Here is a 144179-nt window from a genome sequence, read left to right on the forward strand (position 1 = left end):
GGAGCACAGGTCTATGCCAACCCCCAAGGGATCGATCGTCATGTGTTGAGATGGGCTTGGGGGCTGTTGGTGACTGGGGCTGCAAGCTTGGAAACCCAATGAATGAATGAATGAATGAATGGAAAGCAGTTGTTGAAGCCGCTCTGATTTACGGTGACTCCACCTGTATTATAGTAGAACTTTCTGGACTGAAACCGTTGATCCCACTTGACAGAGGAGAAGACAGAGGCTCAGAGAAGTGAAGGGACTTCCCTGGCGCTGTGGTACAGGCGCTGGTATTAGAACCCATTTGTCTGACTTATTTACTCCCCAGAGACCTGCCTCTGCTGTGTGGAGATCCTGGTGAACACTGAGGAATTGAGTTCATGCCTCAGGACGTCAAGCCCCCGTGATCAGAAAAGTGAGCCTTCTGATTGTCCAGCAGGTCTCAGTATCAGCCATATACATGCCCTTTAACCTTCCCAGACTCGTGGCTGCCAAGTCACCTCCGACTCACAGTGATCCTGCAGGAGACCGAACCGCCTGGTGGGGTTCCCAAGGCTGTCCATCGTTACAGAAGCCAACTGGCATGTCTTTGTCCCACGGAGCACCTGGCTGGTGCAAAATACCTCCCTTTCTGTTAGCAGCTGAGTGCTTTACGCACCGCACCACCACGGGTCTGACCCGCCCCTTGGTACATGATACATCCGAATAGTTCTGTCTGTCTTCCTTTCGATACTCCTCAGGACAGTCCCTCCAGGGGCAGCATCACCAGCACTGACATCAGGTCGTCATCTACATTCTCATTTTAGAATGTGGAAAGGAAGACGCCGGGCAGTGCAGCCACTTGCCATGGTCACATGGCTGGCAGGTGGCACCAGCAGGCATCCACGGGGCCAGATGGCAGGGACCCTCTGCTCCGTATTATCCATTGCTGGGTACCCTGTGTGCTCACAGACCTTATTAGATAGATCGAGATGGCTGGCTGCGGGAGAAGTGTCTTCGCGCTGGGCAGAGCCAAGGGCTGAGGCTCCCGGCTGAGTGCTCCCTTGGGCTGTGCCAGAGCAGTGTGGTGGAAAGGGAAGGGGCCATGGTTGCCCCATGGTTCCACCGCATTGCAGCCTCAGGATGCTGAGGGCACAAGGTGAATCCTGAGCAATGGGCGGCTCTGCCCAAACCCATCAAGCCCTGGTAGTCTAGGCTCTCCAGAAGGCGGTGAGCTGGGGAGGGCAGGACAGTGATTTCGGCTGGCATCCCACTCAGAAAGGCCCACAGGCTGGTGTGGCAATACACAGACCCTCGATTTTCTTTTCAGCGACACCCAGTCCATGACGGGAGGCCTGGTGGACAAATGTTCAGACATCTGTCCCATGTCGTTGGCTCACAAAATATACTAAAGCTGTCTCTTTTGGGGATTGGGTGGGCAAATGAGAATCAGGGAGCGTGGAAGAGAGGGGAGAAGGATTACAGATATTCCTCTATGTACATGGGGCCCTGGCCTCCACAAGTCTGAATCCAGGTGGTCCCAGGCTGGCTTTTCGCCTGGCACAGGCAGCCACACGTGGCTCTTTTGGTGAGTACGCTGTGTCTCTGAAGCATTGCAGGAAAACACTCCGAGGATATTATTCAGATAGTGGTGATGTCATTTGTTTGTAAAGCTGTATTTATGGCTCTCGGATACTTTTTAATTGGCTGTGAAGAAAAAGGTCGGCTGTTCCTTCTCAAAAGTTTGCCGGCCCCTGCCCGAGAGGAAGCTCCTGCCTCCCCTCCTCCAGCTTCTGGTGGATCCTGGCCGTCCTTAGCTTTCCTGGTCTTGAAGGTGCCTCCTCCATCGTCTGCCTCTGTCACCGCACAGCCGCCTTCCCTCTGAGCATCTCTCTGGGTCCCTTCTTCTTTTTAAAATAAGGCCTCACTCACACTGATGGGGACCCACCCTCCTTCCGGGTGACTGGTAGCATCTTCACAGTCACCGCTTGTGGCGAGTAGGACTTCAGTGTATCTTAACTGGGGGAACAGTTCCCACCACAACACGGGGTGGTCACAGAGGCCTCGGGAGACTCGGGAGGTCGGTATAGAAACAGCAGCTCGGTGTGTCACACCAGCTTTCACACCATTTGAGTCTGCTCACTGACACCGCGGCCATCTCTCCTGAGAGGCTCCATGTCTATGGGTGGGCTTCACGGAGCTGTGCAGGAGGCGTGAAGGGCAGAGGGCCCAGCCTGGGAGACGCATCCTGGGGTGGGGCTGGAGGAGTCACGGGCTCTTGGAGAAACTGGCCTTGGAGCTGGGCCTGGAGGGGCAGCTGTCTCTAGCTGAGCAGCATCCTGGAGAGCGAGGACCAGCTAGCGCATGGCCTTCTCTGTAAGCAAGGGGCAGAGCCTCTTCCCCGGACTGTCCGGCAGGACGGACGCCATGTGAGCTCCTGGCATGTCTTTCCTGGACACGCTGGCCGAACAACTGGAGGAAGCTGCCCTCACGCTGCTCGTCTGCTCGGCTCAACCCCAGGCTGCAGGCAGGGGCCATGGGTGAGCAGACATTGCGTGGACTCCGAGGAGGAGCAGGGTCTCCATGGAACTCTCGCCATCCATTGGTCAGAACACATTAACAGAGCCATGCTTCCTTTTCTGGAAAATGGAAAGACCACCCGATGGGTCTGCTATTGATCAAGCTATCCTTCCCCCACCTCCACAATACACTCTGATCCCATCGGCGAGCCATGTGGAAGAAGCAATAAATCCTCAATGATTTTCCCCCAGCAACACACACGCTACTTTTGTTAAAAAAAACACCAAATCACTTGTGCCTGAACAACGGAGAGGTGGGGTGAAGAGACGTTTGGTTTCCATGGCAACATCAATGCTGTTTCCCATAGATCAGACTCGGCTTGGCATGGCAGAACCAAGCCTGGGTTCATCTTACTCTTTTTGTGGGGGCAGAAACAGTCTGTTTCCGGGAGCAGGGGCAAAGACCCAGAGCTCAATCAGCTCCAAATGTCCTCACAGATGGTGGCCATGTCTCTCTGGACCTGTCTGTCTCTCTCCTCTCTGTGTCACTTGGCTCTCCATCTGTCTGGGCTTTTCTGTTTCAGTTTCTTTCCAAAGAAGCAGTGTCCGGGCGCTGTGAAATGACCTGGTGGCATTTATATTTTTCAGTTTAAGTGGCGGGAGTCCCTGGGGGTGCACATAGTTTGAACTCAGCCAGTGGTGCCAGGGCAGGCCTGTGCTCTTCCATAAAGAGGACAGCCAATAAAACCAGGGAGATCACAGTGCGACCCCGTCCCGGGCTTCTCTGTGAGGCAGCTCTGCCTCCATGCAGTGGGCATTGTCTTTCTGGCTTGGTGAATGTTGGGCCTGGGTCTGGGCCAGGTGTGGGCATGGGCATAGAGCAAAAGTGAGAGACAGTGTCTGGGGGTGGGGCAGAGATCAGGGAGCCTCAGACTCTCTTCTTTCCTTGCTCAACTCGATTCCCCTCTCTAAATGTCAACTTCCTTATCTTAAACATGGGGATCACCATGGTAGCTACCCGTCATGGTGGTGGGTAATGAATGATGTGAGGACGGTGCAGGACTGAGATGGGTTTCGTCCTGTTGTGCATAGGGTCACTCCGAGTTGGAACCAACTCAATGTCACCTGACAGTGACAAAGACAAGAGAAACCCCAGCTGATGTAATCATCCTCCATGCTGCAATCTGATGTGATCAATCAGCTGTAAGGGGATTAGGGTAGGATGCAGCTCCCTGCCTGGGTGTGCCTGTTCCACCTTTTATCTTACAAGGGAGAAGCAAGCAGAGAGGGGGGATCTGAGGATCACCTAGAGCGAGCTGAGAGTGGAACTGGGGTCCCTGGTGAGAACCTTCTAGGCCCAGGGGAAGGTTGGCGCCAAACTATATGGGAATCTCCAAGAAAGACAAGGTCCAAAGATGTTGAAAGAAAACACGATGCTTTCTTCAGAGCCCATAGCAGATCCTATCATGGAAGCGATTGCATGATATCGGATCTTGTCACGGGGAAGGACTGTATCATAACCGCTAACTACAGAGAATTATGGCCCAGCCAAGTTGACACACAACTTTAAGCATCACAGTCAGTAAGTTTTATGGTTCCTCAGTGCCAGTCAGTCTGTTGTCTACCTGTGGTTAGAGTCAAGGCTAAGAGTTTGGGGAGGTCTTCCACAGAGGTGATGGGCCTGTCTCAGAGACTTATGCCAGGAAGCACAAGAGTACGTGGTGTTGACCTGTTTCATTACTGGTGGTGAGGTGTCTGTGAGGTTTCTTCATTGCAATGTTACTGTTTTTCTTCTTGTAATTAGAAGTTTCAGGGAAGGCTCTTTGAACATCCTCTTTCTCCCTAAATTCTCATACGCTGCCTTCATCGTTTGTCATGAGGTTCTGTCTGCAATATTTACCATGGTTGCGGCTATCGTCCTTGTTCTCAGGTGCAGTTGAGTTGGTTCTGATGCTTGCAACTCTACACACAAGAGAAGGAAACGTTGTCTGGTTCTGTGTCCTCCTCACAATCACCTCTCTCTGTGAGCCCATGGTTGCAGCCACAAGGTCAACCCATCTTGTTGGCTGTCTTTCTCTTCATAGCTGATCCAACCATGGCGTTACTACTATGGAATTCTTATCACAGGAGCCCTACGTGGTGAAAATGGCTTCCTCCCTTAATGCTAACCAAACGGTTGGGGGTTCGAGCCCACTCCTGGAGATCTACTTCTAGAAAATCAGTCAACAAAAACCCCATGGAGTATAGTTCTACTCTGACATAAACAGGCTCACCGAGAATGGAGCTGTCCAGCAAACAACCGACAATTTGGTCTCTAAGAGTAACATTTGACTTTCCACAATGTTCACTCACTGGCCTTCTTCTAAGGAAAGGTTTTCTCTTCTTCTCATTTATTTACTCAATCATTTATTTCGGTATAGACTCGTAGATATTTATTTTACTCATTGGTATTAATGAAATGCTATACTATTTTGCTGCTCCCCATCTTTTGTCTGTGGTCATTTGGAGCGCTTTCAGTTGCTGGATTGGGCACACCCCCTCCTTGCCTTTTAGCGCTTTTTGCTTTTCCACCGTCAGCTTGCACCTTCCTCTCCCAGCCCTGGAACCAACCAGTTCTTCAGGAAGCCCAGGTCATCTCAGTGGAGAATGGTGCAACTCAGGCCTGATTTTTTTTTGCTACTGAAGTCTTAAGACTTTTAGGTCTCGTCAGGGGACAGCCCCAGGAAATTGTAGATGTACGCCAGCCCATGCGTCCATCCATCCATGGCCATCAGGTTGATGCCAGCCCATGGTGATGCTCTAGGACAGAGTAGGAGTGCCCCACACATTTGCTGAGGCTCTAGGTCTTTACGAAGCAGACTGCCTCATCCTTCCTTGACAGGGCAGCTGCTGGGTTCGAAGCTCTGACATTTTAGTTAGTAGCCGCATACTTAACCCAGCCCCCTGGGTTTTTTATGTGCGCTCATATATCTATATGTACATCTATATCTATGGTCTTTTGAAATCAAAAAAGCCTTTTCTTCTTATTTTTTTCTTGTTTACAATCAAGAAGGCTTTTGTTTCTTCAAAAGACATGTTTAAGAAATGAAAGGAGAAGGTACTTTGGGAGAGGAGACATTTTCATTACACAAGCAATATTGATAAATTAGATCCAGGTTTTATAAAGAATTTCTCTGGGTCAGAAAAAGTTGGACAACCCTGTATAATTTATTTATGTTTAATAACTAAAACACTGTGACGTAGGTGGGGTTTTGACATTTTGCTGGAGTCGCTGGTACCCCGGGAGCCCTGGTGATGCAGTGGGTGCTGCAGTGGGCCCCAAATCTGCCAGCTGCAAGGTCAGCGGCTCAAAATCACCAGCCGCTTCCAGGAAGAAGGTAGGGGTTGTCCGCTCTCACAAAAACATTCAGACACCTCGTTTATGGCTCTTCACAGTCCCATAGGGTCACCTAGTAAGAATCAACGTAATGGTGAAGGATTGGAGGCCAAGCAAATGACTTTTCCTTAACTTCCTTTTGCCAAAATTCCTACCAGTTCTTTAAGGACCCAAATGCTTTTTCCTTTCTGCTCCCAGCTTCTCTCTAGGATTGTCCTAAAATCAAATTTTCAAGAAGTTTGAGAGAATCAAAAGCGCAAATTTCTGTTCACAGACAAGAATCTTTTAAAACATAATGCATCCCTGAAAAACAACGTTGAAACCATGAAACACCTGATGACGTGGAGGTTCCTGACAGACAATATGCCGAGTGAAGTGAGTCAGGCACAAGAAGACAAAAATCGTATGAGTCCCCCACAGGCAGGATGACCATCCAGATGCAGGCCAGCTTCTGCTCCCAGGTCATGTAATCATCTTACGTCGGTCGCTCAAGCAGCAAGGTTGAGTGTCCACGAGCTGTTCCACATGCCTTTCTGTATTCATCTTAAAACCGCTTTGACAGAGGGGGGCCTCACCTCATTGGGGGGTTCGTTTTTCCAGATGCAGGGAGATGGGGAAGACCATTCAGTTGCTCCCATGCAGAATCGTGCAGCGTCACCCCAGATCAACAGAGATTCATCACAGAATGAAGTGAACCTTTGTGGAAATTCAAGTCAAGATTGGAGAGGTGGGCGTGTATGTCTCAGAGAAGGCAGTTCTGTTGGCAGGAAAAAGGGGAAGCGCAACCTCCATCGGGACAAAACACTTAGCAATACTTCTATAGAACCCAAAGGGAGAGGTACTTTGTCCCAGGTGCTACGTTCCTAATTGGACACCTCTGACTCAGTTTCTCTCCAGCCTTGTTGACCTAGGCTGTGTAGTATAGTCTACTGGGACTTTAGACTCTGTCCCTTCGGGGTGCATGCGTTCTTCATAGGCCACACTAGAAGGACTCAATTTGGAAACCCCACTAAGTAAACTGGGCATTACCGCAAACTTGCCTGTCGCAGGCTTATGGATCTGACACACTCCCTTGGATTTACGGCTGGAACACCCTAGTGTGAACAGAAACAGGTGACTGCTCTCCTGAGGGTGCAGAGCTGATGCTCACTGGACTCTTGATCAGATCTCTTGCCTTGAGGGTGCCCAAGGAATGGGGCCTCTGGACTACCATGCACTTATTATTTTCATTTGCTCCTTGCTTTATTGTGGCATATATTAATCTTATAGGCACGGTTCTGCCTCTGTCAATGAATATTATTGAATATTTTGCCCGATTGACCGCCTCCATTGTTTGTGTAACTAGTGCCTAGTCACATAAGAAGCTAGTTTGTACAAGTCAACAATTCATGCACTGTGGTTTGTAGGTAGCCCATACCCATGTATTTCCTTTTCTCAAGGATATTTAAAATTTTATACCATTGGCTAAACTAATACTTGATAATGTTTGCTATCAAACAATGATAATGATATCTCTAAAGTGAAACAGAGGCATATATATGCCATAGATATATGAATGGATTTGAGGCTTGCCCTTTATTCTGGCTCCAGTTTAAAAACAATTATTTCTTATGATTTGGCCCTGCTCAATGCTCACCCTCCTGGAGGGATCACTCATGAAGTTAGGGGTGCTATAACACAGTGTGATGAAGAAACCAAATGCTTCCTGGCTATCAGAAAGAACAGCATCAAGGGTCTTAAAGGCTTGTCTTCAAACAAGCAGCCATCTAAGTGGGGCATCCACTAAGTGCACATGGAAGAAAGAAGCACTCCAGCCTGTGCGATCTCAGGTTTGTAAGTAATAAGATCCAAATCTGAAGGATGGAATAGTATCAGAGCTTAAATTGAGAACACCCAGTTTGCAGGAGGCTGTGGACGACCCATTTGCAGGGTCCCCACGTGGATCAAGGCTCCAGTGAATTCCTTTTGAGCAGAGTTGAGGGATGTGGAGAGCCTGGTCATCAGACAGAGAGCATTGTAAAGTTGGCTATGGCAGATGTAGTTAGGTTAAAATACAATATCTTATCATTTGATCTCTCTTTTAACTCGTTTTAAAGTTGTTTCAGTTTTTAATATTTTCTAGTTTCTTTTGTTCCCCAATCATTTTATTGGGGGTTCATACAACTCTTATCACAATCCACGCATACTTATCAATTGTGTAAAGCACATTTGTACATTCATTGCCCTGATCACTCATCATTTTCAAAACATTTGCTCTTCACTTAAGCCCCTGGCATCAGCTCCTATTTTCCCCCTTCCTCCTCACTCCCCACTCCCTCATAAACCCTAGATAATTTATAAATTATTATTTTGCCATATCTTGCAATGTCTGATGTCTCCCTTCACCCACTTTTCTGTTGCCCATCCCCCAGGGAGGAGATTATATGTAGATCCTTGTAATCAGTTCCCCCTTTCCATCCCAACCTCCCAGTATCGCCACTTGCACCACTGGTCCTGAAGGGATCATCCACCCTGGATTCCCTGCGTTTCCATTTACTATCTGTACCAGTGTACATCCTCTGGTCTAGCCAGATTTGTGAGGTAGAATTGGGTTCATGATAGGGGTGGAGAGGAAGCATTTAGGAACTAGAGGAAAGTTGTATGCTTCATAGTTGCTATACTGCACCCTGACTGGCTCATCTCCTACCTGCCACCCTTCCGTAAGGGGATGTCCAATTGCCTACAGATGGGCTTTAGGTCTCCACTCTGCACTCCCCCTCATTCATAATGATACAATTTTTTTATTCTGATGATGCCTGATACCTCATCCCTTTGACACCTCATGATCACACAGGCTGGTGTGCTTCTTCCATGTGGGCTTTGTTGCTTCTGGTGTTACCTTCAGCAATCTTATCAGGGAGGTGAGCACACTATGATTTTTTGGTCTTTGATGCCTGATAACTGATCCTTTCTGGACCTTGTTATCAGGCAGGCTGTTGTGCTTCCTCCATGTGGGCTTTGTTGCTTCTGAGCTGGATGGCAGCTTGTTCACCTTCAAGCCTTTATGACCCCAGACGCTATATCTTTTGATAGCTGGGCACCAACAGCTTTCTTCACCACATTTGCTCATGCACCCACTTTGTCTTCAGCGATTGTGTCCAGAATGGAATGCCAGTTTAATAGAACAAAATATTCTTGCATTGAGGGAGTACTTGAGTAGAGGCCCAATGTCCACCTGCTACCTTAATACTAAACCTATACATATATACACATAGATCTATTTCCACATCTCATATATAAATATATTTACATATGTACATGCCTGTATTTATATCTCTATAAATGCCCTTTACCTCCCAGCTCTTTCCTCTATTTCCTTTTACTTTCCTCTTGTCCCACTATCATGTTCAGCCTTCATTAGGGTTTCAGTAATTCCTCTTGGTTACATTAACCTTGGTCACACCCTATCAGACCTCCTAAAACCTCCTCACCACCGATTTGGATCACCTGTTGTTCCCTGGGTTTGTTAACACCACTACCTTTTCACCTCCAATCCTCTCTCCCATGCCCCCCACCCCAGTATCTGTCCTGTTGTTTTCTCCTCCAGATTGTCCATCCAGCCTATTTTATTTAGACAGACCTGCGGAGATAATAACATGCACAAAAACAAGACAGAGAAAAATCAAGCAACAAAATAAAAAAAAACAACAACAAGCCATTGACAAAAAACAAAACAAAAATGCACAACAACTAGAAAGAAAAGCTTGTAGTTAGTTCAAGGACTAAATTTTTATCATTGCTGTTGGGTTTTTTGATGTAATTGTTTGCTTCCTATTAGTATTTGATATGGTTTTTTGAGTATGAAATCCCGGATAGGTAGAGCTATAGACAGTAACTGGATGGGTAATTTCCTAGGGGCCTGGCAGAGGAGGATGGGGAAATGGGGAGCCAATGACAATGGGTATGAGAAGAACATGTTCTGAAAATGATCGTGGTGATGATTGCAGAGCTCCTCTTAATATGACTGAACAATTAAATTGTACGATGTGTAAGGTAATGCCAGTGAAATTATTTTTTTAAAAAGGAAATTGAACTGGAATGGAATGAATGAGAATTATAATATGTTGTGGAAAAATATAACTGTTATCATGAACAATCTGTGTAGAAGTTGTTAAATAGGTACCTAACTTTCTTACCTTAAACACAATAAAATATCCTTAAGGAAAAAAATGGAGGGGGGATAATATACTGGAACATCAAAACACTTTATTTTGAATCATTTTATTGGGGCTCTTACAGCTCTTATAACAATCATATTTCAATTGTATCAAGCATATTTGTACATATGTTGCCATAATAATTTTCTAAATATTTACTTTCTATTTGAGCCCTTGGTATCAGCTCCTCTTCTTGCTGTCCCTCCCCACCCCTATAACCCCTTGATAAATTATAAATTATTATTGTTTTCATATCTTACACCTACCCTCCTGGTATCACTGCTCCCATTTCTGATTCTGAGGGTTTTATCTGCCCTGGATTCTGTGTATCATGAGCGCTTATCTGTACCAGTGTACATGTTCTGATCTAGCCATAACTGAAAGGCAGGACTGGGCTCATGATAGTGGGGGGTGAGGAAGCCTCAGAGAACCAGAGGACTATTGTTTGTTTCATCAGTGCTATATACTTCACCCTGGTTGACTCACCCATTCCTGGAGACCCTGCTGTGAGGAGATGTCCTATTGCCTACAGATGGGTTTTATGTCTCTGCTCCGACCCCCCTCATTCTCAGCAATGTTTGTTTTTTTGGGGGGGAGCGGTGTCTTCTGGTACCTGTGACCTGATCCAGTCGATCCTCATGATCTCACAGGCTGATGTGTTTCCTCCATACAGGCTTGTTGCCTCTCTGCTAGATGGCTGCTTGTTGAACTTCCCCAAGCACTTTAAAGGGACATTGCACACGGAGAAGGTGAGAGGAAGAGAGGGGAAGTGAAATGCACTAGTGAAATGTTGGGTAGGAAGAATTACCTTGATGGTGAAATCCATTCTCCATCTGGCACCGCGTCTTGTAGGATTGATGGTACTGTTGCTTAGGACTTGCCAGGAGGGCCCACCTCAGGGTCTCCAGTTTCCTCCTCCCTCACGAGAGCTCACTCCTTTGTACCCTGCATCCCGGTTCTCTCACTTCGAAGTACATTCCTGTTCATACTTCAGGACTCGGTACAGACGTCACTTTCTCTGTAAAGTCCTCCCAGACTGGGCAGGGTCCTGCGCTGTGGTCCTGCTGACCTTGGGTCTCCCCCTGCCACAGAACTACCACAGCTGCACTGGTCACGAGAATGCTGGTCTGTGGACTACAGGCTGGATGGCGGCATGAAAGAAAATACCTCGATGCCACTCACTCCTTGTTTACTGCCGGTCCAGATCATGTTTCTGAGATTCGTACCTTCACACACCTCATCCACCTAATCACCTTTATTTGAATATTCTTAAAGATGCCTGTAAACCAACACATGCCCACAATCTTCAGCCTATCCCCCAATGTCTTCACATACCACCCAGCTGCTTAAACTGGAAATGTGGCTCTCTCTTTAAATGCCTCCCCGCCCCCTTTATATCAAAGCTGAAACACACAGCCCACTGCCACTGAGCCACTCCAACTCACAGCCACCCTATATGGGGCTCTGAGGTTCTTCTTTCAGACACATTTAATTAGCTGCTAAATGCAGACCGAGCCATTATCCACAAGAGGAAATTGAGTCTGTGCCTGCACAGGCCAGGACCTGGCTTCAGGTTCTCCTTATTGCTCCCTCAGACACCCTCCTGGAAACTCTCCTCCCCCTCCTCCCCTCCCCTCCACAGACAGACAGACCCTCTCAATGGCTCCCCGGGGGTTCAGGGCAGCCTGCCCATGGGAGACCCTGGGTGGTGCAAGCAGTCAGGGCACCAGGCTTCTCGTGGAAAGGCTGGAGGTGGTGAGTCCATCCACAGATGCCTCCGAAGAAAGACCTGGCACTCTACCTCTGAAACATCAGGCATGGGACACCCTATGCGCAGAGTTCTCCTCTGACACACTCTGAGTTGGAGGCAAATTGGTTACAACTGCCCCCCCACTCCCACCCCTTCTTATCCTGCCACTGAGGGTCCCTTGCAGAGTCTGAAGCCTGCTCCTTCATCTCCTTTCCTCTGTCATTGACCACCCTTCTCTCACCTCTCACACTTCCATCACTGCTACCGCCTTCCATCTTCTCAACCCTTCGAACTGGGTGCTCGGCTTGCTGCTCATTGCCTGCGAAGGGGACATGGCAGAGAGGGATGCGGACAACACCTTTCTGGCTTGCCCGCATTGCTTTCTAAATGGGCGCCACAGTGGGGCAAACAATGAATGAATGCAGAAGAGACCCGGAGCAAGGAAGCTCTGTCCCGTTCCAGAAGACGATGCCCCGGCCTGGAGGCAAGGGGCGGGGAGCAGAGGTGCCCCTCTAGAGGCATCTCAGCCTCGGAGACAGGGGCTTCAGGTGTCTCCAGGAGTACGCACACCCTCTGCGATGATGCCAAGGGTCCTGAGAGCAGAAGTGAGCACGCGGCATGAAAGGGCCACAGAGACAGCACACTGTGTCTGCTTGCTGCTGCCAGTTCTGGAACCAGAGTTGATTTATTTGCCTTTGAGGGAAAACCCAGGTCTTCATTCCTAGTCTCTCCCAGTCTGGAAGCTCATCATAGCAATACGCAAGCCTCCACGGACAGATAGATGAGTTGTGGCCTCACTTGTGGTGCATTGGCCAGGGATCAAACCTGGGTCTCCTGCATGGACGAGCGGGACTGCTGCACATTCACTAGACTATGTTGTTGTCGTTAGGTGTCATCGAGTCATGTCCGACTCACAGTCACTCTTGTAGAACAGAAGGAAACACTGACCAGTCCTGGGACATCCCCACAATCGTTTTTTTTTTGTGTGGTAGTCTGGGTATTTTAGAGAAACAAATTCACAGAAACCCATATGTGTAAGAGAAATTTTATATAAAGGGTAAGTGCACATCAGGAAAAAATCCCAACCCAGTGCTGCCTAAGCCCACAAGTCCAACATTAACCCATATGTCCAACACCAATCCACAAAGTCCTCCTCGATCTCACAAAACAGATGCAATGATGCCGACTGCAGGAGGAAAGCCGAGTCAGTGAATTCGTAAGCATCTCAGCGCTGGCAGGGGTCTCCACATGGCTGCTCCAGCACCTAAGGCTGCATCACGGTAGGTCCATGTGGCTTTTCCTCAGGGATGTCTTGCAGGAAGTGAGTCTTTCCAGCTGAAACAGGGAACTGGCTAAGGCAGCTGCACCCTGGTCCGACCATCAGAAAGCAAGAGACCTGAGAACTTGAAAAGTGAGGCTCACCGAGCCATTTATCTCTCCACCCTTCAATGAACCCCACATGTGTTTATTGGCCAGGTTGGCACAATAAGCTTGAACTATATCAAGCTTGAGCCCATTGTTGCAGCCACTGTGTCAATCTAACCCCTCGAGGGCTGTTCCCTTTTCATTACCAATAATGATGTCTTTCTCCAGTGACTGATCTTTCCTGACAACATGTCCTAAGTGCATGAGGCTACGTCTCACCATCCTTGCCTCTCAGGAGCATTCTGGCCGTGCCTCTATCCAGACAGGTTTGTCTGTTCTTTTGGCAGTTCTCCAGTGCTTTCAATGTTCCTCACCAGCGCCATAATGCAAATGCATCCATTCTTCCCCTGCCTTCCTTAGTCTGTGTCCTACGTTCACATGCATATGAGTTGATTGAAAACACCATGGTCAGGCACACCTAAGTCCTCAAAGTAACTAGAATACGTAGGTACTATTATGATTAGTTCACTTTATAGATGAAGACCCAGAGGCTCTGAAGTTTAAGTGACGGAGATTGGAGCCCGTTCTGTAGCTCCAGCCTCTGACGGTGCTCCTTTGGTCTTTGTGTCGGGGCAGCCTGTGTCCACTCAGGCATCTTCCTGCCATCTGGCTTGTAAGCTCCCAGCCTCCAGCTCCTGCAGGTGACAGCATTGCCCCTCCTCAGGCCGTCTCCACTGTGCTGGCTTCTCCCCTGCAGCTTTAAACAAACACATTTGATTAGGAGGATGTGCCTCTCACTGTGGATAATTTATTCCCTTCTATGCAAATTGTCCAACTAATTAAGAAAGAAAACACAAGGAAATCAGACCAGCAGCTCTTGAAGGAGAAAGGAAGTTGATACCATCAGCAGATTGGCAGCATCTGGGAGTCCTGGGCTAGCACCGTCCACACCTGGGCTGGCTGTGGACCTTGGGGCCGCATAGCCCCTCCTGGACCCTCCTTTGTGGAGGAGAGCATGCGAGTCTTTCCTTCCCGGGGAAGCTTCCAGACCATTGAGCCAGCACTGGAGCTGCTCTGGGTGTCGGGGCAGGAGGTCTCAACGTTAAATTGCAGAGACACAAGCAAGCGGTCCCTGCGTTGCCACGAGCACTCCCTTGCACGTGCTGCATGGCCAGAAACCCTCATCACGAACCCACCTTTAAAGTCAGATCAGAAGGACATTAAGGCGGTGTGCTTTCTCTAAACCCCACATAACAAATGTTCACTGAGTCATTGTTACAATGAAGCAATACACACCAGAGAGACTCTTCTTGATTTTGGGTTCTCAGCCCCTCCAGGGTGATGGGGCCCTGCTAGGACATGGGAAGCCAAGCCTGAGGCGACTCAAATGCAGGTACAGCACTTCAAGCTAGTGAGATCCATGCCAGACACCTGTAGCTCCCAAGTAATGTCTCAGCCATCAGTCATCCCAGAAGTGCCCTCCTGGGGAGCAGCTCTCTGCTGACCATGGGAGGACCCAGCCTCAGTGATTGGAGGCTCTGGAGAAGAGTCAGGCTCCCAAGCCAAGGCAAAAACCAGACCAGCTGCTGTGGAGTCAGTTATTGCCCATGGCCCCATATGTGTGTTAGGGTAAAACTGTGCTCCATTGGATTCTCATGGCAGGGTCTTTTGGAAGTAGTTTGCTATGTTGTCATTCAAGGGACTTCTAGGTGGATTCGAACCCCCAGTCTTGTGGTTAACAGCTTAGTGCTTAACTGTTGGCAGTACCCACGGAGGATGAGGCAGGACACGGAGCCACTCACAGGTGGGGAAGGGCCAGGTGAAGGGAATGCCCATGGCTCTGCTTCCAGAGGGTTCCCAGTGCACAGCAATCATTGGGCTGACGGTCAGTGGGTCCCCACCCTACTGCTGAGCAGAGCTGGGGCCCCTAAGCCAGATCACAGGAGTACCTCCATGAGGATGACGTGGGTGACACTGGACTGACTCCATGTAAGGGCCAGAGACACACACCTGGGAGCTGTAGTGGTGAGCAAGTTCAAATCCCAGCCACTCAACCTCTCAGACCCTCCATTTCTTCATGTATAAAATGAAATAATAATAATAGTTTGGCAGATGGAGGACTGAATAAGCAATTATAACATCTGTGGTACATTGGTGAGATCTACAAGAGATGTGTAGAAGCCAGAGGAGACACAAACCGTGTCTGAGAATAGCAACCTAACCCAAGCAGACAGCCAGCGAAAGAAGAAGAGAAACTTCGTTAGGATGCAGAATGGGCTGGAAGACATCCCTGCTCCCCCACAGATCTGCTATGAGCTACCAAATCCCTCTTTGTAATCCTGAAAGTTAGATCAAATAGCAGCAGCAATTGGGTTTGAGATCAGCAGAGGTAGCTGGCTGTTTAATTGCATTTGGAAAGAAAGCAGAGCAAAATCTTTTACCAACTTGAGAAGTGCTTTTAATGAGTAGTTCTTGGGCTCCTCTGGCGGCCACACAGATAAATCCTGGTAGTCCCTGTGGGTGGGCCCATGCAGAGCCTGGCCTCTCCGCCACATTGCCTGAGTCAGGGATGGGAGGCAGCAGGTGGGGGTGCCTCCTCCATCCAGGTGAGGCTGGGAGGGAAGGAGATTTAGATTCAGATTTGTGGGAAAGCAAAGAGCCTTTTTTGTAGCTTGGATTTTGACCTGCTGCACCTTCCTGCGGCTCTGAGGAAAAAGTCCCTTTCTACAGAGCTCTGGGATTAAGCTGAGTGCATCCTCAAACTGTAAAGCACTGATTCCACTTTCTCCCTGCACTGCCTGTCTCCACCCCCCCTTCCCTAACCCTCTGAGCGCTGACCTTGGGTAAATGCTGCCCTTTTCATCTTAGTTGGTTGCTTGGTCTGAGAAGTTGGAATCCCTTAGGGATGTTGTTCCCTTATAGACCTGGCTCTTGTTTGACTGACATTTGAGCCATGAAGGTGAGTTCATTTACAGACCAGAAGACAATATATATATATATATATATATATATCCAACAACAAATTCACCATCTTCAGGCCAATTCTGGCTCACGGTGACCCAAAGTAGAACGACCCCTGTGGATTTCCGGGACTGTAAATCATTATGGGAGTAGAAAGCTTCATCTTTCTTCCAGAGAGGAGCTGGTGGTTGATAAAGGCTGACATTCTGGTTAGCAGCCCAATGAGTACCCCATTATGTCACCTGGCCCTGAGAGAGAGAGAGAGAGAGAGAGAGAGAGAGAGAGAGAGAGAGAGAATAGATGATAGCTAACTGCCAGCTAATTTGAAAGAATATCGTATCATTCCATTTCTCTCGGTTATGCCTACCTTTCATCGAGACCCACCGGGCAGTTTTATTGCAGCTTGGTGAATTCTTTGCAAATGCATTTACCTTCCCCAATGCACAGGAATCACTTTGCTATTGGTTTTTGCATGCTAGCCAATGAGACGGGGAGAATGCAATCCACCAGCTTTGCTCCCCTGGAGAACATTGCCTTTGTTTGGAAGAATTGTGCTCAGAAGCCAGTGTGGAGGAGGGCTGCTGTCCCCACTCTGGGGCCTGCAAACATTTTTATTCCAACTCCCCTCAAGGCAATGGCAATAGCATTGAAATAAAACTATGTTGAGATGTTCTGAAGATTGTAACAGCCTATAAATTCTGTTAAATCATAACCATTTTCGTGTATGCTTTTAATATGTTTTCTTAAAACCTCACATTTAATTTTGGAAAACGCTTGCTCTGAAGTCTCACTAGCAAAGCCATGTACTGAACCCAGGATCCAAATCAAGCTGTTGGAAGACGTTTGCCTTGATTACTTAGTTCAAATAAGCATGGTCTTGAGACAACCAAAAATCCATGGTCACCAAGTTGATTCTGACTCATAGTGACACTGTATAGGGTTTCTGAGACAGTGAATTTTTATAGGACATCAAACTTCATCTTGGGGTGCTGCATGGTTTGAACTGCTGATGTTATGGTCGGTAACCCAATGTGTAACCCTCTATGCCAACACGGCTCTTCAATTATAGAAGATGATACATAGTTGGATTGTATGTATTCAATTCAACTTTGACACATAGTGACCCTAAAGAAAAGAGGCCATCATCATTTTTTTTAAAACAAGCTGGAGGAGAAAACAACAAGACGACAGCTCCAGGGGGACACGGGAGGCGGGGAGGCAGAGGAAAGGAAGTGGGTGCTAACAAACCCAGGGACAAGGGAACAAGTGACTAAGAATCAATGGCGTGGAGGGTGTAGGACATCTACTAGGGCTTGATCAAGGGCACTGTAACTGAGAGGAATTACTGAAACCCAAATGAAAGCTGAGCATGATAGTGGGACAAGAGGAAAGTAAAAGGAAATAGAAGAAAGAACTAGGTGACAAAAGGTATTTATAGAAGTCTAAATATATGCATGTACATATGTAAATATATTTATTATAATAATAGGGAAATAGATCTATATACATATATTTATATGTTAAGTATTAAGGTAGCAGATGTACATTGGGCCTCTACTCAAGTCCTCCCTCAACACAAGAACACTTTGTTCTAATAATCCAGCATTCTGAGATGCTCACCTTCCTGCCATGATCACTGAAGACAAATGGGTGCATAAGCAAATGTGATGAAGAGAGTTGATGGTGCCCAGCTATCAAAAGATATAGCATCTGGAATCTTAAAGTCTTAAAGATAAACAAGCAGCCATCTAGCAGAGAAGCAACAAAGCCCACAGGGTAGAAGCACATCAGCCTGTGTGATAATGAGGTGTCTATGGGATCAAGTATCAGGCATCAAAAACTCAGAACAAAATATCATGTCAATGTGAATGTGCGTGGGGAGGGGTGGGGGTGAAGTGGGGAGTGGAGGCCCAAAGTCAATTTGTAGATAATTGGACATCCCCTTACAGAAGGTCACGGGGAGAAGACAGGTCAGTCAGGGTGCAATAGAGCACCAATGAAACATACAATTTTCCTCTGCTTATTTAATAATCCCTCCCCCCACTATCATGACCCAATTCTACCTTACAAATTTGGCTAGACCAGAGCATGTACATGGGTACAGCTAAGAGCTGGAAACACAGGGAATCCAGGACAGATAAACTCCTCGAGACCAATATTGAGAGTAGCCATACCAGGAGGTTGAGGGGAAGGTGGGTAGAGAAAGGGGGAACCGATCACAATGACCTACCTGTAACCCCTTCCCAGGGTGATGGACAACAGATAAGGGGATAAATAAAGGGAGACATTGGACAGTGAAAGACATGAAAAAATAATAATAGTTTATAAATTCTCAAGGGTTAATGAGGGGGGAGGGGAAGGAGAAGAGAGGGGATAAAATGAGGAGCTGATACCAAGGACTCACGTAGTAAGAAAATGTTTTGAAATGATGGCAGGAAATATACAAATATGCTAGACACAGTGGATGGATGGATGGATTGTGATACGAGTTTTATGAGGCCCCAATAAATGATTAAAAAACGATAGCATCTGGGATCTTAAAGGCTTGTTTTCAAACAAGCAGCCACCTAAGTGAGCCATCAACTAGGTCCACATGGGAGAAGCACACCAGCCTATGTGATCCAAGGATTGTCAATAATAAACTCCAAATCCAAAGGATGAAATAGTATCATAGTTTAAATTGTGAACACCCCATTTGCAGGTGACTGCGGATGACGGTAAAAGCCCCAGATCGATTTGCAGGTTGCCACCTGGATCAAGTCTCCAGGGACTCCCCCTGAAAACAGTTGAGGGGCATGACCAGCCTTGATATTAGACAGCGAGCACCGTAAAGTCTACTATGGCAGATGGAGTTCAGCTAAAATGTAGTAACTTATCATTTGATCTCTCCTTTGACCCATTTTTAAAGTTGTTTCTGTTTTTAATATTTTCTGCTGTCCTTTTGATTGAGGTTTTTCTATGTTTGATCGAGTCATTATTGGGGTGTTTTTGTTGGTTTGTTTACTTTGTTTGTGTTTTATATGATTTTAGGGGGAAATGAGAAACTCATAACAATGAGAAAGATGAGAAGCAAATGTTCTGAAATTGATTGTACAACTATTCTTAATATGATTGAATGGTTAAATTATATGATATGTGCAGAATATGCCTTAAAGAAAAGTAATAGAAGCGTAGGGGAAATTCCCATGCCATTTTCCAAAGTAGTTGCATCGTCATTCTCCACTCACATCAACAAATTCTCAAGTTATTTTGTTTTTTGTTTTAATCACTCCACTGGCTCCTGAGAAAGAGAGTAAGGTGGCCCGGGGCAAAGGTGTGGGAGACCAGACTAGGTGACTGGCTGGGAAGCTTTTGCAAACTTCTTCTGGAGAAGAGCAACAAAGCTTCACAGGTCCCCATCCCTATTCACCTAAAGCTTTGCTTTTCACAAGGTTTACCCCCAGCATGCTTTTGATCTTCTCTGTCTGCTGAGACTAATCCCAAACTGTTACCAGGACACCAGACAAGGTTGATAGAGAGAAGATTTCATTCTTAATTTAATTAGTAATTTCTTGAGGCAAACAAATAAATACAAATACGGAGTGCATTAACATTCAGTAACTCTATAAAGACTGGCTTGTTTCCTACAGAGAGGAGAGTCTGGGCTGGAGTGCAGGAGTCTGCTTCTTCCTTTGTTGCCTCTCTGCAGCTGTGTGAGTGGGCCAAGGCGCTGACACCTAGCCTCAGCCTCAAGCCCCTCTGCTGCATGGTTTTGGGTTTTATCCCAGAAAGCTAAGCCCAGAATTGGTATCTCTAGCTCTCCCAGGGAACTTGTGAACCGCTTAGCAAAATCTAATTAATCCCCTTTTCTCTTATACTGACCAGTGATCTTCAAACAGACCCCAACAGAAGTACACAAAGACTTCAGAGACTAAGATGGGCCCAGTGGTTATTGCTATATTCTTTGCCAAAAGAAGTGTTAGGGGTTAAGCGTTGTCTAAAAAAAATCTGGAGGAGAAAACAACTGGACTGATAGTTCTGGGGGGACATGGAAGAGGGGGAAGTGGGGGGAAAGGTAGTGGTGTTAACAAATCCAGGGACAAGGGAACAACAAGTGATGCAAATCAGTGGTGAGGAGGGTGTAGGAGGCCTGGTGGAGCGTGATCAAGGGTAATGTAACCAAGAGGAATTCCTGAAACCCAAATGAAGACTGAGCATGATAATGGGACAAAATGAAAGTAAAAAGAAATAGAGGAAAGAGATAGGAGGCAAAGGGCATTTATAGAGGTCTAAATAAAGGCATGTACATATGTAAATATATTCATATATGAGGATGGAGAAATAGATCTATGTGCATATATTTATAGGTTTAGTATTAAGGTAGCGGAAGGACATTGGGCTTCCACTCGAGGACTCCCTCAATGCAAGAATACTTTCTTCTATTAAATTGGCATTCTATGATGCTCACCCTCCTGACATTACCTCTGAAGACAAAGTGGGTGAATAAGCAAATGTGGTGAAGAAAGCTGATGATGCTCAGCTATCAAAAGAGATAGCATCTGGGGTCTTAGAGGCTTGAAGATAAACAAGCAGCCATCTAGCTCAGAAGCAACAAAGCCCACATAGAAGAAGCCCACCAGCCTGTGCGATCACAAGGCGTTGAAGGGATCAGGTATCAGGCATCGTCAGAACAAAATATCATATCATTGTGAATGAGAGGGAAAGTGCAGAGCCGAGACCCAAAGCCCATTTGTAGGCCACTGGGCATCCCCTTACAGAAGGGTCTTGGGGAGGAGATCAGCCAGTCAGGGTGCGATTGTAGCAACGATGAAACATACAACTTTCCTCTAGTTCCTAAATGCTTCCTCCCCCCAAATATCATGATCCCAATTCTACCTTACAAATATGGCTAGACCAGAAGATGTACACTGGTACAGATAGGAACTGGAAACACAGGGAATCCAGGGCAGATGATCCCTTCAGGATCAGTGGTGAGAATGGCGATACTGGGAGGGTAGAGGGAGGATGGGTTGGAAAGGGGGAACTGATTACAAGGATCTACATATAACCTCCTCCCTGGGGATGGACAACAGAAAAGTGGGTGAAAGGAGATGTCTGACAGGGCAATACATGACAAAATAAAAATGTATAAATTATCAAGGGTTCATGAGGGAGGGGGAGTGGGGAGGGAGGGGAAAAATGAGGAGTTGATGTCAGGAGCTTAAGTGGAGAGCCAATGTTTTGAGAATGATGAGGGCAATGAATGTACAAATGTGCTTTACACAATTGATATATGTATGGATTATGATAAGAGTTGTATGAGCACCCTAATAAAATGATATTAAAAATGTGTTCTCACCCCAAGTACCTATTAACATAGTCTCACTTGGAAATAAAGTCTTTGCAGATGTAATAAAATTAAGATGACGTCTTAAAAATACATCCTGATCCATACAACTTGGGATCTTATAGAAAAGACACACACAGAGCCCGAGGAAAGACAGCCAGGTGGAGAGAGAAGTGGAGGGTGGAGTGCTGCATCTATACACCCCCAGAAGCTGCAAGAAGAAAGGACCTCGGGGTGCTTCAGACTCTCAGAAGGCATCAACGTGGGCAGCACCCCAATCTTGAACTCCTAGCTTTCCAAACTAGGAGAACATGTGTCCCTGTTGCTAATTCACCTAGTTCGTGTTCTTTTGTTAGGGCAGCCCGGGAAGCTAACAGAATGGAATGGAATGACATCAAATCAGCAACAAGGGGTTCAAACGTATTGTGAGGCCCAGGCAATGTGTGCTCTGCGACACATAAGATCTCAGGGAGGAGGAGGAACCAGTTCAATGGCACTTAACAGCAAGAAGCCAACACAGGAGCCAGTCCCTGCAGGCTGCGAGGAGACAGAACCAGAGCACCCATAAGAAATGCTAATATGCCTTACTTCTCCTGAAAGCAAACTCTGCAGGGCCCACAGCTCCACTTGATCAATCCGACCACTTACCATCTATTTATCATCAACCACCTATTGAGGCCACGTCTACCTACAGATCGATCTTTCTCTCCCTCCGACCTAAAGGAGGGAGGCTGACCTCAAAGTCAGCCATCTGAAACCCCCGGCTGCTCTGAGGGAGGAAACAAGGCTTTCTACTCCCGTCAAACGTTACAGTCTTGGGAACTCACAGGGCAGGTCTACCTGTCCTATTGGGTCACCGTGCATTGGAATGGACTGGATGTCAGTGAGATAGATAACACCTATCAGCCATTGAGGAGCCCTGGTGGTGCAGTGGTTAAATACTTGCTTCTATCTGAAAGGCAAGTGGCTAGAAGCCTCCAAATACCCCACAGGAGAAAGACGTGGGAGTCTACCACTGAGCTCTGGGCTCTGCACAGGTCTGAGAGGGACAGTGGGAGTGCACCCACACATGCATGCAGATCTGATGGAAGATACTTGTGCATGGACAAATGCATGAGGAACGGGGCGAAGCATACAGGTGGAAAAGTTATGAAAAATTCTCAGACACCCAAACACCCGAGGGAGGGAGTCAGTGGGCCCTAGCCTCAGGGAACACCCAATCAATTAGGGTAACATAATCTCAATAGCAGTGTATTACATCCTGTCTTGGTGAAACAAGACTGGGGTCTTACAAGTTCCCCCAGCAGCCATCTATGGTTGAATTATTGGTCTCTCTCTGTCCAGGGGGAAGAACTCACTGTTTTCCAGTCAACTCGGGCACATAGTGAACTTAAAGGACAGGTCAGGACTTCCCCTGTTGGGTTCTGAGACTGTAACTCTTTACAGGAGCAGAAAGCCTCCTCTTTCTCCCATGCAGCAGCTGGTTGTTTCCAAGGACCGGCCTTGCAGTTAGCAGCCCAATGTGTAAGTAGATCCTGCCGCCAGGGCTCTGGGGAAGAAGAGTAATGACAATTGAAGATCCATGGGAACAAGCAGGTCTGAGGGACTGATGGGCCCTAGGAGCATCAATCTCAGAGACGAGAAGAACTAGGTGGTGCCTGACTGCCACTGCCAAAGACTCTGAAAGCCATCACATTAGAAGATCCTTGAAAGAATGTGAGGAAAATGTAAAACAAAACTCAGAATCATAAAAAAAGACTAGACTTACTGGCTGAATAGAGAGACTGGTGAAACTCTTAGTTCAGATCTGGAGCAGATTTATCCCTCACTCACTCCCCACGGCTCAATTTTCCAGCCAAACAATAGACGGGTCTGTAAGGAAACAATAATACTGGTGAGGTAGACCAGCTTTAGAAAATCAACACTGAACATCCAAAGGGCAGCGTTTGTCAGCAGGCAGGAGGACTGAGAGAAGAGCAAGCAGGAACAGGAAGCAAGGGGGAAGAGATAAAGGGCGGTTACATCGTGATGATTGCAGTCAATGACCTGCAGCAAAATGTCTGTGAATTGTTGGATAAAAACAATGTGCCCTGCAAACGTCATCAATTTACAATACAATGTTTAAAGTATATTTAAAAAATCATATGTTATACTTTCTGATAAACTGGGCCTCATCTGGTTTCTTCACCACACTTTGCTTTAGCCAAGTGTGGAAATTTCTTTTAAAACTAAACACACACATACACCGAGGCAAAGCACTGGGGGAGTGCAGCGGAACAGCAAGGGAATGGAGTGGCAAGGTCCCCAGGAAATGCTGAAAGTGGACTTTGGGGCCAGGGCGTGGTGCCCCAACAGACTGGACTGGAAAACGCTCCTAAGGGCCAGCAAACGATCCCTGAACTAACTACAAGTTTTTCTTTTGTGAAGTGTTTTGTTTTGTTCTTTGTCAGTGGTTTGTTTTTGTTGTTTTGTTGTCTGGTTGTATACTGTTGCTTTATTTTCCTCTGTCTTGTTTTCGTGCATGTTATTGTCTCCACAGGTCTGTCTGAATAGGACAGGCTGGATGAACTATCTGGAGGAAAAACAACGGGACCGACAGTTCCGGGGGGACTTGGGGTGGGGGGGGCAGGGGGGTAAGGAAGTGGTGTTAACAAACACAGGGACGAGGGAACAACATGGGACCCAAAATGGTAGAGAGGGGGGAGTGGCAGGCCTGGTGGGGAATGATCAAGGGTAAGGTTGCGTAGAGAAGAGGTATAGCTGTAGCCCAGGTGGGGACGGAGCATGGTAGTAGGGCAGGAGGAAAGTCAAGGGAGATGGAAGAAAGAGCTAGGAGTCAAAGGGCATTTATGGAGGTCTAGACAAAGACATGTACATGCAAATATATATATATTAGGATGGGGAAATAGATCTATGTGTCTATATTTATAGGTTAAGTATTAAGGTGGCGGAAGGACCTTGGGCCTCTACTCAAACACTCCCTCAATGCATGAATACTTTCTTTTATTAAATTGGAACTCTATGATGCTCACTCTCCCGACACAACTGCTGCAGCCAAAGTGGGTGAACAAGTAAATGTGGTGAAGAAAGCTGATGGTGCCCGGCTATCAAAAGAGATAGTGACTGGGATCTTAAAGGCTTGAAGATAAACAAGCGGCCATCTAGCTCAGAAGCAACAAAACCCACATGGAAGAACACACCAGCCTGTGTGATCGAGTGGTCCCGAAGGGATCAGTTATCAGGCATCAAAGAACAAAAAATCATATCATTGGCTGCACACCTCCATGATAGGGTCGCTGAAGACAAATGGGTGCATAAGCAAATGTGGCGAAGAAAGCTGATGGTGCCCGGCTATCAAAAGAGATAGTGTCTGGGGTCTTAAAGGCTTGAAGGTGAACAAGCGGCCATCTAGCTCAAAAGCAAAAAAGCCCACATGGAAGAAGCACACCAGCCAGTGCGATCGCGAGGTGCCCAAGAGACCAGGTATAAGGCATCATGCAAAAAAAAAAAGATATATATAAATGTATATGTATGTATGTGTGTATATATATACCATATTGAATGAAGGGGGAAGTGCAGAGTGGAGACCCAAGGCCCAAGTGCCAGCCACTGGAGATCCCCTCATAGAGGGGTTTAGGAGAGGAGATGGGTCAGTCAGGGTGCGAGGTAGTACCGATGAAGAACACAGCTTTTCCCCAGTTCTGGATGCTTCCTCCCCACAACTACCATGATCTGAATTCTACCTTGCAGGACTGGATAGGGCAGAGGTTGTACACTGATGCATATGGGGGCTGGAGGCACAGGGAATCCAGGGTGGATGATACCTTCAGGACCAAGGGTGTGAGGGGCGATGCTGGGAGAGTGGAGGGTGAGTGGGTTGGAAAGGGGGAACTGATTACAAGGATCCACATGTGACCTCCTCCCTGGGAGATGGACAGCACAGAAGGGGGGAAGGGAGACTCCGGATAGGGCAAGATATGACAAAATAACAATGTATAAATTACCAAGGGTTCATGACGGAGGGAGGAGCAGGGAGGGAGGAGAAAAAAAGAGGACCTTATGCAAAGGGCTTAAGTGGAGAGCAAATGCTTTGAGAATGATTGGGGCAGAGAATGTGCGGATGTGCTTTATACAATTGATGTATGTATATGTATGGATTGTGATAAGAGTTGTATGAGCCCCTAATAAAATGTTTAAAAAAATAAAATTAAAAAAAAAACTAAACACACATCTTCTCTGTTGTTGTTGCTACTTGCTGTTGATTTCCCACCCCCACCCCCACCCCTGCCCTCTCCCAACTCATGGTGACCTCATGTCCATTAAAACGAAACACTGCCTGGTCCCTTTCCATCCCTATGAGTGGTTGCACATCAGATCCCTATAATCCATAGGATTCCCACTGAGTAGTTTTAAAAAACAGATCTCTAGGCCTTTCTTCCTGGACTAGCTTGGTCTGCAAGTTTTGCTAACCTGTTCAGCATCACAACAACTTGCCAACCTTCACAGAGAGTTGGCTGTGCTTGAAATGCCTTGACCAGGAACAGAGCCTTGCTCTCCTGCCCAGAAGGTTAGACTTATACCGCAGAACCATCTACCTCTTCTATACCTAGTATGATCCAGCCATTGCCATTTCAAGAGACGTTAAAGCACACTGTCCCCACCGAGACACAAAGAAATGTGCACATTCTGTAATGAGCATTTCTCATCACCGCCAAACGCTGCAAACAACCCAGGTGTCCATGACTAGGAAACCCAGTGAACGAACAAGGTAAATCACATGATGAACCACTACTACTCAGCAACTAAAGGGACCAGCCTCCGACAGATGTCATAACAGGGACGGATCACAACTCCATGCTGAGTGAAGGAAGCCTCTCCAGAAAGCGCTGCTCACTGTAGGGGTCCAGGCAGATCAAGTTGTGCGACAGGCAGACAGGCAAAAGTCTGTAGGGATGAGCTGAGAACAGTGACTCCTCCCAGGAGTGGGTGGGTGTGGGGATTGGAGGGAGAGAGCAGGAGAGCAGGTTTTAGAACTCGCTCTATACCTTGGGAGGGATTTGTGTTTCTCAGGGGTGGACTTCTGTGAAAAGTTATCAACAGTTGCCGTTTAGATGTGTCCGTGCCCCTAAAAGAATGTTTATAAACAATTGAACACTAATGACAGGCATGCTGAAATATCTAGGGGTCATATACCAGTGTCTACACCTTGCTTTGGTGGATTGGTGATTCCATAAAAGGATGGGTAGAGGGGGAGGCATGTGGTACAGGAGACCACAGAGTACGAGAGGCACTGCATAGCTGCTATAAGGTAAGCCAGTCTGAAACGCCGCTCTGTTTCCAGCTCTGCACGATGCCTGGCGTGAGCTACTTCGCTGAGTCATCATGCAATGTGTGCAATACCCTAGGGTACAGATGAGAAAACCAAAGTTCAGCGAAGCTAAACTCTCCTGGACAAATTCAGACTCGGTTAGATATAGTCCAGAATTGAGCCTGGGGAGCCTGCGTCCAGCATCCAGTCTTTCATTGTCTTGTTAAGCTTTCAGGTTGGCTCGTAGCCCACATTTTCAGAGGTCGGCAGCTGTTTTAAGCCCTAGCAAATAAGGTTGAAGAAATTGTCAAAAGCGTGCTGGAGGATATGCTGGTGGGCTGTGAACGGGCATTGCTGTTGTGGAACTCAGTTTAGCGATTCCTCGATGTGCAACATGACCAGCTTGTCTTTGCTGTTAGATGCTGCGGTCAGTTCCGACTCACAGGACCCTGTGTCCGTCACCACTTCCACATCCCCCAAAGTTTTTTGTGTTTGGGCCCCTTGGTGCAGCTTCTGTGTCTATCTTACTGAGAGTCTTCCTATTTTTTTGACCCATCTATTTTACCAAATACAATATCCTTCTGCAGGGATGGGTCCTTCTTGGTCTAAAGTCTGGCCAGTCTTCACGTCTCAGGAACAATGGCTATAATTCCTCCGAGACACGTTTGTCTGTTCCCTGGCAGTCCGTGGTACTTCATCAACGTATTTCACTGCCAGCACCATAATTCAATGGTATTCGTTTTCTGCTTCTCCCTTATTCATTGTCCAGACTTGGATCAGGCACACCTTCGTCCTCTAAAGCGATGCCTTTGCTTTATAACACTTTAGAGAGGTCTGGTGTGATGCAAGCAGTCACTGGATTTCTTGACTGCTGATTCCATGCTTGTTGATCCCGGATCCCAGTCAGCTACCAGGACGCTGTTGTTAGGCGTTGTCGAGCCATTGCCCACTCACTGTGCCACTGTGCACACAGAGTGCAACACTGCCCAGGCCTGTGCCATCCTCACACTTGTTCTTAGATTCAAGCCCAGTGTTGCAGCCACTGCGTCTGTCTGTTGTGAGAAGGATCTTCTTCTTTCCCTGCCCCAGGAACCATTACACTGCCAGTAAGCTACCATATGGCCCGGTAGTGTCTCTCCTAGGCATAGATGTATCTATATACCAAGAGACTTGGCAACAGAGACTCAACTAGATACGTTTACACTCATGTTCCTGGCAGCATTGCTCACAACAGCCCCAAAGTGAAAAAGTGGAAGCAGCTAAAATGTGCTTCCATAGATGAATGAGTGAACAAAAAGCAGCCCATTTATACAACGGACTGTTACTCAGCCACACAGAGAGCAAAGCTGACACATTGACGATTGTACGCTGGGTGAAATTACTCAGGAACAAAAGAACAAATATTATGATTTCACGTATCTGCAGTTGGCCAAATCCCTGGTGCAAGTGGTTAACACACGTGGCTATAAACAGAAAGGTTTGAGTCCACTCAGAAATACCTCAGCAAGAAGGCCTGGTGATCTATTTTTAAAAAACTCAGCCATTGGAAACCCTGTGCGGGAATGTCCTACTGACAAACATCAAGTTGCCATGGATCAGAATTGCCCCTGCAACTGGTCTGAGAGTTGGGAAATACGTAGAGACAAACTGTATTGTGGTTATAGGGTTTGGGAATCCTGGTGACAGAGTGGTTATGAGTTGGGTTGCAATCCCCAAAGCCTGGAGTTCAAAGCTACCAGCCACTCCCCGGGAGAAATACGGGGCTTTCTACCCCAGTAGTCAGCCAGTCTCAGAAACTCACAGGACAGTTCTCCTTGCCCTATAGCATCACCATGGGTAGACCTCAACTCAATGGCAGCGAGTCTGGTTTCGGAGCGGGTAGGGGAAGGAAGGAGTGGGGTGTTACTGTTGAAAGAATACTGTGTTTCGGGCGCTGCCTTTGAACCCGCCGTGCCTTCCCGTGGCGCAGGGGGTTAAGCTGCAGCGCCAGAGCAAGTGCTGGCGCATAACTGGGGCCGCCAAGCCTCTGCGGGCAGCCCTTTTAACCGCGAGTGACATGGAAAAAAAAAAAAAAGAATACTGTGTTTCTAGTTTTTGTTTGAAATAATATCGAATGTTTGGAAGTGGATCGTGCTGATGGTAGAACAATGCAGTATCTACTGCCCTCAAGTTGATTTTGGCTTGTAGTAACCTAACCCCATAGGTCAAGGTAGAGTTGCCCCGTTGGGCTTCCTAGGTGGTAACTCTTTCTAGACACAGACTGTCATGCCTTTCTCCTTCAGAGCAGCCGGAGGGTTTGAGTCCCTGTCACTGAAAAGTTAGCATCTGAGTGCTTAACCACTGTGCCACCAGGGTCCTAGCACAGCACCGTGAATGTAATGCATGGCATTGAACGATAGACTGAGAAGTAGTTGAAATGGTCTAGGTTTTGTTACATACATTCCACCTCAATGATATTTTACCTTCAGAGTGCCTTTGGCTCTGTGTCCATCTGTGACCCATGGGCTGAGGGCGAGACACAGGGCATGCTGTTGTGTTCACAGGTGCTGCTGCTATTATACCTTTAACCAGTTTGAGACAACCGAAGGTAATTCTAGCCCCAGGACTCTTTGGTGATTTTTATTTATTAGTATTTTTAAGAACCATCCTTCCACTCCCTTAACGCTGTGGTGTAGCTTCCCAGAGAAGCCCAACTCTGGGGACAGATGGAGACAGACAGGAGTTAGTTTATAGATTGCATTTTCCAGGTGGCCTTTCAGGAATGAACGTCTATCCATATCTGTGGGGACAGTGGCTCACGTTGATTTAAAACAGTAAGTGATTCAAGTGTGAGTGGAATTGTCTTCCCGTGTAAAAGAAAAAAACAGGACACCTCAATTCTCACGTCTCTTCCTCCTCCCTCCCTCCCTTGCTCCTTTGCTTCCCTCTCTCCCTCCCCCTCCTTCTTTCTCTTCTTTCTTCCCTCAACTGAGCTCCTGCCACATGGCCAACCCTGCTGCACATGACGCCATGTGGCAGACACAGTCCGTCAGAACCCACGCAGCCATCCCACGGGGAGGGGTTGTGGCAGGGAAGCCGCTGTTGTCCTTGGACTATGTTTCCCAGATTCCCCCCAAACTAGGTGGGGTTTAGGTATTAGTTCTGCCCAATCTAACAGAGGAGGAAGTGATAGAAATTAATTCCAATCAGCCTGATTCTTAAATGAAAGATTAGAAAGATTGGTCCCCTTAACTGCACATACTTCATTGTTACATTAAAAATGCAAACAAACAGAGATAAGGCTAAGAAGAAAGAAAGGAAGGAAGGAAGGAAGAGAGAAAGAAAGACTTAGGGGAGAAGAGAGATTTATTAGGAAATTTAACCGAGGACAGGAAGTACTTTGAGGAGATCAGAGCAAGACATTCAATCATGTTGAATAGTACCACGAAAAGGACAGTTGTCCGCTGTGTTTCTGGACATCTTGATTACATTAAAGGGGGCTCTCCGTCTGTCTGATTTGTCTTAATGCTCATCTGCATGTTTCCTCTCACAGCATGGGGTGGCGCCTGGCTTTGCATTGTTCTAATTTTATGAGTATCACTACAGTAGGGATGGCCACAGGTCTCATTGGCCCTTCCCTATTAAAGAAGGCCAGGACCAAATGCCTGACAATCTACTTCTGAAAGCCAGCTAAAGCAAACCCAATGGATCACAATGGCCAATCCTATTGAGTCTGAGGTTGCCATGAGTTGGGGAGCGGGGGAACTAAACTAGCAACAACAACCAACAAGTATAACAAATAGTACTGATTTCTATTACAATCTTTAAATAAGATTGGGATGGTAGGTCCAGTATCCCCGGTGATGCATATAATGTTTCCTTGTGTCCACGGAGGGCGAGATGACATCGAAGCCTCATGGGGAAGTCTGTTGAAGTCATCTGACCGAGGACAGAGTAAGTTGGGGGTGGAAAGGGATCCTGACAACACAGATCTAAGAATGGATGGATCTGACAAAAACGTGGAGGACTCTCAATGAAGAATTCCATCAGAAAAATTAACCAATGATTCGCTGAAAGAAGAGTGATATCACATATTTGTGCATTATTGGTACAGAGTACCAGTTTGGGTGGCTTCTAAGACTAGAGGTTTATTGTTTCCAAAGGGTCCAGGGCTGAATGCAGAGTGTCAGCCAGGCCAGGTGTCTCTGAAGGCACCAGGCTCTGGAACCTAAAGGAAGATCGTTATGGTCTCTCTGGGCTTCTGGTAGTCCCGGGGGATTTCTGGCTCCTTGGCTGTGTTACAAAGATGTCTCTCTCCTCTGTATATCTTTCTTAGTCTCTTCTCCTTCTTTTTTCCCCCTTTAACAAGGACATCACTCAAATGGGATTAGGACCCATATTAATGAATGACAGCTACAAGGACCCTATGTCCAAACAGGGTCACATTCACAGGTACCACGAGGTCACACTCGAATGTATCTTTTGGGGGAAACATAAGTCAGCCCATAAAACTTGTGATATATAAAGAACTCATGAAAATTGATTAAAAAAGCATAGACACCTCTCAGAAATTGCACAAAGAGGGTGAACAGAGTGGAATGAGTTCCTTCACCAAAACAAACAAACAAAAAACTCACTGCCATCGAGTCAATGCAGACTCATTATAACCCCATGGGAAGGGGTGGAACTGCCACTGTGAGTTTTCAAGACTGCAACTATTTATTTTCCTTTTACATATAATTTTACTGGGGGCTCGTACAACTCTTATCACAATCCATACATACATTCATTGTGTCAAGCACATTTGTACTTATGTTGCCATCATCATTCTCAAAACATTTGCTTTCTACTTGAGCCCTTGGTATCAACTCCTCATGTTTCCCCTTCCTCCCTGCCCCAACTCCCTCACAAACCCTTGATAATATATAAATTATTATTATTTTGTCATGTCTTACACTGGCTGGCATCTCCCTTCTTCCACTTTTCTGTTGTCCATCCCCCAGGGAGGGGGTTATATGTAGATCATTGTGACTGGCTCCCCCACCTTCTCCTTCCCCTCCTGGTATTACTACTCTCATTATAAACCTGAGGGGTTTATCTGTCCTGGATTCCCTGCTGGTCTAGCTGGATTTGTAAGGTAGAATTAGGATCATGATAATGCTGGCCGTGGGTGCAGGGGGGAAGGAAGAATTAAAGAACTAGAGGAAAGTTGTATGTTTCATCTGTGCTATACTGCACCCTGACTGGCTAGTTGTCCTCCCTGTGACCCTGCTGTAAGGGAATGTCTAATTGCCTACAGATGGGCTTTGGGTCTCCACTCTGTACTCTCCCACATTCACAATGTTAAGATGTTTTTTCTGGGTCTTTGATACCTGATATTATCAACACTTTTTGATCACACAGGCTAGTGTGCTTCTTCCATGTGGGCTTTGTTGCTTCTGAGCTAGATGGTCACTTATTTATCTTCATGACTTTAAGACCCAAATGCCAGGCATCATCAGTTTTTGATAGCCAGGCACCATCAGCTTTCTTCACCACATTTGCTTATGCACCCACTTTGTCTTCAGCGATTGTGTCAGGAAGGTGAGCATCACAGAGTGTTAGTTTAATAGAATAAAGTGTTCTTGTATTGAGGGAGTACTTGAGTAGAGGCCCAATGTCCATCTACTACCTTAATCCTAAATCTATAAATATATGCACCTAGATCTATTTCCCCACCATCATATATAAATATATTTACATATGTACATGCCTGTATTTAGACCTCTATAAATGCCCTTTGCCTCCTAGTTTTTTCCTCTGTTTTCTTTTACTTTCCTCTTGTTCTACTATCATGTTCAGCCTTCATTTGCATTTCAGTACTTCCTCTCGGTTACCTTGCCTTTGATCAAGCCCTACCAGGACTCCTACACCCTTTTTGTCATCAATTTTGGATCACTTGTTGTTCCCTAGTCCCTGGGTTTGTTAACACCACTTCCTTTCCCCTGCCTCCCCCTCTCCCATGTTCCCCTAGAACCGTTGGTCCCCCTGGTTTCTCCTACAGATTGTTTATCCCACCTATCTTATCTAGGTAGACTTGCAGAGATAATAATATGCACAAAGAACAAGACAGAGAAAAACAAAGCAACAAAGGAAAACAACAAAAACAAAAAACTAATGACACACAAAAAAAGAAAGCTTGTAAATAGTTCAACGTCTCTTTGTTGACCTTTAGGACTATTTTCCGGTTGAGTCTGATAGGGTGCCAAGCCTGGCCCCAAAGTCTAACTTTGCTATTCCCTTGGGACTTCCTTGCTCTTCTGTTGCATGCCCTTAGTGTTTTTCATCGGTGTGGTGGGTCAGATCGGGTGCAATTCCTGCATTGTGCCTCCAGTGTTGTCCCCCGTAGGACTATGGATCAGTGAGAGATGTCATGTCTTATAGTGGGGCCGGCCCTATAGTCCTTTCTGTGCATTGGATGCTCTGAGCAGGGATATCAGCCTCAAGGCAAGAATGTGCTCCACTCTCTCTTCCTGCCCCTGCATTTGCTCCCGTGTGTCCCTCTCCCTGAGCTGTAGCTTTAGTGCTGTCCTCTGAAGTAAAATCTTCTGGGGGGAGAGGAGCTGTCCACATAGTTGGGATTGGGGTTGGCCTCTCAGACCTCTCAACTTGTTCCCTGCTTCAGGCTGCATATGTTGCATTCACATCTTGGAGCACCGGGTTGAAGGCTGGTCCCTCTTTCCCTGTGGAGATATAAATAATACCATCTCATTGGGTGGGTTAGTGCCCTGTCCCCCGCTACTCAAGTCTTTTTTCCCTTTTCTTCCCCCCCCCCCTTCCTTTTTATCCCTGGATTTGGTCTGGTCCCTGCCATATTACCTGCACCTCACCCCAGGAATGTTTGTGTACAGTAGCTTTTTCCTAGGCCCCTTTTGCATTTTTAAAGCTTACCTCAGTGGACTCATGTTGTACTTATCCTTACTTCTCTTAGCATGATTTCCTCCAGTACTTCCCATTTAGGGATGCATAGTACTCCATTGTATGTATGGACCACAGTTTTTAAATCAAAGAGCAAGACGGCAACTATTAACTAGAGTAGAAAGCTCCATCTACCTCCCATGGAGCAGCTAATGGTTTTGAACTGCTCATCTTCAGGATCGCAGACCAACTCTTAACCACTATGCCATCAGGAGACCTATGAATCCCCTACTGGTTCTCAAAAAGAAGATGAATTCTAGATAGTTAACTAATACATCAAGAAAGGCCCAAGCTTACCCATAATGAGAGAAGTGAGAACAAGAAAGGCTAGGTTCTAATCAACTTCGAGCTATTGGCAGGGCATCCATGAACTGTGAAGATGTGAAGAGACCTTCTTTGCTGCTTTGAAGCTGAAACCTAAGTTGGGAAAATCCTTCTGGAAAAAAAAAGATCTGCAACACGTAACAAAATTAAGCAGGAGCATGTCTCGTGTCCCCGTGAGCACATTCCTAGGTGTTCAGAGCCAAGGCCAGCTCTTAGCAAGGTCTGGAAAGGAACATGCCCCAGGATGGCCCTTGCTGGACTCTTTGTGGAAGCCAGGAGAGGACTGGAGGCCACCAGTGGGTCCATCAGTAGGGACCAGGACACTCACTATGCCTCAGCCAGAAATGACAAAGCAGGTGTGCACACAACATCATGGGTAGGTCTCGAAGCCACCAGCCCCAGAGAGCAGTGAGATGCCACATGCAATTAACAGCATGCTGTCGTTTTTTACTAGGTGCTGGTGAGCCGGTCCCGACTCACACTCACGAGATTCTATGCACTCGGTGGACTGCCCAGTGCTGCACCATCCTCACAGCTGCTGCATTGGAGTCCACTGGTGCAGTCACTGGGTTAATCCGTCGCCTTGAGAGTCTTCCTTATTTTTGCTGATCCTCTGCTTCCTAGAGGCAACTGGTTACTTGTTGGGCTGCAATCATCAAGGTCAGTAGTTTGAAACCACTAGTCTCTCCACCGGATAAAGACAGGGCTTTCTACTCTTGGTAACAGTTACAGTCTTGGCAATTCACAGGGGCAGTTTACCTTGTCCTATAGGGTCTCTACGAATCAGTATTGATTGGATGGCAGTGAGCCTTCTGATGTTGTTCGTTTTGTGTTATTCTACTTTACCAAGGGGCTCCTGCTCCAGAGACTGGTTTTCCCTGAGAGTATGCCCAAAGCAAATAGTCAAAGTCTTACCATGCTGGATTCTAAGAGAATTCTGGCTCTACTTCTTCCAAGGCAGATCTGTATGTTCTTCTGACAGTCCATGGCACTTTCGATATTCTTTGCGAACACTGTAGTTCAAATGCATCCATTCTTCTTCAATCTTCTTTTATCCACTGTACAATTTTCATGTATGTCTGAAGTGATTGAAAATATCATGGCTTGGGTCCACACACCTTAGTCCTCTAAGTAAAATCCTTTCATTAGCAGCATGATACTATTTATTGCAATTGAAATATTGTCTTCAAATGAACACTGCTTACTTGATAAGAATCAATGCACATATATGGTCATGTATGAGACAGATTAGAATATGTGCAAGGGGTGGGGATGGGGGATAATGTTCATAAAGAATCAGGGAGGAAGGACAAAACAATTACATAAGGAGAAAGGCTTATCAAAAGGCCACCTGAACACTGGGTTCACCAATGGAACTGATGACTGCTCACCTGTGTGCATCAGACCTGGGTGAGGGCAGAACTCAGTCAGAGGACAACTTTGGTTTGGGGTGAAGATGAGACGGGAACTACAACAGCTGCTGTAGAGCTAGATGTCCATGGATTGAAGAGCCATGTCAGAGGAAGAAGAAGTAATGGGTCAGGAAGACTGCCTGAACGTGGGGGTGAGGGACAGAAGAGTTCTCATGTTTCAGGACACCTAGGTGGACTGTGCCGACATACAGAAAAGCCAGGAGAACCAGCTTTGGGTGTTCCTGTTTGGTCATTAACACATGATGATGAAATCATTGTATGTCCACGGTGAAAAGATGTGAATGCTTCATGGCATGTAAATATCTTGGCAACATGTCTGATCTAATTAGTTGCATACTGGTATGTAGACATTGCCATTTAATATCAGCCAGTTTCAAACAATGGATGAATGACTTAGTAAAATGAGTTTCTGAATTAAAGATGAAAGTAAACCATTTTCATACCCCACTGAAGGTGAGACTTGGGGCAGATCCAAATGGTAAGTACCAAGGTTTCAGGTCACCATCTCTACTTGCACATGAGGTTAACACTTTATTAAGTAAATCCATGTACTTAATGGATTTACAGTCCATTATAAAAGAGCCATCGGGAATAGCTTCCATTGTGGGCACCGGCCTCCTGTGACCAGAAGAAGAGTCCCCACACAAGGCCACTACAGGGCAGATATCCTATGTTCATCCCTCTTGTGCTGTTTACAAGAGACCCTGTCCCCTCCTTGTGGAAACAGATATAAAAGTGGGGTGGGCCAGGTGCTGTGTAGTGCTGGCACACGTGTATGAGACAGGGAAAGTTACTGGGTGGCCAGAACAGGGAGAAGGCATCTCTAATAAAGAGAAGGGACTGGTATGTATATAGAGAGTGATCCAATTCCCACCCTCAGAGAAGCTTAGCAGGGAAGCTGGGTCCAAGGGCTCAGGTTAAGTGGGGAGGAAACTCTCCTCCCCACACTGACAGGACAGGAAGTTTTCATGTGAAGTTTGAACAGAAGTGCTGGTGTTAATTTTTAAAGCTCTGTATTGTCAACTGGGATTGGTATGCAGTATTTTATTTCCTGTTGACTTCAAATTGGGATGGATAGCGAGGCTTTAGGGCTCTCATAATGCAACATCAAAGTTTATTCAAGTAAATAAACATGACAGTGACAAATATCGCATTTCCCAACTCTCAAATCAAGTCTCAGTTGACAATTGGAAGTACTGAAGGAGGGTGTGGGGGGATTGCGCATGCAAGCTGGGGTGGTTATCAATTTAATCACGTAGCAGGGATGTCCCCAGCTACAATAAGAATTACTTTGAGTAAAAAGCATCGTTGTGTGATGCACAGAACCCCATCGGGTCTCACTAGAACCTAGGTTCCCATACTTATTTGACCTACCACCCCCTTTGGGTGAAAAAAATGGCACCCCCAGCAATCAAAGTATTTTTCACTACAGCCCACAATCCAAGACAGATAGAGGGTAGGTATCTGCTTCTCTGCTGCCCTGGGTGGTCCTCCTGCCCCGCAAGGGGCGGAATGACCCATTTTTGGAAACACTGCACTAAATGGTGGAGGAAAACTAAGTGAGAACCAGGAAGGGCCCGAACCGCATGAGCAGGCGTTCCAGTTCTGCCATGAACTCACTGCCAGTGAGTGTGTGTGTGGCGGGGGGCGGGGGGGTGGCCCTTGGACAAATGACCCGCCTACGTCTCTGAGTCCCATCCATTCCTTTAATTACAAGATGGGCAGATACTAGAGGGCCTCTGAGCTCTTCTCTGGGAAGTGTGTCAATCTGTTGTGCAGAGGGTCGCTTTGGATCAGAACCAACTCCATGGCACCTAGCAACACAACAAAACGCCAAGAATCTACCCACCCAGGACCAGCCATTTGCATGAGCAATGCTTAATCTTTATTAGAATGATCCATTGAAATTCGGGGGCTGTTTGTTATAGCAATTAGTCTATCCTGACAAAACATAATTGATGTAGAAAAATGTACCAAACCTGCTCAGGTCCATTTAAGGAATAGATGTTTAGTGTCTTTAGATTCAGACCGAAATAGAGTCAAATTCTGGTCCCTGCGCCTTGTATGATGCTATTGACCACGAGAAGCAAAGGGATATCTTTTCTCCATGGAGACCTGGATTTTTAGCCCTTGGGGGTGGGGGCGGGTAGCAGGGAGATGGTTGATAAGACTGACGTGCATTTGATAAGCCTGCCTTCTGTAGGGAGATGGTTGCCTGCATTTTATAAACTTTGGGGAAAGGTGGCTGATTCATAGCATCATCTGGAAGAAAGCAGCTGCTTAATAAAAAGTTAAATGTGCATGAGACACATGCTTAAGAAAGTAGCAATCCCCCACCCACCCAGATACTGCTTTGAGAAGTTTTGTTTTTGCATTACTATTTTTTTAAATCTTTAATCATTTTATTAGGGGTTCATACAACTCTTATCACAATCCATACACAATCCATGCATACATCAATTGTGTAAAGCACATTTGTACATTCATTGCCCTCATCATTCTCAAAGCATTGGCTATCCACTTAAGCTCCTGGCATCAGGTCCTCATTTTTCCCCTCCCACCCCACTCCCTCCTTCCTCATGAACCCTTGATAATTTATAAATTATTATTTTGTCATATCTTGCCCTGTCTGACGTCTCCCTTCAACCACTTTTCTGTTGTCTGTCCCCCAGGAAGGAGGTCACATGTAGATACTTGTAGTCGGTTCCCCCTTTCCAACCCACCTTCCCTCTACCCTCCTAGTATCGCCACTTACATCACTGGTCCTGAAGGGATCATCTGCCCTGGATTCCCTGTGTTTCCAGTTCCTATATGTACCAGTGTAAATCCTCTGGTCTAGCCGGACTTGCAGGGTAGAATTGAAATCATGATAGTGGGGCATGGGGTGCGGGAGGAAGCATTTAGGAACTAGAGGAAAGTTGTATTTTTCATCATTGCTACATTGCACCCTGACTAACTCGTTTCCTCCCTGAGACCCTTCTGTAAGGGGATGTCCAGTAACCTACAAAGGGGCTTTGGGTTTCTACTCTGCACACACGCACACACCCTCATTCACTATGATAGATTTTTTGTTCTGATGATCCTGATACCTGATCCCTTTGACACCTTGTGATCACACAGGCTGGTGTGCTTCTTCCATGTGGGCTTTGTTGCTTTTGAGCTAGATGGCTGCTTGTTTACCTTCAAGCCTTTAAGACCCAGACACTATATCTTTTGATAGCCGGGCACCATCAACTTTCTTCACATTTGCTTATTCACCTGCTTTGTCTTCAGTGGTTGTGTCAGGAAGGTGAGCATCATAGAATGCTAATTTAATAGAAGAAAGTATTCTTTCATTGAAGGAATACTTGAGCAGAGGCCCAATGTCCTTCTGCTACCTTAATACTAAACCTATAAATATATGCACAGGGATCTATTTCTCCATACTCATGTATAAATATATTTGCATATGTACATGTCTTTGTCTAGACCTCTATAAATGCCCTTTTCTTTGATAAGTTTCTGAAAGCAAAATGCTTGTGTTGAAATCTGCAGAAGCTAGCTATCATTGACCTTCATTTCTTTTTCCTGCTCAACATCTAGACTGTTTTCCACGCCAGAGGCTGATACATCTAACACACTGATCTTGATGGTTGTCCACCTATGGATGTAGTAGCTCTCACTGCCAATAGGACAGAACTCAAACACCCTCTTTTCTCACCAATACCCTCTTCCCATTAGCCACATCCCTACCCTACACTCAGCCAGAGCTGTCAGCAAGCCACATTCACACATCTGAATCTTTTACTCACAAAGATCCTCCCATCAAATAGTCTTGCCCCCAGCTCCAACAAATCCCACCATTTGGCCACACTATTCATCTCATCTTCTACTAGTTTTCCTTTTGTCAGCTTTGTTGCAGGTAGATAGACCGTTTAGCTCTTGCAAAGCTCCTCATTGAGAGAGGATCTTGAAAGACTTCCTTTTTGAAAGATTTGAGCTTTTATTGATCCATCTAGGGTCATAGTGCCTTTTATTGTCAATGTCCACACTGTCCTGTCCGCAGATACTCTCTCGTTGAGAACATCTCCTTTTAAAGACCTTTTGTGAGCACGTTGTCTAAGCTACCTGTGTAAACCACCCTCTCCTGGCTACTCATCATTTCACTATCTTGTTGTATTTCTATCACACATTATCTCATACATGTATTTGTCTACATTGATTGGTTGTCTCTTCGCATTGGTATATAAGTCACATGAAGGCACGTGTCTGTTTGGGTCACTATAGAATCTCCAATAGTTGGAACCAAGCCCCAATACCCAGTGCTGTTGTCGTTGGTAGGCTGTGGTAGTTACATAATCTGGTGTCAATTTGGGATTTAAAAGGATTAAGACTGAAGGGGTAGAGTCTAGTCTGTTAATCAGGTCATAGCCAATGAGGCCTCTGTCTGGGCAAGGGCTTCTCCAGAATCTTGTACTTTCCTCCTTGGAGGTGGGAGACACTTTCTCTCTCTGCTTACTCCCTGAGAGACACTCTGTTGACAAGACACATGGCCCTACGCTGATAGACTCTGTGCCCTGGGAAATGGAGGAGCCACGTGCGGACCAGCGCTGAGATACTTCTACCACCACTGTATCCACAAGATTTCCCATTCTCTGGCCGGTGATCTTCCTGCATTTGGCATCATTACCTGTGTTTCATGAGTCTGAAGAGGACTTTATAGATTAGAATCAGACATATGGCCTAATATTGGATTAATGGACTTGATCTGGACTGGGATATTTTCTCAATATTCATCTGCTCTTGTATATAAAGCTCTTTCTTATACACATATGAGTGTCCACGAATTTGTTTCTCTTGTCCACCTGGGCTGACGTGGGTGCCGTGGAGTCACCTCCAACCTGCATTGACTCTATACACGGCAGAATGAAACACTGCCCAGACCTGCATCATCCTCACATTGGTTCCTGTGCCTGAGCCCACTGATGGAGCCCCTGTGTCAATCCATCATGCTGAGGGCCTACCTCTTTGTCACAGACCTTCCACTTCACCAAACATGGTGTTCTTCGCCAGGGACTGGTCTCTCCTGACAACATGTCCAATGTGTGTAAAGACAGTCTCACCATCCTTGCCTCTGAGGAGCACTCTGGCCTTACTTCTTCCACTACAGATTGGTTTGTCCTTTTAGAAGTCCATGGAAATTTCCGTGGTATTCTCCAGCACCACAATTCAAATGAATCCCAGTAGGGCTTAATAAATGCACACTGAGGAATAGATCATTATATTGCACACACAGGGAATTTAATTATGGGTGAGGCATGGTTCTGGAGTCCCTGGGTTGTAAAAACAGTGAATACCCTTGACTGATCATTGAAATGTTGCAGGTTTGAGTCCACCAATTGGTACTTTAGCAGAAACGCTTGGTGATCTACTTCTTAAAACAACAACAGTCACTGAAAGCTCTGTGGGCACGGTTCTGCTCTGACACACAAGGGTCTCCAGGGGTCAGGGTCAACTGGGCAGTAGCAGCTCTTTTAAAGAGTGGTTTTATGATCTAGCTTTAATTTGTCCTAGTTTTCATTAGTTTCTGCTTTGTTTTGGATTGTTGTCTTTCTCTGTGTTTTATTTTGCAATTGTTCTTTTTTGTGTGTGGATATATACATATATATATGGCATCCAGAATAACTAAGTCTATAGAGATAGTAACTGGATCGACAGTTTTCTAGGGTTGTAGCCGAGTGGAGGTTGGTGGGGGCGGGTGCCGGGGAAGAATGGAGAGCTAGCAGAGCCATCTCCTTCTGGAATGGAAAAAGGAAGGACAGAAAGGAAGAGGAGGAAAGGGAAATGAAGGTGGTGTGGAGAAGAAGATGGAGGAAAGAAGCGAGAAAGGAAGGGTACACAGCCATTGCATCCTCTGAGAATTCTTCCCAAAGTCTTCTCCTGAGCCGATCTAGGTTGTAGGGGGCAGCTGCAGCTGTGTGAACATAGGCCAGGGTGATGGAGACCTCAGGCCAGCATCCCTCCCTATGGCCCACATCCCCATGGCCACTGCTCGACTTCTGTTAGGAGGGTGAGTGTAAGGTGAGCCTCTAGTGCAGCTCCTGCCCATGACCGGGAAGAAAGCACTGACCTCACGGTGCTCATGAGGGTGATCTGCCCTCTCTCATGCCCAGCGGTTGTAACTGCTAACTCCCAAGATTCCTCCAATAGATGTAGGGCATTCTATTATTCCTGTATCTATGCATTCAGTCTTTCACCAGTCACCCACAACCTTTGGTGCAAGTGGCCATGCTCCTCTTATCTGCTAAATGAAAATCAGGAAACTCAAGCCCACCCAGAGGTGCTACGGAAGAGAGGTCCGACGATCTACTTCAGAAAAATCAGCCACTGATCCCCATAGAGTGCACTTCCACCCTACCCCATAGGATTGCCACGAGTCAGCATCAACTTGAAAGCAACTGGGTATTGTTTGTTTGACTAGGTGCACGCCACCATGCAGAGGGATTTTCAGACTTCACCTGCAAGTGCTATGTTACCTCCAGAAAGTCACACATTCTAGCAGGAATGTGGAGAAATGGGCACTCTTCTTCACTGCTGGTGGGGTTGCGGAATTGTACAACCACTCGGGCAAGCAGAATGATGCTTCCCTAAACAAACGGGGATAGGAACACCATAGGATCTCTCCACTTGGCATATATACCCCAAAGAAACAAAGAACAAATGCAAAACAAAGAAATGACGTGTCTCTCACAGTGCTATCCACAGCAGCCAAAAAGGTGGAAACAATCAAAGCGTGTACCTGTGGACAAATGGCTAGATAAACTCTAGCACATATACACAGTGGAATATTATGCACCCCTGAAAATCAGTGATGAGATTGTCAAACGTCTCATAATGAATTTTGAAGATAATATGTTGAGCAAAGTGACTTAACCCTTTAAAAGCAATACTCTGTGAGACCACTATTATAAAAGCAAAAAAATCAAGAAAAATGGTTTCTATGCCAAAAGAAGCAAACTCTGAAGGCTACGGAGAGGCCAGGAGAGGGGAAATTAAAATAAAGGGGAGGGGAGGGGGGAAAAGCAACTACTAAGAGAGATGGGAATTTTTTATCAAGAAATAAAAAGAATTCTTGTACAGAGTAGCTGGGGCAGGAGAGATGAGCTACTGACCCCGTGAGTCCCTGAACAGAGTAGAGCTGTGCCATTGCTGATGATCTCAGGGTTCTCTGTGAGGTATGTTCTTGTAGACCCGCTCCAGCCTCACCCATGATGTTTGTTCTTTCTCGAATGTTCCCCTGCCCCCTCCCTATCTGGATTAACATGCTATCCTGTTCTTTCCTATATGTTTGCTCGATTAAGATTTGTCGAGCCTGAGCCATTCCAATCCTCAGGGTAAGAGGCCCTGGTGGCGTAAAGGTTACCATTGGACTGCAAAGTGCAAGGTCAGCAATTCAAAGCCGCCAGTCACCCACGTGAGAAAGACGGAGTTTCCTACTCTAGTAAAGAGTCCGTATTAAGAACCTACTGAGACAACTCTGCCCTGTCCTATAGGGTTGCTATGAGTCAGTACCAACTCAATTACAGTGAATTTTGTGAGTGGCCTCCAAGGGCCATTGTAATAAAGTACCACAAACTGGGTGGCTTATAAAAACAGGCATCCAGTGTCTGAGAGAGTTGAAGGTCTAGCAGTCCAAATACCATCGATCTCAGGCCATGTGTACATGAAGGTACTTTCTTATCTGTCCCAACTTCTGGTAGCTCCACATGTTGCTTGGCTTGAAGCTGCCATTTAATCCATCATCACCTGGTCAGTCATCTTTTCTCTGCCTCTGTGTCTCTTCTCCTGCCTTACAGAACGCCCTTGTATTGATTCGATCGCACTCACCTTGTGTTATTATGGCTTCACAATACCTCCAAAGACCCTATTTCTCAACAAGGGCATGTTCACAGATCCTGGGGATAAGGGCATTAATGTTCATGTTCAGAGGACACATTCAGTCCAGAAGATGATAAAAAAGACAGAGAGGGTGTCTGCCCTCTGGGAGCTTATGTTTTAGTGGAGGGCGTGAGAAATGAGCTAAATAAGGGAATTCAACCACGTTTAGTGACAGGAAATACTGGAGGTGGACAGGAGGGATTGACCTGGGGTCGAGGTACTGGAAGGCTATTTAGGTTATAGATGGAGGAGGCATTCCTGTGAAGAGCACAGGTAAGGATGTTTCAGAGAGAGAGGGCACGGCAGGTCCAGAGACACTGAAAGGAAAGAACTGGAAGCCTGGTAGCTGCAGAAGGTGGCATTTCCTGATACCCACCTTGAAGAAAATTGGTTTCCCATCTGTGTTCCCGCAGCACCGTGCTTCCTTCTGGGTGAGCTTGCGCCGTATGGTAATTACTGATATATGTCTTTGTCTTTCCCGTGCAACTCAGAGTGCTTCTGGGTCAGGGGCCATCTGTAATATGAGGCTGATCATAGTGCCAAGCTGCTATGGTCGTGATGGTTGAGAACAGGAAAAGAGATGTCTATGGAAAGCCTTTAGGGCAGTGTCTGAAGTATGCTCACTCCATGGTCACTGTTATTACTGAAATGAGCCTTGGGCCCACCCAGCCCAGGGGCTGACGCAGAGAGAGGGATTCAGGGGTGTGTGTGAGTGCACAGAAGTGAGGGCAGCAGGGGGTCAGTGCACCCGCCAAGTCATTGAGAATGCCTCTGGGTTGCCAGCAACTGGCTGGGGTTCTTCCTTTCAGGAAAGCATGGTGCTACGGACTCCAGGCTACAGGGTTAACACTATAAACATAACCTCATTTTGACAGCGCAAATGAATTTTATGTTTTTTAGTCCATTTCCAGGGTGGTGGGTATTTAGCCAAGTGTTTTCCTCATTTTCCCCACCCCTAGGGAATTGTCTACTTTCTGAAGGACTCAAACACTATGAAGGCATCAAAGATCTGGTGCCGAAGTATCTTTGATAGCATCCACTTGAGACACAGAATTCCACTCCTTGGCTCCTGATCATCCATCAGGAACACTGGTGGGCCGGCGTTAGAATGCTCAGCTGCCAACTAAAAGGCCAATGGGTTGAACCCACCAGGTGCTCCCGGAAGACACATGAGGTAGTTTGTGTTCATGAGAAACCCATTGGGACGTTTCCTCTCCATCCCTCAGGGGGGCTGGGAGTCAGAATGGACCCAGTGGCATCATGTACAAAATAAGCTCTGTCAGCAGGGTTCCTGTTTTCATTCAAGAGAGTTCTTTAACATCAGGAGGGGTCCTGGAGATCGCATGAGAGAATTCTGCAAGACTAACGGCATCTTCACTGGAAATACATTTTTCATCACCTTACGCAGCAACCGTACACATGGACCTCGTCGGGGGGTTACACAGGAATCAAACTGACTAGCTCTGTGGGAAGAGGATGCTGAAGTTCAAGATCAGTAAGGCCAGAGGCTGGCTGTAGATCAGATCTTCAGATCACCTACGTGCTCATGCAGGTTGAAGGTAAGGAGAATTAAAATACAGCCCACAAGAGCCAAATGCCACCTCATCTATATCCCACATGGATTTAGAGACCGTCTCAAAAACAAATCTGATGCACTAATGACGGAAGCCCATGAGCTATGGGGTGATATCCAGAGCATCGCACATGAAGAAAGCATGAGGATCATTTAAAAGACAGGAAAAGGTTATAAAAAAAGATCACAGTGGATGTCAGATGAGACTCTGAATCATGGTCTTGGATGTAGAGTAGCCCAAGCAGATGGAAGAAATCATGAAGGCTGAGCTGAACAGACAATTTCTAAGTCAAAGCAAAGTAGTATAATGAAATGTGCAAAGACCCCGAGTGAGAAAGCCTACAGGAAGAGCACGCTCAGCATATTTGAAGCAGAAAGAACTAAAGAAAACAGAATCCAGCCTCAAACTGAAACATTGAAGGATTTTCTTGGCAAAATAGTGAATGACGAAGGAAGCATCAGAAGACGAAGGAAGGACTACACAGAGTCACTGGACCAAAAGAACTGGTCGACAGCCAATCCTTTCAGAGGAGCCTAAGACTCAGAACTTGTGGTACTGAGGGAAGCAGTCCGAGCTGCCCTGAAGGCATTAGAAGGGAACTGAATACCAACTGAAACGTTTCTAGAAGCTGATAAGACACTAGACGCACTCACTCCTCTATGCCAAGACATTTGGAAGACCTGGCCGACTGCCTGGGAGAATATCTATTTTGGTGCCCCTGCCAGAGAAAGATGGCCCAACAGAGTGCATTAATTACAAACAATATCATGACTATCAAATGCAAGTAAAATTTTGCTTAAAATAATTAAAAAATGGCTACAGCAGTACATGGACAGGGAGTTGCCAGAAATCTGATCCAGTGACAAAGGCTGCAGGAGCAGGAGCAGGACCTCCAAGCATGCTGAGAGCCAGCCGGGGACCCAGCAGAGAAAGTCAGCAGGCCTGCAGTGAGCTAGCCTCAACCAGCAGGGAGACCTGTACCTGCACTCCTTCCGGGTCCTCCAGTCAAAGCCACTGGGGAAGCAGAGACGAAGCCTAGATTCTCCCTCTCCTTCCTCTTTCCCTATCGTTATTGTTTTTCTCTCGCACCCTCACTCTTCCTGCTCCCTTTCCCTTCTCTTTCTGATCTTCCTTCTTTCTTAACCCTCTGAACTTTGCGCTTGGATAGATGCTGCACCTCTGATCTTAAATGCTTCATTATTCCACCACAGGGGTGGGCTCAGCTCCTGTCCTGAAGGGTGACTGAGACCATCACCTGAAGGTCCCACCTCTCTCTCGATGTTCCCTCTGTTATCATTGAGTTTTGTTCCACATTCAGGCTTATTTTTGTGAAGCCTAGGTTACATGATGTCTCTCTTCCTCTGCTCACGGAGCCCTGGTGGCACAGTGGCTACATACACTGGACTTCAGCAGTTCAAGACCACCTACTGCTCCTTGGAAGAAACATGGGCTTTGTACTCCCCATAAAGAGTTATAGTCTGAGGAACCCACAGAGGCAGTTCTACTGTCCTAGACCCCCTATGAGTCGGCCTAAACTCGAGGCTCCTCAGGATCCTCTAGTAGTTTCTCCTCACAAGACAAAAGGCAAATCCCCACCATAGTCCACAGCCCTTATTCGTGCCCCCCACCCCACCCCAGTCCACCTCAGGGCCTATGTCCTTTATCTGAATGCTTCCTAGAAAACATGGGACTTCCTATTTTTAAAAAATTCAGATCTTGGCTCAAACAGTGCCTGGATCCCCTCTCTAACAGAGTCCCCAGCTAAGCCACTCTTTATTCTCGTCACCGGCTTAATTTTCTCATAACCTGTATCATCACCGGACACATTTGATTATCTTCTGTCTCTCTCCCAACCCCATTAGTGCGTAAGCTCTTTGAAGAAAAAAAAAATCGTTTCTTTCATGTCTATATTCCCAGCACCTAGGAAAGACCCTGGCAGCTAGGATTCTCCAGTTTGGGGGAGTCATTTCCAGTGGATAGTGCCCCAGTGCCCCATGTGTGTCAGAGTCAAACGGTGCTCCGTGCCACTTTCAATGACTGACCTTTTGCAAGTACACCGCCAGGCCTTTCAGTTAGCCACCAAGTGGGTTAACCCTTTCAAATACCTCAGGAGTCCGCTGGTTATTGTTGGGTGATGCCGCGTCAGTTCTGACTCACAGCCACCAGAACACACTGCCTGGTCCTGCGCTCCCCCGGTTAGTGCTCATTGTTAGCTTGGGGTCACTGTTGCAGCCACTCTGTGAATAAGTCTCCCCAAGAGTCTTCCTCTTTTTCAATGTCCTTCTACTTTACCAAGCTTTACGCTCTTTTCCAGGCACCAGGCTCTCTTGATATCATGTCCAAAGTATGTGCGATGCCGGCTCTCCATCCTTGCTGGCTATCGTTCTTCAAAGACAGATTTGCTTGTTCTGGCAGACATGGTGCTCTCAACCTTCTTTGCCAGCACTATAATTCAAATGCATCGATTCTTCTGTAGTCTTCCTTATTCAATGTCCAGCGTTCACATGCATATGAGGGGATTGAAAATACTATGGCTTGGGCCAGACACCTGACATCCTAAGGTAACTTCCTTGCTTTTCAACACTTAAAGGGATCTTGTGCAGCAGATTTATCTGATGTTATGCACATTATTTGATCTCTTGACTGCTGCTTTCATGAGAATTGACTGTGGGTCCAAGCAAGACAGAATCCTTGTCAACTTCAATCTTTCCTCTGATTATCAGGATGCTACCTATTGGCCCAGTTGTGAGAATTTTGGTTTTCCTCACAGTAAGTCATAATTCATTCTGAGGGCTGCAATCCCTGATCGTCATCAGCAAGTGCTTCCCGTCCTCTCCACTTTCAGTAAGTAAGTTGGGTTACCTGCATTTGCAGGTTGTTGCTAAGCCTTCCTCCAATTCTGATGCCATGTTCCTCTTGCAATCCAGCTCCACTGGCTAGTTTGCTCAGCATATCGATTGAATAGGTATGGTGGGGAAGCATAACCATGCCATACATCTTTCCAGTTAATTCCAACTCATCCCAACACTATATGGTTGCTGAGTCTATACAACTCATCTTCCTCCACAGTGCAACTGGTGAGTTTGAACCACCAACCTTGAATGTAGCAGTCCCACTCTTACCCAACAGAACCACCAGAGTTCCTGGTTATAAGATGGATATGCTTTAATGTACTATGAGGTCACTGTGATTTTCTCCTTGAAAAGAAAGTAGATAGCTAAGTTTGCCCTCCTTCCCCCCACCCCTATGCCTGCACCCCCGGCCCTCCAGGGGAGGAGCTGGCAGAGGTTTAGAAAGAAGCAGAGTTGTGCTTTAGCTGTTGATGGAGGTGGAACCCAGCCCCTGGCCCTGGCTTTGCCCCAGGAAGTGATCCTCAGGCATCAAGCAGGCCTGGTTGCCTTCAGAGAACCCCCTTAGGATAAAGGGAGGCTGGGTGTCTGATTTCTGGTTAGCAGCCTTTCCTGGCGGATCAATGATACTCTGTCAAAAGAAATAAAGTAGAACAGTCATCATATATACCAGTTGGCATTGAGTCAACTGACTCTGGGTGACTCCCAATGTGTAAAAGGAGAACTGTGTCCTATGGGGTTTTCAGTGGGTGACTTTTGGGGAGGGGGCTGCCCAACTCTTCTTCTGGGGGACACTTACATGGTCTCCCACTGTCAACCTTTCAGTACACACTCGAGGTTTGGTTTTCTACGCTGCTTTGGAAGAACGTTCTAACAGTCAGTTTCCAAAAAGATCAGGGCAGGGGGCCACCATGATTTAGGATTGGCAGGAAAGCAAAAGAGGAAGGTTGAGGGAAGGAGGGAGAGATGCACATTCAAATAATGTAGGGGCATTTTCCCTCTTGCCAAGCCCACCCATGTTCTAGGCACTAGGGCTTCTCTCCCATATAGCACCTCCTCTCGGGTGAGAGGCACGGCAGGAGGTGGGTCCCCTATACATGCCCTGTGTATAAGGAGTCCCCATGTGGTGAAAGTAGTTACCATGCTCAGTTGCTAACTAAAAAGCTCTTGTCCCCAGTGATGCTGTGTGAACTTCTGAGTGGGTTGCCTTCAGCATGACACCTAGCACCCCATACTTCACTTTATACCCCATTCCCACCTCTCCTCTCCCACCTACTTGGGACAGGGCAGGGTAGGGATCAGAACTGCTCTCCCCCTTTCCTTTATTACAGCTATAGACCCCGCCCTGAGCTCCCTCCAGGGCTCCTCCCTCCAGGGTTTCATCTTTTCATTCTCTGGGGCCTATTTTGGAAGCCAGCATGGGCACGTTCACAGTGACTTCCTCTTGGTGGCCCAGCAGCAGCAATCAAATTCCCCTCCAGGTGACCAGAAGGCTTTACTCTGTCTGAGGGAAGGTCGGCATAACTCACGTTAACCCTGAGATGACCATTTAAATGAAACACTCACAGTGGGGCTGACACATAGATGGGGATCAACAGCCCATGTTTCCCCATTCCTTTCTCTTCTCTTCCCTTCCCTTCAAAGTCGTTTCTAGCTTTTGGAGAATTCTGGGAAGCATAACCAACCCCTCCCTTCAGTCAACTGGGTTGTTGGTTTGGATTGAGGAAGAGTGGACGCAGTGGGCATCATCTTACTCTGCCATATGCTAGTCACTACCTGCCCCTGAGTTTCTAGAGCATCATCTCTACAATGGGATGCCATTCTCTCCTTGGAAAGTAGCTGTGAAGGTCCATGGGGCCATGGATGGGAAATCCCTTTCTAGGCATAAGGTGCCGTTCAAAGACAAGTATGTATTTATTCTGAATCGACTCTAGAGATGCAATGATAGGGCTGGTGACTACCCAACCAACCAGTGTCATAGCCTGTCCAATGAGCGGAGGGTCATTCTGCTATAAGGATTCTAGAAAGTGGTTGGTTTTTCCATAGTGGGAAGGGTCACATGAGGGTAAGTTCTTTACCCCATGCCATCTCTACTGCCTGCTTTTTATCTTTGAATATGGTCAAGCAAGACTGTGATACTTGGGGCGACTGCATCATCTTGCAATCATGAGACCCAAAGAGACATTCATCCAGCTCACAGACGTGGTTGAATTGATCCTCTAGGTGTTGCCTGACTTCCAATGAGAGAATCACATGTCCCTAGGTCAGGAGTTTTGCCTGTTATTTTAGTCTTGCCTGTTAGTTAAAACCTCCCAAGCATCCCAGTACTTGGCAGTGAACTTCACACCTCAAGGTGCCATTAATCTCAAGTGCCTGTGCATCCTGTGATAGGTTAAAGCAGAACCAAAGGGAGGCTATTGCCCGACACACCTTACTATGTGTGCGAGAAGGAGCCCTCATAGCGCAACAGCTAAGCACCTAACCACACACTTAAGGGCTGGAGGCTCAACCCCTACAGACGCACTCTGTGGTAGTTACATAATATGGTGTCAATTTGGGACTTGAGAGGATTAAGAGTGAAGGGGTGGAGTCTAGACTGTGACTTGGGTATATCCAATGAGGCCTCTGTGTGGGCATGGCATTCTCCTGAGGACTCTGGAAGCTCCTGTATTTTTCTTTTTGGAGGCAGAAAACACATTCTCTCTCTCTCTCTCTGCTCACTCCCTTCAAGACACCCCTGAGGAGAAGCCACATGGACCTATGCTGATGCAGCCAGAACCCTGGTGGCTGGAGAAGCAAAGTGGATATCCCTGCCAGCGCTGAGATGCTTACAACACTACTGGATCCACAAGACGTCCCACCCATTGTCCTGTAATCTTCCTGCATTTGGTGGCATTGAATGCATTTTGTGAGCCTAAAGAGGGCTTTACAGATTGGCATTGGACATGTAGGCGAATGTTGGACTGATGGACTTGATTGGGACTGGGCTGGAATATTGTCTCAATATTCAATTGCTCTTATATACAAAGCACTTTCATATACACATATGAGTGTCTATGAATTTGCTTCTCTAGTCTCCCCAGACTCACACACTCTCTGAGAGAAGACTTGGCCATCTCCTCCTCTAAAGATCAGAGTCAGACACCCTATGGGCCGTTCCACTCTGTCATATGGTGTCAATAGGAACTGGAATCGACTGAAAGGCACCCGTCTTGTACAAGCCTCCCAAAAGTCATTCCAAGGAAAAGTGATTACTTCCCAGTTATTATTTCCAGCCACACCTTCCACCTTATACACTCCCTCAAGCAAGAACCACCCTCAATTCTGCCTCAAAGCCTTGTGCCGTCCATCACCTTTCCTGTCACCGTGGCCCTATCTGCATGCAAATGTAGCTCCCCAACCCCTGCCTGCATCCCGAGGAGTAGATAGAAGTGGTTTGGTGAATGGTAGCTTATGTTCTTTGAGTGGTTTTGTACCCTTTCCTGCCCCACACCTTGGTGGCTTTGACTATTGGCCTACCTAGATCTGATGGGTGGGGGAGGTCTCTTTTCTGGTTGAACAAACCAGGCATGAACAACCCGCCACTCACTTGGCTCATGAAGTCCACAGGGTAACCATATGGTTGGTCTTCACTTATTAGTGTGACCCTTGAGTGGAAAATTCCACCCCTGATGCTTAGTTTTCTCATCTATTAAATGACACGGATTCTTGGATCTGATCCAACAATCTTACACAATAGTAGCTTGGGCAAGAGCTTTCCTGGAGAGTTCAATGATTGGCCTTTGCTTTGCTTTTTAAGAGCTGGCTCTTGAAAGAGCTCAGGCTTTCTGCGTGGCAATTCTCATTCTAAGTCCTTTGAGTGGGAGTAAGGAAGAAAAGGGGTCAGAGTTCAGATCCTCACAAGAGTACTTTACATGCACAAAGAAGAAACTAGTGCCTCAACCAGCAGTGGAGGAGGCTTAAACAAAACAAAACTTTGATGCTACCATAATTAGCATGGAGGAAAATGATGCATCATTCTCTCTACGACTGGCATTTAGACAAGACTGACTTTGGCAAGGAGAAAGAATGGACCTCGTGGGGAGGGGCTTTGGTGGAAGCATGGCTTTGTCGCTGGTAATTCTTCTCTGTCCTCCTGGAGCCTCTGGGAAGCAGGCAGGATCATCTGAGGAGCTTGGGCTGGGATGTCAGGAAGACCTGTTGTGATTCCTGGTTCTACTGATTCCTACTTGTGAAATGTGAGCAGACTTTTCCACTTCTTTGAGCCTCAGTTTCTTCATCTGGAAAAAGGGGGCAATAGTGCTGACTTCCTGGGTTGAGCAATAGAGGCAATGCCAAACTTCTGATGCACAGTAGGTACCAACACAGAGTCAGCACTTCTCTCCTTTCTTCCTTGAGTTCCAGCCCCATGCTCCCATGGTCAAAGTGATCCAATTATTTGTTTAAGGGTCTCTCAGACCCTCTTTGCTCTTAAAGTAACCCTCATCTTGACTTTGCACATCCCCATTCCTGTCCCCTTACTCTTCCTGACTCTGCTGCCCTTGGCCTCTGCACCAGGCCAGGAGGCCCTTCTCTCTCCCCCACTGTCAATTTGTTGTACTGTGATGGCTGGTGGGTTGCTGTCGTACTGGAAGCTGGGCCACCAATATTTCAAATACCAGCAGACTCACTTGTAGTGGATCTTCCAGGCTAAGACAGAATAGAAAGGTCTGGCAGCCTGCTTCAGAAAATTGGCCAACGGCAGGCATTGGAAGACCCCAAACAAACAATTATATTGATGGGAACAAGGGGGGCTGGAGTGGAGCTCCAAAGCCCATCTGTAGACAAATGGACATCCTCTCACATAAGGGTCACAAGGAAGGGACAAGACAGCCAGGATGCAGTATAGCACTGATGAAACACACAACATTCCTCTAGTTCTTTAATGTTTCCTCCCCCACCCTATCATGACCCCAGTTCTACCTTACAAACATGGCTAGACCAGAGCATGTACTCTGATACAGAAAAGAGCTCTTGACACATGGAATCCCAGACAGATAAACCCCTCGGGAAGAGTAATAGGAGTAGTGATACCATGAGGGTAGGTGGAAGGTGGGGAAAGAGAGGGAGAGCAATCACAATGATTGATGTATAATCCCCCCATCCCCAACCCCGATGGGGATGGACAATAAAAACATAGGTAAAGTGAGACAGGGGACAGTGTAACATATGAAAATAATAATAATTTATAATTTATCAAGGATTCACGAGGATGGGGGAGGGAGGGGGAAAAGAGGAGCCGATACCAAGGGCTCAAGTAGAAAGAAAACGTTTTGGAAATGATGATGGCAACATATGTACAAATGTGTTGATACAATTGTGGTAGTCTGGGTTCTTTAGAGAAACAAATCGACAGAAATTCATATGTAAGAGAGAGTTTTATATAAAGATTAAGTGCACATCAAGAAAACATCCTAACCTAGTGTTGCCCAAACCCACAAGTTCAACATTAACCCATATGTCCGACACCAATCCACAATGATGCCGACTGCAGGAGGAAAGCCAAATCAGTGAATGTGTAAGCATCTCAGCACTGGCAGAGGTCTCCACACATCTGCTCCGGCGCCCAGGACTGCATCGGGGTAGGTTCATGTGGCTTCTCCCTTGGGGATGTCTTGCAGGAAATGAGCCTTTCCAGCTGAATCAGGGAACTGGATAAGGCAGCTGCACCCTGGTCTGACCATCAGAAAGAAAGAGAGCTGAGAACTAGAAAGGCGAGGTTCACCGAGCCATTTATCTCCCTGCCCTTCAATGAACCCCACATGTGTTTATTGGCCAGGTTGGCACAATAAACTTTAACATCTCAACAGTTGATATGTGGACTGTTATAAGAGCTATATAAAAGACTCCAATAAAATAATTTACTAAAAAAATTAAAAGAAGAAAGAAAAGAAAAAGAAAATCATCCAACGAAATCCCTATGGATCACAACAGAACACGGCTCTGTATAGTGGTAAAAGACGAGCACCCTAGGATGGAAGGCACTCAGCAAACGGTGCCCACAGCAAAGGAATTGAGCACACTCATCATTGTGAGAACGGTGCAGGTTTGGCCAATGCTCTGTCATAGCTCACTTGATGGCAATGAGAAACAACAACTTCCCTCTTTGTATCCTACTTACTTGGTGCCTCCTATCCACTCTAACTGGTCACCACCCTCCTGCCCAGCAGTCCCCAGAGTTCTCATGACTTGTCAGATGACGATGCCCTCCTGTCCTGACCTTGCATTGCAGGACTGGTCTGCCAGCTTCACGACATTCAGCAAACACACATGGCTCCTGTGCTCCAGCCAAAGGGGATGGCGCGTTCTACTTCGCACACATTCCATAGTTTGGCACCCTGATTCTTGGCACACATTGCTTCCTCACCTGCCTGGCTAACTCCTATTCATCCCTCAAAGCCCATCCCAATTTCTCCCAAGGAAAGCCATAGCAGCACCCTTTCCTCTTCTTGTTTTGTCCCTATTCTTCATGGTAATCAATAATCTTATCTTAAACCTCAAACCAAACTCACTGCCAACGAGTCAATGAGAACTCATAACCCCCCTGTTGGGCAGAGTAGAGCTTCCCTTGTGGGTATCTGAGGCTGAGCCTTATTTTTCTCCTGTGAATTGGCTGGTGGTTTTGAGCTGCTGACCTTGTGGCTAGCAGGCAATTCATAACTCACTATGCCACCAGGATTGAGTTTATGTCATCGTCTAAGTGTCTACTGCCCCCCAACCCCCAGAGAAGTTATTTGTGTACAGAGCTGTACTGTGTTCATCGTTTATTTATAAATTACTTGGACAGCCAATTTCTTCACTCTCCATATCCCAAACTGGACATGAGGAAAGTGGAGAACAAGACAGGTTCTTCTTGAAAAGCACTCGGTTACAGCTGGAGAGTTCAGTAAGTAAATCAGTCTGTTAGAGCATCTCTGAGAGTGTAAGCACTGTGGACATGGTCTTAGCTCCTCCCTAGGCTGCCGCCACAGCACGATACCACCCATGGGTGGTTTTCAAGAGCAGCCACTTGTTTTCTCACAGTCTGGAAGCTGAAAGTCCAAATTGAGGTGTTGGCCATGCCAATGCTTTCCTTGTCAGTAGCCCCAGGCAGTCCTCCATTCTTTGACCTTTCTTAGTTGGCATCTGCCTACCCCCATGTGTGTCTCTGTAAAATCTGCTCTTCTTACAACTCAGGTGTGATCAGGTTTAGAATCCAGTCCACGGAAAATCCATTTTCCAAACCAGATCACACCAGCAGGTACAGGGGTTAAGATTCCAGCATGTGTCTCAGGATGATGTAAGTCAATCCCTCGCGACACACATGAGTCAGCAGGAGGCCCAGCAGCAGGGTGAGGTGTGCTGGATGTGTGTCAGGTGGTCTGGGAGGCCCTCGTGCATCTACCATTGATGGGAGACAGGAGAGGGTTTGCTAAAATAAAGGAGGGAAGGAATGAGAATGGTGCACGTCCCTTGCTTTGATGCACTGAGCCTTGAGACCAGTAGCACACTTACCTGTTAGGGTGACATGCATGAGCCCTGCGGATCGAGATGAGCATCCCATTAGTCAATAGTGTCCTAGAACAGCAATTCTCAGCTGGGATTCATGTCTGAATAAAGCTGAAAAATGCTCGTCTTTCTCACTACATTACTGAGATTATTCTGCAGGAGGAGAGGCTCTGTGCGTGGGAGCTAGAGGGGAGAGAATGTGAGTTCAGTATCAAGGAGAGCTCTGGGACAATTAGTGCTATGTGACATCCTCATAGACATGGTAATTATCTCAAGATAACCCTTACCTTCTGTGTGTGGCTTGCCATTACATCCATAGCCAATATCATGTTCAAAGCCTTTCTGCAGACCTGTGAGATTTGGAGCACTTTGTCTGGAAAGGAGTCCTTGGGTGATGCAAACAATGACCACATTCATGTGCTAACCCAACACTGAATGGACCAAGTCCACTCAGAGGCACATTGGAAGAAAGGCCTGGTGATATACTTCTGAAAAATCAGCCATTTGTCACATTTACAAAAATATAATTACATTGAAAACAATACAAGGAAGAAGAAGGTGCTTTAGAATTTAATGTGGTGATAATTGTACAACTCTTCTTGATATGATTGAATTATTGAGTTATATGCCACGTGGATGAGGTGCTAATCAAACTGCTTTTGAAAAAAACAGTCATTGAAAACCCAATGGAACAGTCAGTGTGCACCAAGGTCTCTTGGAAATAGCATAATTCTGAGATGGTATTTTATGTCTTACTTGGATAAGTAGTGCCTTTGGTCTTAAAAGCTTGTTAGCAATCATCTAAGGTGAAGTTAATGGTCTCTCTCCATTTTGTGGAAAGAAGAGTGATGAAATTTGAAAGATATGTGGAAATAATTAGTCTATGGGATAACTAATGTATTAAATACGGAGTACGCAAACACTAGTCTTCACAACCCTGAGACCAGAAGAACTAGATGGTGCCCTACCAACTGCTATGAAAAGGATCACATTTGAAGGTCTTGGACAGAATGGGAGAAAAGTAGAATAAAGCTCAAAATCGCAAAAGAGACAGGTGGGACCCCCAAGACAATGGCCCTTAGTCACCTTTCAGCTCTTGGCAGGGCTCACCTCTGAGGTAGTTGCATCAAGCCATTTCAGACCAAAAGGGCAGCATTGACCCAATGACTGAGTGCAGAGGGTGAGAAAAGGAGGAGCAATGCAAATAACCTAGGGAGAAAGTAGGGTAAGTGATGGCATGTTAAGAGGAAATATATATAATATATTATATATATATATATATATTGTTGAATGTAAAGCCATGGTCTATTCTGCTAACCATCACCAACTTCACAATGAAAGTTCCAAAAGAAAACCCCAATGAGGTGGAACTGACATATGTTGCACACGAGAGATTTACAACTGTCAGGAAGAGAGCGGCTGTTGGGGCTGGTTGTGTACAACCATGAGGTTTGGGTTCTACATTTGAAGCTTTAGGGTCATGGTTTCGTGGGACATCCCAGGTAATGAGCTTTGTAATGTGTCCAGTGCTTCTGTGCCACCAATTAATGCCTTGCATAGTGCCCGGGGTCTTAAAAGCTGGCAAGGCACCTTCCAGGGCAGGCAACTGGTCTCCGTTCACTTAGACCAACAGCGGAAGAAGGAGACTTAGGGATGGGAGAGGGATATGGAATGTGTGGCTAAAGGTCTTCATGAACAACTGCCTCTTTGCAATGAGATCAGAAACACTGAAAGGTGCCCAGCTACATTTACTGAACACTTTGATCAAAGAGTCCACAGAAGAATCCTGACTTAAATGGGGAAAATTCACAACAGAATTTTAACTTTTCATGGGATCTAGACCGTCTAGAGCTATAGAAGTTGCACAAATACCCCAAAATTTTTATCCCACAATAATCGTTAAGCCTAAAACCACAAGGGCCAAATACCCCTACCATCATCTTTAAACCAAGCAACCGTTCAGCTTAACTAGTAAAGACTGCCTGCCTAGAGTAGTGCGCTCTTTGGGACCAAAGAGCACCAAATTGAAACCAAATTGGCAACAGCAACTAGAAAGACTAGATCGGAACCTGAGGAGCCAATGAGTCCATGCTAATGTAGGAGGACCTCTGTGGTCTCGGATCTTCACGAGTTTGTGCTTCAAGTTCTCCTCTCTTCCAACAAGCAAGGTTATTCCATCTGCAGATGGCATGCAGGTTCAAGAGTCTTCCTCCGATCCTGGTGCCATGTTCTTGTTCACAGAGCCCAGTTTCTCAGATCATTCACGCAGCATACTGATTGGCATTTCCATCAAGTCAACTTCGATTCACGGCGTTCCCTTGTGTGCTGGAGTAGACCTGTGTTCCGCAGGGGTTTTGATGGCTGGTTTCTAAAAGTAGATTATCCGGCCAGCCTTTTGTCTGAAGTGCCTCTGGGTGCGCTTGGGTAGCAGCGGAAAGCATCAATTGTTTGCACTGCACTGTGGACTCCATTCGTCACTGGGGCTGCTGTACTAAAGCGCCCCTAAGTGGGTCGCTTGTAAGAATGGAAGGTTATTGACTCTCAACCCTGGAGGCTAGAAGTCTATGCTCATGGCCTCATCAGGACATGCTCTCCCCCAGCCCCCCCACCCCACCCCACCCTGGTGGGGGCGGGGGGAGATCCTTCCTTGTTTCTCCCAGCTGCGGGTACCCTCGGGCCTCCTTGGCTTATGCTTGTCACATTCCAAGGCCTCCTGCTTTGAACTGAAATGTGTACATCAAAAATACGTGCTGCAAATACTAACGCGTATAGGTCGCTGTGAGTCACACTTGATTCGATGGCAGTGAGTTTGTTTTAGGGTTTGCTACTCGTGGCTATAATTCCATCTGGGACATGATTTTCTTTCTTCTGCTAAAATGTGACAGTGTTAGCGTAGGGTCTGCTTTAAGTCAATCCTTGAGACATGAAAGGACAGAGTAAGTAAGTAGTCAGCAAGCAGAGATGGGGGAAGCCCCCACCTGAAGTCTCCAAGGACGCAAGGAGCAGAAACAGATAAAACAAGGACCCTCTCTCCCAGCCAACAGAGTTTGGAAGCCTCCCTTCACACCCAAACTCAAAAACTCACCGCCTTCGGGAGATTCCAACTTATAGCAAAGTGACCCAATGGGACAGGGTAGAATGGACTCTGTAGATTTCTGAGACTCTTTACTGGGGTAGAAAGCAGTGACTTTCTCCTGTAGCAGGGCTGGTGGGTTCGATGAGCTGACGTTGACAGTGAGCAGCCTAACTCACAACCCACAATGCCACTAGGGCTCCTGCCTTTTAGTCCAGCGTCCTGAATTCAGACTTGCTGCTTCCTGCCCTGTGAGAAAATCCATTTCTATTTGTTACGGCCACCCACTGTGTGCTGTCTGTCACAGCAGCATGAGACCATGGCACCATCCCTCCTCTGTCTCTCTGTCTCTTCCTTTTTCTCCAGCAACCACTCCGAGGAGACCAGGGCCCATCAACCGCCGTATGAACTCGAGTGAATTTGACTGACAGGGACTCCAAAGACACTGCTTCCAAGCAAGATCAGGGTCACAGGGACTGAAGCTAGGACTTAGACATATCTTGATAGGGGGCAGAGTTCAACCTGTAACAGAACCCCGGCCACATGAACATGAAATGGGATGTGCTCAACCTCACACCGGTGCCTGAGCTCTAGGCCTGCTCACTGCTCTCATCCCTGCATTTCTGCAGTGTGGGATGAAGGGCTGGAAAAGATGGCTTTCTTGATAACCACTGGACAGGCCCCTGCCAGCTCCCAGGGAGAACGATGAGGGTTTCTATGTATGGTCTTAGAAACTCACAGGGGAAATTCTTCCCTGTCCTACAGGGTCGCTATGAGTCAGAATCAGCTCAGTGGCAGTGAGATTGGTTGTTTTGGGTTGTCTAGTCCCCAGGCACAGGCAGCCCCCTCCCATGGCATCTCCTGCATGGAGGGATGAAGGAGGGGACTGGCCAGACAGACAGACAGTAGACTGTAATAGTGATGTTTGGATTTGGAAGTCCATGGGGACAGGTATGTCTGGTGACTTCTGAGCTGGTGGTCTTGGAAATGTCCTGGTCACCTTGGCATGAGTCAGTGGATGAGTGGAAGCCTCTCTGAGTCCTTTCAGGTCCTTTGGCCTCCCTTGGCCTCTGGGGCCTCCCAGTGGAATGGGCGACTGAGGGGAGCATGAGTAGGCAGGGGCGTTGTGAACCCCATCAGGTTCTGGTACGCCACACACACACACAACCCCTCTGCTTCTGGAAGTCCCTTAAGCACTGAATCCCTACCTGCAGGCAGGACAGTGTTCTAAAGATGCAGCCTCGTTAATGTGCCAGGCCTCTGTCTTGAAGACTGGCTTCTGCTTCTAGGCCTGGTGAAGTGCGTGTGTGTGTGTGTGTGTGTGTGTGTGTGTGTTCACAGCACACTGTCCCTCTGAGCTTTGACCCTCTCATTAGTCACTGAGCACAAACCTCTACTTCCAAGGATCTGTGTCTGAAAGCACTTAGCAGAGCAAAGGCTCAATGCATGCTCGGGGTTACCTGTCCTCACGGTGATGACCAGAGAGTGAAAAACAGGGAAGTCATCAGGCAGAAATGCCTTCTCAGCAAAGTCATGACCTCGCTCTCAGCCATCACAGTGCTTATGGCGGATGTCATAAACTGGAAATTCCCACGAGTATGGGGCCTGGGCTTGGATCTCAACATTTGGAAATGAAAAGAGAGACATCATTCAATAATAATAATAATAATAATAATAATAATAATAATAAGTAATCTTATTTTATGAATGGCTGATATGTTTGAATGTTACATCTGTGCCAGGCATGTGGAAAGTGCTATGTACATGAACTCTGAATCTTTTCAACCACACCCTACTGGTGCTCTTATGAACCCCATCTTTCAGATAAAGAAACTGATCCATAGAGAGATTCGACTCTATACCCCAGGAATCTGCATTTGTTATCAATTTATTTGGAACAGTCTGCTCTGCAGTCTAGCAGCTTACAACAATCACCGTTCATTGTATCGGAGTTTCTGTGGGAATTCAAGAGCAGATTTGCCGGAGGTTTGATGCAGGGTCTGTGGGGAGGTTATAGTTAAAACATTGGCTAGTGTTACAGGCCTCTTCAGACTGACAGAGCTGGAAGGGCGCCTCACCTGGCTGTGGGCAGGAAGCCTCTCTGCGGGGCTGCTTGAGCATCCTCATTACATGGCACTTCCTTTCCCCCAGAGTGAGCACACCTGGAGAGCAAGGGCGAGTCGGAAAATCCTGTACTGTCCTATCTGCTTCCCCCGCCCACCCCGCTTTCTACTTATTAGAGGTGATTCACTGAATCCAACTGACACTTGAGGGGAGTTAAGTTCCAGCTTTTCAAGGTCGTGTCAAAAAAAAGTCTATGGCCGTATTTAAAAACCCCATTCCTGCATGTGTATGGTGAGTCTGAAGAGGAATTTATAGATCGGTATCAGACAGATGGGCTAATCTCAGAGTTATGGACTTGATCTGGACTGGGCTGGGATGTTTTTCAATATTTAACTGCCCTTATATAAAGCTCTTTCTTGAAAACACACACACACAATTCCATGATGGAACTAGTAAGCGGCCTTGGTGAGGTTCAAGGCTGAGTCATCTTCGTCAATGAGCCAGGCTGCCTTCAGTTGCCTGTGCTTCTTCTTTGGTCATCGACCCCCACCCCCCCCAACCCCACTCTCCTGCCAAACTTCAGGATTAAGGCAACAATCTCCTAGGTGTTAACTAGGTTTCGATTTATCTGAGCTTGCCTGGAGGGTTCAGAAGAATGGATAAGCTGCACTTGACCTGGAATTTAGGTCATGTTAGTATCAGAAAAAAACAAAAAAAAACACCCAAACTGCTGAACTAGAGAGGGGCATTGGTTGCTATGGTAACCAGCTGGCCTCAGCTCATTTGTTGGCAGAAAACAGAAATGTAATTGCCTAGTGTTAAAGTGTGTGTGTGTGTGTGTGTATGTCTGTGTTTGTGAGTGTGTATCTGTGCGTATCTTTCTAACTCTGTGCATGTGTGCATGTGAGGGTGCATACGTGTGCTGTGGGCAGCAGGCACGGGGATGGAAAGTGAGGTGGGGACTGGATTTTGGAGATACTTGTAGGTCCTGTAAGGAGTTTGGATTTCCACTTGCTGGCAGGGCAGACACAGAGTTAGGGGTCTGAGCCAAGGAGTGACAAGGTCAGCTTTCCCTTTAGGAAGAGCGGCCAGGTCGCAAGGCGGACAGTGGTATGGGTGATAAAGATCGAGAGATGAGTACAGAGTCCTGGAGAGCCTGGAGGCCTGAGGCTGCGAGAGCGGGTGTGGAATGTGCAGAGAGGGCATGTGGATAGAGGACAGTGGCTTGGATTTGTTGTTGGCTGACCTTGAGATCAAGGACAAAGATGCCATGATGGCCATCTACTGTATTGGCTTGGGTGGCCAGCAGGTGCTGGTGCCAGGCTGAGATGAGGTCACAGAAGGATGAGCTGGGCGAGGGAGGAATCCGATCAGTAAGGGGCCTGAGGGTCACCCCTGGGATGGCTCTGGAGAACTTGGCTGGTTGGGACTGGAGTCAGGAGAGAGACCTGGGCTGGGAAGCAGCGCCTGAGAGGCACTAGGACACGTGTGGCAGGACAAAGAGAGATGCTCTTCAACTTTGAAAATCTCCCCTTGCTGAGCCTCAGTGTCCTCAGTGTCCTGGGGATGCAGATTGCTCTGAAGTCTGTGAGCATGTGATGTAGCAGATGTGTGCCCCCGAACACCCTCACTTCTCAGCCTCCTCTTACCATCAGAAGACCTAGGGGATTTTGAGTACTCTGGAGAAGCAGAGGGAACTAGAACCGGGAAGCCGGGACCTCCGAAGAGCTGGACTGATCCCTGCTCCAAACAAAGCCCCATTAGTTCCCAGGAACTGGCTGTACGTCATTTCTGCTGCCTTTGTTTTGACTGGTGCCTGATGCAGTCTGGCTCTGCAATGATGCAGATGCTGATGTTGTTGCTAGGCAACCAAGCTACAGCACAAGTCCTGGGAGGCTTCTGTTCCTTCCACTCACCCCTCAATTCAAAGCTGCTGACGGTGGCTGACTTAGAACTGGCTGTGGACACGGGGAGGGGGGTTCTCATTCAAGCACAAAGGTAAATTACTACAAAAGGTGTGCTTGTGTGTGTAAGGGAGACAAAGGCAGCGACAGGAACAACATATCAGGTGCCTATTCGGCACCAGCCACCTCACATGGTTTCATCTCTGCATCTCTTTTCTGTACAGCCTTCAGATGCATGGCCGCCACCTGTCTGTCAGTTCCTTGCACCGTGATTACTTAGGGTGTTGTTATGACACTGGAAGCTATGAAACCAGTGTTTCAAAGACCGCAGGGTCACCCATGGTGGACAGGCTGCCTCTGCCAAGCGGCCACAGATCAGCTTATGTGGGGTCCCCTGCTGCAACCCGCCCATGGTTGACAGTGCCCGTGGGCACATCCCCTCTCCCTGTGGTGAATAGTAGTGCTGGGTGCAGCCTCGTTTCTGTGCCTCCCCGCCTGTACTCCCTGCAGAGGCCCTTTTAGCTATGGCTCCTCTTCTCCAGTGCCGTGCAGGGCATGCCTCAGAGCAGCGGCCTGAGGAGAACTTAACCCTTACCCTACCCCAACCCCAGTCGTCAGGACTCCTCTTGCCCCCAGTGTCAGCTCAGAACCCACTCTTTCAAGTGCAGGGTCGAGTTCAGGGTTGTTTGGCCCCAGGACCCCCTGCAAGTCTCTCTTTGCTCATTTGCACAGGTGTCACCTCCAGCAAACACCAGGGCCTGCGTCTTATCCACCATGCTATTTCCTCCAGCACCTGGACCAGGTCCTGCCGCCGCGTCATTGTTGCTAGCGGCTGTTGATTTGGCCACCTATTCCTGGGGCCCCCAGGTAGAATGGGATCGGACAGAGAACATTGGTTGAGTCCCTTGAAGATACATCTCCAGGCCTTTCTTCCTTCCTACTTCATCTACTCCGGAAGCTCGGTGGGAGCCTGTTTAGCATCATAGCAACCCTCCAGCGACTACATGGTGATGGCTGAGCAGTGGGGGGATGGATGAAAGGCGAGGTTTCTACCATGGCCCACCAGTGTGCTGGCTCAAATAAATGAAAAATTCAACCCAATGCTGTTCAGTCCACCTGACGGGACAGAGTCGACCTGCTCCGCGGGGCTTCCAAGGCTGCACCTCCTCACTGGATCAGATGGCTGCCCCTTGCTCCCCTCAATCAAATCCCTTCTCCTTCCTTAGCAGTGGAGCACTCAACCATGACACCACCAGGCTTCCCCTGCCACACTGAAGAGACGCGGTAGATCTTCACAGAATAAATGAAGGTCTGAAACGGGTGTCTAAATCTATGGGGTGGGCTTCCTAGGGTCTGGCCTGGGTTCTTTGTTTGGGGATCTGGTGGACATTGGGTAAGCACCTACACCTCCTAAATAACCCAGCTTCCAGGTGACAAGGCAGGAAGGGACCTGCCCGAGGCTGCCACGCTTGCTTCAATGAACAGGCCAGGATACAAACCCGGGTCTACCTGGCTCCAGAGCGCTGATGCCAAGTCCCAGGTCTCTCCGAAGAACATTTCCGATGAGACCGCGCAGAAAGAAGATGCCTGGCATTTTCACATATCCACAGCATTTGTAGACACTTTCCGTTTGGAGACACCTGCCAGAGAAATGAAAAGGCCAGATTAGGGGTGGGAGTGGAGGCATGTGGGGCCCAGCGGGAGAGGGAGTTATAGGAAAGTGCACAGAGCACAGCTGGTCCTGGACTCGGCCCTGGAACACCTGCCTTCCAGCCCGATGCTCACAGCAGGTGCTCAGACCCATAGACAAGCGCAGGCCAAACACAGCACCGGGACGAACCACAGGGCCTCGGCACCCTCAGCCTCCAGGTGGCCTGGCCACTCTGACCCTGCATCCCCAGCAGCTAGGAGGGGCTGTTTCTGGACCACAGAGGCAGGAGATGAAGGACGGTGTCAGTCCATCTCACTGAGGGCTTCCAATGTGTTCGCTGACCCTCGACCAAAGAGGATGTCCTTTGATAGGGATTGATCTTTCCTGGTGACATGTCCAAATCGACAACAGCAGACTTCATTCCATCCTTACTGCAAAAGAACATGCCAGTTGATTTTTTCCCCCTGAGCTGAATTTGTTCATAAGCTAGTTATAATTCCGGAGGTAGCTATGGTAATGGAGTTGTGGGTGTGAGGAGGATAGAGTCACTAGTGGGTGTGATGAAAGGGGTGACATTTGAGATGAGCCTTGAGAGCTGGGTGAGGAGGTGATCACCAGGCCTACAAAGGAGCAAAACCGTAGGGAATTCTAAGACCTACTCAATGTCTCCGGAAGGGCAGCATAGTGGTCAAGTCTTCATAGAGGGCAGGCCTCTTTTCACTCATAATCTACCCCCACCCAGAATGGCCATCCGTCAAGTGGGCAGAGATGGCCATGAGTTGGAGAAGAAGAAGAGAGGATGAGGGATACCCTAATTTCCTCATGTGTAAAGTGGGTGGAATTGTATTGTCCCCTCTGCGGAAGGGTCAAGTTAGGCCATGGCTGGCTGCATCCTGACATAGGAGAGGGCTGCAGGGTAGGGGAGGAGTAAGAACTTAGGACCAGGACGTATGCATAGTAGGGCTTTTTCTAACATGGAAGGAAATAACCAGGCTTTGAATTCCATCTCCACCACCCTTCAGTGAGTTTAGTACCTCCACTTCACGCAGACGGCACACACAGTGAAAGAGTTTGTCACGCTAGGTGGGGAGCTTGCTCAGGGTCAGGGACTCTGGCTATCTCTGGGATAGTTTGGCATGGCAGTTAGAGATTTCATGTCAACTTCAATATGAAGAAAGTCTAGGGGTTGAATCTAACCTGTCAATCAGGTGACAGGTTGATGGTGCCTTTCTTGGAGGTGTGGGCTTCTTATAAGGAGGACACTAGGCACCTCCCTCTCTCTGCCCCTTTGTTTTTCTGCTTGCTGGGACAGGACTCACCAGCTTGTGATGTTCCTGCATACTGCGTCACCTTTCTGTGTCTGATGACACAGCTACATGAGTCTGCACAAGGACCTGGCTTGCATCGGACTTATGGACTTGAGTTGGACAGGTCTGGGATGGGTTTTGACATAAGATTACTTCTTGATATAAAGCTCATTCGTGTACATAATTGGGTGTCACTGGATTTTTTTCTCTAGACGACACAGCTTAACACATATGTCAGCTTATGTGAGCCAGGGTTTTGCAAATGATATGATCTAACATAGTGTGGTTAACTCCCTGATGGGATCTTCTGGGAAGCAGCCAAGCAGTTAGTGGAGAATGTCGCTGTTGTTATTAGGTGCCATGGAGTTGGTTCGGACTCACACTGCCCCTATGTACCACAGAAGAAAGCATTTGTGGTAGTGACACAATCTGTCCATTCGAGGATTCAGAGTGAAGGGGCGGAGTCTGGCCTGTCAATAAGGTCATAGCTTGATGACCTCATTTGGAGGCGTGAAGGAGATAAATAACTCGCTGGAGGCATGATGCAGGCTCACTCCCTGGGAGACACTGCAGCTCACAAGACATAAGACACATGGAACTACGCTAGTGCCCTGAGCTGGAGGAGTGGAGACCCCTGCCAGCGCTTCGATGCTTACAGCACCACTGGATCACCAAGACTTCCCACCCACTGGCCTGTGATCTTCCTGTATTTGGAGTCATTGCATGCGTTCTGTGAGTCTGAAGAGGATTTTATAGATTGGTATCAGACATATGGGCTAATATTGGACTTATGGACTTGATCTGGACTGGACTGGGATGTTTTCTCAATATTCAATTGCTCTTGTAATAAACCTCCTTCTTATACACATATGGGTCTCCCTGGGTTTGTTTCTCTAGTCTACCCAGCGTAACACAACACTGCTGGTCTTACACCATCCTCACACGTATTGTCATGTCTGAGCTCATCACTTCAGCCCTCATGCTAACATTGACATGGGAAAGTCAATCACGTACATCCTGACAAGGGGATTCCTTTTTGGTGCTGTCCCTCCACTTTGCTAGTCATAATGACATTTTCCAGGGACTGGTCTCTCCTGATAACACCTTCAAAGGACACGAGAGGAAGTCTCACCATCCTCACGTCTAAGGAACACGCTGGCTGCCCTTCCTCCAAGACAGGCTTCCTCTGTTGGCAGTCCACGCACTCTCACTATCTCTGCCAGCACCGCACTGCAAACGCATTCGTGCGTATTTCTACTTCCTTAGGCTATGTTCCTATTTTCTTTTTCGAAAAAACGTTTTATTAGGGTCTCATACAACTCTTATCACAATCCATATATACATCAATTGTGTAGAGCACATCTGTACATTCATTGCCCTCATCATTTTCAAAGCATTTGATCTCCACTTAAGCCCCTGGCATCAGGTCCTCTTTTTTCCTCTCCCTCCCCAATCCCCCCTCCCTCATGAACCCTTGATAATTTATAAACTATTATTTTGTCATATCTTGCCCTATCTGACGTCTCCCTTCACCCCCTTTTCTGTTGTCCTTCCCCCAGGGAGGAGGTCACATGTAGATCCGTGTAATCGGTTCTCTTTCCAACCCCCTCTCCCTCTACCCTCCCAGTATCGCCACTCACACCCCCCGGTCCTGAAGGTATCATCTGCCCTGGATTCCTGTGCCTCTAGCTCCTATTTGGACCAGTGTCCATCCTCTGGTCTAGCCAGATTTGTAAGGTAGAATTTGGATCATGATAGTGGGGTGGTGGTGGGAGGAAGCTTTTAGGAACTAGAGGAAAGCTGTATTCTTCATCCGTGCTACATGGCACCCTGACTGACTCATCTCCTCCCCTAGACCCCTCTGCAAGGGGATCTCCAGTGACCAACAAATGGGCTTTGGGTCTCCACTCTGCACTTCCCCCTTCATTCACTATGGTATTTTTTTTGGATGATGCCTTATACCTGGTCCCTTTAGCACCTAATGATTGCACAGGCTGGTGTGCTTCTTCCATGTGTACTGTGCTGCTTCTGAGCTAGATGGCTGCTTGTTTACCTTCAAGCCTTTAAGACCCCAGACGCTATACCTTTTGATAGCCAGGCACCATCAGCTTCCTTTGCCACATTTGCTTATGCACCCCTTTGTCCTCAGCGATCGTATCATGGAGGTGTGCACCCAATGATATGATTTTTTGTTCTTTGATACCTGATAACTGATCCCTTCAGAACCTCATGATCACACAGGCTGGTGTGTTCTTTCATGTGAGCTTTGTTGCTTCTGAGCTAGATGGCCACTTATTTATCTTCAAGCCTTTAAGACCCCAGACACTATATCTTTTGATAGCCAGGCACCATCAGCTTTCCTCACCACATTTTCTTATTCACCCACTTTGTCTTCAGAGGCTGTGTCAGGAGGGTGAGCATCATAGAATGCCAATTTAATAGAAGAAAGTATTCTTGCATTGAAGGAGAACTTGAATGGAGGCCCAATGTCCTTCTGCCACCTTAATACTAAACCTATAAATATAGGCACATAAGTCTATTTCCCCAGCCTCAAATATATATTTGCATATGTATGTGTCTTTGTCTAGACCTCTATATATGCGCTTTGCCTCCTAGGTCTTTCCTCTATTTCCCTTGACTTTTCTCCTGTCCCACTATCAGGCTCCATCCCCACCTGGGTTTCAGCAATACCTCTTCCTTACATTACCCTTGATCATGCCCTACCAGGCCTCCCACACCTACCTCATCACCAATTTGGATCACTTGTTGTTCCCTTGTCCCTGGGTTTGTTAACACCACTTCCTTACCCCCCACCGCCCCCTATCCCATTTCCCCCCAGTACTGTCGGTCCTGTTGTTGGTCCTACAGATTGTTCATCCAGCCTATTTTATTTAGACAGACCTTGGAGATAATAACATGCACAAAAACAAGACAGCAAAACCAAGCAACAATATACAACAAAATGACAGCAACAACAAACCACTAACAAAGAACAAAACACAACAAGGAAGAAAAGCTTGTAGTTAGTTCAAGGATTGTTGGCCTTTATGAGTGTTTTCCAGTCCAGTCTGTTGGGGCACCACACCCTGGCCCCAAAGTCCACTTTCAGCACTCTCTGGGGACCATGCCGCTCTATTCCCTTGCTTTCGCACTGCACTCCCCCAGTGCCTTGGCCTCCGTGTGGTGGGATCAGGTCGGGTGAAATTCCCACACTGTGTCTCCGGTGCTGCCCCCCACAGGGCCATGGGTTAGTGAGGGAGGTCATGTCTCATAGTGGGGCTGGCCATGTGGTCCTTTCTGTGAACTGATTGCTCTCATTGGGGTCATCATCCTCAAGGTGTGGTGGGCCACGATGTGCTCCACTCTCTCCTACTCCCACTTCACCTGCTACCATGTGCTCCAATCAGATATGTCCCTCTCCTGGAGCAGCTGCAGATTCAATGCCATATTTTGAAATAAATTCTTCTTGGGGGAGGGGCAGGAGTCCACTTAGTATTTGGTACTGGGGCCAGCCCCCAGACCTCTTCACTGGTTTCCTACTCCACACCAGAATGTTGCATTCACACCTTGGGGCATGGGGTTGAAGTCTGGTCCCTCTTTCCCTGTGGAGACATAAACAATACCCTCCCTATGTTCCCATTTTCACTTGCATATGAGGCCCTTGAAAATATCATGGCTTGGGTCAGGCATGCCTTAGTCCCCAAAGTAAAACCCTTGCTTTTCCACACGCTAAAGAGGTCTTGTATAGCAAAGTTACCCAACAAACGGTGTCATTTGATGTCCTGATGCTACTTCCACAAGGATTGGTAATGCATACAAGCAAGATGGATTCCTTCACAACTTCAACTTTCTTCTCTTTATCATAGTGTTACAATCGGTCAAATCATAAGTTTCTTGTTTCACATTAAGTTGTAATCTATATTGGAGGCTACAAACCTTGATCTTCAATGGCAAGTATGTCAAGTCTTCCTCACTCTCAGCAAGCAAGGTGGTGTCACCTACATATTGCAGGTTGTTATTAAGTCTCTCTCCAATCCTGATGATGCTTCTTCATAAAACCCTATTTCTCTGGTTTACTTGCTCAGCATGGAGGTTAAATAAGTGTGGTGAGAAGATACAACACAGACCCATGCCTTTCTTGATTTTAAACCCTACAGAGCCCTGATAGTATAGTGGTTATACATTAGGCTTCTAACTGAAAGGCCAGCAGTTCAAAACTACCAGATGCTCCATGGGAGAAAGACTGAGCTTCCTACTCTTACAAAGAATTACAGTCACCAAAACTGACAGAGGAAGTCCTACTGCGTGCTATCGAGTTACTCTGAGTCAGAATCAATTTAATGATCGTGATTTTAGTTTGATTGGAATATTTCTTTGTTCTGTTCCCAGAACTGTCTCTTGATCCATGTACAGGTTCCATATGAGCACAATCGAATGCTCTGGAATTCCTATTCATCTCAATGTTATCTGTAATTTTTATGACCTACACAGTCAAATGTATTTGCATAGTCAATGAAATTCAAGTAGCCATCTTGCTGGTATTCTCTGCTTTCAGCCAAGATCTGCCTGATGTCAGCAATGGTTTCCCTTGTTTCATGTCCCATTTCAATCCATCCGAAACCCCTGGCTGCTCCCTGTCAATGGATTGCTGCAATAATTGTTGGATAATCTTCAGCAAAATTTGTCTTGGTTGTGATAGCAATGAACGTCTATAATTTGCTCATTCTGTTGGGTCGCCTTTCTTTGAAAGGGGTGCACGTATGGTTCTCTTCAGGTAATGAGTCAAGCAAAGTGCCTTCCATATACCTTGGCATAGATGAGTACCTGCTTGTAGTGCTTCATCAGCGTGTTGAAACATTCCTTTGGCAGTCCGTCCACTGTCAAAGCCTGCTCTTTAGCTAATGTCTTCTGTGCTATCATGTCTTCATCACGTGCTACCTCTTAAAAGGCTGAATGTTGACTCGTTCTTTTGGCCGCAGTGACTCTGTGTATGATTTCCATCTTCTCTTGATGCTTCCTGCCTTGTTCAATATTTTGCCTATAGAGTCTTTCCATTTTTCAACCTGAAGCTTGAATTTTTTTCTTGAATTCTTTCCGTTAAAAAATATGCTGAGTGTATTCTTCTTTTTGAGTTTTCTAATCCCCCGTTTTTCCATTCACTTGGTCTTCTCGGTGACCTGGTCTGGTCATAGCCTTGATGCAATTGAGGGGAATTTAATTCAGGGTGTGGCCTAATTTTTAGTATAAATTGACAGTGTGTGTAAACTAGTTCACTTCTACTGCGGGATCTGAATCTTGCATCTGGTTCCTTGGTCTGTTGCATTGCCTGCTGATCTCAGGAGCCATCCGTGAACTGCTGACCTTGGATTCATTTGGTCGACCCTGGATTATTCACCTCTGCATTTGCCAGTCTGTGTTCCCCCCTGCTTCATCTTCCTGCTTCCTGTTCATAAGTCCTTGCAGCTACGTAAGTCAAGACCCACTTGAACCAGACAACTCCCATAAAGACTTAATGTTTTGAAAACCCACAGGGCAGTTCTACCTTGTCCTAAAAGGTCTCTATGATTCCAAATTGAATTGATGCCAGTGAGTTTGGTTGGTGTTTTATCATGAGTGTAGAAGACCTGGTAGTATTTTGTGTTGGGCTGACAACCACAGGGTCAGCAGTTTGAGCTCACTATCCACTCCAAGGAAGAAAGATGGGACTTTTTTTTGTTCCCGTAAAGAGTTACAGCCCCCAAAGCCCACAGAGGCACTTTCACTTTGTCCAGTAGGGTCCCCGTGAGTCAGAATCGACTTGATGGCCGCAAAGTTTTTTGTTTTCTTGGTGTCATGAGTGTTCTTTTAACTGTATAAGAAATCGCTAAACACTCTTTCCAAGTGGCTGTGTGTGTTAGTCTGGGTACATTAGAGAAACAAATCCACAGAGACTCATTTGTATAAGACAGAGTTTTATATAAAGGGTGAGTGCACATCAAGAAAACATTCCAACCCAGTGCTGCCCAAACCCACAAGTCCAACATCAACCCATATGTTCAACACTGATCCACAAAGTCCTCCTCCTTCTCACAAAAGACAACCAATGATGACAACTTCAGGAGGAAAGCCGAGTTAGTGAATGTGTAAGTATCTCAGCACTGGCAGGGTTCTCCACACAGCTGCTCCAGCACCCAGGGCTGCATCGTGGTAGGCCCATGGGGCTTCTCCTTGGGGATGTCTCACAGGAAGTGAGCCTTCCCAATTGAAGCAGGGAACTGGCTAAGGCACCTGCAACCTGGTCCGACCATCACAAAGCAAGAGACCCGAGAACTAGAAAGGCGAGGCTCACTGAACCATTTATCCCTCTGCTCTTCAATGAACCCCATTCAACCATGTGTTTATTGGCCAGGTTGGCCCAATAAACTTTAACTATATCACTGTGTGATTGTGCATTCCCAATGGTAATGCATGACCATTCTAGTTGCTCCTCACCTCGCCAATATTTGATATTATAAGATATTTTTCTTAGTTCTACATTATCCATTCAAATAGACATGTATGTCATTGCAGTTTTCATTTCATTTCCCTACTGACTAATGGACAAGCCCTGGTAGTGCTGTCAAGTAAGTCTTAGACTGCTAATCACAAGGTTGATGGCTCAAAACCACCAGCCCACCTAATGGGAGAAAGATGAGACACCTACTCTCATAACGATTTACAGTCTTGGAACCCAAGATAGGATTTTTGATTAATGACTAATGAAAGGAAACCTGGTGGTATTACATGGTAAGAATTCGACTGTCAACTGAAAGGGTGTCGTCTAAACCCAGGAGCTGACCCATAGGAGAAAAGTGAGGCCATCTGCTCCTATAAAGATTTAGAGCCTCAGAAACCCTATGAATTAAATCCACTCAGTGGCTGTGGGTTAAATGACTAAGAGTGTTGAGCACATTTTCAAGTACTTATCTGTTAATTGTATATCTTTTTGGTGAAATGAGTACTCAAATATTTCTCTCATTTTTACTGGATTGCCTCTTATTTTTTTTAAAACATTTTATTAGGGGCTCATACAACTCTTATCACAATCCATACATATACATACATCAAGTGTATAAAGCACATCTGTACATTCTTTGCCCTAATCATTTTCAAAGTATTTGCTCTCCACTTAAGCTGTTTGCATCAAGTCCTCTTTTTTCCCCTCCCTCCCCCTCGCCCCCTCCCTCATGAGCCCTTGATAATTTATAAATCATTATTTTGTCATATCTTTCCCTATTTGACATCTCCCTTCACCCACTTTTCTGTTCTCCATCCCCCAGGGGGGAGGTCACATGTAGATCCTTGTAATCAGTTCCCCCTTTCCAACCCACTCACCCTCTACCCTCCCAATATTGCCCCTTACACCCCTGGTCCTGACGGTATCATCCACCCTGGATTCCCTGTGCCTCCAGCTCCTATCTGCACCAGTGTACAACCTCTGCTCTATCCAGACTTGTAAGGTAGAATTCGGATCATGGTAGTTGGGGGGAGGAAGCATCCAGGATCTGGGGGAAAGCTGTATTCTTCATCAGTGCTACATCGCACCCTGACTGACTGATCTCCTCCCCTAGACTCCTCTGCAAGAGGATCTCCAGTGTCCAACAAATGGGCTTTGGGTCTCCACTCTGCACTTCCCCCTTCATTCACTATGGTACAACTTTTTTTTTTTATGATGATGCCTTATACCTGATCCCTTCAACATCTCGTGATCGCACAGGCTGGTGTGCTTCTTCCATGTGGGCTCTGTTGCTTCTGAGCTAGATGGCGGCTTGTTCACCTTCAAGCTTTTAAGACCCCAGACACTATCTCTTTTGATAGCTGGGCGTCATCAGCTTCCTTCGCCACATTTGCTTATGCACCCGTTTGTCCTCAGAGATCTTATGATGGAGGTGTACACCCAATGATATGAGTTTTTGTTCTTTGATGCCTGATAACTGATCCCTTCAGAACCACGTGATCACACAGTCTGGTGTGTTCTTCCATGTGTGCTTCTTATTAAGTTTTTCAGAGTCCGGGGGTGAAGTGGGTTAAATATGGATCTGCTAACTGAAAGTTGTGGTTCAAAGCCACCAACTACTCCATGGCAGTCTTCTGTGAAGATTCAGTCTCAGGAACCCTGTGGAGAGCTTCTAGCCTAGCCTACAGAGTCACTAAGAGTTACAATCTATTAATTGGCAAGTTTAAGGTTGGACTATATCGTAATCCTTTATGAGCTATTTGATTTACAAACATATTATCTCAGTGTCTGGCCTGTTCATTTTTAACAGTTTCTGTCAAAGAATGAAAGCATCCAACTAGTAAAATACAACAGTATATTTTCAGATTCTCCCTTCCATAGTATGTTCATATATTTTACTTTTATATTTGCTATAAGTATATTTGCCTTTATATTTGCTATAAGTTAGTTATAGCAAATTGCCCTAGTTAATTATCACTTGATTTGATTATTTATCCTCATTGCTGCTCTCTGAGATTATTTCAGGACCTGTAGATAACTGATTGCCATTAATTCTTAAAAGTTTTCAGTTATTATTTCTTCAAATATCTCTTCTGCTCTTTTGTGATTTTCTCTTCTTTTGTGATTCCAGTTATGCCTGTGTTAGATTGCTTGATATTATCTCATGGTATTTGAGATAATATGTGAGTGTGTTTCATGATGTATAATTCTACTGATCCTCTCCTTTTTAAAAACGACAACAACATTTTATTGTTGGCTCATACAGTTGTCATCACAATTCTTTCTTTAACTGTGTTGAGTGTACTATGGGCTATCCAAGGGCATTCTGTATCCAATGATGCATCAAGTCCACCTTTTCTCTTGGAAATTTTTACATATTAATAGTTTTATTTTCTTGTCCAATTGTTCCAACATGGGGAACATATTGAACTGGTTTTCTTGATTATTCTGTCCTTTTGTAGTGTGTTGTTTTCTCTATTTCTTTGTATGTCTTGTATTTTGTTGTTATGGTGGTTGAATGCTGAACCTATTGCTTAGTTCAGGAGAAATGGTGGTGGTAAAGAGCACCTGTTTCAATATCAGAGGTTGAGTCAGTATTGTCTGGAGCTGAGCTGAGTTGCAGGTATGTTGGGGTGACCGTTGCCCTCAGTATACCATAGTCACTGTCTTAGAGGAATCAGAGACAGGTTCTCAATCCGTGGGTCAAACGACACTTTCACAGGGGTCACCCGATTCCTAACAGTAGCAAAATTACAGTTATGAAGTAGCAAGGAAAATAATTTTATGGTTGGGGGGTGGGGGTCACCACAACAGGAGGAACTGTATGAAAGGGTCATGGCATTAGGAAGGTTGAGAAGCACTGCTCTAGGGTGACCTTGCGCTTAGGATGAGTGCTCATTTGTTCACTCCACCCCCGGTAGTAGTTCTTCCTGTGGTGTTGTAGCTCGAAGGGGCTCCCTCTTCACAACCTGTGTGTGCCCTTTCCAATGATAAGCCACTGTTGCTTGCTTCTCACTGCTGAGGATGTTCTCTGATGTTCTGAAGCTTCAGGCGGAGCTAGGCACTGGTTCCCTATGTGTCTGAGGTGGAGTTTTCTCTAGGGCTGCTGGGCCATAACGTAAGAGTATTCCTCCCCCAGGGTTAGTTTTTTTTTTTTTCTGTTTTATTACCCAGATGTGATGGATTTTGCTCTGTAACCTAGGAATGACAATTCCTTATATGTTGAATTTTATTTTGATTCATATGTTGTGAAAACTCTGACTTTCTATTACAGGGATGTCGATGACTTTGTTCTAGCAGACAGTTAATGTACTTAGGCTCCTACTGTCATCTCTGGCTTGCCTATTGGGGGAAGGTCCCTCAATTTTTAGCTCAGTTTCCAAACCTTTTGTGGGCTGCTTTTGAGTCTATCCCCATGATTGCATGATGCGGGGGAGGTCAGATATCTAGGGAGAGCTTGCATACTGAATCTAGAGTGATCCTTCTCAGACTTTGTCATTGTCAAGGGCCCACCTCACTTTGTGCTGCCTGTGGGGACCCCAGCTTCACCCTCTTGCTCCTCAGGCCAAAGTAAAAATGGTGGATTTTTAACAGAGCTTCAGTTGAATCACCTCCCTCTGAGATGGCAACACACCTGCAGTTCACATCTAGAGATGGGGACGAAAACTCATCTTGTACCAGACCCCTCTGCATTTTGACCACTCTCCCAACCCCGCCTTCTTTGGCTCACTCTCAAGAGCCTGCAGTGTAATTGTTGTTTTCCTGTCCGACAAAATTTACAGTTGTCATTTGCAAGAGGATTGGACTGTTAGGGGTTAATACAATATATCCCAGGGAGAATTCTGAGCTAGATTTTAAAGGAGAACTTGAAATTGTAGGAGAAAGCATTCCAGGCAAAAAGCATTGCCTGAACAAAGGCAGGAAGGTGGAAACAATGTGATAAGATCAGGCCTCCCTTATGATTCTCCCCTTTAAATACATATACATGAGAAAAGACTTGCAAACAGACACAGCCTCAGATTTTGGCATCCCTACAGCCAGATCACCACCACCACCCCAGGAGAGAAGAATGGAGATAATGAGTGTTTTAAATTCATCCTTCTGAATATAGACCAAATCCTGCCGCACACATGCACACAATCGCCCGCACACAGCCCTGAAGGAGAATGACACATTTGGGGACCAAGGCTGGAGATGAGATCCGGAAGCGTATTTCTGGCATCCAGATATTGTCAAACGGAATCCATCATCTTTAAAATTCCCTGCAGATTTCCGTGACACATGCACAGATTATCCAGAAAGAGACTGACAACAACTTCAATGTCAGGGTCGCTCTTTGGACCCCTCCACTCTTGCTCTTTTCACCCACCTGCTTCAGAGAACCATTGCAGTAATAAGCCGTGCTGCAGGCAGGGGGTCTTTAAGATGGTGATCAAAGTCCACTACATTTTGTCCCCAGGAAGCTTACAAAAAGGGGGTGTGGGTGGGGGGGTTAGGGGGGTGGGAGATGGCGCAGAAATTAAAAGGAAACCTAGTGATTCATTTTCTCTGACCCGGGCAGTTCTGACTTGCATTATAATAGTTTTTGAACAAGAAATGATTTGTAATGGGAAAACAATGCACGGGGGCTGCTCATCAAGACAATAATCCTAACAGAGGATTAGGGAACCTAGGTGGTCACTTTCACTCCACACACCTCTGTTGGCAGTATTTGGGAAAGAGCGAAGCCAGAATGGGGTCGCAGAAGAGGAACACGATGTTTTATTTATGGACGTGTTGGCTGATTTTGCTTTTAACAGATAGGATTTACTAGGAAATGAATGTTCCTGTGTGTGTGTGTGTGTGTGTGTGTGTTTCAAAGAAAGCTCGTTTCTCTCTTTATCTCCTCCTGCAGTGGCTGAGACTGAGACTGAGGCTGAAGAGATGCACTGGGAAGCCCTGCTGTGCACCCCTCTTCTTCTCTGGGGGTTCAGGATGTGAGCTCTCCTCTGGAGCACAGGGCAAAAAGGACTTGCGTCTTCTTGGAAGTGGGCTGACAGGCAGGCTGTTGCCATCTAGATGCAGCTTCCACTATGGGCAGTAGATGGGTGGACAGGGGGGAGCTAGATGCTTGCTGTTCCTGGTGATACCCGTTGGACGTGATAAGTCTGTGGGGTGGGGGCCCAGCATGGATTAGAAGGAAAGCCTTGGAGTGTGCATGCTAAGTGGTTAAACAAAAGGCTGGAGGTTCAAGTTCATACAGAAGCGCTTCAGAGGAAAGGTCTGGTGAGCTACTTCTGGACAAAGCAGCAATTGAAAACTCTATGAAAAGAGAGAAAGAAAGAAAACTCTGCGGAGCACAGTTCTACTGACACAGGGCCCATCGTGGTTGGTATCTATTCGACCCAAGGTGAGTCAAGAAAACGGTGGGCCATGAAGCCTCTCTGTAATGCTTGCTGGCTGTGAACAGTCGCTGTACAACTCTCCCAGGACCTTCTAGCTCACCCAGAACACGAGCCAGCCTCTGTCAAAGGGCCTAGCAGGTCCCTGCACCCTGACTCCTGGCCGTTCGGAGGATCTCTTCTCTCCTCGTGACTGGCGTTTGCATAGCACTCACATAGCCGTCTTCTGCCTGCAGACCTTTGTACCTGCTATGTTTGCTCCGTGAACCAGGTGGCTTGCTTCCTCATTTCCTCTGCCTGGTGTTAGCTCCTGAGAGAGGTTCTCACTGGCCACTCTCCTCCTCTTGACCACTCTCTCCACCGAGAACTTATCATCAATTGCATGTTATAGTTTTGATCTCTCCTCTGCAAAGTCGGCTCAACGAGGAAAGGGAGAAAGAGGAGGCTTGCTACTCCCATCAGGAGTTCTGATCTCAGAAGGCCCCAGGAGCAGTTCTACCCTGTCCTGTAGGGTTGCCATGAGTTGGCCTCCACAGTGCTTTCAACACTGCCAGGCACATGGTTGTTATTGTTGTGCATTGCCACGTGGACTCTGACTCATAGTGACTCTAGATAACAGAGGAAACCTGCTTCGTTAGGGGTCTGAGTCTGTTACCCTTTATGAGACAGGTTGCCAGGTCTTTTCTACTACACAATGGCTTGGGGGGGGGGGTGGGCTGCAGTTCCTTCACCTTTAAAACGTGAATAGTGACACCCACATTGCAAGCTGCTGAGGAAGTCTGATTTAAGGTATAGAGAAGGTAGAGCATGCTGCATTGATGCTTAACAATGAGTTCGTGTGACATGGCCCGGCTCGATGCTTGCCCTCATGAAGAAACCACTGAAAATTTGAGTGCTGTGAAGAAACTAGATGGCTCCCATCTGTTCGAAGAATAACATCTGGAATCGTCAAGCCTTCAAATGAGTAAGCTTCATAAGGGTCAGCAGACAGAACTGGAACTGTTCATAAGGCATTTTTGTTGTGTTTTTCTTTTTTTTCATGTCTGTCTATATAAGATAGACAGGATACACAATCCGAGGAGAAAACAATGGGACCAAAGGTTCTGGGGAGACGAGGAGAGAAGGAGGTGTGGGAAAGAGAGTGGAGAGCCAACAAACCCAGGGACAAGGGAACAGCAAGAGACCTAAAATCGATGGCGAGGAGGGCATAGAATGCCTGGTGGGGTTCGATCAAGTGCAATGTAGCCGAGAGGAAGTACGGAGAGCCCAATGAAGGTTGATCCATGAGAGTGGGACAAGAGGAAAGTAAAAGAAAATAGAGGAAAGAACTAGGAGGCAAAAACATTTATAGAGATATAAACAGGCATGTACATATGTAAATATATTAATATGTAATGATAGGGATATAGGTCTATGTACATATATTTATAGGTTAAGTATTAAGGTAGCAGATGGACATTGGGCCTCAATGCAAGAACACTTTGATCTAATAATCTGGCATTCTGTGATACTCATCTTCCTGACACAATCAATGAAGACAAAATGGGTGCATAAGATAATGTGGCGAACTCTCTCTCTCCTGCTCTCCTCCACCCCGAAGTGTCTGCTGAGCACTGACCCCACTGTTGCCTGGGCACCCCTCTGAAGGCCCTTCCAGCTGCCCACCAGCTCGGCCACATGACTAGACACTGGTGAGGCCAGCCTTGGCCAGGCAGGAGACAGGCAACTTGATGTCACTGTCCTTGGGGAGACCTTGGACAAAGCTGGGTTACAGAGCAGCAGCTACCTGTCAATGACAGACCCCTACCTGTCCAGTACTACCCGCTGTCCATCAGCTCTCCCTAGCCCTCAATGAGATCCCATGGTAGACAGGAGGGGACCCTCCCATCCTATACCTCACCTGCTAGGGCCACCACAACAGGAACCACGGCTTAAAGCATGATGCTGTGTTTGGGCAGCCCGGGGGCCTGGGCAGCAGCATCTAACAGCACAGGTGTCACTCCTCCCTCCCCGCCCCCTCAGAACCTGCCTTTTCAGCATGGGGGTGGGGGGGCAGTGGGTCCCAGGAGCAGCAGGTGCAGAGCGCAGCCTATGGCAGCAGCGACATCTACCCACCCAGCTCCCTGGCGGCACGATTGTGGATGGACATGTGGGCTTCCACGGCAACACCCTCAGCAAGGCCCCTGGCATGAACAGCCCGGAGCAGCGCATGGTGGGCCTGAAGATCGGCGAAGTGGCCACGTCTGCTGTCAAGACCGTGGGCTCTGCCGTGAGCAGTGCCGCGATGACCGGTGTCCTCTCTGGCAACCGGGGAGCCAGCGTCAGCCTGCCGTGTCAAAGCCCACCTCCTGGGCAGCCATGCCAGCAAGCCGGCCAAGGCCCAGGCCAAGGTAAAGGGCAAGGGCGGGCCTGTGATGGGTGGCACAATGCTGGCCCTGCCCCTTAATCATAACATGGTACTTGGGACGACAAAGGACCCCTTCTGAGGCTTCGGCTCCCCAGCAGGTACCCTCCCCCTAGGCGGCCCTGTCACAGCAACCCCTGGCCCAACCTGTCCCCTCTGGCCCCACCTCTGTACCAGAACTCCCAGCCCCACCCCAGACTTGCTGGAGAGCCCCACACAACAGGAAAGCGGCCTTCAGCCAGGGTGCAGTGCCCAGCCCAGTACACCCCATCCTTGAGAAGCAGAAGGTGGCCCACAGGTACAACCCAAAGGCATTCAACTGGAGCCTGAAGCAGGGGCGTGTGGTCATCATCAAGAGCTACTGCGAGGACGTGCGCTGCTCCATCCAGTGCTCCATCCCGGCGCAGTGCAGAGCACCGCAACTAGCGGTTGGACTGGGCAGCACCTTCCACTGGCTCCCTGGGCAAGCAGGGGCCCGCACTACCTGCTCTACAACGTCAAGGGCAGCGGGCACTTCGGCAGCGTTGACCGAGATGCAGTGGACGGTGGACGAGGGCACCAGCGCAGGCGTCTGGTCCCAGGACAAGTGCGAGGGCAAGTTTGACGTCAAGTGGATCTTGGTCAAGGCGGTGCCCGACAACCAGCTGCGGCACATCTGGCTGGAGAACAAAGACCACAAGCCTGTCACCAACTCCGAGGACACCCAGCAGGTGCCCTTGGAGAAGGCCAAGCAAGTGCTCAAGATTCTTGCACCCTGGGAGCACACCACCTCCATCTCCGACGGCCTTTCCCAGGATGAGAAGAAGCAGGAGGAGGAGGAGGAGGAGGAGGAGGAGGAGGAGGAGGAGGAGGAGGAGGAGGAGGAGGAGGAGGAGAGCATGGAGCTGCGGGGTCTGAGGAAACCATTTTTGAGTTGGTTTCCTAACCTCCCTGACACTGTACTTCGTGAAAGAAGGCTGCACACTGTCGGCGTGGTGCTTCTCCTGGTGCCAGCTCTGCCGCGGGTCCTTGTCCGACTGCCCTAGAACAATGGCGGTGTCCTGAAGACACGCATGACCTAACAGCCCAAAGAGTCTTCTTTAATTCGGCAGAAATTAGGTTGCTCTACACTACCCCTCATTTGGGATCAGTGAGGCTCCTGGCCCCTGGTTATTGCCCAGCCCACATCCCCCACCCCGCAACTGTCTGGTTCCGTCCCATCCTTTCCCACTGAGTGTGGGCAGTGGGAAGCGGAGAAGGTGCTGGCTGCGGGGGCTGGATGTGGGCCCTTTGTTTTGGGGGGCTCATGTTTTGTTTCCCCTTTTTTCTCACTTGAGAGCCCACCAGTAAAGGGTGGGGCACCACTGTTGTGACGCCCACCATGTCACCGTCTGTGCTGGCCCTCCTTGGCCTGTGGAATGGGTACAAAGGCAAAAATAAGCCCCATTCATGGCTGATGTGTGGTGGGAGGAGCCTGAGTCTTTCTGGAAGGGGCCCCACCTGCTGCCCAGCACCCGCCACCGCTGTGCTCCCCACAGTCCCTGCCTAGCGGGGCCGCAGCTGACTGACTCAAGCTGTACCCTGTAGAATTGTGTGAGAGTGGCTGCCTTCTCCCACTCTACTGGCTGCGGGTACGGCATGAGCTGCAGGACCCTGTCCTCTAGAAGCATATAAACCTTAATAAACGATCCTGTTTAGCAAAAAAAAAAAGATAATGTGATGAAAAAAACTGATGGTGCCCTGCTGTTAAAAGATAGTGTCTGGGGTCTTAAAGGCTTGAAGGTAAACAAGTGGCCATCTAGCTCAGAAGCAACAAAGCCCACATGGAAGAACACACCAACCTGTGTGCTCACAAGTGTCAATGGGATCAGGTATCAGGCATTAGAAAACCCAAAACGACCATTTTGATGAAGTGAGGGGGTCAGAATGGAGACCCAAAGCCCTTCTGTGGACAATTGGACATCCCCTCTCAGAAGGGTCACAAGGAAGGGATGAGGCAACCAAGGCGCAGTACAGCACTGACGAAACACACGACTTTCCTCCAGTTCTTTAGTCCTTACCCACCCACCCACCCCAACTATCATGACTCCCATTCTGTCTTACAAATCTGGTTAGACAGGGGCATGTACATTGCTACAGATAAGAGGTCTAGGCACAGAGAATCCAGGACAGGTACACCCCTCAGGACCGATATTGAGAGTAGCGATACCATGGGTGTGGGGGAAGGTGGGAAGAAGGGGAAGAAAGGGGGGACTGATTGTAATGGTCGACATACAATCCCTGCCATGGGGTGACAAACATCAGAAACGTGGGTGAAGGGAGACAGTGGATGGTCTAAAATATGAAAATAAAAATAATTTATAAATAAATTATCAGGGGTTTACAAGGATGGAAGGGGAAGGGAGGGAGGGAATAAAGAGGAGGTGATACCAAGGGCTCAAGTAAAAAGAAAATGTTTTCAAAATAATGATGGCAAAATATTGTACAGATATGCTTGATAACAATTGATGTGTGGATTGTTATAAGAGCTGTAAGAGCCTCAAATGAAATTATTTATTAAAAATAAATTTAAAAAATTTTAAAGTACATTGAAAAAAACAACAACAAAATCCAAGCAGACATCTAAATGAGGTGTCAACTAAGTCCACATGGAAGACCCATACCAGTCTGTGTGATCCTAGGATTGTAAATAATACAATCCAAACCTGAAGAGGGAATGGTATCAGAGTTTAATTTTTGAACACCTGGTTTGTTACTGAAGACAGTGGAAGCCCAAAGTCCATTTGTAAGGTCCTCATGTAGATTAAGCCTCCCAAGAATTCCATCTGTCTGTCCATAGTCTCGGGCCTTGCTATCAGCCAGAGAGAACTGCAAAGTCTGTTATGGAAGATATAGTTATGCTAAAATATAATTTCTTATCACGTTATCTCCCTTTTGTATCATTTAAAAGTTATTTCTGTTAACTGCAACAAGAAATAAATAAAATGAAGGGGACCTGCATGTGGATTAAGCCTCCATGAATCACTGCTGCTGACAGACTAGGGATTTGCATCGCCTTGCTGTCTGTCATGCAGACTGCATTAGGAAGTAGACGACTGCGGGTGTAGTGAGGTTAAAATGCAACACTGTCATTTGAGTACCTTTTGGCCCACTTTAATTGTGTTCTAGCTTTTTGATATTTCCTACTTTCTTTTGGCCAAAATTTTTGTTTTACCTTGTTATTGTTATCATTTTTGGTAAGTACTTCTGTATAGGAAATCCAGCCTAGGTAAATCTATACTCAGTAGACTAACCAGTAAATCTATCCAAGATCTATCGGTAACCGTATTAATTGTTTCTGGGGGATATGACAGGAGGTGATGGGGGAAATAAGCTAATAACAATGAGCACAGAAATGGGCCCTCAAAGCTCTAAACATTCACTATCCTGTTATTTCCAGACAAGATTTGCTGGCCTCTGACCCAGAAAAATACTTATCACCTAATAACTCAAACCAAATCCCTTGCCATAGAGCCCGTTCTGACTCATAATGATCCTTAGGGTTTCTCCTTTAGACTGGCTGGTGGGTATGAACTGCCAATCTTCTGGTTAGCAGCTCCACTCCTTAGCCCAAAACTCATAAATATCTGTCCAAGGGAAAAAATAAATCCATGCATGCGTGCGTGCATCGATGCACTGTAACTGTGTCACAAGCTGGGGCAGCGGAGCTAGTGTTAATCCAACTGGAATCTTCCTTTGCTATTTTTTTTGACAAGTAGGTTCTATCCCTTGAGCTAACTGGTATTTAAAGCTGACACCCTGATTATTAACTTCATCAGTATGTGGCTGACTGTGTGGGTGGTGAAGCCCTGGAGAAAAGAAAATGAGAGGAAGAAGAAGCAGGGAGGAGAGGGGAGGAGGCACAGAAAGGAGGTGAGCCCTCGCTCGCTCCCTTGCCCTGCTGAATTGCTGCCTGTGCCTTCCCATGCCAGACCAGGGTGAGGGCAGCGGCCCAGCCTCTCACCACACAGGAAACTTTCACTGTATGATAGGCTGAGACAGCGGCAGGGTATTAGAAACAACACTGGGGTAGAGCCCAGGGGCCAGGTTTAAACTCTTCCTGCATCCTGCTGAGCAACCTTGAAGAGGCCAGGGCACTGCTCAGCTCCAAGGGACACAGGGGCCATTGCCCTGTCCTCCTGTGTGGACAGCTGTGGATGACACGGTGGCCACAAAAAGAGCCTGTCATGTGCTGAGTGACAACTATGGGCGATACAGCATTGGGGGCATTTTATACATGCCAGCCACTATTTCAAAGTCTGGGTGGTGAAAACCATTGAGCCCTTGGCTGCTCATCAGAATGCTGTAGTTCATGAAGAGGTACCTCGGCAGGAAGCCCTGCCACCCAGTCCCTGAAGGTCAGCCATTGAACTCCCGGTGGAGCACAGTTCCACTCTGACCTGCAGGGTGCCAGCGTGAGGGCGAAGCAACCCAACGACAAATGTTCTTTTTCATCCATAGTCACACCAAGCTGGTGAGGTAGATGTGACCAGCCAGTGTGGCAGAGAAGACTGAGGCCCAGGAAGTTCAGCTGACGGTCCTTTCAGATCGCCTTCGGCTTTTTGACCTGGCCTCCTCCCAGGCAACCAGGAGGATGGGAAGGCGACTTTATCCTGGCTAGGATGTGAACTTCTTATTGGGATGGTGAGTGATGAATGCATGGTGAGTGGTTGACAGCTGACTAAGGGTGTGAACAATCCATCATCTGCATTCACTGGAACCGTCTAATAAAATACTACTACCATTCTGGGAGGCTTCATTTTGTGCCAAACCCTCTGGGATGTGGTTAAGCAGGCAACATTTTGTTGGTGTGGTGCCCTGATTGAGCAGTGGCAAGGGATTGGCTGCTGATCCAAAGATCTGGTGATTCGAACCACCAGTAGTTCTGTAGCAGAGAAGAAGACTAAGTGTCTCAACTCCTACTCTTAGCCCCTTTATGGGACAGCGCAGAACTGCTCACTAGGGCTTTGGACACAGCAAATCTTTTGGGAGTAGCCAGTCTCATCATTTTCCTTCGGAGTGGCTGATGGTTTTAAACCAGCAACCTTGTGGTTAGCAGCCCAATCCTTAATCCACAACACCACTCAGGCTTCTTTCTGTACAGATTCCAGCCTTGGGGAACTGTGTGAGGCAGTTCTGCTCTGTCCCACAGGGTAGCTTTGACTCATCATCACCTGGAAGGTCTGCAACTGCACTGACATTTCCTCATTTTCTGGAAGTCTCCATGACTTGCTCACAGCCACCTATGAAAATGATAATAGTTTATAATTTATCAAGGGCTCACGAGGATGGGAGGGTTGGGGCAGGAGGGAAAAAAGAGCTCATATCAAGGAGAAAGGAAATGTTTTGAAAATGATGGTGGCAATATATGTACAAATATGATTGATACAATTGATGTGTGGATTGTGATATGAGCTGTAAGAACCCCCCCAAAAATGATTTATTAAAGAAGAAGAAGAAAAGGCGGGGCCAAGACTGGGACCCTCACCCATGTGTTTGCAGACCACTGAGCAAACTGCCCCTCACTCTGCTACTTCTCACTGAGAAAGGGCTCATTTGGTTTTTCTTCTAGAAAAATAAGGTCCCCATGTAGTGCTGCATAGTAGCATGATTGATAACAATAATTATAATATTATGCAAGTAACATTTCTGTGTTCTTCTGTCCACACCACAAGTACAAGGGGGCTTCAAAAAGGTCATGGAAACATTCCATTCACATGCAACCCGAGATGCCTGCAGCTTCCAAAAGGTCCACAGAATTGCACACCCTATTTTCTCAGAGACAGAAGATGGGGAAAAAAAACCCCAAACAAACTGGTTCTTAAGTTGAAAGAGAGTTCTTTACCAATTGTAAGAAATGACTATTTTCACTGAAGCCGGAAAACTGCGGAACATGAGCACAATGCCTGCAGGGGCTAGATAGGGTATATTAAGCGTCTGGCCAACGACATTGCATCTAGAATGCTGTTTAAAAAAAAAAAACTTTTAATGACCCAATAAACGAAGCACAAAAAGCTTAGGCAAGGCTTTATTTGAGATTGGATTTCACTGAGCGTAGTTGGTGCTTGATGAGAGTGGTTGTGATGCTCTGGGTTAGAACTGGGGTGTTGGTCCCCCAGCATCTACCTGCAACCTTCAGGAACAGACTGCCCTCCATGATCTTCAAGTGCAGATTAGCCTCCCCCTCCCCACCCCACCCCAAGCTTGTAGCTGCTCACTGAGAGGTGGGTGGTTCTAACCCACCCACTGTCATCTCAGAAAATTGGCCTGGGATCTACCTCAGAAACCCCATCTATGAATACCCTGTAGCGCAGAGCACAGTCCTGCTCTGTCTCTATGGCTGCTGTGAGTCAGAGTTGGCTCATGGGGACAGGACCTCCTTCTGCTCCGGGCATTAGCTCTGACCCACTGATCATTAACATTTTGGGGGGGGCAGCTCTAGGCTTTGCATCCCATACACTTCCACCCTCACCACCCCCCTGTGAGAGGCAGCAGTGGCTTCTGATGTTACGTAGACGGGACAACCGAGATGCAGAAACTTAGACGGCAAGACACTCGCCAATGCTATGCAGCGGGTAGCTGTGAAACGGGATACGTCTCTAACTCACTTGGGTCTGGCTTCCAGCACATGCCCATCTGCTTACCTCTGCACCCTGTGTCCTCATTGCTAAGAGCTTTCCTGGTGCTGTGGCGCTGACCCCCATGCGTGGCCTCTCCGTGTGTGTCAGAGAACTGTGCTCAGTGAGTTTTCAATGGCTGGTTTGGGGGGAAGTAGACTGGCAAGTCCACTGGCTTCTGTGGGGACAAGAACTCACAACCTTGCAGGTAGCAGCTGAGCGCATCAAGCCCAGGGAACCTGAGCAGCCACAACAGTAGCTTTGATCCCAGAATGCTGCCCAGTCCTGAGTCCCTGCACAGTGACTTGTGGGACTTGTGAGAGTCCATGTCACAGAGCAGGCTCTATGTTCTCGTTGCAAGGCAGCTGCGCTCCTGAGCATTTTGCACTCACCGTCATTCGTTACAGCTCTCCTGGAGGTTGACTGTGGTCGCATTTAATTATTCCCTTACGGTTGGGTCATAAAATTCAAAACACGTTTATTATGTGTCTGCCTCATGCCTAGCACACTATTATCTGTTTCAGCTGCATCACTTCATTTATTTATTTCTTTGCTTATAATTCACCCAACCACCCCAGGAGGAGATGGAAAGATGCCAGTTATATGGATACCAATCCACATTCTGAGAGGCTACATCTGCGCTCACAGAATGCACGTCGGCAGAGGTGCATGGTGCTGGACTTTGATGCTTGCGCTTGTGCGTAAAAGCTGTCTTGACTGAGCATGCTTAATTGTTGTCCAGTTGGCTATGATTCACCATGACCTTCGGTGTCACCGATGAGACATTCCACGCATTTCTTGTGCTCTCGTCTCGGTCCCACCGAATGAGGGCTTCCTTTGTGTCTGTAGCCATCTACTTACTAACTGGCTGTGGTCTCGTTGATGCTGACGCTTGGTGACCATCAGGACAACAGCACAGAAAGCTGCCCAGTCCCGAGTTATCTTCCTGAGTCCATCCGTGTGCCTATTGTGACAGTCCCTCTCCCGGAGGACCTGCATGTTCTCACCGGCCCTCGGTTTCACCAAACACAGAGTCCTCAACCGGAAATCGATCCCTCCTGATGCTGGGCCCAAAGAGAATGAGTCAGACCACGTTCTGCTGTGACCCACCAGGTGTCACTGACTCATGCCAGAGCTTCATGCAACATGCGAGCCACGACAGTACGAAAAACTGACGGTTATTTGGTGGTGCCAAACATTACGTGCTGAAGATTTGCCATCTTAATGTCCAAAATCAAATGATCACCTCTCTCTGTCTCCCAAGCTGCTTTGGCCCAGGGCTAAGCAGAGGCCATGCTGTGTACTTTTGGACAGCTGCTTTCCCGTGACTGTAAAAGCAGCTCGGTGCTGACCTGGGCGCTGAGAGGTGGTTCAGTGGCGAACTCCACGTGTGTGCACTTTGGCTCCATCAAATGTAAAAGAGCCCCGATGACCTGCTGAGTCCGAGCTGGCCTGCCAACTCTGTAGTCCACCACCACCAGGTGCTACTCACAGGTGCAACTTTCTGTCCCTGAAAGAATCACAGCCTCCAAAGCTCCCAGGGGCACTTCTACTCTGTCCTATCGGGTTGCTGCGCGTTGGAGCTGATGACTTGGCAGTGACATTTGAGGATTTCGTTTTTGATTCTTTTAAAATAGAACATGAAAAGTTTTTTTTCCAGATATATAACAAGGAATTTCTAAGCATTTTAAAAAATGGTGCTATGGATTGAACTGTGGCTCCTTAAATGTATTGGATTTCTAATTCCTAGAGCTGGGAATGTAATCCTCTTCTAAAATAGGATCTTTTTGTTACATCAATGACATCATATCAGCATAGAGTATGCCCCAGACCCATCATTTCTGGGTCATTGAAAGAGGCACTTGGACATAGAAATACGCACCAACAGGGAAAGATAGACACCACGTGGAGATCGCCAAGGAACTGTCATGTCACAGAGGCTAAAAGAGACCAGGACCCTCCCCAGATCCAACAGAGCGAGTGTTTACCAGCCAGTGTCCTGAATTCAGACTGCCAGCATCCTGGACTGTGAGAATGCCAATGTCTGTTCTTTAAAGTCTGCCTCTCCCCCCCGCCCCAATGTGGTTTTCCCATGACAGCAGCACTAGCTACGAAGACTGATAATCTGGGGAAAGTCTCTTTTATTGGAATTGCACCTGTTAGTTACCACCTAGAACACCAGCACACCAGAACAAAGCACTGCTGCCTGCTTTTCTACCCTCCTCTTTTTGTCTATTTGAGCCTATAGCTGCAGCCTGTGTGTCCATCCACTTCCTTGAGGTCTTCCTCTTTTTTATGGACTCTCTAGAAAACCAAGGACAATGTCCTTCCCTAAGAGAACAAGTCCACAGTCTCCTGGTTCTTGTTTCTAAGCGGCAATCTGGCTATGCTTCTGCGTCAGGTGTCTTTGATTTCTTGATAATCCTCAGTGTGCTTAAGATTCTTTGTTAACACCATTCTTCAAAGCCACCAATTCTTCTGCAATCTTCTTTCCATGTTATCCAGCTTTCACATGTGTATGAGGTGATTGGAAATACCAAGGTTTGGGTCGGGGCACCATAGTCCTCAAAGTGACATCTTTGGTTTTTAATGTTTTTAGTAGATTTGCCCAAAGTAACACATCCTTTGATTTCTTGAGCCGCTTCCATGAGTGTTGACTTGTGGATCCAAGTAAAATGAAATCCTTAACAACTTCAATCTTTTCTCCATTTATCATGCTGTTTTGTTGCTGTTGTTGGCTAAGTTGTGAGAATGTTTTTCTTTCTTTTTGCTGTGATGTAATCCATATAGAAGGTATGAATTGTGCTAGCTTCAAACACAAACCTGTGTCCTCATTCTGCCTCCCCGACTCACCCCTTCCATCCGCTACACCAATAACACTGTTCATTTTCTTGGTGTCCAGAGAGAAAAGAGGCCTTCCTTGGGCTCCCGGTCTGTGATGATCACATTCATGACTTTTCTCTGAGATGGGCCCCTGGAAAGCACAGGGGTTGTTAGTGGCCCTTGTGTCAGTTGTGGCACAAATAGCAGAACAAAGCACTGCCGAGTCCTGCACCGTCCCCACAATTGCTGTTATGCTTGAGCCCCATTGTTGCAGCCACTGCATCAACCCATCTCATTGCGGTTCTTCCTTCTTTTTTCTGACTCTTTAGCAAGACGATGACTTTTTCAGAGACTGGGCTCTCCTGACAACATGTCCAAAGTAGATGAGACTCAAAGTCTCACTGTCTTTGCCTCGAAGGAGCCTTCTGGCTGTACTCCTTCCACGATAGATTTGCTTGTTCTTTCGGTAGTCCACAGTACTATTAATATTCTTTGACAACACCATAATTCAGATGCATCCGGTTGTTCTTGGTCCTCCCAATTCAGGAGAGATGTGTGATTATGTCCATTGTATAGATGAGATGATTGAAACCCAGAGATGCTAAGTAACGCTTGTTCCCAACATCACCAAGGTCACATAGGGGTTGTTCTTCTTACATCAGCCTTCCTGCAGTCCATGATCAGGGCTTTTGTCTCTGTGCAATGGTAAATCAGTCTAATGAGGTGATTGTGAAGCTTGCACCTGGGATGGGACTGGGGGGGGGGGCTTTGCTTGGCTGTGGCCTGTGACAACGTCCTGCTGGGACTCACGTGCCGGTGTCTCAAGCTGGCAGGCAGTCTTCTCATGAAGGCCTCTGGAAAGGCTGAATCAATTCTGGCTTCTTCCTCAAGAAATCAATATTTTTTGGTACAGCAAAACCCTTGGAGAGGGATCCACAGGACATGGGGGTGCTGCAGGAAATTAGAAATTCTCCTTGAGTTTGGCTGTGGAGAGGAGACACAGAAAGTCTTTCATCTAATGAATCCTTGGCCAGCTTGTGTGGGGGTTTGATGAGAGTTGGTGAAAGAGGCAAGCTCAAGGTCAGCGGACCCAGCAGCAGTAACTGGGTTGGTGGCAGAGGGAGTCCCACATGCTGGTCATACGGGGATTTATTGTCTGAGACAGGAACCCCCGGCTCAGAAGAGCACAATGGCCCAAGGCTCACCAAACAAGTGGTCCAAGATGTGGAGGTTCTGGGTAGTCCTGCTGAGAAGAAACATGGGAGGATCTACCTGGCCAGGGAAGCGCATATTGGCCTTGACCTTGCTGCCATCCAGTCAGTGCTGAATCAGAGCAATGCCCTGTGGGTTTCTGAGACGGTCACTTTTTACCGGAGTAGAAAGCCCAATCGTTCTCTGGTGACTTTGTACTGCTCACCATGCCGATTGTGATTGCGGGCGACACAGACTCCATGGCAGTCGGTTCTGTTTGGTTTGAGTCACAAAGTCTGGACTGGGCAGAGGAAGCTGCCTCTTTTACTCTGGTCAGTGTTAAGGACTGAACTGATCAAATCGTGTCTTCCCTACACTCCTACCCACCCCCAATGATATGTTAAAATCTTATCCTCTGCACTGGTGAATATGACCTTGTTTGAGGAGAGATGATTTTTCTTTGCAGATGTTATCAGTTATGTTAAAAAAAGTCATTCCTGAGCAGGACAAGTCCTAATCCTAATCCCTTAATCATTATACATTGGACAAGGACCAAATGGAAAAGTCATCACGCACAGAGGGAAGACAGATGCCATGTGAGGATGGAGGCAGATGCTTCTAGAAACAGCAAAGGGATGCTCAGCATTCCTAGAAGCCATCAGACACCGAGAGACGCAGAATTGGTCATCTCAGAATCCATGCAGGGAAATAATACAACAGAGTCTGATTGGACCCTGGCAGTGCAGTGGTTAAAGCACTTGCTGTTAACCCCAAGATGACCCACTTCAAACCCACCAACGGCAGCACCGGACGAAAATGTGGCCTTTGGGACCTCCTATGGAGATGATTGGAAGCCACGTGAGACAGTTCAGCGCTGTCTTACAGGGTCACTCTGAGTTGGAATGGACCTGAGGGTCATGTCAGCAGGATATTCTGAGGGGAGCCCTCCGCATTGGCAGGTAGCACATCGGACTGTTGACTGGAGTCCAAAGGCTGGAGGTTGAGGCGATGGATGCAGAACCCAGACTGAGCAAGAATGGGGAAGCCTTCCCACAAAGTCTGCTTCTCTACGAGTGGGCCGCACGCTTGGTACTGAATCGTATCAGGGCTGTGAGCTGGTGAGGGCAGCTGTTGTTAGGTGCCATGGAGTGGGCCCCCACCTATAATGACTCTTGGCACGATGGAAGGAAACACTGCCTGGTCCTGTGCCAGCCTCACTGTTGTCCCTGTGCTTGAGCCCACTGTTGTAGCCACTGTGCCAGTTCACCTCACCGAGGGTCTTCCTCTTTTTCGCCGCTCCTCTGCTCTGCCAAGCCTGATGTCCTTCTTCAGGGGCTGGCCTCTCCCGACAACATGTTCCACTGGAAGAAACTTCCTGTCAATTATATCAAGGCTATGGCCTGATTGAGGGTAGCACTCCACTCTCGAATTCCCACAGCTGTTTGGCTGCTCCCAGAAGATTCCCCTCATGGGGTTGATTATATTATGTTAGATGACATCATAGGAGAATCCTGGCCCACCCAAGCTGACACAAAACCCACCTATCACAGGCATGCCATCAGGAGAGACCGATCCCTGGAAAAGGATGTCTTGGTAAAACAGTAAATCAAAAGACAGAGAGAGAGAGAGGCACAGTCAGGAGATGGATTGACACAGTGGCTGCAACAGTGGTCTCAAACATAACAACAGTTGTGAAGACTGAACCATGCACAGTACCTATAACATAACATAACATAATGTACACATTCTTCTTTATCAGCATTGTAATTAAAGGCATCAATTCTTTGGTGTTCTGTACTCATTAGCCAGCATTTGCAGACACATATATAGTAATTGAAAATACGATGGTATTATGGTTAAAGTAATGTGACAACTTGGTTAAAACCAAAAAACCAAACTCACTGCCATCAAGTGCATGCCAACTCATAGCTAGTCCATGATTAGAAGTAGTTTGGCGTTATGTAGCGATTCAGTATCCTCCACTTAAAAGGTACTGTCGCCACTTCCACGATGTGACCAGATGTGATGGGTCAATACGTTGTCAGGGAAGTTTCCTTGGCAATGTGGCCTGCATTCAAAATATACAGATTTTCTGGTAAAGCTCATTGGCTTTTGTGCTCTCTGGATCCTATATGTAGTTCATCATGTCATTATCTGATCTCAAGTTCTTGGAACATGAGCCAGAGATTTGCTATGTTGCCTGGGGATCTTGGGAGTCACCAGCCTCTGCAGTCCATGAGCAGCAGCATGCCGTTTGACAATGTGTTGTTCAGGTCTTGTGGCAACATCTGCCTTGCAGTCTATGTACATGTCTGTCAAAGCACAATGAAATATTTTGGAATCCCCATCATATAGTGTTATCCATAACTTACTGTGGTTCACATGGTCCAATGCTTCTGCACAGTCAATAAAACACAGGTGAATGTCTTACTGATATCTCTCTTCTCAGTTAAGGTTTATCTGATATTAGCAATAATGTCCTTTCTTCCATGCTCTCTTCTGTATCTCACTTGAATTTCTGACAGTTTCCTGCTGATTTATTACTTCAATCATTTTAAAATTATCTTTAGCAAATTTTACTTGCATGTGATATTAATGGTGATTTCTGCATTCTGTTAGGTCATCTTTCTTAGAAATTGGCGCACATAGGGATCTCTTCCAATTGGCTGTTTTACAAATATCTTGGCATAGAAGAATGAGTACTTCTAGCGTTGGCTCCATTTGTTAAAATATTTCAGTTGGTATTTCATGAAATCCTGGATCCATGCTTTTTTTTGACAATGTCTTCAGTGCAGCTTAAATGCGTTGCTTTAATACCAGCATTTCTTGATTACGTGCTGCTTCCCCAAATGGTCGAGTGTTAGCTCTTCTCGCTGGGGGCTCTCTGCGTCCCTTTCATCTTCCCTGGGTCCTTCTTCCATTGCTCACTATTCTCCATATCACACGGTTTCTTCAGGTTTGACGTCTTCAGCATTGCCCCACGGTTTGTCTAGTTTCAGGTTACTAATATCCAATGGTCAAATCTCTCCTTGAGGTGGTCTCTAATTCAGGTGGCATATAATCAAAGGTGTAACTGGGCTCTCTGGGCTTGTGTAAGAGCAGTCGATGAGCTGTTCTGCAGTTGGCTGCTGCCCGTGTTCTGACTGTATCTCAGAATCTCCTTGCACAGATGTAGTTGGTTTGATTACTGTGTCTTCCATCTCATGAGATCCATGTGTGTAATCGTGGACTTTGCTGTGAAGAAAAAAAATATTTGTAATGACTAGAACATTGGTCCTGCACAATTTTATTATGTAATCTCCTTAGTCATTTCGATCACCAACACCATATTTTCCAATACTGATCCTTTTTTTTTGTTTTCAATTTTCACATTGTAGTCACCTGTAGCCATCAATTCATCTTGAGTGCATATTTGAGCAATGTGTTAGGCTAGGTTGTTTAGAGAAACAAGTCCAATGACGCTCATGTGTATATATAAGAAAGAGCTTTCTATCAAGAATTAATTATGTATGAAGAAGGCAGCCCAGTCCAAGTCAAGTCCATAAGTCTGATACTAGTCATAAGTCCTTCTTCAGAGTCACTTTGTCACATGTAGGAAGATCACAGGCTGGTGGATGCAGGATTGTGTGGATCCAAAGTTTGGGGAAACATGGCAGGACATCAGCCGTGCTCAGGGTTAGAGACAGATCCAGCAAGCAGGAAGGGGTAGACAGAGGGATGTTCCCAAAGAGGAATCATCAAGCTGTGACCTGATTGACAGCTTGGATTCCCCCCACCCCACCCCACTTTTATATATCTTTACGTTGTCATAAAATCATCTAACTACCACAATCAAAGTTAGCAACCTACTACCATGGAGTTGAATCAGACTTAGAGCAGGGCAGAACGTCCTTGTAGAGTTTTCCAGGCTGTAAAGCTAAATTAGCAGTCCACTATGTCTTTGATAGAATAGCTGGTGGGTTTGAACCACTAACCTTTTAGTCAGCAGCCAAGCACTTCACCGTTGATCAAGGTTAAAAACTCAAAATCCACTGCTACTGGGTTGAGTCTGACTCATACCAACTCTGTATTTCTCCCTCCCAAGAAAGAAACCTTATTGGGTAGGTCACATCCTATCATTAAATAAAATCTCAGACATACCTACGTCATTTTATGTGTGTGTCTTCCTTTTGCAGATGTAACACAAATATCACAAGAGGAAGACTTGAAACAGCAGATGTATATTTTCTCACAAATCTTGAAGCTAAAATCAAAACCACGGTCTCTGGCATGTTGGCATGCTTTTACTGTCGGCACCCCAGGCATTCCTTGCTTCCTTTGCTTAGAGATGATCCTTGAAGGGTGTCGGTCTTCCCCCATATGGATTTCTGTGCTCAGTCAGTTCTTTTCATGACTTGGAGGTGACTGGGTTTAGAATTCACCTGACATTGCATGGCCGTATTAATAGAACAATGACTCACTGCCATCGAGTGGACGCTGGCTCACAGTGACTCTATAGGGTAAGGCAGAATTGTCTTTGTGGATTTCCAAAACTGTAACTGTGTGTGAGAGTAGAAACCCCCATCTTTCTCCTGCGGAGCGACTGGTGGTTTCAAACTGCTGACCTCCTGGTTAGCAGATCCACCTATAACCCACTACACACATCAAGGGCTCCTTTAATATAGCAAAAGAAACCCTTGATTTCTAAAAAAAAATGGATTGACACAGTGACTGAACAATGTGCTTGAACATAATGACAATTGTGAGGTAGTGAGCAATTGGGCGGTGTTTCCTTCTGCTACACACAGGTCTCGATGAGTCAGAAGCAACACAACCGCATCTGACAACAATAACAATAGAATAGCTTATACATCACAGGAATAGTCATTTATTAAAAATTCATTAAAACCTCCTATAAAATATCTGGACTTATTTTCTTCTTAAAGGGAAATGTTAGCATCCTCTAGGTTTATTGATCAATTGAGGTTTTCTACCTTTTCTTGAATCAAGTATAATTTTATATTTTCATAGGAAGTTATTCATTTCCTCTAGATGTTTACATTCATTGATATAAAATGGTACTTAGTAGTCTTACGTACTTTTAAAAATCATCCTTATCTGCATGTAGTCTTTTGCCTTCTTCCATTTCTGAAGTTACATTTCAATATCTCCTCTCTGATTGTTTTGTGACTCATCATAAATTTGTCTATAAAATTGACCTTTTCAAAAGACCATTTTTGGTTGTATTAATCAAATCTACTGATGTGTGTGTGCTTTTTACTTTATCAATCTCTGTGTTTCTGTATTTTCATTGCTTCCTTTAATTTAGACATGGAGTGCGGTGGCTAAGGTTATGTGTCAGCTTAGGCCACTCTCCCAGTGATTTGGTAGTCATCTCCATGTTATGATCGGATGTGAGTAACCAATCAAATTGATAGGAGGAGTTTTCTTGGGGCTGTGAGCTGCATCCAACATATATGGATCCCGAGACACGAACCATTGGGGAATTGTCAGCCTTGCAATATTGGACGCCAAGAGAAGATGAGCAATTTTTAAATAAAGGTATCCACAGGTTTTTATCTCAGTTGGTAGACTCACTGGAGGGTTCAAAGTACTGTGATAGGTAAGGTTTGGTGTGAACTTAGCTGGGCCAGGATTCAGACTGGTTTGGCAGCTGAGCTGTAGCAATCCCTTGATGATGAGGCTCCTCTGGAGTGCGGACCCTGTGAAAAAGTGGGTTTGGGTCTGGAGGCTGCATCCAGGTCATTATCTATCCCTGGCTTCTGGAGACGTGGTCAGTAGCGAGTGGATCTTGGGAGCTGTCAGCAGTTGCCGCCTTACCCGCTGACCTTGCATTCATTCACCTCTGCAGCCAGAAGTCAGCTTTCTGAACAGCTTATCTTCAGCTCATGAGCCCCTTCAACGATCCAAGTCAGGAGGCTCCATGGATTTGGAACTTGCCCCCCAATACAGCTGTGGGAGCCATTTCCAGGATCTAAACCTCTCGAAATATGTCTTTATATAAGCTCCACTAGGTTAGCTTCTGCAGAGAAACCAGCCTAAAAGAGATGCAGCTAAACAAGAGCAGACAAGATGCTGCTCCTCCTTGACTTTGGGAGTCCCTGGATAACAATGGGAAAGCCTGGTCTTGACCCAAACTCAATCCACACTTGTTTTTATCATGCAAATCATGACCAACAATTCTGAAGATAGTTTCAAATCAGTTGTTCACCCCAGCACCATCTCTTACGTGCTTAGATTAAAAAAACTTCAATAGTATTTACACATTCTTTTGTTTTCATTGTCAATCTGGAGCTGCCCGTTCATGTGCTGTTAACTATTCATAAATTCCCAAGCACCTATTACGTGCTTGCATCATAGAAATGGGGCAGAGGCAGTCTTGGTCCTCACAGTATTCAGTCTTGTGAGGGAAGACAGATAGAAGTAGATAATTTCAGTAAGTGAAGGAAGTAATGGAAGAAAATAGGCTTCAGGGCTGAGCAGAGGGATGGGCTTAAGGCTTCATGGACGGGGAGAGGGACCAGAGACCAGGGAAGCCCACACAGGGGAGCTTGAACGTTCAACCAGAAGTTTCCTTGGCTAATAGGGAAGGCTAGTGCTCCAGGTTTGGTAAAGAAGAAGGGTAGTGAAAAAGAGGAAGGTCCTCAAGAAAATGGATCTCACGGTGGCTGCAACGAGGGGCTCAAACATGGGAATGGTGCTTGTAAGGACCGCGCAGGACCAGGCAGTGTTTCTTTCTGTTGTGCACGAGGTCGCTATGGGTTGAAACCAACTCGATGATGCCTGACCACAAGAACAAATGTTCATGGCAGAAGAATCCATTGAAAAAAGGGAGAAAAGTAAGAGGGGACCTGAGACTGAAACAATGGACACAATCTGGGAGTGAGGCTGGAGGGACACCATGAACCTGCCGGGAGGTTCCAAGCAGTGTGGGCAGCAGAATGGGGTGGTCAGAGCATGCTGGGATAGAGTCTGTGAACTCAGTGAAGGGAGGTGTGTGGTGGAGCGATGGAAATAAGGGAGACCAAGGCAGAGGAGGTTCAAGTCATCCAGGCAAAAGAGGCTGCGAGTGGCTTCCAGAAACACCTCAGATGCTCGACTTCTTGCAGGTTTTACACCAGCCTGACAGCATGGGGTGGAGGAAAAGAGAGGGATCTGGGATCCTTTGCTTTCTCGCACAGCATCTGGGTCCAAAATACCGATTTTTATAACAGAATAAAGAGCCCTGGTGGCTTAGTGAACTCTTCATTGAACCGCTAACCATACGGTCAGTGGTTTGAACCCACCAGCTTCCTGTTGGGAGAATGATGAGACTGTTCATGTCTGTAAAGAGTTAAAGGCTCAGAAACCCAATGGGGCAGTTCTACTCTGTCCTAAAAGGTTGCCGAGAGTCAGAATGGACTTAGGAGCAGTGAGTTTGGCTTTATAACAGGTTTCTTATCTCCCTTATGAGCTAGACCGGAAGTATGTACTGTGAGGCTGGCATTCACCATCAGAAATAACTCCTCGGCCTATGCTCTTTTTACCTGGTCCCACGACCCCAGGAGAAGGAGCCCTGGTGGGTTAGTGGCTATGCATTGGACTGCTAAGCACAAGGTCAGCAGTTCAAAACCACAAGCTGCTCCATGGAAGACAGATACATCTTTCTACTGCCTTCAAGAGTGACAGTCTCAGAACCCCACAGGGGCAGTTCTAGCCTGTCCTCTCCGGCTGCTGTGGGCGGGCATTGGCTTGATGGCAGGGAGAGAGGTCGCCTCCCTCGCTTAATGTTCAGTTCCCTCATGCATCAAATAGGGCGGCTGGGCAATTTAATGTGAGGAAGCACCTAATAAAGTCATTCTTAGTGTATTGTTTTGCTAACGCAGGAGCAAAGTTGTTGGTGTTTGTCCCCTCAATTCCTTGACTGTGCCCTGAGGTACATTTTATTGGTTTATCTCTCCCCTCCCCTCTTTAGAAAAGAAACGCCTTAGTTGGTTCAAAGTAATAAAACGCGTTGGATATTTTATTTAAGAGGGGGGAGGGGAAACCCTGCTACACAAAAAGAGCTCCTGCCCCCCAGCGCTGCCCTCTCCCATGATGCCAGACTCAGCCTCCCTTTGTTTGCCGCCTCCCCTCTGCAGCCTAATGACATTCCGAAGGCGGCAAAGCAGAGCTTCGGGTTGCCACGGGAACCGGGCAGCCAGCATCAGGCGGTCCCAGCCCTTGAAGGCTGAGGATTCATTTCCCATTGCTGGGGAGCTGGCTGCAGAGATTAGAGGGCGGAGGGGTGGATAGGCGTATGCTATTTGAGGTCTTGCCATGGGCCCAGGGATGCAAAGAAGAGCAGAGGGCGTAAGGTAGACAGAGCTCCTTTCTGAGAGCGGGAGGCCCCTTTGGGGGGTAATCATTGTTCTCCTTGAGCCCAGTGCAAACCCAAACATACCTGAAATGGGAGGGAGGAACCAGGAGGAGCGGAGGAGTGAGGGTGCTCTCTCTCCTGGGCTCTGCGCAGTCAACCTTGGCAGCCAGCCTCCAGAGCCAAACCCAGCGCAGACCAGGCTGCTCTGCACGACGGGCTCTGGCAGCAGCTTCGATCACTGATGATTCTCCATCAACTTCTTACAAATGTCAAAGCCTCCACCTCCGTCCTTCTGCACAGGCCATCCTGCAACGGGAGGCGCTGGTCCTGGGCCCGTGTTGCAGATGCAGGTGTGGAGGCTCCGAAGAGCATGTCTAGAAGAACAGAGATAAATCTTTCACCCAAAATTCTGCCCCATAGACTTTGTCCATCCCGAGGGCCCAGGTGTAGCCACAGAAAACAGCTCCAAAGTGGCAGGCACTGGAGTTGGGCTCCTGTCCAGGCATCAGACACTGTCTCTTGGATCGCTGAAACATTAGCTCCAAACTACAAGTCAGCCTCCTTATCCCTTTACCTAACACATCACAGCCCTACACGAAGACGACAACTGCACCTCCCTGCTGTCACTGATGAAAATTGCTTTGTGAAGTAATATCCCCACCCCCACCCCATCCCAATTTCTTCTTTCTGCAGGAATCCTCATGGTGCTGGGCATTGGGCTTCTAACTACAAGGTTTGCAGTTCAAACTCACCAGCCTCTCACAGGGAGAAAGATGAGGCTGTCGGATTCTGTAAAGACTCTACTCTGTCTTTACATGAGTCAAAATCAACTCAATGGCAGTGGGTTTGGCTTGCTCTTAGGTTCTCTTTCCACACTCAGTAATGATCCACACAGTCTGCCTTGACCTATCTCGGCTCCCAACTGTGAGCATATTAATGTAAACTTGTTGAATGGACTCTCACAGCTGATGACGCTCACTATGATGGTTAATAATGGATACATGGTTTCCCCTGCAAGTGGCACCTGGGCATGGGCCACATCGGTGGCACAGACACAGCAGTGGAGGGTGTGGGGAGGAAAAGGTAGCACAGAAACCTCTAGGGTGAGAAATATTTGTTGTTGCTGTGTGCCAGGGAGGCGATTGAGAATGGGAATTCTAGAACATGTGTGCCCATGTGGAGCTGGTACATGGATCAAGAGGCAGCTGGTGTGCAAACAGAACTAGGTAATTGTGCATGGTGTACAATCAGGATAGGTGTGTGTCACTCTCATACCACTGCCACTCAGGGGCTTAGGCAGTCAACTCTCAGAGGTCCTGGGTCCTCCATTAACCCAAAGTGGGGCCCAGGCACTGTCAGAAATCTGGATTCCATTCGAACTTAATATTCCATAAGACCAGAGAGTTAGTGTCACAGTTACAGAGTCTGGAAGCCCTAGTCAGCAATCAGCCAAGCTGACGCCTTCTCACCCAACTCTGGGTGAGAAACGGATCCTTGTCTCTTACCTACCTCCTCGTGGTCCCTGACATTCCTTGGCTTACAGTTGGTCACCTTCCTTCATCTGTCTTCTTGTGTGTTTGCCTCATCTATAAAACACCACTCAGATGGTTCCAAACAAGGTCATGCTTGTGGGTCCCAAGGATTAGGACGTCAACCTATCTTTCGGGGTGACCCAATTCATTCTGTACCAGTTTCCGTGTTTGTTTCTCCCAGACAGAGCATCCCAGCCTGACGAACAGAAGGAGGACAGTTTGCTGTGCACCAGGCTGCCATAGTTAACAACACAGATGCGCCCTCCGCCTTCATGACTCTTACTACCTAACCACAGAGGCAGACAGGAAGCAAAGAAGCCTGTAATCCACAGTGGTAAGTGCTGTGGGGACAAAGGAAAGGGTGGCTGCTTTAGAGAGGGTTCAGATAAAACTCCAAATCTCAGTAGCTCGATAAATAGTAGCCCAATTCTCTTTAGTGCGAAATCCCCCAAGTCAGTGCTGATTCGAGTGGCGCTCTGCTCCACCTTGTCTCTCAGAGATCTAGTCTGATGGAAGCCATGACTCCTTCAACGCCTGGATTCCACGTCTTCTTGCGTTGAGGTCCAGGAGGCAGGCAGGGAAGATAGAGGGAGACGTTTCAGAAGGAGCGGCATCTAGGGGGCAAAGGCTGTAAATGGCCTATGTACTTTCAGTCACATTTGATTGGTTAAGGCACAGGCACGTGGAAATTCCTGGCTGCAGAGGAGGCTGGGAAAGGTAGTTCCTCTGTGTGGCCAGCTAGCTAGCTCTCCATTATACCACTGTAGGTGATCTGAATTGGTCTGCACTAAAGCTTGTGCGTCACAAGGCAGGGATCTACTGAGAAGTATCTGGCCTGAAGAGGTCTGTTGGACTGAGCTGGTTTCAGAGTTGACTTCTGGGTCGGAAGGGAGCATGAAGCTCTCACCTTGTCTGCAGGAGAGGAGATTTCATCCCTGGCCAGTGGACTTCATGTGCAAGCACCACCTGCCTGTCAGAAAAAACTGCGTATTAATGCGATGACGCTTCCTGACGAAGATGGATTAGGAAGAAAGATCTGGTGACCTATGCCCGGAAATTGGCTAATGAAAACCCTGTGGATCACAAGGTCAAATCTGCCACTGGTGGTGCAGATGACCCAGGACCTGCTGTTGTTTGGTCCATTGGGCATGAGATTGCTATGAGAGAGTGGCTGGCTTGATGGCGGTTCATGGCATCAGCAACCGCAACAAGAGGAAGGGAGCAGGGGGTGGGATGTCTGGGCTGGGAAACTGACAACTGTGTCATCAGAAAGCCAGAAACAGAAGCTGTCTGTGTCCGCATGCATGCTCAAGGCTGATAACTGTTTTGTGATTCCGGCTGGAATCTGAAGGCAATTTCACTCAAAAGCGTCCAAAGAGATACAGATGAAAAGAAAACGTGGCTTCCGATTTACTTTTGGGCTCTCCCTCACTAAGGCATCCTCAGCTGGGGACAGTGGATTTGGGTATCAGGCAGATGAGGAACAGAGAGCCATCTGAGCTCCGATTTCACACGCAGAACGGAGCCAACTCCTCAGCACTCCCTATCTTTCCTGCACAGAGGCAGGAGCAAAGGAGGACTCTCTCCGCCCCAGGACAAGAAAACACCGGTGCACGATCCGTCTGTTTGACTTTCTTCCAAACTACCAAAGCCGAGGATGCATACGTGGGAAGTCCTCACTGAAATCAGACAGACAACCATGATGGACCCTGGGAGCCTACACTGCCCGCCCCAGAGGCGCACTCTCCACACAAGCAGCTGTAATGCACAGCGAGGTACCGCTGAGGCATGTCTGGCTCACAGCAACCCATGGGTGTCAGGGTAGGACAGTGCATGGAGAGTTGTCAAGGCTTTCAGAAGTGGATCACCTGGCCTTTCTTCCAAGGCGCTTCTGGGTGTATGCAAGCTTCCAGTCTTGTGGTTAGCAGTGAATGCGTTGGCCAATGGCTTCATCCAGGAACTCCTCACAGCATGACGCCACTGGGGTGGGGGTGGGGAATTTAACAGAAATGCAGATTCTTGCTCCCCACCCCCACTCCAAGCTTCAGAATCAGAAATTCTGGGATAGGGTCCAATATTTAGCCCTCCAGGTGATTCTGATTAGTATTCAACTTTGAGGACACCACTTTTCTTTCTTTTTTGAAATCATTTTATTGGGGGCCTCATACAACTCTCATCATAATCCATCCATCCATCCATTGTGTCAAGCACATTTGTACATTTGTTGCCATCATCATTCTCAAAAAGATGTGCTTTCTACTTGAGCCCTTGGTCTCAGCTCCTCTTTCTCGCCTCCCTTCCTGCTCCTCTTTCCCCCATAAACCCTTGATAATTTATAAATTATTATTATTTTGTCATATCTTACACTGTCTGATGTCACCTTTCACCCACTTCTCTGCTGTCCATCCCCCAGGGAGGAGGCTATATGTTGATCCTTGTAATCAGTTCCCCCTTTCTCCCTCACCTTCCCTCCACCCTCCCAGTATTGCCACTCTCACCACTGGTCCTGAGGGGATCATCTGTCCTGGATTCCCTGTGTTTCCAGTTCCTATCTGTACCAGTGTACATCCTCTGGTCTAGCCGGATTTGTGAGGTGGAATTGGGATCATGATAGTGGGGGGGAAGAAGCATTCAAGAACTAGAGGAAAATTGTATGTTTCATCATTGCTACATTGTACCCTGCCTGGCTCGTCTGCACCCCACAGCCCTTCTGCAAGAGGATGTCCACAGATGGGCCCTGGGTCCCCACTCCGCACCCCCCCACATTCACTTTTCATCACTGCCTCCCAGCTAAACAGAACAAATGAAGAAAGTTCTCTTCCATCACGGATGAGAAAGCATGGCCTTCTTTCACACACCACTAAGACAGGAGAGGCCATGGAGCAAAGACATCACTCTGAGGACTCAAGGGTGACCCCCCCCAAGCCCTGGTCTTTTCAGTCACCTTCTGTGCACGTGAAAGCTGGGGAGTGAATACGGGAGACTTAAGAAGAATGGGTGCACTTGATTTATGGCTTTGGCAAAGAATATTGAAAGTACCATGGACTGCCAGGAGAACCAACAAAGCTGTCTTTGAAGAAGGACAGCCAGAACGCTTCTCAGAGGCAAGGATGGCAAGACTGGGTCTCACGTGCTTTGGACATGCTATCAGGAGAAACCAGTTGCTGGAAAAGGATGTGAAGTAAAGGATAAAGTCGATGGAAAAGAGGAAGACGCTCAAAGCGCTGGGTTGGCACAGTGGCTGCAACAAGGGCATCTAGCGTAGAAACCACCGTGAAGAAGGGGCAGGTCCAGGCAGGGCTCCACTCTGTTGAGGGCGGGCGGGGCTGTGATGACTTGCAGCTGACCGCCCAGCACCTAGCCACCCACCTGAAGACCAAGCGAGCACAGCAAGTCACACAACACAACCCTTTCATAGACCAGTGATGAGAGGACATTGTTCTTTCAGAGATGTTAAGGTATGAAAAGAAAACATAGCTCGAATCCATGTAAGTTAGCAGTAGGCACATTTAGAAGGTGAGACATTAAGAGGTGGCCTGCCTCTCCTCTCCGGTGGGTCTCATAGCTGGCTGTTCCCATGGGTCTCATAGCTGGCTGTACCTAGGCATGCTTTTAAAAATCATGGATGCATAGATCACATCGCAGGGCACTTCCATCGGGATCTCTGGGGTTGGAAGTCAGAGGTCAGTAGTTTTCATAGCTCCTCAGGAGGTTGTGATGTGCAGCTAGATGGGAGACCCACTGTGTGCAGCGATGAAGTGGGATTTCCTAGTTTCTAGGATCCTGTCCCCACATGCCCCAATCAGCATGCTCCATGAATCTCATCCAAGAGACAGTGATATGGAAGGGACATCCAGGCCAGTTTCCATGTCTCGGGTTTCTGTCGTGGCTTAGAGGTGCAAGAGTCAAGTTTACTCTTCAAATTCAATTTTTGGGGGGCTGATTGGTGGGGAAGATGGCTGAGACCCACAAAGAGCTGAAAAACACATGAGAAGGGAGAAAAGAGGAGACAGAATCATAATGAACCAAGCCCATGGCCATTCTGCGTCATAGTAACTTCACAGGACAGAGCAGAGCTTTCCCAGGTTCTAAATCACTCTCCCACAGCATGGCTGGTGAATGTATAACTCAGGGCAACCGAGAATCCTATAAAGCTCAGGCCATGTTCATAACTGTGAGAGTTGTGGAAGTGCACCAGACCCAGAGTGCGGCAAGTATTGATTATGTTGCAGAGTTAAGGCATCCTCCTCTGGGACACCTGGTAAGAGGGGACCATTCAGGTGCATTTACTAAGAGCTAGCTTCAGGGCTGTTAATATGTACCCTTATTTCCTGCTCCGTCCACGAGGTAGGTTTGTTTTCTGTGTGGTAGAAGAAGAAACGGAGGGTCAGAGAGGCAAAGAGGGAAAACTCCCACGCCAGTGTTCTCCGCACCCTCCAGGGGCCGTCTCCATTCTGGGTCACCAGACAGGTCCAGAACTTGGTGCTAGATGCAGGGATTTTGAGTTTGCACTACTGTTGTCAGTAAAAAGAAAGAGCTCCTTAGCAGGGGCTACAATTGAACTGTTTCTCCCAAGTTCATCAGCGACAATGAAGTGAAACTGGAAATGGACCCAAAGTTGTTCATTGTGGGTGACCCGGACAATAGCTGGATGGCAAACGTGATGGATCGACACTGCTCGGAATGTAAGCCCTCGTAGAAAACAAGGGCAGCGTGAACGTGGCATAGCAACCAAATCTCTTGATCTATAGCATTAGGAACAATAGTGCCCTGCTCAACAACGACGGTGTCAGTCAAACCAGCCTCAGTTTTGCTCAGTGCTGTTTATGATCTGAGTGGTTGTGTGCAGTCTTGCAAGGAGGATCTTCTTTTTTTTTAAGCTAAGTGAAAATGTTCTTGTACCATAAAATGCCCTTCACGTGAGGGCAGTAGGAGGAACGAGGCCATCAAAATGCCGTTCTGACCAGGTCTGCTGCGCACTGTCTGTCCTTGATTAAACTTCTCTCTTTCCTTTGGTAGTTGGTTAAGAAGGAACTGTCTTTGCTAAGAACCTACTATCTGTTCATCTCCTCATTATGAGCATCCTCTGACGTTGAGGATCTGATCACCATTTTGCCGATGGTGAAACAGAGGCTCAGAAAGAGAAGCCACTGGTCCCAATCACACAGTCCAACATCACACAGGACAGTAGTAGACCCGGGCTTGAAAGCAACAGCAATAAGAGTCACCACAAGTAGACATCCAGTAGAACTATTTATTTCTACTACCAGGCTCTGAATGCCTCCAGAGCAGTACTCGTATTTAGTCACTCAGCACACTGACTGTGGTGTGGCTAAGGTCCTTACTCACTACTGCCTGAGTGATGGGACATGGACAAGAAATGAGACTACATTGGCTCTCTGGAGACCTCTCTGAAGCCTCGACCTGCCTTCCTAGGTTCTAGATCTGTTGTCCCCCACGGCCCAGCTTAGGGCTCTATCTGACAAGCTGCTCACCAGACTCCACTCTGCCAGGGGAAGTCACCCTTCTTCTGCCTGATGGGGCCTCCTTACTGTCCCATGTTGGGTTAAAGCTCTCACTCTCTTCTGCCAAAAACTTCAAGCTGGGAGTTTGAAATGGTTAAGTTGTATTGTGCCAACCTGGCTGATAAACACATGTGGAATTAATTGAAGGTGAGACACAAATGGCTCTGTGAGCCTCGCCTTTCTTGTTCTTGGGTCTCTTGCTCTCTGATGGTCGGACCTGGGTGCAGCTGCATTCGTTCTTTGTCTCAGCTGACAAGGCTCACTTCCTGCGAGACATCCCTGAGGAAAAGCCACATGGACCTACCCCGATGCAGCCCTGGGTGCTGAAGCAGCCGCGTGAAGACCCCTGCCAGCGGTGAGTACCCAGACTAACACAGAGTTGTTCAAATTCCACTCTCAGCTGCACCTCTTGGGAGGTGACAACAGGTCCTCTTTAAAATTGTCTTCCCATTCGTCTCCTCACCTGCATCCCTTCTGCACCTGGACCTCCTCTTGATTTCCCACCTGGGCCCGAACACACGCTGTCACACTGCTCTCCCACCTCCCTCGCTGCACAAAGTCCTCTGTAATCACACAGCCTTTCAAACCTGCCCAAAGTCACCACAGGTCGAAGACAGGTGGTAAGGGTGGCATCCACAGCCTTGGTGGCCTGGTCCCACCCCATACATATCGACTTGGAGCATCACTAGTGTGTGTGGGGGGGGGTTGGGTGGGAGTGGGGGGGTTGTACCAGGGTCATTGTCAGAGTGGGTGACACCAAAATGATTGTCTGTGAGATTTCTGTGCAGTGTTTTGGCAGAAATGTAATACATTTTCCATGAAACACCCCTTAGAAGGAGCTCTGGGGGCCTCATGGTTATGGCGTAGCTCCGTAGCTAACTGCAAAGTCAACAGTTTGAAACCACCAGCTGCTCCATGGGAGAAAGATGAGGCTTTCTACTCCCCAAACCCATGGGGGCCATTCTACCCTGTCTGATAGGGTTACTATGAGGCAGAATCAATTCGATAGCAATGATTTTTTTGTTTTGTTTTGTAGTTAGTTATAACACAAACACCTTTCTGGCAAGCCCAGCTTATATATTCACAGGCTAAAATGCAGTACTTGGAGTATCATATATACTCGAGTATAAGCTGACCTGAATATCCACCGAAGCACCTAATTTTATCACAAAAATGGAATTAAAAATGTCCTGTAGATAGGAACTGGAAATTACAGGGAATCCAGGACAGATGAACCCCTCAGGACCACTGGTGAGAATGGTGATATCGGGAGGGTGGAGGAAAGATGAGGGAGAAAGGGGGAACAGATTACAAGGTCTACATGTAACCTCCACCCTGGGGGATGGACAGCATAGAAGTGGGTGAGGGAGACGTCAGATGGTATAAGATATGACAAAATAATAATAAATTATTAAGGGTTCATCGGGGAGGGAGGAGTGGGGAGGGAGGGGAAAAATGAGGAGCTGATACCAAGGGTTCAAGTAGAAAGAAGGTGCTTTGAGAATGATGATGGCAACATATGTACAAATGTGTTTGACACAATTGATGTATGTATGGATTGTGATAAGAGTTGTATGCACCCCCAATAAAATGATTTAAATAAAACCCAACCAACAAAACAAACAAAATGTGCTGAAAAAATTGGTTTATACTTGAGTATATATGGTATCTTGTGGTTGGACTGAGTGGCAGCGCTTCCAATGACAGGCATTTAAGGTGGCAAATAGCTGGTGACCAGCTGAGTCTCCACTCAAGTGCAGAGCCCCTGTTCCTGCCAGGGCTCAGGCCTGCAGGCCCCATCCCAGACCCTGTCCCAAGGTTTGGCAGCATGGCGGTGACCATGACAGGGGGTTGTAACCTGAAGACAGGCTGCATCATGGGAGGCCTGCTGTCCTTTCCACAGGGCCTGCATTTGCTGAAGACCCTGCACCCTAGAAATAGGCTGCCCCCTGGGAGGTGAGATTGAGCCCTGGAAGGTGACTCTGCTCTTGGTGGTCTCATGTCCTTTCTGGGGGAGCCCTGCCTTCGCTGGGTGTTCTGCATCATGGGGAGTGGTCGTGTGCCTTCCAGGGGGACCTGGGAGAGGAAGTGAGAGGAGGCTGTGCCCTCATACACTGGATGAGACTGCAATCCAAATACTGAACTTGTTTTTCTCCACCTGGAGTTGTACTTCATGCTGAAGGCTGCAATCCTGTTTCTTCATCAGCAAGTGCTTCAAATCCTCCGCGCTTTCAGCAAGCAAGGTGTGCCATCTGCACATCTCAGGCTGTTAATAAGCCTTCCACCAATCCTGATGCCTTGTTCTTCTTCATACGGTCTAGCTTCTCAGAATATTTGGTCAGCATACAGATTGAATGAGTACGGTGAAATGATACAACACTGATGCTCACCTTTCCTGATTTGAAAACATGCAGTTCTGTTCTGTCCCATAGGCTGACTGTGAGTCAGAATGGGCCCAGTGGCCGTGAGTTTGGCTGTTTACATATGGATGCATACTGCCACAGGAACCCTGAGGGCATCGTGCCTAAGAGTTGGGCTGCCTGCTGCTGGATCAGCAGTTTGAAACCAGTTTCTCGGGAGAAAGATGGGGCTTTCTACTCCCACAAAGAGTTAAAGTCTCAGAAACTCGCAGGAGCGGTTCTAACCTGTCCTAGGGGGTCACTCAAGTGTTATCAATTCAATAGCAGTGAGCTATAGAGCCAATAAATGGCAAGGAGAAAATGGAGCAGGAAAGTGGGGAAGAAGAAATGTCTGGGCGTGAGTGGAAGCGTGTGTCTGGTTTGGTGGTGGTGCTGTGTCCAAAGGGGCGGTTCGTTTTTTTCCTAGGGTGATCCGGGAAGGCTTCACGGAGAAAGGATTGTTTGAGCCAAGATTTAACAAACGAAGCGCTGCAAGGGTTTCCACAGGAACGACGGCTTGGGATTGAGGGGCCTTTTGTGAAGGAAACAACAGGGGCAACAAAAGCTTTGTGAGGTATAACTAGAATCTGTATTCCGGGGCTCTGTTCTGAGGTTGCTGCACCCCATGGAAGCCGGGCATAATCCTTCGAGCTACATTCTCTCCAGGGTTCAGAGCTGCTGGGCCCACGGAGCCAGCTGGCATGTGGGCGCACGCAGGTTTCTGATCATGCGCAGCGCGCTTACCGGGACACGGGTGGTGGGTGTTGTGTGGGGAGGAACAGGACAGCAAAGAGCTTCTAAGAGGGGATCGTGGTGACATGTTATTATCCCTGATTCTCACTTTGCCAAGGCTCAGCCCGAGCAACGCCTCAGGTATGTTCACTGGCTTCTGATCTGAGAGTGCACCTGCTCTCACCCCACCAGCCCCCCATTCGCCCTAATTTCTAGAAGCAGTTCTCACAGTTCCCAGGCCCCTGTGCCTGGGAGAGGCCAGGTCTTTGGCCTTGAGGGAGATCAGACCTCAAGCTTTTGCGTTTTCTTCCCCACATCCACCCCCCTGCTTGGTCTTCAGTCAAGGCTCCTTCCTGAAATCCCTCCTTCTGAGTATAGCATTCTGAGTGGGTCCCGCCCATCAGTGCTAGTGTGTGTGTGTGTGTGTGTGTGTGTGTGTGTGTGTGTGTGTGTTGGGGGGTGAGGGGAGTGGGCGGGATCACTAGAACTGCCCCAAACCTGAAGCCAAACCTGCGAAGCCCAGTATGAGGCCGCTGCTCCATGCCCGGGGTGGGAAGGATGGCAAGGCAGATCCCTCCATTTGAAAGAAATCAGAAGCTATAGTAGAATCCCAGCTCTGGAATGATACCCAGCACTGCTTCATCACGCCGGCACCATTCAGCTGCAGGCTGGGGTGGGGTTGAGGGCGTGAATCCACCCCCAAGAAGAGCGGAGGGAGCTCCAGGAGGGAAGGGGCCAAGCTCTCTCATTCTGAAGTGTTTCTGAGCACTGTGCTGACTCCCAAGTCCACCTTTGAGAAGTCACCGTCTACAAAATGATACTACATATTTTTAATGAGGCAATTCAAAGCCCTTCAGGAGGGGGCTCCAGAACTCAAAAAGAACATCAAGGACCATTACCAAGGAAAGGAGAATTAGATGCTGGGCAGCAAACAGCAACCACCACCAGAAGGAGGCCATCAACTTGGCTTCCCTCCATCTGGCTGCTGAGAGCTTAGGCATGGGGTCTGGGTCTGGGCATCAGCACAGGATATGGAATCAGGCAATATGAAGCAACCTTAAGGATACTGGGTTACAGAACAAAACCATACCCAATGAGAAGGGTCTGGGCATAGAGTGGAGACCCAATGCCCATCTGTAGACAATTGGACATCCCCTCACAGAGGGGTCACAGGAAAGAGATGAGCCAGTCAGGGTGCAGTATAGCACCGATGAAAAACACAACTTTCCTCTAGTGCTATGGTGCTTCCTTCTTCCACCATCATGACCTCAGTTCTACCTTACAAATCAGATTAGATCAGAGCATGGACACGGCTACAGATAAGAGCCCACAACACAGGGAATCCAGGATAGATAAACCCCTCAGGACCAACAAGGAGAGTAGAGATACCAGGAGGATTAGGGGAGGGTTGGGGCGGAGGAGGAAGGAAGGATCGATTACAAGGATCAACTAGAACCCCCTCCAAGGGGGACAAATAATGGAAAAGTGGGTGAAGGGCAATGGAGGACGATGTAAGATATGAAAATAATAATCTATAACTTATCAAGAGTTCATAAAGGAGGGTGGGCAGGGAAGGGAGAGTGAAGAAATGGGGAGCTGATATCAAGGGCTCAGGTGGGAAGAGAATGCTTTGAAAATGATGGTGGCGGCATATGTGAATTGTGTAGCTGAAGGAGTGAGCAGCTAGGAAGCAGGAAGATGACACAGGAAGAACACAAGCTGATGGACACAGAGGTGGATGTATCCAAGGTCAACAGGTTTGGCTTGTGGCCATAGAGGCTAATGAATTCCAGAATTACAGGCAAGATGGTAGATGAGATGCCAGACTGCTGATGGCTCCCAGGGTTAGCAAGAATTATGGCAGGCCGTTGGCTTAAGACCAAAGAACCAGAGGGCTATGAGCCAGATAGAGAATGCAGATCCAGCAGGAAGAGAAGCAGCTTCTCAGCAGCATCAACTTACTTAGGATGTAGGCTGCATCCTTGAGGTGATGTGCTTCCAGCTACCTTAGAGCTGTGGCCTGAGTAAGGGGTTGTTCTCCACGCTGATCTTCCCGCGACTCCTCGCCTGCTCACAGCGGATTCCACCATGGAGCTGATGGTGTTATATTAGGTCTCATCATGGTGGATAACTGCCAGCCCTCGCGATGACACTGGCTGTGTGGCTTCAGACCAGTCACACAGTCGGTCAGTGCCTTCATTTTCCCTTTGATAAAATGATGATTACACAACTGTGCTGCAGAGTTGCTGTGCAAAGAGCAAAGAGACAATATTTTATAAACTCTAAGGGAGTATTCTGATCCCGCCCCCTTAGAAAGTCTGGATGCCATCAACAGGCATGTGAGGCTCTTAGAAGAGAAACCAATCATGCCTGGGGAAAAAAGCTCAAGCTGTAATTGAATTTCACAATGGTTTGTGCAAATAGGTTGTTGCCTTTAGCAAAACTCTTTATACTCACTCATTCATCCTTTTATTTCGTATTTTCTTTATTCAGATGTTTATTGTCTTCCTCCAGCCGACTTCAGTGTCCTGGGCACGGCGGTTTCACAAGTAAGTGAAAAATGGCACAGTGCCTGCCTTCTCGTAGCTTCTAGCCCAGAGTGGGAGGCACCTGAGTAAAGCAATCAATGCTCACCCCTGGTAAGGGCAAGGAGAATCAAAGGAACTCCTGGGCTGAGACTGACTAGTAAGGTAATGATGGCCGGTAGGCGGGGAAGGCCAGAGAGGTGACTGCTATAGTTTATTGTGCCAACCTGGCCGATAAACACCAGTAGATTAACTGAAGGGCAGAGGGATAAATGGCTCGGTGAGCCTCACCTTGGTTGTTCTGTGCCTCAGTTTAAAGGGGTACACTATCTGTGGGATGCCTAGCCTGTGGACTGTGTCGCTGTAAGTTGAGGTCCCTTTAAGCCCACACGATTGGAATGTTCATCTCTGGAGCTGGGGACCAACAGTTGATGACAGTTGGGGACCTGCCTTGCTGTTTGCTGCCTGGGTATATATAGCCCAGCTCTCTCTACAGAAGGGGACTGGCAACTGGTGGCTCTCAAGCCTTAAAGGACTGCTAGTGTCTCACTGCCTTATAATTTAACTGTTAATTTCTTGTATTATCTATCTGTATATTATTTAACGGTTTATTTCTTGAATTATATATCTATCTTATTTTATTTTATTTTATTTTAAAAACAATTTATTGGGGCTCATACAATTCTTATCACAGTTCATACATATACATACATCAATTGTATAAAGCACATCTGTACAGTCTTTGCCCTAATCATTTTTTCTCCTCTTTTCTTTTTTTACATTTTATTAGGGACTCATACAACTCTTATCACCATCCATACATATACATACATCAATTGTATAAAGCACATCCATACATTCCCTGCCCCAATCATTCTCAAGGCATTTGCTCTCTATATATCTATCTTTATAAATACATTTATATATAACTACTAGCAATCTGGTTTGTCTCTCTAGAGAACCCTGTCCAATGCAGTGACCTTGAACAAAGAAAAAGATTTGGAAGAAGGTGCTCTCTGAACTAAGGAAACAGCAAGTGCCTAAGTCATGTGATTTTGAGGGGTACACGAAGCAGATGGAAGAGCAGTGTGGGGGGGCATGTGGGCTGGAGCTTTAGGGGGACACAATGATTGGGAGAGAAAGTGCCAAAGGAGAGAATATGTATGTTTGTGTGTGTGTGTGTGTGTGTGTGTGTGTGTGAAAGGACAGAGGTCAATGCTCCCTTCTAAGGGGATGTAAATAGAGTGTCTCTGAGTAGAGGTACCGAGGAAAGCCCAAGATGGGTCAAGGTTCTTGAACCATGGTGCTGGCATAGAATAGTGAAAGTACCCTGGACTGCTGAAAGGACCGACAACTCTGTCCTGGAAGAAGTACAGACAGAATGCTTCTTAGAGGCAAGGCTGGCAAGCCTTCTCACATACTTTGGACATGTCAGGATAGCTCGGAATAGCAGAAGGGCAGGGACAAAGAGGAAGACCCTCGCTGGAATGGGTTGACACTGCTTGCACAATGAGCTCAGACACAGAAACCACTGTGAGGATGATGCAGCGCTTCACAGTATTTTATTCCGTGGTGCATAACCTCACTGTGGGCCCAAGCCTACTGGTTTGTAAACAACAACAACCACAGACAGAGGTTTCCCTAGGCTTCTTGCTCCACAATGAGCAAGTGAGATGATGCCAGAGAGGTGGGAAGCAGCAGGGTTGCCTGTGCTTTGGGAGCAAAGAAATGCTTGACTCAGCTGTGGGGTGATGGGAGCCACAGGCGGGCCTTCCCCTGCCTTGTGCTAAGTAGGTCTTTGCTGGCCGCATGTGCTGCACCTTTTCCCTCGGTGTGGCTGGCTCGTGCCTCCTTTGCGTTCAAAGTTCCTCTACACTACCTGCCCCCAGGGCAACTCTGCTGAGTGTGAAGCCGCCCCAGCTGCCCTGTGTGTGCTTCTACCCTGCACGGCTCCAACTGTGCTTTCAGTGGGGCCACTCCTCACCCAGCTCCCGGGCCAGGCTGATTCACCTGAGGGACATCCGTCCACACTGTCCGGTCTGCAGCCCCAGTGCGGGCTCTCGGGGTGCATGGAAGATTGGGCCATCCTCCTCATTTTGCAGATTAAGAGGAAATGTGAGTGGGTCCCCTGAGGCTTCCATGTGCCTTTGCTCATTCTAGTTTGCAAACACATGCACATAGCTGGCATGTGGAAAAGCGTCTACATAGTCTTCCCCCGTTTGTTTTCAGCAGAGAGATTTCTGGGAAAAGGATGCTTTCCTTGGACAACTTTGTATTATATTGTTCATTATATTGTATATTTGTGGTATTTGATAAGACTCCAAATGAAGGGAGGGATTCACACTTATGTATAAACAAACAAACACACACACACACACAAGCGTGGTATCTGCCATCCCAAAACATCAGGACAACGTACTTACTGTGAAGGCCAGAATAATGGTCCTCTAAATATGGACTGCTCCCCAGCACCTGGGACTGTCGTCTTGCATGGCAGAAGGGCCTTTGCAGATAGGATCAAGTCAAGGGTTTTGATATGGCTAGATTTCCCTGATGACCAATTGCAATCACCAATAAAAACCCAAAGCGCAACAACGTCAAGCTGATGCTGACTGACAACAACCCTATAGGCCAAAGTAGAACTGCCCCGTGGATTTCCCCGACTGGAACTCTTTACAGGCATAGATAGCCTCAGCTCTCTCCTGTGGCATGGCTGGTGGTTTTGAACAGATGACTTTGTGGTTCGCAGCCCATCATGTTACCACTATGCCACGAGGGCTCATTGCCCTTTGTATGATTCCTCTAAATCTTCTCTCGTTGTTGGTCACCCAGTGCTTCCCCTTCCCTGCCCACTGTTAGAGAAACAGACAAACCGAGCCGAGACACACTGGAGAGATAAAGGAAATGTTGGCTTGGCAACTCTTTCATTTCGGTTTATGGCGCCCACGGACCCAAAGTGGATCCTAAAATGTTATAAACAAATTATAAACCCAGAGTTACCAGGCACATTTTTATGAACATGTAGGAAGTCGGTTGCTAGCCCCACTGTCTCTTCAGGAAGATCTGCAGTGTCATTGGTGGGTTAGGGAAGCTGCTCCAAGACTCTGCCCACATCCCTGTGGGCTTCAGGCCAGGTTTCTGGAGTCTGCAGCCACATCTAAATGCAGAGTCACCCAAGTGAGGGCCACCAGTCCTGACATGTCACACAGTGGGCAATCCCACATTCCTACAGAACCGTGAGGAAGAAGGCTCACGTCACTGATTCCACTGCCTGGTAGGGTGGCCAGGCCTTCGTCCAAGCCGAGGGTCCGGGTCCTCCCAGCCCCCTGAGCGTTGGGGTGATACTCTCTCTCCTCAAGGTAACACCTCTAAAGCAGTGGCTCTCAACCTTCCTAATGCCGCAACCCGTTCATACAGTTCCTCGTGTTGTGGTGACCCCCCCCCCGCCAACCATATTATTTCGTTGCTACCTCATAACTATAATTTTGATACTGTTATGAATCGGTGTGCTCAAGACAGTTGAACAGCTCATCCACCCGGCTCCAGATTACTGTGGGAATGCAGGGGTAAATTAATCAACTAACCTCCTTCCAGAGGCCAGAGTCAGCATGCGCTCAGTGCCAAGCAATTAACCAAACCGGCAAGAACCCAATCAATCCCCCTCCTCACAACTAATTACTCTCACGTGCTCTATGGAAGCCGAGTGGATTGTCCAAGGTTCTTTCACTGGAAAGTGTGATCATAGGGACTTGAACCAAGGCCACTAGGCTCCAGAAAGCAAACGCCAACCATTGCACTATGTGACACTCTCAACCTTGGCTTCTTCAACCCACATAAAATCTGTATTCAGACAGGTCGCTAGCTCCCAGCACAGGTCACCCAGCGAGTGTCATATTTTCATGCATGCGTCACATGCCTTCCGCCTAGTTTGCCTACCAGTCACACAACCCCCACCCTGCCCCACTCCAGGCATTTTTGCAAGTGCTGTGCTATCTATATTTTTACAACTTGCTTTTAAAAAATAGCATGGTATCCTTACAAAAATACCAGGGTGGGAATGAGGGGGGAGGGAGCAGTTGGCAAGCAAACACAGACGGCTCAAAGAAGTTGAGTAAACACAGAGTAAGCAGCGGAACATGGATTGAGGCCCGGGTTGGTCCATATCTAGAGCCACAGACCATCCAGGCCTGATCCCACCTTACCTCCAACCAAACGAACCCAAGCCCGCTGCAGTCTTGCTGACTCTTAGTCACAGCCCCCTGTGTGTGGAGCAGAGCTGGCCCCCTGGGACTTTCAAGGCTGTGACTTCTTGGGAGCAGATTCCTGTCCTTTGCAGGGCCCTTTGGTTGGGTTTTGACTGCCATCGTTGTGGTCATTGAGTGCCAGCCTGTTGGCGCTGCCCTGAGCCCCGTGCTTTGTCCCCAGGCTCGATGTCAACCTGCCGATGCCTAGAGCTCACCGAGGAATACGGCGCCACGTCTGCCCTTCCATCTGGGAGCGCACAGCCAAACAGCTGATTTCCCCGGGATGAATGGCTTTTGTCTAACACCTGGTGCTGAGCGAGCAGCACCTCGTTTCCTTGAAGGCCTCGCCCACGGAGTAGGTCATCCACCCTTCCTTCAAGCTGGTTTCAGGGAGTTGGAAGTCTTCCAGGACCCCTTATTGGATAGTTGTAAAAGCTGATGCCTAGAAAGGACCCGGGCCAAACTAGAAGCCAAGCGTCCTCTTTCCATCCCACGAATCTTTCCTGGCACAGTCAAATGGCTGCTTGCTTGTTCCGGGGTCACTGTGGGAATGGTGAAGGGCGGCCTCTGACCCCTAACTTGACAAGGGAGGAGGAAAATCAAGACCAGCAGTTCAGGCCTGATCCCTTGAAGGGAGGGGTCAGCCGACATCCCTCTCCCGCCTTTTCACCAGTTCTCCCACCAGTCATCCTTCCCATGACACTCGCCTTCTCTGCTGGGTTTATCCTTCATTACAGTGGCCACACAGACGGACAGAGCACACGCACAGCGGGCGATACTGGGCGAAGCTCCAGGTTATGTTTCAGGATCAGGCCCAGCTCAGAATACAATTCTTTGGTCAGGACAGCTTCTCAACTTTGCCCATAGGCAGGTGTCCTCTTAGCCTTCAGCCTCTCAGCCTCTGGGCCCTTTGGATCTCTGGAGGCAGCCTGTCTTCTTCCAGAAGTTGCCCAGCTTTCTCACCCCCTGGGCTGGGGAGCCCGCCACGCCCTCTGCTGTGCTCTCCTGGTTCTGCCGCTGCTGCTGCCGCCGCTGCTGCTGCTGCTGCTGCTGCTGCTGCTGCTGCTGCTGCTGCTGCTGCTGCTGTTGCTGCTGCTGCAGATTCTCACAGCCCTGCTGTTACAGCGCGCTCTATCTCTGTCTCCTGGATCAGTGCAAGAATCCTGGTCCAAAGGGTACGTTCTGCTTTGGACCTTTTCTTCTTGATGTTGTGAGCTCCTCCTTCCCTACCTCTGGACTTGCTCATTTTTCGCCCAGTAAGAGGGCAAAACCATTGAATCCCCTTGTCAGGGCTTCAGGGCTCCTGCACCTTATGTATGTGGTGTGATCAGCACAGGGTGATTCACGGGGTCATGCACTTTATTCACATCCCCCCCGCCCCCCTACTTACTGATGCTTGTATTTCTATTGAGCAAAGCCCCTGTGTTAGTCCGGGTATACTAGAAAAGAAAATCCAGAGACACTGATACATGTAAGAGAGAACTTTATAATAAAGAGCAATTACACATTAAGAAAACATCCCAGCCCAGTCTCGATCTAATTCCTGTCTGACATTAGCCCATGTGTCAATAGTAGTCCATAAATTCCTCCTTAGACTCACACTGCCTGATCCAATCCCATTGGTGGGCCATATGCATCTAATTTGCGTAGTCTCATGGCAAGAAAGGCCATATAGAACAAAGCTGGGTTCTAGTGCAGAGCATGCCATGCCACAGTACAATTGGGGTTCCTAACTGCTGTGAGTGGCCCCGGACTCATGGTGCCCCAGCAGGACTGTAGTCCATAGGGTCTGCCTTAGCTGGGTTTTAGAAGCAGATTTCCAGGCCTTTCATGTGAGCCTGTGAGCTCTGCAGAAACCTGCTCAGCACCACAACAACACACACCGTTCCACCGATCGGTGAGTGGTGACTACGCATAAAGAACATCGGCCCGGACTGAACCCAGGTTCCCGCATGGAAGACGATAATGCTATCATTTAACCAGAACAACCATTGCCCTCAGAGACCCTGGAATAATTATTAAGTGGATGAATGAGTCCAACCCGCATTCATTAAACAGACCAGACACTACCTCTGCCTTTAACCTTGGGCAAATCCTGGAGGGGGAGACATGTGGGCCCTGCCCTCCAGGGACTCAAAGGAACTCCCAGTCTTGGAAGGAAAGGGAAATAGATGCCTGTCCGACGGGAGGATTAATAAGTAGGTGTGACGGAGGCAGGGTGGGCTGCCGTGAATAAGGAGGAGCGTGGAGGGGGCGGGCTGCCTGCCTGGCCCACTGAGCCCAATGGTGATAAATTAATTACTCAGCCTGTGCTCGTCATTACTGCTGAACTCCTCTTGTTCCCTGGCCCTATCGCTCCCAATACTGCCTTCAGTGATATATTCAGAGAAAACCCTCTGCCCAATTTCAGAGAGAGACATGGAATAGCGCCCCAAGATCTGTCTTGGATCTTTCTTGCTAACTGGGACCCTCCAAGAAAACCTAAGCAAAAAATTAATTAGGTCTTGCTGATGGAGATTGGGTCGCTGGCCTGGTGCTGCTATGTGCTGAGAGCTGCGGAAGCCTGGCCCGCCTCCCCGCAGCTGCAGCCCTGATGGATTTGTAATGGACCTTGAAGGAGAAAGCTGGCCTCAGCCGCATGCCTGTCAGCAAGGCCCGGCTCGCACATTTGTTTTAGGCGGTGGCCTTGACACAGAGTCAGTGACTGTGCACCGAAGCATAGGGTCTGCCACTTCCTGCCTCCACTGCCCTCGGGAAGCTGGTGGCGGGTCAGGGCTTTGAACTAGTTTACATCAGTTCACTAGTGGCCTGAGCAGCAAGCATGGAACAGACCCAGGTAGGTGAAGTGTTGGTGAATCGGAACACTACCTGGAACAAGGAAATGCATGGGCTGGAGTCCTGGAGTGGAGGATTTTGAAAAGGCCTAGTGAATCCTTTCAGGAGCCTGATAGGAGAGAGTGGATTCTTGTCAGGACTTTGGAGAGCGACAGACGTTCAGAGCGTCTTGGTTCGTGGCTGTGGTCCTTGAACTGGACGAGATTATTTTCACCTGGGTCAAGAGACTTGGCTGCTTTGCAATATGCGTGCTGCCCTTGGTTTCTAAGAGGAAGATTACATTTCGAGCTGGGCTTAGACACATTTTTACTCTAGGTAAGGTTTCAGTTCACTCACATTTTACACATTTGAGTACATTCTAATTTGGTCGTGGCTGATTCAGACAGAACCAGTGTCAAACCCTGCAGGTGGGCCTGGACTGGGTCTTTAGCGATGGAGCCTCAGGTAAGCCATCCCTGGAGGACCTGGCTCTCCAAATGGCCATGGCAACAGAGTCCCTTTCCAGGCTTGCAGCCAGCCAGACCCAGATTCCAAGCCTGTGTCTACCAATGTGTAATCAGGTGATTTGGGCTAGTTCCTTGTCTTATTAAACCTGAAGAAAGAATTTAAAATATAAGGATAATAACAATGCCATTTTCAAGCATCTCTGAAAGCATAAACCGCACAATACACATCATTTCAATAATGTCTACAGGTAAAATTCAGTGGATGTGCACGTGACTGTTCATCCAAAGGTCCATGCTTCCAAAGGTGGAACTCGCCATGTCCCCACCACCAGCTCCCATAGAGATCACAGCCACGGAAACCCTATGGGGTCCTTCCTCTCTGTCCCCCGGGAGTCATCTCAACAGCACACAACAGCCACAATATAATCTAATGGCACTGGTTACTAAGGCCACCTTTCTATGTTGAAATTAGATCTAGGAATTCGACACCACAAAAGTACAAAGATTCTTTTTCTCCTCCTCCTCCACCTCCTCCTCCTCCTCCTCTTTCTTCTTCTTCTTCTTCTTCCTCTTCTTCTTCCTCTTCTCTCTCACTCACACACAGCCACACAGAGTTGTGTACCCTTTTGGAATGATATGGAATGGAAACAAACCACATGCTCATCAATTGTTGCTGTTAGCAGTTGTGGAGTTGGCCTCTAAGCCATGGTGATTTTGTGTGATCCATAGTTTTCATTGAGTGATTTCTCAGAAGTAGATAAAACTATACCATTCATGTGATATAGATTATTTCCCAGTTGTATAAAAAACAAAACTCGGGATAATTCTACATGTATTAAATGCAATAATCCAACATGGATCTAAGATATATTATGAACTGAGAAAAGCAAGTCTCTGATCAATATAGGTGATATGACTTCATTATGAAAATGAAATATCATAAGCCCAACCAGCTACAGCAGATCGGATATGCAATGATATGAGAAGGGAAGGCAACCTGGAGGCACCATAAGTTCTGGTCTCCACCATAATCTCCCTCCAGTCTCCCACAGCCCACCCCATGACCTGGGAGGGGGTATTCTCAAGGGTCCCAGGAGTTGAAATGACAGTGGTCCACTTGGGTGTGCCAGCTGAGGCTGAGCAGTGTTGAGGCAGCACATGCGTTGATGGGAAATGTATGGGCTGTTGGTGATGGAGACTTCTCAGTCCCATCAACAGCAAGGACAGCTACCCCTATCACTTGGCATTGGAAATGTACAGCATCCTCTGGAAACCAGACTGGACCGTGCATGGGTTTGGACCAAAGGAAGGTAGTTCTCATGGGTGTGGCGGCAGGCGAGGTCTGAAGCTGACTCAGCTTCCAGTGAGCCCTGGATTTGTCTACTCTCTTACAGCCCTTGGAACCTCTCCCCTTTGTGATCCTTCCTCGTCTCTCTGGCCTCCTTTCTCCTGCCTCTCCTCTCTTTGTGTCTCCACTGAGTGTATGATTTTCCAGGGATATCAGCTCTAACCATTCCTGGGCAGTGGCTTTAGAAAGTCAGATACTCTGGCCTGCTGTTCTGTTGGGAAGGCCCACCCTGGAATAAGGGGCATTCCAGATCAAAATGGCATGCCACTTTATTACAGCAAAAGGAAAGGGGGATACCCTGATTAGGAAAGGAACTGCTGATGCTGCTAATTAGATGCTGCTGGGTTTTAGCATGCACGAAGGGCATGCATGGTGCCCCCCATCTCCTACTTCCAGTATGCTTCATTTTGGAGACATTTAGTTTCATTATCTCAAACAGTCATTCAGATAGAACACTCTGACCTGCTTGCACTAATTAAGAAAAAATTCCCTGGATATTTGGATGTTATCAGAAAACTTGGTTCCCACTTATATGCAAATAGATTTGGAGCTCAAACGTAATTGTAAACCTAATCTAAGAACAGTTCATTCTTATGATGTTGCCCTGCTTGGTACTTCCTTCATGAAGAGATCCCTGAAGATATGGGTTTTATGGCAAAGTGTGGTGAAGAAATCAGATGTGCCAGGCTATCAGAAATAACAGTATCTGAGGTCTTACCCAACCACAATTCCCCCAACCCCCAAACTCACTGCCATCAAGTGATGCCAACTCATAACGACCCCATGGGACGAGGTGGAACTGCCCTTGTGAGTTTCTGAGACTGTAACTCTTTATGGGAGTAGGAAACCTTGTCTTTCACCCACGGAGCAGAAGATGGTTTTTAATTGATCACCTCTCTTTAACAGCCTAACTTGTAACCACTATACCACCAGGGTTCCTTAAAACATATATTAAAATTAGCAGTCATCTAAGCAACCTATCAGCTAAGCCCACATGGAAGAACTACATCTGCCTGTGTGATCCAGGGATTATATTAAATAAAATCCAAGACTGGAGGAGGGAGCAGCATGAGAGCCAAACTCAAACTCACTGCTATAGAATCTGTTCTGACTTGAAGCAGCCCTGTGCAGTGGGGCTGGGTTGTCCCTCTGGGTTTCTAAGGCTGTGAATCTTTCAAAAGTAGACAGTCTCATCTTTCTCCCGTGGAGTGACTAGCGGGGTTGAACTGTGGACCTTATGGTTGGCAGGCCTGTGCATGGTTCACTACACCATCAGGGCTCCTGTTGAGATAGGTTGAAATTGTTTTCCCGTTTGACTCATTTTACATTTGTTCTAGTTTTATTATTTTCTGCTTTATTTTGACTTGAAGTTTTTCTGAGTTCCATTTAGCTTTGTGTGACTATCTTTCTGTGAAATCATAGGTCAATCTACAGAGACAGTAACTAGACTGATAGGTTCTTGGGCTCTGGCGAGGGAGGTTAGGGGGAAATGTGGAGTTAAGAATAATAGTCCAAGAATGAAGACAGTGTTCTATAGTTGATGGTGGTGAAGGTTGCATACCTCTTTTAATATGAATTGACTTGTGAAAAAAGTGACTGAAAGTCAATTTTATTGAAAAGTAATTGGCCAAAATAAAAGAGGAAAAGAAAGTGTGTGTCCCGCTACCTATTAAGGAGCAGAAGGGGGCCAAATCCTTATAAAGTGGTTGGCGGAGTCTTTCCTTTCCAGCTCTGTCTGTCACCCCTGTGCATGCTTCCTGCGTTCCCATCACCTGTGACTTGGGAGGTGTCTGTCGCTGCCCCTTTGAATCCTCAAGTACACTGTCACAGCACAGCCCGGGAGAACTTTTCAGAACACGCAGCAGGGCATTCATAGGATTTCCACTTAAAACCCTGTTATTTAGGGTCCAGTTCTCAACTGCCTGACTGACTTGAGGGCCTGCAGTGCAGGCTCCTGCTGACTTCTCCACCCTGCAGCCCCTTGCCCTTCTCTCCACATGCTTTCCCCCTCCCTGGTGACACAATGGTGAAGTGTTTGGCTGCTAAATGGAAAGTTGCTGGTTCAAATCCACCCATTGGTTCCTCAGGAGAAACACTTGTAAAGATTACATACTGTCTGGAAAACTCTTAGGGGGCAGTTCCACCATACCTCCTGGGATCACTGAGGGTCAAAGTTGACCTGATGGCACCTGACAACAATAGCAACTGGGATAGTCAGGCCATCTTCCATGTGTGTGTGCGCATGTGTGTGCGTGTGTGTTTGAGCAAACTCAACAACACTCTCCCTGCCCCTCCCCACCTTCCCCTACATTCTCTCTCTAAGTCTTCAGACTTTCCCTAAAGGGATTGAAACCCTTATTACCACTGAGTTGCCATCTATTCAGTGCCACTTTTAATGACAGCTGTGTATACAAGAGTCAGTGTTTCCAAGCCCCATGCCATATGCGTGACCCTCCATGTGTCTGCTCCCATTGTTGTGGCTGCTGTCTCAAGCCATCTCTTTGAGGCCTTCCTTTCTCTTGGGCTGTCCCTCTACTTTGATCTGAGAAGAATAGCATTCCTGACAGTGTCCGTGCTCTCTCAGAGGCAGGTTGATTTGATGAGCTAGCAGTTTGACTGTAGGCACTGGGGCTGCGTTTGCTGGGCTCTGAGTGCTTGTGCTTCTATTTAATGATGGTGGAAGGTTACCTGTGCTCTAGCAGCCACCTAACCTCTCTGAACATGAGCAAACTCTCACTGGGGATTCCTGCATTAATTTCCTCAGTTTCTGTACTAGCTTCCCCAGGTGTATGGTCTTAAGCAGAAGTCCATTAAGATCAGCATGCTGCCCAGCCTTATTCCCCAGAAATATCTAGAACAGTAGTTCTCAACCTTCTTAATGACTTGGCCCTTTCATACAGTTCCATAAGTTGTGGTGACCCCCCCAACCATAAAATTATTTTCATTGCTACTTCATTACTCTAATTTTGCTACTGTTATGAAGTGGGCAACACCTGTGAAAGGGTCATTCGACCCCCTAAGGGGTCGAGGCACACAGATTGAGAACCTCTGGAAGAAGGTCCTTTTCTGATCTTTCTCAGATTCTGGTTGCCTTATGTGTCCGTGGCTTGTGGCTCCATCTTCACATAGTCTCCCTTCTCCTGACTCTCTGGTCTCTTCTCCTCCTGTGTGAGGACACCATTCAGGTTTTGTTAGGAATACCTCTAACCTCTTATCAACAGAACTGAGAACATCATTATGTTAGACAGGGTTCTCTAGAGAAACAAAACCAGAACATTAATAATTATATATGTAATTATATAGATAAGATAGATAACATAAGAAATAAACAGTTAATTAATCTATAAAGCAGTACAAATGCCTCAGTGAAACTCACTCCTGTGAGACACTGGCAGTCCTTCATGCCTTGAGGGCTGCTAGGTAGTCCTCTGTAGAGCAATTCATGCAATCCAACCACAGGCAGCAAATAGCAAGGCAGGTCACCAACAGTCAGCCAGATGACAGGGCCCGACAGTTCCCAGCTCAAGAGGTTCAAGTTCCAATAGTGTGACAAAACAGGTCTTGAAGAAACCTCAAATTACAGTGACACAGTCCATGGGTTAGGTGTCCCACAGGTAGTGTAGCTTGCAAATGAAGGCACAGAACAAGTAAGGCAGTCATACACTGGTCCAATGAAGAAAGAGAAGACAAGAGAAGCGAGGCTTGCCAAGCCATTTATCTCTCCGCCCTTAATTAATTCCACATGTGTTCATTGGCCATGTTGGCACAATAAACCTACCTATTACAATCCACCCCTTGCCAACTTGTCGCCTGTACACAATTCTTTAGCCATATATAATTTCCAGACATTAATGAAATCATACTTACACTTAATATCAAACATCTATCATACATATAAATGAAAACACACTGAGTCCAATTGTATCAGATATATCATACATGAACAAAGGAAAGATATTCAATAAGCACATATAAAGAAAATACACTGACAATTACAAAGCTTGCATTTGCAATTGATCACATGGTCGTAACTGATAGGTAGAACTACCTTCTTCTACTACCCATTCTGTATTACCTTTGCCCTTGGCAAACATATCAGCTGGCTATGGTTTTTTGGCCTGGCGGGGTGACCCAGACCTTCATTCCTGAGGGGTCTGGGTCATTATAAGTCCTGTTAGGATTGGGTTGCTGTAACTTACCATTTACTTTAATAACAGGGCATGGTAACACTAAGAGTCGGCCTATGGGATCTCCTGGATTCCAGACATATTCTTCTTTACCTCCATTATGTAGTACCAGTCCAATTTCTCCTCGGTAGTCAGGATCAATCACCCCACTTAGTACAGTGACAGTCTTCCTGACCTGTTGATCCAAAGGCATGAGAAGCCCAAGGCGGCCAGGGGGCATTCTCGGCTGCCAGTTCAGTGGAATCTGTGCTGTGTTTCCAGGTGGGAGAGTTCCTTCCTTCGGGACCAGGACCTCCAGGCCTGAGGAACACAGGGTCGCTGGGACAGGAAGCAAAATGCTGCAAGGGGATCACTAGGAGTAATAGTGAGTGGTGCCACTCCAGCTTCCACCCCTTAGTTCCTGGACCCATGAATTCTGGCTATTGGAGACACAGCACCATATATTGGCCGCTGGTTTAGAGCGTATATAGCTTCCTGGAGAACATTGCCCCAGCCCCACAAGTTGTTGCCACCTAGTTGGTGCCGTAATTGTGTCTTTAGGAGCCCATTCCATCGTTCTATCAAGCTGGCAGCTTCAGGATGATGAGGAACATGATATAACCAGTGGATTCCATGGGAATGGGCCCATTGCCTCACTGCATTTGCTGTAAAGTGAGTTCCTTGATCTGAAGCAATGCTATGTGGGATGCCATGCCGGTGGATGAGGCATTCTGTAAATCCACAAATAGTAGTTTTGGCAGAAGCATCACGTGCAGGGAAGGCAAATCCATATCCAGAGTAGGTGTCTATTCCAGTAAGAACAGAACGCTGTACTCTCCATGATGGAAGTGGTCCTATGTAGTCAACCTGCCACCAAGTTGCTTGTTGATCTCCCCGAGGAATGGTCCCATATCTTGGACTTAATGTTGGTTTCTGCTGCTGGAAAATGGGGCACTCAGCAGTGGCAGTGATGAAGTCAGCCATGTTGCTGCACCCATGCATAACCTCCATCCTTGCCACCATGTCCACTTTGTTTTGTGCCCATTGGGCAGTAACAGGAGTGGCAGAGGAAAGAGGAGGACCAGTCTCCACAGTGCCTGTCATCGTATCCACTTGATTATTAAAGTCCTCTTTGGTGAGCGTTCACATGAGACACAATAACCTTAACTTTCTTGGCCCATTCAGAGAGGTCTATCCACATACCTCTTCCCCACACCTCCTTGTCACCAATATTCCAATCATGGTTCTTCCAATTCCCTGACCAGCCAGCCAAACCATTAGCCACAGCCCATGAATCAGTACACAGTCACATCTGGCCATTTTTCCTTGCAGGTAAACTGAACGACCAAGAGTACTGCTCAAAGTTCTGCCCATTGGGAAGACGTCCCTTCACCACTGTCCTTTAGGGAGATCCCAGAAAGGGACTGTAGTGCTGCTGCTGTCCACTTACGAGTGGCACCTGCGTATCGTGCAGAGCCATCCGTAAACCAAGCATGACTTTTTTGGTCTTCAATTAAAGCATGGAAAGGAACTCCCCAGGAGGCCATAGGTGCAGACTGGGAGAAAGGAGGCAATGTGACAGGAATGGAGACTGTTGGCATTTGGGCCACTTCTTCATGCAGCTTACTTGTCCCTTCAGGTCCTGCTTTGGCTCGAGCTCATATATACCACTTCCATTTAACAGTGGAGTGTTGCTCCGTATGTCCAACTTTATGATTCCGTGGGTCAGACAATACCCAGTTCATGATGGGCAGTTCTGGCCTCATGTTGGTGGCCCATGGGTATGTGTGTGTGTGTTCAATCTCCACTAAGGCCCAGTAATAGGCTAACAGCTATTTTTCAAAGGGGAAGTAGTTGTCTGCAGAAGATGGCAGGACTTTATACGAAAATCACAATGGTCTCCACTGTGATTCACCAATAGGAGTCTGACAAAGACTCCACACTGCATACTGGGTCAGCTCGATCATATGGTCCCAGTGGCAAAACAGCTTGCACGGAAACCTGAACCTGTTGAAGAGCCTTTTCTTGGTCTGGGCCCCACTCAAAGTTGATGGCTTTTCATGGCACTTGATAAATAGGTCGAAGTAAAACATCCAAGTAAGGGATATGTTGTCTCCAAAATCTGAAGAGGCCCACTAGGCGTTGTGCCTTCTTTTTAGTTTTTTTTCTTTTGGCGGGGGGAGCGGATGAAATAACTTAATCTTCACTTTAGTAGGAATATCTTGACATGCCCCACACCACTGGACCCCTAGAAATTTTATTGAGGTGGAGAGTGCCTGAATCCGGCCTCGGGTTGCTGTTCCCTCCAGTTTAGTGGAAGGTCACATTCAAACATTAAGAGAAAATAGTCCCTAACAGCTAGACTATTTTTTTTTAATGGGAAAAAGGACCTTTGACATGCAGGTGGGGGGACAGGAGCCTTGGCAGCAGTTTGGGAGCCATGATGCCTGCCTGAGGCGGTGAGGTGGGATCCAGAGAGCCCTGGGCAGGGGGACAGGAGTTGATCAGAAAGGAGAGCAGGCTCAGAGGAATGGGAGGGAAGGAACCCCAACCAAATCGAACCCTGTCATTTTTGACTCACAACAACCCCAGAACACCGAGGAGCATTGCCCCATAGGGTTTCCGGGCTGTTTACGGTCTTACAGAAGCAGGCTGCCAAGAGGAAGGAAGAGCTGCTGGTGGGCTTGAACTGTGTACCTTCTGGTGAGCAGTCCGATGCTTCACCATTATGCCACCGGGGTTCCTGAAGTTGGGAAAGGGCTCACACATGAAGTCTGACTTTTACATCGCTGGCCAGTGGAGACTAGAAGCTGCTCAAGGGCGCCCCCTGCAAGCATCCCTTAGTGCACATCCATCCCATAGTACCATGCCTGTGGGTGGGCTATTTAGCAAAATTGTTCTCAAGCTTTGAGGACAGTTCAGCCAACATGTACCAAATACCTCGGGCGGGTGGGAGAAGGAGGTGGTGGTGGTGGTGTAAGGACTGAGTTGCTGAAGGCCAAGTGCGAGAGGAGGAGTGAGCTGGTCCACGTGGCTAAGCCTCACTTCCTTCATTTGAGGACGAGTCAAAAAAATATTGCTGTTGGTTTCCAGTTGATACGCGCACAGGCTTATTCCAAATAAAACGCATTCAAGCAGGCTTCTGCCATCAGTGGATGGCTGCAGGCAAGCCCTGCCAGGAATACACTTGTTTCATTCATGAGAAGGTGGCCCCGCCCCCTATTCCTAATCTCCAATCAAATAGTGGCTTCTCAGGGGGTCTGCTGGGCCAGTTACCTTCCCTGCAGAGAAGTCAGCTCAGAACACTAGGGTGTCTGTTTAGGGGGATTCCAAAGAGGCCAGCTTGACAGGCTTTCTCCAAGGACCCAAGGTGATCCCAGGGACCTGCTGGGAAGATGTGTTCAGAACACTGCACCGATGAGGGACAGGCCAGGAACGCTTCACTGAGAATTGTTTCCTGCATCTTCGCCACACAGCTGCTTGCTTTTGTGGATGGCAAGGGCTGTCTGACGGGGTTTTATTAGGGAAACGGCCCCTCTCCCTCCTACCGTCCTGATTTGACCTCTTTTTGTTCCACTGACTCAAAGGACGTTTGAAAGGAAGACAGTCTGTATCCCTCAGGGACGCTTATGCTGCTATTGGGACCCTTTGTAGCCAGAAGAGAGTGGGATTCTCCAGGGAAGGCCTAGGGTGGGTTCTCCACCTTCCTCAGGCCCCAGCCCTTTCCTACAGCTCCTTGTGTGGTGGTGACCCCCAACCATGACATTATTTTCGTTGCTACTTCGTAACTATAATTTTGCTACAGTTATGAATTGGGCGACCCTTGTCAAAGAGCTGTTCGACCCCCAAAGGGGTCACAACCCATAGGTTGAGAACCACTGGCCGAGAGACGGAATCATGGCCGTCAGAAGCGCAGAGGCCTAGAGGGAGAATGTGTCACGAAACAGCAGCTTCAGAACTTTGGTTTCATAAAGTCATCTGCAGCAGCACAGCTCGGCTTATCCTCAAGGGGGCGGGTGGGTGGGTGACGGATATCAGAGGTGCTTGCGTCCGTCGGGGCGGTGGCCCACAACATGAACTCAACTGTGCAGCTATGGTTAGTACACGATGTTGCTTCTTCTCGTGAACGTCTTCCGGAGAAGGCTCTGGCACAACCTGTCAGCCAGAGAAGATCAAATTAGTGTCCAGAGCTGCTGCTTATGATTCTGGCTTGGTCTGGCCGTCGGCGTCAATTAGCCAGAAGACAAGGGCCAGAGCAGAGCTGGGTGAGTCATGATGGGGCGTCTGAGGATGGACACCTTGTTTGTCCCGTGGCCATGTTGCCACACTGCAATGGGGGGGGGGGGAGGAGGTGGAAGGAGCATTGTTCTGAGTGAACATGTCTGTCATCTTGCCCACACCAACTTCCCTCCTTTGGGCTTCAGGGCTCCCTCTGGGAAAGAGGATTGTCCGTAAGTTTTTCCAGGGCTACCATTCTGGGACTCTAGCTATATCCTCTGATTCAGAAACCTTTACTGGACTTATTCCTTATGACTGTAAGCATTTCCTTTGCGTGTAAATCTTAGGCCACTGTCTCACACATTAAGGAAACATGACTTTCTTTAATACTTAATGCCGACTTGGAGTTCGGCTCTGAGGCATGAAAAGGTTATTTCAGGCAATGCACCCTTTGCGCACTGACCTCATAGGTAAGGTCTAGAGAGCCAGGTGCCCAGGTCTGGGAGCGATGTCAATGGTGTATCCTGGCATTTGCTGAGACATCTTTGTTTCCACTGTGGTTCCCATGTGTTACTGTCAGTCAGCGTGCTGCGCTGCAGATCACAGAATCCACTCTGAGAGTTTAAGTCGAAAAGGAATGGCAGCCCAGAGAGTTTTCAGAAGAAGCCTGAGAACAGAGCTCGGGTGCCCTGCGTCCACGGACAATATCGAGCCACACTCACTGTCAATTCCATCAAGTCAATTCCAACTCATTAGCAATCCAGTAGGACAGATTAGAGCTGTTCCTGTGGGTTTTCAAGACTGTAACTCATCCCATCAATAGGTTCGTCTCCCCTGAGGGTTGCTACCACCCCCCAGAGCTCTATCTGAGAGAGTAGTCATGGCATCCACTGGTCACAGATTGGGGAGTCTCATCCTCCTTCCTACCTTGGAGTTAAGGTATGACAGAGGAAGATAGGACTTGGGGACCTTCCATGGGGCCCACTAACATCTACCCTCTCCTTATTCGGCTCCATCTCCTCCTTCCACAACCACAGAACTCTTACTCAAGCTCTAGTGGTGGGGATATAGTTTTCACATACCTATGTATTCTCTCAAACTTACTGTACTTTCTACAACATTGCATGTTCCATGCAATATCTCAACTTTTCCCCCTTTCTTTTATTTTTTTAATAAATCACTTTATTGGGGGCTCTTACAGTTCTTATCACTATATATATATATATATATATATATATATATATATATATCCATTGTGCCAAACACATTGTACATATCTTGTCATCATCATTTTCTTTTTTAATATATCATTTTATTAGGGGCTCATACAACTCTTATCACAATCCATACCTATACATACATCAATTGTATAAAGCACATCTGTACATTCTTTGCCCTAATCATTTTCAAAGCATTTGCTCTCCACTTAAGCCCTTTGCATCAGGTCCTCTTTTTTCCCCTCCCTCCCCGCTCCCCCCTCCCTCATGAGCCCTTGATAATTTATAAGTTATTATTTTGTCATATCTTGCCCTGTCCGGCGTCTCCCTTCACCCCCTTTTCTGTTGTCCATCCCCCAGGGAGGAGGTCACTTATAGATCCTTGTAATCGGTTCCTCTTTCCAACCCACTTTCACTCTACCCTCCCAGTATCGCCACTCATCCCCCAGGTCCTGAAGGGATCATCCGCCCTGGATTCCCTGTGCCTCCAGCTCCTGTCTGCACCAGTGTACAACCTCTGCTCTATCCAGACTTGCAAGGTAGAATTCGGATCATGGTAGTTGGGGGGAGGAAGCATTTAGGAACTGGAGGAAAGCTGTATTCTTCATTGGTGCTACATTGCACCCTGACTGACTCATCTCCTCCCCTAGACCCCTTTGGGAGGGGATCTCCAGTAGCTGACAAATGGGCTTTGGGTCTCCACTCTGCACTTCCCCCTTCATTCACTGTGGTAAGATTTTTTTTTTTAAGGCATCATCATTTTCAAAACATTTTCTTTCTACTTAAGCCCTTGGTATCAGCTCCTCATTGTTCCTCCTGCCTCCCTCCCTCATGAACCTTGGATAATTTATAAATTTCCTTCCCGTGTCTTAGACCGAGTGCTGTGACCCTTCATCCACTTTTCTGTTGTCCGTCTTCCTGTGAAGGGGTTATATGTAGATCATTGTGACCAGGTACCCCTTTCTCCTCCTACCTTCCGCTTACCTTCCCAGTAGCTCTGCTCTCATTCTTGGTCCTGCAGGGTTTATCTGTCCTGGATTCCCTGTTTTGAGCTCTTATCTGTAGCAGTGTGCATGCTCTAGTCTAGCCAGATTTGTAAGGTAGAATTAAGGTCATGGTAGTAGAGGGGAGGAAGCACCAAAGAACTAGAGGAAAGTTGTCTATTTCATCAATGCTATACTGCACCCTGACTGTCTCTTCTCTTCCTTGTGACCCTTCTGTAAGCGGATGTCCAATTGTCTATACATGGGCTTTGGGACTCTACTCCTCACTCCCCCTCATTCACATTGATATGATTTTTTTGTTGTTGTTCTGGGTCTTTGGTGCCTGATACCTGATCCTATTGATACCTTATGATCACACAGGCTGGTGTGCTTCTTCCTTGTGGGCTTTGTTGTTTCTCAGCTAGATGGCCACTTGTTTATCTTTAAGCCTTCAAGACCCCAGAGCCTATATCTTTTTTTTTTTAGCCTATATCTTTTTTTTGTATTCAGGCACCATCAGCTTTCTTCACCACATTTGCTTATAAACCCATTTTGTCTTCAGCAATCATGTTGAGAAGGTGAGCATCACAGAATGTCAGATTATTAGAACAAAGTGTTTTTGCTTTGAGGGAGTACTTGAGTGGAGGCCCAATGTCCATCTGCTACCTTAACATATAAATATATGTACATATGTCTATTTCTCTCTATATAAATATATCTACATATGCAAATTCCAGTATTTAGATTTCTATAAATGTTCTTTGCCTCCTGGTTCTTTCCTCTATTTCCTTTTACTTTCCTCTTGTCCCACTATTATGTTTGGCCTTCATTCTGGCTTCAGTAATTCCTCTCAGGTACATTTCCCTTGATTAAGCCCCACCAGGCATCCTATGCCCTCCTCGCCATTGATTTTAGGTCACTTGTTGTTCCCTTGTCCCTGGGTTTGTTAACACCCACTTCCTCCCCCCTCCCCCCTTTCTCTCTCCCAGTTCCCCTTGGAACCATCGTTTCCATTGTTTTCTCCTCTGGATTGTTTATTCCACCTATCTTATCTAGGTAGACATGCATAGACTATAATAAGCACAAAAAAAGAGAAAGCCAAACAAAACAACAAAATAAGACAGAAACAAAATAACAAGAGGAAACAGACAAACAAAGACAACAATAAAAGAAAATCCTATAAATAGTTCCAGGTCTGTTTGTTGACCTTTAGGAGTGTTTTCCAGTTGAGTCTGGTGGGGTGCTACGCCCTGGCCCCAACGTCTATTTTTTATATTCCCTGGGCACTTCATTGCTTTGCTCCCCTTGCTGCTCTGTTGCACGCCCCTAGTGTTTTGCCCCTGTTCGATGGGGTCAGCTGAGGCCTAACTCCTGCACTGTTCCTCGTAGCGCTATGGGTCAGTGAGGGACATTGTGTCTGAGTCTCAGGGTTGGCCTGACCCTATGGTCCTCTCTGTGCATTGGCTGCTCTGAGCAAGAAGATCCTCCTTGGGCTTGGTGGGCCAGGATGTGTTTCACTCTCTCTTCTTCCCTCTTTGTTTGTTCCTGTGTGCTCTGATCAGAAATGCTTCTCTCCCGGAGCTGTACCTTCAGTGCTGTCCTCTGAAGTGCATTCTTCGTGGGGGTGGGGTGGGAGTGGGGGGGGGGGTTCATGTAATTGGGAGTGGGGTCGGCCTTGCAGACCTCTTTTTTTGTTCCCTGCTTCATGCCAGTATGTTGTATTTACATCTTGGAGCACCAGGTTGAAACCTAGTCTCTCTGTCTCTTGTGGAGACATAAACAATACCCCCTCATTGGGTGGCTTAGTGCCCTGTTCCCTTACTACCCATGTGAGGTAGCTATATACTTGTCAATTTAAGGACTAAGCATGTAGGGGTGAAGTCTAGCCTGTCAATCAGGTCATAGCCAATGAGGCTTCTGTGTGGGTACAGCCTTCCCTTAAGATTCTGGGGATTCCGGTATTTCCTCCTTGGATGTGGGAGACTCTCTGCTAATACCCTGGGAAACATAGCAGCTGACAAGACACATGGACCAACCCTGATGCAGCCCTGCATGCTGGAGAAGCCATGCAGAGACCCATGCCAGCGCTGAGATGTTTCCAATGCCACTGGATCCAAAGACTTTCTACCCACTGGCCTGTGATCTTTTACATTCGGCATCATTGCATGTGTTTCGAGAACCTGAAGAGGACTTGATCTGGACTGGGCTGGGATGTTTTCTCAATGCTCGATTGCTCTTGCATATAAATCTCTTTCTTGTACACATATGTGTGTACATGGATTTGTTTCTCTAGTCTACCTGGACTAACACACCATGTCGTTATTTTTTTCTTGTTCTTTTCCCCTCCTTTTTATTTGGATGCCATCTTTATCCCTGGATTGGGTTTGTCTTTATCCATAGGATCTAGACCTCACCTAAAGGAATATATATATATATATATATATATATATATATATATATATATATATATATATATATATATATATATATATATATTAGCTTTTCCCCAATGTCCCTTTTGCATTTTTTAAGCTTACCTCATTTGACTCATATTGTACTTGTCCTTTTGTGCTTGGCTTATTTGGCTTAGCATAATTTCCACCAGTTTTCCCCATGCAGCAATGTGCTTCATGTGTTCACCACTGCTTTTTAGCTTTGCATAGTACTCCATTGTATGTGTGGACTATAGTTTGTTGTTGTTGTTTGGTTTTTTAAATCATTTTATTGAAGGCTCATACAACTTTTATCACAATCCATACATCCATCCATGTGTCAAGCACATTTGTTGCCATCCTCATTCTTAAAACATTTGCTTTCTACTTGAGCCCTTGGTGTCATCTCCTTGTTTTCCCCTTCCCTCCCTGCCCCTTCCCTCATGAACCCTTGATAATTTATAAATTAATATTATTTTTTCATATCTTACACTGTCTGAGTCTCCCTTCACTCACTTTTCTGTTGTCCTTCCCCCTGGGAGGAGGTTAAATGCAGATCCTTGTCATTGGTTCCCCCTTTCCACCCCACCTACCCTTACCCTCCTGGTATGGCCACTCTCACCACTGGTCCTGAGGGGGGTGATCATCTGTCCTGAATTCCCTGTGTTTCCAGTTCCTATCTGTACTAGTACATCCTCTGGTCTAGTCAGATTTGTAAGGTTGAATTGGGATCATGGTAGTGGGTGGGAAGAAGCATTAAAGAACTAGAGGAAAGTTGTATGTTTCATCAGTGCTACACTGAACCCTAACTGGCTCATCTCCTCCTCATGACCCTTCTGTAAGATGTCCAGTTGCCTACAGATGGGCTTTGGGTCCCCATTCCACACTGCCCCTCATTCACAAGGATATGATTTTTTGTTCTTTGATGCCTGATACCTGAACCCTTCGACTCCTCATGATCACACAGGCTGGTGTGCTTCTTCAATGTGTACTTTGTTGTTTCTCAGCTAGATGGCCGCTTGTTTAACTTTAAGCCTTTAAGATCCCAGATGCTATATCTTTTGATAGCCGGCCACCATCAGCTTTCTTCACCACATTTACTTATGTACCCACTTTGTCTTCAGCAATCGTGTTGGGAAGGTGAACACCATGGAATGCCAGTTTAATAAAACTGCATTGAAGGAGTACTTGAGTGCAGGCCCAATTACCATCTGCTACCTTTATACTAAAACTATAAATATATGCACATCGATCTATTTCCCCATCATCACATATAAATATATTTACATATGTACAATAGTTTTTTAATCCATTTGTTTGTTAATGGAAATTTTGGTTGTTTCTAAATCCTTTTGATTGTGAACTGAACTGTAATGAACATTGGAGCACAGATGTCTGGCCATGGTTTTTTTCTTGCCTCCTCTGGGTATATGCCCAATAGGGGGATTCCTGGGTAGCTCGATTTCCTTCTGTTTTAGAGATAGTCAAATCGATTTCCATAGTGGCTGTGCATACCTACAGATTCACCAGCAGTGGATGAGAGCTCCTGTCTCACCACAGCACCTCCAACAATTGTCACATTCTTATTTTTTGAATTGGGCTATCTTCGAAAGTGTTAGGTGGTATCTCATAGTTGTTTTAATTTGCAATTCTCCTATGGGTAATGATCAGGAACGTTTTCTCATGTTTATTGACCATTCAGATTTCTGCCCTTGTGAAACTTCTGTTCAGGTCCTTTGACCACCTCCTTGTGAGGTAGGAAAGTATTGTAGATTTTAGTAAAAAGGCCTTTGTCTGATGTGTCATTGCTAGAGATGTTTTCCCAGTCTGTGGGCTCTCTAATTACCCTCTTGGTGAATTCTTTTTTCTCTATAGAGGTGTTTTATCTTCAGTATATCCCACTTGTCTATTTGTGCCTCCTCTGGATTTGTGTCCTTCCCTATTTCTGATAGCCTATCTTGCCTGCACCAAGGTTCTCAGGTTAGTCCCCACCCCCTTATTGATGGCCCTAATAGTTTCGGGTTGTACGTCGAGGTCTGTGATCCACCTTGAGTTTATTCTTGCTCAAGAAGTGAGGCCTTGCTTCATTTTTCTGCAGGTAGATATCCATTTTTCCCAGCACCACTTATTTAAGAGGGCATCCACTTCCCATCTGATATTTTTGGGGCCTTTATCAAAGATCAGTTGTCTGTATGCTGATGATTTTATTTCTGAGTTTTTAGTTCTTTTCCATTGTTCTGAGTACCTGCTATCTTACCAGTGCCACACTATTTTGACAACTGTGGCCGTCTAGTATATGCTAAAGTCAGGTAAAGCAAGCCCTCCCACTTTGTCCTTCATCTTAAGGAGTTTTCTGCTAATTCTAGGCTTCTTCCTTCTCCATATGAAGTTGGTAATCAGTTTTCCAATTCTTTGAAGAAATACGATGGTATTTAAATCCAGATAGGATTAAAGTGCCTTGGGCAGAATTGACATCTTTACCATATTGAGTATTCTGATCCGTGAGCATGGGATTTTCCTCCACGTGGAGGTCACTCTTGGCTTCTTTTTTTCCTTTTCTTTTTTTACATTTTATTAGGGGCTCATACAACTCTTACCACAATCCTTACATATACATACGTCAATTGTATAAAGCACATCCATACATTCCCTGCCCCAATCATTCTCAAAGCATTTGCTATCCACTTAAGCCCTTCGCATCAGGTCCTCTTTTTTTTTTCTTTCCACTCTTGGTTTCTTGTAACAGTGCTCTGTAGTTTTCCTCACACAAATCTTTTGTTTTTCCAGTCAGGTATATCCCTAGATATTTTCATTTGTGCTTGGCTATTGTGAAGGGTACCACCTTTTGATCCCCTCTTCCATGGTCTTGTCTGATGTGTATAGAAGCCCAACAGACTGCTGTTTGTTGATCTTGTATCCTGCCGCACTGCAGGAATATCTATTCCTCTATCACTTCCAACACATCCCCTGTGGAGTTTGGGGGATTTTCAATATATAAAATCATATCATCTGTGAATAATGATAGTTTCACCTCTTCTTTCCCTAGGTGAAGGACTTTGATAGCTTTTCTTTGCCTCATGTTGTTAGCTAGGACCTCCAGTATCATGTTGAATAAGAGTGGAGTCAAGGGGCATCCTTGTCTAATCCCCCTTTTCACTGGGATTGGTTTCGTCCTTTCTCCATCGACTACTGAGTTGGCTGTTGGCTTTTTATATGTAGCTTGTATTGTCGTGAGGAATCTTCCTTCCATTCATACTTTTCTGAATGTTTTAAATGTTCTGAATGTTGGATGTTGTCTAATGATTTTTCTGCATCTATCAATATTATCTTGTAATTCTTATAATTTTTCATGTCAATGTGGTGAATGATCCTAATGGTCTTTTGTATATTGTTTCATCCCTGCATCCCTGGTATGAATCCCACTTGGACATGGTGTGCTTTTGTGTTCTATTGGCTAGTATTTTGTTAAGGACTTTCGCATCGATGTTCATTAGGGATCTCAGTCTGTACTTCTTGGTTCTTGTGGGATCCTTGCCCACTTCAGGTATCCTAGTTATAGCAACTTCATAGAAAGAGTTCGGGAAGTATGCTGTCTTATTCTATGTTCTGGAAGAGTTTGTGTAGGATTGGTGTCAGTTCTTCCCTGACTTCCTGGTAGAATTCTCCTTTGAAGCCATCTGGTCCAGGGGATTTTTTGTTGGTGGTGATAATCCCTTGATAACCTTGTCCACTTCTTCTATTTCTATGGATCTGTTGAGATTCTTGACATCCTTCTGGGGTAGTCTAGGGAGGGATTGTTTTTCCAAGTATTTGTCCATGTCTTCCAAGTTGTTAAATTCATTGGGGCGCAATCCTTCCTAGTCCTGTGTAATTATCCTTTCTGTTTCTTACGGTCTGTTGTAATGCCCTGTTTTGTTCCTCATCCTTGCTATTGAGATGTATTTCTTCCTTTCTTTCTTAGGTTTTCCAGAGGTCTGTCAATTCTGTTAATCCCTTCAAAGAACCAACTTTTTGTTACATCAATTTTTTCCATAATTTTCTTGTTTGCCCTCTCCTGAATCCCAGCCCTGGTTTTTATTATTTCTTTTGCTGTTAGTAAGATTGTCCTGTTGACTCTTCTCTAATTGCTATAAGTTTTGTGTCAGCATTATCAATCATAAGTCTCTCTTCCTCTATCATTTCCCCCCTTTTCGTATCGGGCTTGTGGAGTGCCCTGATTAGCTTATCAGAGTTGTTTTGGAGTTTTTTCCCTCCGGCCTACTGGAGAATTCGCACCGCACGCCACCCCTTATTGGTTATCCATTTGTGCTCCGTGGAACTGTGATCTGACACTAGTAAATAACACAGAGGCTCTTTGACGGCTGCAAGCTACTAGCCGACTAACTATTGCTACCCATGCTGGCAGGCGTGGAGTTGGGGAGAGACAGGAGGGGATGGCTGATAGACTATGTCCACCCCTGGCTTGGGGGCGAAGGCAGCACCAACCCCTGGACTGAAAGCGGCAGGGTGGCCAGCAGTGCAGGGGACTCTGGTGTGGGGCCTTGTACTGGCTCTCAGAGGCTCCCTTCCAGCCTGGGATGGCGACCACTTTCAGACAGTAATCTGGGATAACCGCTGCTCATTGTGCCGCTAGGGCGCAGGAAGGGGTTGCTATACCATCCTTCCAGAGCCGGCGTGGGGCAGTGGAGCCCACAGGCAAAATGTACCAAGTGCGTTTCAGTGCGTTCTCGATTTGCCTTGTGAGTGAAAATCAAAAAGGGGGGTTCTGGGCCGGACCCTAGTACACTGTTTATTTTTAGCACTCAGCTTCCCAGTCCTGGTCTCCTTACCTCTTAATTTTCTGGTCTGACAGCAGGAGCACTGGGCAGGTAATTCTACCTGGATGCCATCTTGTCCCGACCTCAAGATCTCACCTTTTGACATGGAAATACTTCTGTTTTGTTTGTTTTTTTCTCCTGAGAAGAAGAGCACAGTATCCATCCTGGATGCTGGGATGAGCAAGGGGACCTGGGTTATAAGGAAACACAGGGCAAGGGCACTCTCAGCTAATGCTTCAACATATTGTCTTACATGCTTCATATGGGGCTGACTGATCACCATTACATAACAGCTGTAGGAGCCCTGCTGACTCAGTGGTTAAGCATTCCTTTGCTAATTGACAGGTTGCTGGTTCAAACCCACCAGCTGCTCCACAAAAGGAAGATGAGGTGGTCTGTACGGATTTGCAGCCCTGTGGGGAAGTTCTACTTTGTCCTATAGGGTGGCTGGAATTAGCACACTCAATTACTTGCACGTTGGTTATATTAGAGCAGGAAGGAAAGGAAGGGGTCTACGCTAGAGCAGCGGTTCTCAACCTGTGGGTCATGGCCCTTTGGGGGTCAAACGACCCTTTCACAGGGGTTTCCCAATTCATAACAGTAGCAAAATCACTGTTACGAAGTAGCAACAAAAATAGTTTTATGGTTGGGGGTCACTACAACATGAGGGAGTCTATTAAAGGGTGGCGGCATTAGGAAGGTTCATGGGCATGGACAGGGGCAGGTGGACATATCTGAGCGTCACTCTTCACAACAACCTTTCAGGACAGGTGTTATCTTACAGTAATCCAGTTCCCACAGATGCCAACACATGAGGACATCCTGTGTGTGTCCAAGCACAGCTGGTTCCTAGTTTGTGCTTTACTTTGCTTTATCTTTCCTTTGAAACTAGCCTGTAGGTCACGAAAGCATTTAAGTCCATTTCAATTTTACTTTTCCTCCTTTTACAACCACTCGGACTAGGGTTTTTGTCTGACAGGTAAGGAAATCTGGGGGGATTTCGGCTGTGTCCGCTTCTCTCTTTTTTAAAAGAAGCATTCATTTTTATTATGATTTACATTTCTTTTGTGGACTAGAACACATGTAAAGAAAGACATGGGATGTGTCGTTTCCCAGACCTCGCATCAAAACCGTGACAGTGCTCCAGTAAAACCATGTGCAGGCCTTCCCTCGAGTCCTCCTCCTTCTTCCCCTTCCTCTCCTCCTCCTTCTACTGCTTCTTCTGTCATTTCCTTTTCTCTCCCACCCTCCCTTTTCACCTCCCTGTTCCTCCCATTCCTGCCTCCCCCAACCCTTGGCCTCATAGTCTTCAGAGTCTTTTCCTTTGGTGTGAAGACTGGTTTTCTCCTGTATAATCGTGGTACCATGAAATATTTATCTTTCCGAGTTGGACTAACTGTGCTGAGCACGATATCCTCCAAGGCGTTCTGTGTCATGAGGTGTTTGACAGACTCGACCTTGACCTTGCTTGTGAAGGATGCATGATGCTCCCTGTGTGTATGGACCACAGCTTGATTATTCATGCCCCCACAGTCGGGGGTTTGATTGTCGCTCTCTTTTTGCTATTGTAGACATTGCTGCGATCCACATAGGTATAGGCATATTTTGTTCTTTATTTCTTACAGTCTATACCAAGCAGAGGGTTCACAGGGCCGTAAGGTAACTCTATTTGCATTTGTTTAAGGAATACCATCTTCCATAGCGGCTATGCAATTGTGAAATCCCATCAGGATCACATCCTCACCAGCATTTATTACTTTGGTCTTTTCAACGTGTGCTAAGGGTGTCAATGTGAGGTGATATTTCATTGTTATTTTAATTTGTATTTCTCTTCGAGATAGCGGGCTTGAGCACTTCTTCAGGGGACTATTGGCTACCTGGGTGACCTCTTCAGTAAACTCTCTAGGTCTTGTGCTTACTTGTATTTTTCTTATAAAGGTGTCGCTAGTGTTTTAAATGACTGCTTTTCTACAGACATAGATTGCCAGGCCTTCCTTCTGAGGTGACTCTGGGTGGACTTGAACCTGTTGGTTAACATCCAAGTCCTTTAGCCATTTGTACCATCCAGGATCCCCCAGCTTCCATGGTAAGTAAGCTAGATGAACCTCAGAGAGTCGACTCAGCTCATCATGATTTCATGGTGATAGGAGAGGGGCTGAACTACTTCCAAATGGGAAGCTTTTGCCTAGAGCATTCTTTGTGAATTCATTTGTTTTGAACTTGCTGATACAAAAAAACTCCTCCTTTTAAAGGTGATAGCTGCCTGCTTAAAGTGGGAGTCCAAGAGCACTGCATCCATCAAGTCTAAGTCTGAAGGCTGCATTTCTCTTTAAGCCAGTGGTTCTCAGCCTTCCTAATGCCGTGAACCTCTAATACAGTTCCTCTTATTGTGGTGACTCCTAACCATAAAATTATTTTCATTGCTACTTCATAACTGATTTTGCTACTGCTATGAATTGGGTGACCCCTGTGAAAGGGTTGTTCGACCCCCAAAGGGGTTGGGACCCGCAGATTGAGAACCGCTGCTTTAAGCTTTTGAGAACAGATATTCTGCTTTTGTGGGCATGCCCCTGTCAGGGGAGGGCAAGGGCACACCGAGGAGCCTGAGATCTGCAGAGAGAGGGTGGGGTGGGGGACCCTCCCGGGGGGACCCTCCCCTCCTGTGTCCTTGTGGATCTCGGGTTGGAGTTCTCGACCATTGTCAAAACAAGGGTCATTGGGGAGGAGCAGGCGAACTCTGTGCTACAACTGCGCCTCATGCCCTGGGACCTCTCAGGTCCTATTCTGTCTTCCCTGTTAACGGTGATGAACAGTGGGCTGATAACCTCAGGGTTAGTGGTTCAAACCCACCAGCCTCGCTGCAGACGAAAGATGAGGCAGTCAGTCGGCTTTGATGAAGATTCCCAGCCCAGGGAACTTTGTGGAACAGCTCTCTTTTAGACAGGGTTGCATGAGTTGGCATCGACTGGAGTGTAATGGGTCTGGTCACAGGGACTGCCAGCCCATCCACATCCCCCAGCCTGTGTGATGACTACCGCTGGCTCTCTCTCTCTCTGGTTCTGGTGCACAGAGCTGTACATTTTCCCACCCCAGTGAAATGTGAGTGAGTGGGGCTACTGAGAGACTATCTGTACTTTCCCAATCCCTCCCTCCCACTCCCTGCAGAGGCTTAGGTGGAGGGCGCCTCTCCTGAGGATGTCAGGGCACAAGAAGAAATCAACAGGACTGCTGAGTGGCAGCTTGTTATGGCTTGACTCGTGTCTTCTCAACATAATTATTGATAGTCTTGATATTCTTGTCCCTGTATTTATGGATAAGGAGCTTGGTGGCATGGTTGGTTAAGCCTTGAGTTGCTAGCCAAAAGGTCAATGGTTAGATCCCACCAGCCACTCCTTGGGAGAGAGCGGAGGCAGTCTGCTTCCTCAAAGATGTATAGCTTTGGAAACCTCGTGGGGTGGTCCTGCTCTCTTTTATCGGGTCTCTATGAATTAGATGCAGGTAGACAGCTGTGGGGTAGCTGTGGATATAATCACCTCTGGAAATAGGGTGTTCTTTGTTATGTTGATGAGTCCATATTAGAATGGGATGTGTCCTAAACCTAGTGAATTGCGAATTATATTGTATAACCAAAAACCAAACTCACTGCCATCAAGTCGGTGCTGACTCAAAGTGATTTTGTAGGACAGGGTAGAACTACCCTTGTGGGTTTCCAACTCTCTACAGAAGAAGAAAACCTTGTCTTGCTCCCTTGGAGTTGGCTGGTGGCTTTCAACTGCTGACCTTGCAGTTAGCTGCCCAATGCATAACCACTACACAGCCAGGGCTCCTGATATTATAGAAGGAGCAGCATAAACACAGAGAAAACAAAAATTACTAAACCCACTCTGTAGAGTAAATCTTTATGGGAGCAGATCATCTCTTATTTCTGCCTTGGAGTGGCTGGCAGATTTGAACTGAGGATCTTGTTCTTAGCAGCTCAATGTCCAGCCCATAATGCCATCAGGGACAAGGAAGGACAACTTTGGGGACCATTGATGCCACAAGCAGATAGGTTCTCCAAAGAACAGGGACTGCCATGGCTACAGAAGCAGAGGAAAGCATCCTTCCGGGAGACCATGGAGCACCTGCTCCCGGCCCTGGGACTTCTTGGATTTCTGTTACAGCAGCACTGGGTAACTGAGACACTGGATGTTTGCCCGAGGGATGCCCAGCTTCCACTGGACTTTGCATAATGGATACTGTAGATTCTTTGCTATATTAAAGCCTTGAAAATGTGGAGAATATTCATTACAGTGGCAGAAGTGCATGCTAAAGCAAGATCTGCAGCTTTTCCCTGACTGCTAGGCTGCGTGCCTTCACATAGAGTCTTTACAGCCCCAACCATACAGGCCCCTTGAGGAGACGGGCCAGACCATCTTCTGCCCTTCCTTAGGAGGCAAGTTCGTGCTCCACAGAAGGAGTACATCCTCAGGATGAGCTGAATAATGCTCTCTCCAAGATACCTAGACCTGTGACTATGACAAGAGAGTCCTTGCAGATGTGACAAAGTGAATGGTCCTGAGCGGGGAGAGTGGCAGGTATTGTTTGTAGTTCGGATGGACAGCCATCTTTAGAAGAGGGATTTAGGGGAAGTCAGAGTCTCAGGATAATGCAATTATATAGAAGCAGAGATTGGAGTGATGTGCTTTGAAGACGAGGAAGGAGCCACAAGCCACGGAATACAGGTGGTCACTAGAAGCAGATAAAGGCAAGGAAATGAAGTCTGTCAGCAAAGCCGCTCAAAGAAACTAGTCCTGTGGGTTCTTTGTCGTTAGCCCAGCAAAACTGATTTCAGACAGAGGAAAATCATACCATCTTTCTGCCAGCAAAGCCTTTCATTGTAGAGGCAGGGAAATGAGTCAGTTCTGGGAGTTTTCTCTCCCAGTTGCTTTTCTTACTTCCTGTTCACCCTGTTGGCAAGGGAGAAAATCTCCCTGGAGGGTTATGGGGATGACAATCACACGACATCCAACACTGGCCATCTCCATGGAGAGTTATGGGATGACAATCACACAACACCCAACACTGGTCATCTCCATGGAGGGTTATGGGGATGACAATCACACAACACTCAACACTGGTCATCTCCATGGAGGGTTATGGGATGACAATCACACGACACCCAACACTGGTCATCTCCATGGAGGGTTATGGGGATGGAAATCACCCAACACCCAACACTGGTCATCTCCATGGAGGGTTATGGGATGACAATCACACAACACCCAACACTGGTCATCTCCATGGAGGGTTATGGGGATGGAAATCACCCAACACCCAACACTGGTCATCTCCATGGAGGGTTATGGGATGACAATCACACAACACCCAACACTGGTCATCTCCATGGAGGGTTATGGGGATGGAAATCACCCAACACCCAACACTGGTCATCTCCATGGAGGGTTATGGGATGACAATCACACAACACCCAACACTGGTCATCTCCATGGAGGGTTATGGGGATGGAAATCACCCAACACCCAACACTGGTCATCTCCATGGAGGGTTATGGGGATGACAATCACACGACACCCAACATCTTACCTATATGGTTGTTGCCAGTTGCTCCCCATCACTCCTGACTCAGGGAAACACGGCCCCCTCCCCCAGTGGGATAACATGCCACTCACTCCTGTGCCATCCCCCTTGGATCCGTCCACTGCAGTCGCCAGATATCTCTTCCTGATCCTTTTTCGTCTGGAGGCTCTGGGGACACCTATTCGTCCTCAAAGCGGCATGTAAACCTTTGCTGACAGACAGGTGGTGGTGGTGCTTGTGACACATTGGTCAGGGGTCAAACCTGCATCTCCCACTTGGAAGATGATACTTCCACCAGGACCCCTGAAAAGATGAGCTGACCCCTTAGCTCACTGTCATGGAGACACCTCTCCTCACCTATAGGCACGGTAAAGGTTCCAAGGACCGGGCTGTTACCATGCAAAGGGCTGTCTGTATGGGAGAGCAGTCTTTGGCAGTGGTGTCCCCTCTCTCCCCATCACTCACTAGCCATCAGGTGACCCTGGTGCATCTCACCCTTTCCCACCATGTTTTCTCCAGCCCCTGAGCAGTGATTTGGGGTGGTGGTGGTTGGGTCCTTGGGCAGGGATCCTCCTTGTTTTCCATCCTCACCCTGTTCTTGCAGCCACA

General features: G+C 47.2%; 1 non-coding gene and 1 pseudogene across 1 annotated transcript; both read left to right on the top strand.

Moving 5' to 3' along the window:
* The first annotated feature begins 16123 nt into the window (after nucleotides 1-16123).
* On the top strand, nucleotides 16124-80609 carry LOC142440221 (YTH domain-containing family protein 1-like; annotated as a pseudogene).
* LOC142441669 (small nucleolar RNA SNORA76) lies at nucleotides 28696-28825 on the top strand. Its single transcript, XR_012783026.1, has one exon. It is a non-coding gene; the product is annotated as a small nucleolar RNA SNORA76 (small nucleolar RNA).
* Nucleotides 80610-144179: the final 63570 nt, after the last annotated feature.

The sequence above is a fragment of the Tenrec ecaudatus genome, chromosome 2 (assembly GCF_050624435.1).
Source record: "Tenrec ecaudatus isolate mTenEca1 chromosome 2, mTenEca1.hap1, whole genome shotgun sequence".
Classification (NCBI taxonomy): Eukaryota; Metazoa; Chordata; class Mammalia; order Afrosoricida; family Tenrecidae; genus Tenrec; species Tenrec ecaudatus.